The sequence below is a fragment of the Erythrolamprus reginae genome, chromosome 1 (assembly GCF_031021105.1).
Source record: "Erythrolamprus reginae isolate rEryReg1 chromosome 1, rEryReg1.hap1, whole genome shotgun sequence".
NCBI classification, from domain to species: domain Eukaryota; kingdom Metazoa; phylum Chordata; class Lepidosauria; order Squamata; family Dipsadidae; genus Erythrolamprus; species Erythrolamprus reginae.
Genome location: NC_091950.1, coordinates 144,404,573 through 144,543,169, shown reverse-complemented (window position 1 = coordinate 144,543,169; position 138,597 = coordinate 144,404,573). Strand labels below are relative to the sequence as shown.

At 41.1% G+C, this 138,597-nt stretch overlaps 3 protein-coding genes across 6 annotated transcripts; all 3 read right to left on the bottom strand.

Annotated features, from left to right (window-relative positions):
- Window positions 1-23,118: 23,118 nt before the first annotated feature.
- LOC139159243 (lamina-associated polypeptide 2-like) lies at window positions 23,119-27,755 on the bottom strand. Its single transcript, XM_070736590.1, has 2 exons — window positions 23,734-27,755; window positions 23,119-23,641 (listed from the first exon to the last, which is right to left on the bottom strand). The coding sequence occupies exon 1, from the start codon at window positions 27,113-27,115 to the stop codon at window positions 25,442-25,444; it is 1,674 nt and encodes a 557-aa protein (XP_070592691.1). The 5' UTR covers window positions 27,116-27,755; the 3' UTR covers window positions 23,119-23,641; window positions 23,734-25,441.
- A 3,924-nt stretch (window positions 27,756-31,679) lies between these two features.
- On the bottom strand, window positions 31,680-106,250 carry KDM2A (lysine demethylase 2A). Of its 4 annotated transcripts, none has more exons than XM_070727638.1 (22): window positions 106,225-106,250; window positions 105,307-105,334; window positions 102,914-103,018; window positions 75,880-76,018; window positions 71,954-72,032; window positions 64,805-64,851; window positions 64,302-64,480; window positions 60,452-60,558; window positions 59,853-59,946; window positions 58,050-58,203; window positions 55,938-56,053; window positions 53,792-53,918; window positions 53,124-53,521; window positions 43,959-44,042; window positions 43,234-43,500; window positions 42,934-43,065; window positions 42,735-42,824; window positions 38,465-39,174; window positions 36,505-36,668; window positions 35,943-36,101; window positions 35,570-35,785; window positions 31,680-34,158 (listed from the first exon to the last, which is right to left on the bottom strand). In XM_070727638.1, exons 1-22 carry the CDS (start codon window positions 106,233-106,235, stop codon window positions 33,977-33,979), a joined length of 3,588 nt encoding a protein of 1,195 aa, XP_070583739.1. In that variant the 5' UTR covers window positions 106,236-106,250; the 3' UTR covers window positions 31,680-33,976. The 4 variants fall into 4 exon arrangements, with proteins under 4 accessions (XP_070583739.1, XP_070583750.1, XP_070583758.1 ...); XM_070727649.1 differs by having other exon boundaries at window positions 106,171-106,228; XM_070727657.1 differs by lacking the exons at window positions 55,938-56,053; window positions 58,050-58,203; window positions 59,853-59,946; ... (6 more) ...; window positions 105,307-105,334; window positions 106,225-106,250 and adding an exon at window positions 55,596-55,614.
- Window positions 106,251-124,436: 18,186 nt separating this feature from the next.
- LOC139159232 (rho-related GTP-binding protein RhoF-like) lies at window positions 124,437-137,615 on the bottom strand. Its single transcript, XM_070736582.1, has 5 exons — window positions 137,343-137,615; window positions 131,164-131,251; window positions 127,730-127,839; window positions 127,160-127,294; window positions 124,437-125,022 (listed from the first exon to the last, which is right to left on the bottom strand). The coding sequence occupies exons 1-5, from the start codon at window positions 137,487-137,489 to the stop codon at window positions 124,855-124,857; spliced, it is 648 nt and encodes a 215-aa protein (XP_070592683.1). The 5' UTR covers window positions 137,490-137,615; the 3' UTR covers window positions 124,437-124,854.
- Window positions 137,616-138,597: the final 982 nt, after the last annotated feature.

Sequence of the window (138,597 nt, the reverse complement as noted above, 5' to 3'; positions counted from 1 at the left end):
ATTGTTCTGAGTTCGGGTTTTGCCCTGTGTAATGTTTTGCATGTCTATGCGACGTTTCGGTGAAATCACATTCACCATCATCAGGCTGGAGTTCCAATCTTTGTGTTTTTGCAAATGAATATTAGCAACTGACATTTCTTCTTAGCATGTAGTGTGGGGGTGGAGATTTGCTTTGAATGTAGCAAATAGATTGGGTGACTATGCTTCCGTGATCTGATTGGTTGGTGTAATCATGGTTATAGAAGGAATGGCATGAAGATTATGAAGTGTTTTGTTTAAGTCTGATTTCCAAATATAAAATTCTAAAATCATAATAATTAAAGGATTGACATATTGATTATAATGAGGTGTTTATTTTGTTTAAGGCTGGTTTCCAAATCTCTGGCAGGCGCGAGGTATCATCCCTTTTATTTAAACAAAAAGATCTTTTTTCAATTTCAATAGCTTCTAGAGAGATTCTTTTATATAAATTCTCTGTTTTGTGGAGTAATTTAGTTTTTTCAAAGTCAATTTCGTGCCCTGTTTTTTTAATGTGCTGGACAAGGGAGGAGGTCTTCTCCTGTTTCTTGACTGCATTCATATGTTCTGCCATGCGCTGGCTCACTCTTCGGTTAGTTTGTCCAATGTATGTGGCTGCACATGTTTTGCAAGGGATTTCATAGATACCTTGGTATTCTAATTGGATTTTATCTTTGGGGCTCCTTAGGATATTAGATATTTTTTGGTTAGTGCAAAATGAGGTTTTGATGTTATGTTTTTGTAGAATTTTACTAATTTTATCCGTGGTGCCTTTGATGTAAGGAAGGATGGTGGTGCCATTGTCCTGTTCTTGATCTTGTTTTTTGGGGGGTGTCTCTTTATTGATTAGGTTTGTTATTGTTTTCTCTTTGAATCCATTAGAAATTAGTACATCTTTGAGTTTGTTCAATTCAGTTTTTAAGTGCTCATGGTCAGCTAAGCGTTTGGTTCTGGTGATGAGAGTTTTGGCCACTGAGGTGATTTGTGCGGGGTGGTGGTGTGAGTGTGCATTTAGATAACGGTTGGTATGGGTTTTCTTTTGGTAGATAGTATGTCCTAGGCTGCCATTGGGTTTTTTTATAGACCAGTACATCTAGAAAGGGAAGTTGATCATTGATTTCTGTTTCCATAGTAAACTGTATTTTGGGGTGTAGGCTGTTGAGATGAGTGAGGAAATTGTCTAGTTTTTCTTTACCATGTGGCCAAATTACAAAGGTATCATCAACATATCTCAGCCAAAGTTTGGGTTTGTATTTGGCTTGCTCTAAAGCATTATTTTCGAAATATTCCATATAGAGGTTGGCTATGACAGGTGATAGAGGTGATCCCATGGGGGCTCCCTCTATTTGTTTATATCTTTGTTCATTATAGATGAAGTATGTATTGGTCAGGCAGTGGTTGGTAAGGTCTAGGATATATTTGGGGGGTTTGTGTTTGTCTTGGATAGCTGTCAAGGCTTCTGTAATAGGTATTTGTGTGAACAGGGACACGACATCGAAACTTACAAGTAGGTCATCGGGTTGTAGGTTTTGTTTTTTAATTATTTGTATAAAGTGGGATGAATTTTGAACATATGAGGTAATAGTTTCTGTATATGGTTGAAGGTATTTGGCTAAAAATTTGGCAAGGTTTTGTAGAGGGGAGCCTATAGAACTGACTATTGGCCTGAGAGGTATTCCTTCTTTGTGTATTTTTGGAAGGCCATAGAGTTTTGGACATATGGAAGATTTTTCTCTGGGGATGATTTTTTGCTGGATTTCTTCGCTGATGGGAGAGGCCTTGATTTTAGATTTGGTGGTTTTTTCTAGGTAGGTGGTAGGATCTGTGCTTAGGAGTTTGTAGGCTGGGTTTTTTAGTAGATTTGTCATTTTTTCTTTGTATTCTGCTGTGTTCATTACTATAGTGGAGTTTCCTTTATCAGCTGGGAGAATTATTATATCCTGGTTTTTCTTTAGATTGATAAGTGCCTCTCTTTCTTCCTGCTGTATGTTGCTTTTTGGAGGTTTACTAGAGCACAGAATATTAGTGACTTGGAGTCTGATTTTGTTAGCAGTATCTGGGTTGATTTTATGTAAAGTTGTTTCAATTCCACATATGATATTTTCAGTTGGTATTCGTCTTGGAGTTATTGCAAAATTAAATCCTTTTGAAAGAATATTGGTTTCTGTAGTGGTGAGTATCTTGTCTGATATGTTATGTACTGTTTTGGTCATAAGTTGTTGTGGAGGGCTGGGTTTTTGCTGTACCTCTAGTATTTGGAGTTTCTTATTATGTGTGTCTGTTTTGTATTGGGTTTCTGTTTCTGCCCTCCAGATTGATATTTGTTTGAATTTATCCCAGAGTAAAGGGTGTATTTGGTTACTGATTTTAAGGTGAAGAGAGAGTAGACTTTTGTTGATTTCATCAAGTATGAATCTTTTTTTGTGGAGTTCATTTCTGATTAGGGCTAATTCAGTTCTTTTTAGGATCCTCTCTATGGTTGGGGTTTTTGGGTGGAATTTTAGTTGGAAGTATTTGGGAATTATTTTTTTGTCCCTGCAGTTGCGTAGGAATGTGAGATCACATAAGATGGAGGCTTTTCTGACTTCAAGTTTTTCATAGGTCCTAGTCAGTAGGAAAGTGTCCTCCCCGTAGAGGCAAGATATTTGTTTTCGTAAATTTTCACGGGTATATGTATGTAGATTGTTCTGAGTTCGGGTTTTGCCCTGTGTAATGTTTTGCATGTCTATGCGACGTTTCGGTGAAATCACATTCACCATCATCAGGCTGGAGTTCCAATCTTTGTGTTTTTGCAAATGAATATTAGCAACTGACATTTCTTCTTAGCATGTAGTGTGGGGGTGGAGATTTGCTTTGAATGTAGCAAATAGATTGGGTGACTATGCTTCCGTGATCTGATTGGTTGGTGTAATCATGGTTATAGAAGGAATGGCATGAAGATTATGAAGTGTTTTGTTTAAGTCTGATTTCCAAATATAAAATTCTAAAATCATAATAATTAAAGGATTGACATATTGATTATAATGAGGTGTTTATTTTGTTTAAGGCTGGTTTCCAAATCTCTGGCAGGCGCGAGGTATCATCCCTTTTATTTAAACAAAAAGATCTTTTTTCAATTTCAATAGCTTCTAGAGAGATTCTTTTATATAAATTCTCTGTTTTGTGGAGTAATTTAGTTTTTTCAAAGTCAATTTCGTGCCCTGTTTTTTTAATGTGCTGGACAAGGGAGGAGGTCTTCTCCTGTTTCTTGACTGCATTCATATGTTCTGCCATGCGCTGGCTCACTCTTCGGTTAGTTTGTCCAATGTATGTGGCTGCACATGTTTTGCAAGGGATTTCATAGATACCTTGGTATTCTAATTGGATTTTATCTTTGGGGCTCCTTAGGATATTAGATATTTTTTGGTTAGTGCAAAATGAGGTTTTGATGTTATGTTTTTGTAGAATTTTACTAATTTTATCCGTGGTGCCTTTGATGTAAGGAAGGATGGTGGTGCCATTGTCCTGTTCTTGATCTTGTTTTTTGGGGGGTGTCTCTTTATTGATTAGGTTTGTTATTGTTTTCTCTTTGAATCCATTAGAAATTAGTACATCTTTGAGTTTGTTCAATTCAGTTTTTAAGTGCTCATGGTCAGCTAAGCGTTTGGTTCTGGTGATGAGAGTTTTGGCCACTGAGGTGATTTGTGCGGGGTGGTGGTGTGAGTGTGCATTTAGATAACGGTTGGTATGGGTTTTCTTTTGGTAGATAGTATGTCCTAGGCTGCCATTGGGTTTTTTATAGACCAGTACATCTAGAAAGGGAAGTTGATCATTGATTTCTGTTTCCATAGTAAACTGTATTTTGGGGTGTAGGCTGTTGAGATGAGTGAGGAAATTGTCTAGTTTTTCTTTACCATGTGGCCAAATTACAAAGGTATCATCAACATATCTCAGCCAAAGTTTGGGTTTGTATTTGGCTTGCTCTAAAGCATTATTTTCGAAATATTCCATATAGAGGTTGGCTATGACAGGTGATAGAGGTGATCCCATGGGGGCTCCCTCTATTTGTTTATATCTTTGTTCATTATAGATGAAGTATGTATTGGTCAGGCAGTGGTTGGTAAGGTCTAGGATATATTTGGGGGGTTTGTGTTTGTCTTGGATAGCTGTCAAGGCTTCTGTAATAGGTATTTGTGTGAACAGGGACACGACATCGAAACTTACAAGTAGGTCATCGGGTTGTAGGTTTTGTTTTTTAATTATTTGTATAAAGTGGGATGAATTTTGAACATATGAGGTAATAGTTTCTGTATATGGTTGAAGGTATTTGGCTAAAAATTTGGCAAGGTTTTGTAGAGGGGAGCCTATAGAACTGACTATTGGCCTGAGAGGTATTCCTTCTTTGTGTATTTTTGGAAGGCCATAGAGTTTTGGACATATGGAAGATTTTTCTCTGGGGATGATTTTTTGCTGGATTTCTTCGCTGATGGGAGAGGCCTTGATTTTAGATTTGGTGGTTTTTTCTAGGTAGGTGGTAGGATCTGTGCTTAGGAGTTTGTAGGCTGGGTTTTTTAGTAGATTTGTCATTTTTTCTTTGTATTCTGCTGTGTTCATTACTATAGTGGAGTTTCCTTTATCAGCTGGGAGAATTATTATATCCTGGTTTTTCTTTAGATTGATAAGTGCCTCTCTTTCTTCCTGCTGTATGTTGCTTTTTGGAGGTTTACTAGAGCACAGAATATTAGTGACTTGGAGTCTGATTTTGTTAGCAGTATCTGGGTTGATTTTATGTAAAGTTGTTTCAATTCCACATATGATATTTTCAGTTGGTATTCGTCTTGGAGTTATTGCAAAATTAAATCCTTTTGAAAGAATATTGGTTTCTGTAGTGGTGAGTATCTTGTCTGATATGTTATGTACTGTTTTGGTCATAAGTTGTTGTGGAGGGCTGGGTTTTTGTTGTACCTCTAGTATTTGGAGTTTCTTATTATGTGTGTCTGTTTTGTATTGGGTTTCTGTTTCTGCCCTCCAGATTGATATTTGTTTGAATTTATCCCAGAGTAAAGGGTGTATTTGGTTACTGATTTTAAGGTGAAGAGAGAGTAGACTTTTGTTGATTTCATCAAGTATGAATCTTTTTTTGTGGAGTTCATTTCTGATTAGGGCTAATTCAGTTCTTTTTAGGATCCTCTCTATGGTTGGGGTTTTTGGGTGGAATTTTAGTTGGAAGTATTTGGGAATTATTTTTTTGTCCCTGCAGTTGCGTAGGAATGTGAGATCACATAAGATGGAGGCTTTTCTGACTTCAAGTTTTTCATAGGTCCTAGTCAGTAGGAAAGTGTCCTCCCCGTAGAGGCAAGATATTTGTTTTCGTAAATTTTCACGGGTATATGTATGTAGATTGTTCTGAGTTCGGGTTTTGCCCTGTGTAATGTTTTGCATGTCTATGCGACGTTTCGGTGAAATCACATTCACCATCATCAGGCTGGAGTTCCAATCTTTGTGTTTTTGCAAATGAATATTAGCAACTGACATTTCTTCTTAGCATGTAGTGTGGGGGTGGAGATTTGCTTTGAATGTAGCAAATAGATTGGGTGACTATGCTTCCGTGATCTGATTGGTTGGTGTAATCATGGTTATAGAAGGAATGGCATGAAGATTATGAAGTGTTTTGTTTAAGTCTGATTTCCAAATATAAAATTCTAAAATCATAATAATTAAATAATTCCCTTTCTAGATGTACTGGTCTATAAAAAAACCCAATGGCAGCCTAGGACATACTATCTACCAAAAGAAAACCCATACCAACCGTTATCTAAATGCACACTCACACCACCACCCCGCACAAATCACCTCAGTGGCCAAAACTCTCATCACCAGAACCAAACGCTTAGCTGACCATGAGCACTTAAAAACTGAATTGAACAAACTCAAAGATGTACTAATTTCTAATGGATTCAAAGAGAAAACAATAACAAACCTAATCAATAAAGAGACACCCCCCAAAAAACAAGATCAAGAACAGGACAATGGCACCACCATCCTTCCTTACATCAAAGGCACCACGGATAAAATTAGTAAAATTCTACAAAAACATAACATCAAAACCTCATTTTGCACTAACCAAAAAATATCTAATATCCTAAGGAGCCCCAAAGATAAAATCCAATTAGAATACCAAGGTATCTATGAAATCCCTTGCAAAACATGTGCAGCCACATACATTGGACAAACTAACCGAAGAGTGAGCCAGCGCATGGCAGAACATATGAATGCAGTCAAGAAACAGGAGAAGACCTCCTCCCTTGTCCAGCACATTAAAAAAACAGGGCACGAAATTGACTTTGAAAAAACTAAATTACTCCACAAAACAGAGAATTTATATAAAAGAATCTCTCTAGAAGCTATTGAAATTGAAAAAAGATCTTTTTGTTTAAATAAAAGGGATGATACCTCGCGCCTGCCAGAGATTTGGAAACCAGCCTTAAACAAAATAAACACCTCATTATAATCAATATGTCAATCCTTTAATTATTATGATTTTAGAATTTTATATTTGGAAATCAGACTTAAACAAAACACTTCATAATCTTCATGCCATTCCTTCTATAACCATGATTACACCAACCAATCAGATCACGGAAGCATAGTCACCCAATCTATTTGCTACATTCAAAGCAAATCTCCACCCCCACACTACATGCTAAGAAGAAATGTCAGTTGCTAATATTCATTTGCAAAAACACAAAGATTGGAACTCCAGCCTGATGATGGTGAATGTGATTTCACCGAAACGTCGCATAGACATGCAAAACATTACACAGGGCAAAACCCGAACTCAGAACAATCTACATATATATATATATATATATATATATATATATATATATATATATATATATATATATATATATATATGTTTTTCTTATGTCGGATCACCCTGGTATATTTAAGGAACGTCACAGCTCCTTTTTGCCTCTAGGCCCAACCCAGGACCACTACAAGGCAGTTAATATATTTATAGCCGACAACTATATTCTGTATGTGTTAAAATGTTTTCAGCTGGAATTTTAAAATTAAGGGAGACTAGGATGGTCCCATTTCGGCCTTATTAGGCCTCATCAGCTAGCCACACCCCTTATTATCCCAGTAAAAGAAAGGGGTGTGGCTAGCTGATGAGGCCTAATAAGGCCGAAATGGGACCATCCTAGTCTCCCTTAATTTTAAAATTCCAGCTGAAAACATTTTAACATATATATATATATATACACATACACATACATACATACACACACACACACACACACACACTAAAACCCTCATTGTGTATTGGACAAAATAAATAAATAAAAGATGTTCCCGCAAGACTCGAGAAAGAAAGCAGTCGGGAGAAGTGGGGGCTGGCTGATGAATGTGAGAAGGACCGCATCAAAGGCCAAGAAAACACTAAATAAATAATTCCCTCAACACTGTCAGACTTTTTACTAAATCTGCACTTCTATTCTACTAGTTTTTGTCATCATTCCTATCATCCTTTTCCTCCCACTTAGGACTGTATGACTGTAACTTGTTGCTTGTATCCTAAGACTTTTATTTAATATTGATTGTTTCTTCATTGCTTATTTGACCCCTATGGCAATCATTAAGTGTTGTACCTCATGATTCTTGACAAATGTATCTTTTTCTTTTATGTACGCTGAGAGCATATGCACCAAAGACAAATTCCTTGTGTGTCTAATCACACTTGGACAATAAAATTTTATTCTATTCTAAATGGGTCATCAAGCCGGCCCAGAGTTCTTCTTACTTAAGGGATCAGGCTCAAATGGTCCTGCTTTGAATTCATGGTGTGACGAGCCAGCTTTTTTGGAGAAGACTTATTCTGGGAAAGAATTACAAAGAAGATATTAACTTGATAGGAAAGGTGAATGGACTCAGTTACAGTGGTGATGAGTAGAGTAGAGTAGAATAGAATAGAATTATTTATTGTCCAAGTGTAATTGGACACACAAGGAATTTGTCTTGGTGCATATGCTCTTGGTGTACATAAAAAAAGATACATTTGTCAAGAATCATGTGGTACAACACAATGATTGTCACAGGGGTCAAATAAGGAATGAAGAAACAATATTAATAAAAATCTTAGGATACAAGCAACAAGTTACATACAGTCTCAAATGGGAGGAAAAGGGTGAAAGGAATGATGAGAAAAAACTAGTAGAAATAGAAGTGCAGACTTAGTAAAATGATTGACACCAGTACACTGGTGGAACACTCCTCCGCTCACAACAAAATACCTTATTCCACCAATACTGGGATTAGACAATTTACAACTATCTCACCTCTGATCTGATCTAAATGTAGTTCATAAAATCATCTACCAAAATGTCCTTCCTGTTAATGACTAATGTTGAATCGGGGAAGGGTTTCAAAGATAAGCAGAGACATCATAGGAGAGGGGAAAGCCAACTTTATTCCATGAGCGAATGCATCAAAAGTCTCCAAGCAATCCTTCAATACAATCTTCTTCTTCCCAGCCAGCTTTCTTGACTACTTCACCTTCAGCCGCAGCAATACAAGAGCACGTAATAGATTCAAAGTAAATGTAAACCACTCCAAACTCGACTGCAGAAAATACGACTGATCAATGCCTGGAATGCACTACCTGACTGTGGTTTCTTCCCCAAACCCCAAAAACGTTAACCTTAGATTGTCTACAGTTGACTTTTCCCTGTTTCTAAGAGGCCTGTAAGGGGTGTGCATAAGTGCACCATCCCTGTCCTATTGTCCTCTTTTATCGTTACTTTTTACTTATGTTTATACAATCTACTACTATCCTATACATGTTTGACAAATAAATAAAATAAATAAAATAAGATCTGAAGGACCAGGTTAAGGAAAGCAACTTTTTCTTCTTCTTTCAATAAGTAATTGAAAACCCTCATAACTGCTGCTTCAGGAGTTTGATATTGTGTGCTCTCTGAAATTATTGCCAAGAACAATTTATGACATTTATCTGCATACAATTTGGATATTCCTTCGGATCAAAATAGGGAGAATTAGGCTGACTGTAATCAAAGAGGAAATTCTCAGCACATCCTTCTCTGGTTTCAACACATGTTATCATAATGACTTCAAAAGCAGGTATTGACCTTCATGGTTGATAAATCCACAGTAACTGAATTTAAACATGCCTGGGATAAACATATATCCATCATAAGATAAAATACAGAAAATAGTAGAAGGGCAGACTAGATGGATCATGAGGTCTTTTTCTGCCGTCAGTCTTCTATGTTTCTATGTAGAAATGGAGTAGCATCATAGATGTAATGTTACAAACAAGAGTTTTTGTATACAGTGGTACCTCTGTCTAAGAACGCCTCTACTTACAAACTTTTCTAGATAAGAATCGAGTGTTCAAGATTTTTTTTGCCTCTTCTCAAGAACCATTTTTCACTTACAAACACAAGCCTCCGAAACTCTAACCGGAAAAGGCAGGGAGAAGCCTCCGTGGGGCCCTCTAGGAATGTCTTGGGAAGAAACGGGCTTCACCCTACCTGTGGTTTCCCCAATCACACACATTATTTGCTTTTACATTGATTCCTATGGGAAAAATTGCTTCTTCTTGCAAACCTTTCTATTTAAGAACCTGGTCATGGAACAAATTATGTTTTTAAGTAGAGGTACCACTGTATTTCCATTTCCAGAAATTCACCTATTTTTTTCTCAATCCATATAGTAAAGAAGCATCCATCCAGTGTTACAGAATCAGCTGATAAAGACACAAGTCAACTGTACCAATGGTATTTCTTTTTTCTTTTTTGCTTGTGATCATATGGACTATTTGCATCCCTTAAGCTCTATCATTAGTCATGCCAAAAAATTGTTAATCCGGTTTTTCAGTATGAACTGGTCCTTACTATGACTAATATGAAATTCTAACCCGATATTTTTAAGGAGTCTTATCACATGGCTTGTGAAGTAATTTTCTTAAACAATCCTGCCTCTCTACTTTTTATTTGCATTTTGCATACCAGAGGGACCACCATAGATACAGCACATACACAGGCAGCTAAGATGGAATATGTGCCCTTATGAAAACTGGAAAACTGAAAATGCAGCTGATATTTTCTTTTCTCTGAAAAATAAGGTTGTTTTTTTTCTTCTTAAAACAGCTTCCTAGTTAAATATTTAAAAGCTTTTCAGGACTTTGGAAGAACAACCCGATTCTACATGAGCTTCAAATGAATTGATTCTGTATCAGTTGAGTAAATAGTGACGTGGAACAGCTCTAGAATATGAAACAAGATATGTGGAGAATAGCAGTTCACCTTTTCTTTGGACTAAACAACTGATTGCATTTAAGCAACAGGAAAATAAATAATTTGCCTATATGATAGTTTTTATAGTGATCTGCATGAATATTTCCATAGGCATCTGGTTAGCCACAGTGGGAAATATTGCTGTAGTTTAGCTAGGCCCTTTGATCTAACCCAGCAAGACTCTTTGTTTTTGAACATTTCTAAATATAGCTTGTTAGGCACCTGACTATAACTGGCTGTGAAAGTGGGTCAATTTAAGTATTTTTTTTTTTGCATTGTAAATCACATTGGGCTGGATGGCATGTTAAAATTATGTGAACAATATAAAATCTTGCCTGGGCACTACTATAACAATGGACAGAGCAACATGACAAGGAAGTTGCCTGTTTTATAATAATTGTAGCCCAGGTTTGCTTTTACTTCCATTAATGTCAACCAGAGCAATAAAACTATATATAAATAATTCTGCATTTTATAAAGCTTCAGCCAAAATGCTACCAGCATGCAGCCAAAGGATTCTTGGTATCTTTTACTTATAATATACCAATATAGCTTTACATGGCATGAATAATATTTCTAAATAGTTCATAAAACTTTCCTAATCATTTTTTAAACATAAGAAAATGTACAACATACTTATATGAAAATCTATTGTTTGTGGCTTAGATCCACTGAAATAAATGAAACTTAAACTTGTAATAATTATTGCTCAGAGATTGCAATAGATCAGTTCTATGTATGGATGAGTCCAAATCCAATCCAATAGACTTCTCTTCTAGCCAACATGAATGGAAGAAAATAAAAACTTCACTTTTCTTAGAGATTATATGGTAATAAAATGCCATTCTGCTGTGACTGACTGTCCCACTTCACTTTCCCTTTATATTCTTATTTCTTGTAAGAATAAACTTTATAGAAAATTTCAAATTTTTATTTGAATTTCTGCTGTGGGCTGAAAATACAGTGCACTTATAAAGGTCCGGAAATAGGGTTGGAGGTTTTTTTTTTACATTTTGATATTTATCACAATACGTCTTTATTAATTACATTGTTTTTAAATTTTGGAACACTATATATAGTAACAAAAGTTTTCTTTCACTGTGGTTTAATAAGCATGCCTTTGTTTCCAGTGTTCAGTACTCAAGCACAAGAGAGATAATCATTACAATAATCACTTCTTTACAAGCTCTCTTCCCATCAGCGACTGGTTAGGTCTCACAGAGTCGGCGTTCTCCAGGTCCCATCAACTAGATAATGTCGCTTGGCGGGACCAAGGAGAAGAGCCTTCTCTGTGGGGGCTCCGGCCCTCTGGAATCAGCTCCCCCGAAGATTCACACTGCCCCCACCCTCCTCGCCTTTCACAAGAGTCTTAAGACTTACTTATGTCACCAGACGTGGGGTAATTAGATCTTGGCCCCCTGGCCAATAAATGTGATGTATGACTATGATTTGAATTTGTTTGATTGATATTTAATACATCAGGTTTTCAGCTTATGTAGTTTTTTAATTAATTGGATTAGTCTTTGTATATACTGTTTTATATTATATGCTGTGAGCCGCCCTGAGTCTTCGGAGAGGGCCGGCATACAAATCTAATAAATAATAATAATTACCATTTTTGTTCTTATTTGGTTTAATATGCTCAACAGAATATACAACTGCATAATGATATTCAAACATTTAGCTAAAATACATTTCATAGAACAAAGGCAGATAAATGGTGTTACTTCCTTGTAATTAAAAGCAATAAGGATATAGTGAACAATAAGGAAGCTATTTAAACTTTATAGGAAGAGAGAAATATGCGGAGATAATGTCCATAATACTTTGGAAAACTTAAATTGTATATGCAGAGGAAAGTTATACCAGACAAGCTTTTTTAGAAAAAAAAGGGAAGTAAAATACTGTACAGCAAGGGGGGAAATGGCAATAAAACTTTCAGAAAATTGCTGGTTTCCTTAAAAAAAGGTGATGTGTGTAATGTTTTACTTGACAACTCTTCAAGCACTTCAAAGGAAAGAGAATCCTGGGCCATCAGAGTGAATCTCAGTGGGGTTTACTTCAAAGTAATCAAGCAGAGATTCTGCAGATTGTTGGAGCAGCATGAATTCTGGGAAACCAGCACTTAAATATTTCATCAGATACAGTTGGGTTTGCTTGGCTTCCAAAAGCTCCTGCAGCAATAAACTCTCTCCCAAGTTGCTGTGGGATTCTTTGCTGCAACAGCGCAAAAAGATGCTTGCCTTTTTCTTCCTTAATTTCTATCTGCACTAGAACATTTAAAATATAGGAATTAATATTTTAAAACCTCACGATCAGAGCAGCAGCAACCTTCTCTGCAAATACATCCCGGAGAATCCCAGTAAAATCATCCATGTCATCTTTTCCTTGGGAGAATTTTGGGAGGCATCTACATTCCAAGCTTGGAATTATCCACAGCTCTCCTCCTTGCTCCCGCAGTTCTGTTTCTCATCATCTGTCAACATAATATAGTAAGTAGGTGTTACTGCAGCAGGGAAATCTAAAAATAATCTTACGTTTGCAACTAACATGAAATCATTCTATGTGAATGTGAGAAGGTAAATCAATGTTTTAGGGACCCACACTAACCCCATAGTAGGTTCCACATTAAAACAGTTTCCTTTATTCATCTAATGGTTTTCTCCATTGCAAGTGCTCTCGAAACATCCTTGAATTGCCAGAAAACTACCTGTGTGAAATTTGCTGTCTTAGTTCACATTGTAGAAAGAATGCTCCAGATTTTACAATCTAGATCTCAACGCCACATGGAATGAGAAAGAATTAGATACCTGAGATTTCATGGTTCACATCCAGTGGATAATGGGGGGGAAAGTAAGTTTCAGAAAGAAATTTATGTTTCCTTTATGCAAGATACAAAGCTTTTGAGAGAGTAACCATAATAAATCGATCAATATCTCAGGGGTTGCCACAAAGAAGAGGGAGTCAAACTATACTCCAAAGCACCTGAGGGTAGAACAAGAACCAAGGAAACTAAACAAGGAGAGAAGTAACTTAGAACTAAGGAGAAATTTCCTGACAGTCAGAACAGTTAATCAGTGGAACAGCTTGCCTCCCGAAGTTGTGAATGCTCCAACACTGGAAGTTTTTAAGATGTTGGATAACCATTTGTCTGAAGTGGTGTAGGGTTTCCTGCCTAAGCAGGGGGTTGGACTAGAAGACCTCCAAAGTCCCTCCCAACTCTGTTATTATTATTTATTGTTAAATTATGTCCACTAAGTTATGAAAGGTTGGAAGGGACTGAACAATAGCAATTCCTGTGTGCATTATCTCTGTTCCCAGCCAGTGCAAATCCCCCCCCCCAATTCATCCAAGGTGATAATGGACAAAAGGTAGTATTTTTAATTCACTCCCTTGAGTCAGAATGAGAGGAGAATATTAGTACAGTGGTACCTCTACTTAAGAACTTAATTCATTCCACGACCAGGTTCTTAAGTAGAAAGGTTTGTAGGTAGAAGCAATTTTTCCCATAGGAATCAATGTAAAAGCAAATAATGCGTGCAAACCCATTAGGAAAGAAATAAAAGCTTGGAATTTGGGTGGGAGGAGGAGGAGGAAGAAGAGGAGGAGGACAGTCGCTGCCGAAGGAAGAAGGTGAGGTGAGAGGAATCAAAAAAATCCAAAACTTAAGGCTTAAAAAAAGGGGAGGACTCTGAGGTGGCGAGGAGGAGCACACGCCTCCCATATACCCGGCATGAGGCTGCCTCCCATACACTGTGCCAGAGAGAGAAACCCAGGCAGGCGAGAGGAGGAGCGCCACTGAAAAGCTCCCCTGGCAGCTCAGATCAGCCCAACGTGGCCAGGATTAAAGGGGGAATGGTAGGAAACTGGCCTGACCTTCGTGCTGCTCTCAAATTTCCTGGGAAATTTTTCCGGGCTTGGGTTCTTAAGTAGAAAATGGTTCTTAAGTAGAGACAAAAAAATCTTGAACACCCGGTTCTTATCTAGAAAAGTTCTTAAGTAGAGGCGTTCTTAGGTAGAGGTACCACTGTACTGATACAGCCAAGGACAACCTAAGATTGGCTTCCTCGGCCGAAGGCAAGATGAAAGCAACATTATGGGGCAAGGCAGAAATAATTACATTATGGGGCATCCCTTGATTAAGATATGTGTAGAAAGGCCTTCATCCAGAATGCAGTTTGCCCATATTGGAAAGAGGAGCAAGTACTACTGTACTTACAATGGTCAGCCCAAGTCAATGGCGAAGTCAGATTCACTGAACAACTGGGTTACTAACTTATCAGTTGCAGGGATTCATTTAACAACTATCACAAGAAAGTTCGTAAAATGGGGCAAAACTCACTTAACAGATGTCTCACTTAACAACAGAAACTTTGGACTCCATTGTGGTCATAAGTCGAGGATTACCTGTATTTTAAATAACTCTCATGCAACACTCAGTTCCCCTGTGTTAACTACCTTGCTATGATGTGTAATTTCAATGGATGCTTTAATGCAAATATTAATTATGAGGACACAGAATCTATAACCCTGTGAAGTGTTTAACAAGCCACTGGTGCAACCTCAAGTTTAAAGCAAGACTGCCTATGTGATATTGTGCTATTTTTAACATGTATATTTGTATTTAATCTTGCTTTCAGAGACACCCTCTTGACAATTAATTAACTGAGCAACTGTTGAAGCTCTATCCTCTCAGGTTTAGCTGTGACTCTGGAGAAAAAAAAGTGTGCTGTTAATTCAATTAAATTTGATGGAATAGGATAAGCTTGTCTGGGAGATCACAGCTAGAAAGACCTATTTAATTGGCAATAGATACACCCATTGGCGGGACACAGGTTAAGTCCAGAAAACTTATAAAATTAAGAGAACGTTTATAAAGATTAAAACGTACTTAGAGAAAATGTTTTATTTTACTACTGTTATTGTAAATAAGACCAACGGTTTTGATAAGATGGTATTGGGACATAAATAATTCTCAAATGTTTATTATCTTTACAGTGCAACCTGTATATACACCTCCACCTTTGAAATTCTAAGATTTACAGTTTCAATAGATATGGAGAGGATTAAATTCGGAAAGCAACCTACTTTTGGCAAGCCATAACAATCTACTTGAAATGTCTGGTAAATGCTCTAAGGCAGTGATAGCAAACCTTTTTTTCCTTGGGTGCCAAAAGAGCATGTGTGCACACTATCGTGCATGCACAAGTGCCCACACTGCTAATTCAGTGCTCGGGGAGGGCAAAAACAATTTCCCCCGCCTCCCCTGGAGGCCCTCTGGAGGCCAAAAATGGCCTGTTTCCCAACTTTTGGTGGACCCGGTAAGCTCTTGTTTCACCCTTCCCAGGCTCCAAAGGAAGGGTAAAAATGCCCACTCCCATTCCCCAGGAGGCTCTCTGGAAGCCCAAAACACCCTCCCAGAACTCTGTGCGAGCTAAAAACCAGCTGGATGGCACACACATGGACATTGAAGCTGTGCTAGGGCAACAGCTCATGTGCCAGCAGATATGGCTCCATGTGCCACCTGTAGCACCCGTGCCATAGTTTTGCCATCACTGCTCTAAGGCCTGAATAAATGTAATTTTATTTGCTTCTGAAAATAACCTACCCCAAACAGTGTTTCTAATGTAAGTGGCACAACTGGTGCACAGTAGCTGGTGCTTTTCTCATGGATTTGCAGCAGTGTTTCCCAACATTTTCGGATGGCCATTGCTTAGAATTCTGGAAATGGAACTCTATACAGTATATCTATAAACGGCCATGGTTGGGTAACACTGAATTACAAAGTCATTAGGAAGGTGTATTCAGCTGTTACATAATTTTTTTAATTTACTGGTTAACACCATGATGTCAAAAATGAAGTACAAAGTGGGAACATCACCCTAAGTGTTTGTTTTTAGTTATTCTAAAATGATGTTAGAAACTCACGCAGAAAGGTCTATTCAACACCATTCATTATATGTCCTGAAACTCAGCATCTTGATTTTGCGCCAAAACATTTTAGCAACTGGGCAAGTCCACCATAGGTGGTAGTAGGTCCCTGTTTCCCTTTTGCATTTCCAATATAGCAGTGAAACGTCTGGGTACATTTTGTTGAGTCGTGCTGGAGGGAGGTGCCAACGGTAAAACAACTTATATAACCATTCCTTGTATGATGTTGCTAGTGTTAATTTGTAGTTTATGTTCCAAAATTTTCCCCATTCTGCTAAGTTTATGGAGTATCCAAAATTTTGAGACCAAGGTATTATTGTTCCTTTCCCTTCTTCATCAGCCGTATCGTGAGTAGAAAGTTATATATTTTGGAGATTGTTTTTTTGTCGGGGCCTAAAAGAATCTAAAGTAGTGTTATTTCGAAAGCCATAATTACTTTTGTCTTCCTTAAATTTGGATCGGATTTTATTTATTTATTTTTATTTATTTATTTAGTCCAATACATAATACACATTGAAGAGAATAGATATGTAGTAATATAACTAAAGAAACAAATAGAAGAAAAGATATAAAAGTATAGCTGAACAAATTTGAAAGGAAGAAAACATAAATGAGATAAGGAGAGACAATTGGACAGGGGACGGAAGGCACAATGGTGCACTTATGCACGCCCCTTAAGTCCACCAGTCCAGGTTTATTCCTTTTTCCCTAAGGGTTTGTTTAGGTATCAGATCTAATTTGTTCATATATTACTGTTTTTTGGGGGGTCTAGTGCATTAGGGTATATTATTGCTTCTGTTGGCGATAGCCACTTTGGTGTTGAGTGGTAGTGGTATTTTTTTATTTGTAACCAGGTGTTAAGCTGCCTCTGATATAATGCTGCCTAAACTATGTATGTATGAAACTCAGCATCTTATTCAAGGAGATAGTAAATAATTATTGATTGTATGCCCTTTTTCCTACTAAACATATTTTTCTACCTACCGGTAAATTTCCAGCTTCATTCCATCTCCCTCCCCCACCCAAAAAAGTCCACTTGCATGGTTTCACCAATTCCCTTTATGTATGGCAGAAGGCTGATTAATACATTCTGTAATTTTGAGTTTAATCAGATTACATAAAGCTGTAAAATTGTCCATGAGTACTCCTTGACCTATACCCAGTGAAGGGCTACCAAAACTTTTACTACCACACTGTGGGTGTGGCTTATGCCCTGCATTTTCTTTCAACGTCTTTCAGTGCAAATTAGGTGCTTTGGAGTGGAGCTCCATTTTCACTACCCCACTGTGTTCCCCCATGTCCGGGCAGCAGCCCACCCCTGCTTACTACTTACTGTTGCCAAATGAGGCGGTTAAAGTGAGATGTGCTGGATTTTATGTCTGGTCCCCCCCCCCCCATAGTTCAGTAAATCAGTAAATAACAATTTAAATCACGCTGTCAAGTGACTTCGCTTTCCTCCATTGATTTCGGTTGTAAATCGGCAAGTGTGGTTGCAAACGGCAATCACATCGGGGTGGGTTCCTGCCGGTTTGAACTGGCTCGCCCAAACTGGTAGTGACCCGCTGGTGATGTCATGAGGGCGTCACCAATCTAGTTTGGTTGGTGCTTGTCTGCAGGAGCCGCCATCGTTTTTTCAGAATTTTTTTACTCGAGTTTATACTTAACTTTATTCCTTTGCCCGAAGCACAGCTGATCAGTTCCTCAGCTGTGTTTCTGGCTGATTCTAGCTACTGAGTATGCACGAAGGCAGAATTGCATGAGGGGATGCCCTTGTGCGAGTGGATCGAACATGCACACTTGTGAAATGTCATGATGCAAATAGGTAGCAAAGGGAAGGGAAGCCCACCCCTGAATCACATGACCCTGGGATGCTGCAACCATCAGAAATAAATGCCAGTTGCCAGAGAGCCTGAATTTTGAGCATGTGAATTGTGCCAATTCTGTGATGCAATAATAATAATAATAATAATAATAATAATAATAATAATAATCGCAATCCCAGGAGACAGCAGAATTGAGGAGAAGCAGCTGGAGAAATTAGTGAAATACGAAGATCTAAAAATCGAGCTGCAGCGACTCTGTCATAAGCCCGTGAAAGTGGTCCCAGTGGTACTTGGCACGCTGGGTGCAGTGCCAAAGGATCTCAGCGGATATTTGAAAACCATCGGAATTGACAAAATCTCCATCTGTCAATTGCAAAAGGCCGCTTTACTGGGATCGGCAAACATAATTCGCCACTACATCATGCAGTCTTAGGTGCTTGGGAAGCACCCGACTGGTGATGAAATACGAAATCCAGCATAGTGATCTCGTTTGCTGTGTTGTATTGATGTAATAATAATAATAATAATAATAATAATAATAATAATAATAATAATTTATTAGATTTGTATGCCGCCCCTCTCCGGACACTTAAGTATGAAGACTGGTCATAAGTCATTTTTTCTATGCCATTGTAACTATGCATGCTAATGAATGATATAATTAGAGGACTATATGCAGGGTTTTTTTTTGTTTTTTTGCTAGTACAGCCAGTCAGAAATAAGTTCATTTCTGAAGGTAATATCACAATGCAAGTGAATGGTTTGTAACCATGGGAGAGGCTGATGTAAGCCATAATCAGCATGTAATCATGGGTTTGCTAACTTTACTGCAACCTGATTGGCTGTATCCTATATAAGGAGGAACACCCTCGCATGGGTGTGGTTTGTTACAGAGAGTGGTTTGTTAGTGGGTAGTTTGTTATAGAGTGGTTTGTAGTTTAGTGCTTAGTGGTTGCAGTGGTGGATATTATTAGAGTTATATACTAGTATTGTATGATAGTTTATTTGGAGAAGCACTTTGATAAAAGAGAAAGTAAAATATGTTTTTACAAGAAAGCCTGCTGCTATGTTTCATTGAAGACTTCAATTAGGTAGTGGTTAACTGTGGCTCCTGGTGGGTTAATTTCCATGTGCACAAAACTCTCACTCTGCCCAACAGGTTATGGGTCGAGTAGCTCTGCCCAACAATTTAAACTTCCCAGCCTAATATACACCCCTAATAGCAGGGCTGTCAAAACTCCGGCCTGTGGGCCAGATGTGTCACATGCTGGCCATGCTTGGTTTAGCAAAGGTGAAAAAAGTCCTGATATGTCACGTGAAGCTGCTGTGACAATGTGAGTTCGACACCCCTGGCCTAGAGATTTGCCATCCAAATATTAATGAATCGCTTAGGTTCTGAGCAGGTGTGTCATGCAACTGACTTCAAATGATATGGGATGGATGAAACAGGAGAAAGAACTTGAAAATAATCTGTATGCTTTGGGGAATCAGCATTTTTAGAAAATCCAAGCATCCCTGATGGTGATTCACTAACAAAAGAATCACAGGACTGCTGTAGGGAAGTTTATGAATGTGTTGGCTTTGTACTATACTTTGTACTCTCTCTCTGTCTGTCTGTCTGTCTGTCTGTCTATCTATCTATCTATCCTGTTCAAAAAAGTAAAGGGAACACTTAAACAACAGAATATAACTCCAAGTAAATCAAACTTCTGTGAAATCAAACTGTTCACTTAGGAAGCAATACTGAAAATCAATTTCATATAGTGTTGTGCACATTGAACTTTGTATAAAACAAAGTATTCAATGAGAATATTTCATTCATTCAGGTCTAGGATGTGTTATTTGAGTGTCCCCCTTTTATATATATATATGTCACGTTTTAGCTGAATTTGAAAATTAAGGGGGACTAGGATAGATCTATTTCGGCCTTGTTCTTGCCTCATCAGCTAGCCACACCCTCACTGGGATTTGAACTACATATATATAGTTATATATAATATATACTATACTATACTATATTATACTATACTATACTATGCTATGCTATGCTATGCATATGCATATATCTGTTGAAATAATTTCTAACAAAATAAATGTACATTATCATTCCATTTGCTTTTACACAATTCTGGGTAAAACATCCCAAATACTGATCAAAGCTCTGTTTCCCCAAAGGATAAATAAATAAGCACAGTTGTGATTAGTTTGGTGTGGTGGTGAAGGTACTGGGCTTTGAAATCAGGAGACTGTTCTAGTCTCACTTTAGGAATAAAAACTAGCTTGAGCGAATTTGGGCCAGTCACTTTCTCAGCCCAACCCTACGAGGTGGATAGGGTTGATGTGGGGAAAACAAGAGGCAGGTGTATTAGCAGTTTGTCCCCTTGAGTTTAACACTCATTCTTTCTCCCAGGTCCTTGGGAAAGACCGATGGGTTAATAAAAACGCCAGAACTAACATCTTGCTGTGTGAGCATAATAGTATAGTAATAATTAGAAGTATGGGTCATTTTAATGCATCTGAATGATTCAAGATTCAAGCCCAGTATGGATAGCTTTATACTGCAGTAAAATTTGCCATCACAATGTGCTATGCTATCAGCACAGGCTTAAAGAGTGGAATAGATATTACTGGAAGATATAACTATCAATGACTAATAGCTGTAATTATCTATAACCATCAGTATTGGAGGTGGAATGTCACTCAGTACTGGTTGCTAAGAGAGAAAGCTTATTGCCTTCAAGACATGCTTGTGGATTCCCAAGGTACTTACAGCTTTGAGAACAGAATCATTAACTAAATAAGCACTTAGTCAGTGGCTTTTTTTTTATTGACAAGAAGAGCATATACTTAAGCCTGGAAAAACAAAGATTCTGTAAAACTAGCCCCTTTGGATGATAATATGCAGTTAGTTCTAGATGAATTGCATTCCTCTTGAAGGATCAGCAGTTTGTGTGCACATCCTGATTCAGGTAGCAGCAGGAGCCCTAAGCAATATTTACAAGCGCTGGCTTGTAATTATCATTTTGTAGCATTTTAATAACCATTTTAGTTTTAAAGGAGGCATCAGTATGACTTGGAAAAAAAAATCAACCAAGAGTCACAAAATGGCATGGAACAGCAATCACACCCAATTAAAAAGCAAAAAGGACAACCCCTCCTCACCATAATTGATGATGGTGACGGTGATGGTTACTTGGAGTACTTGTACTTGGATGTAGTAACAATTATCCATGCTCTAGATACCTCCAAGCTAGTTCTACTGTAAAATACAAATGAAATGAAATGCAAATACTCAGTGCTGATGGGAGTCAGAAAACTTGAATAAATAAATGAGGTTGACTTAAGTTAAATTTGGAGTAGTAAAATGTAGTCAATTAATAATGTTAGTGCTCTAGCTACCAGTCTATTGTCAAATACCACTTTACAGCCCTAAGTGGTTTTACAGAATCACCATATTGCGCCCCCCCTCCAAACAATTGGCTCCTCATTTTATCCACCTCAGAAGGATAGAAGGCTGAGTCAACCCTGAGCCTGGTAAGATTCCAGCTGCCAAATTGCACTCAGCCGGCAGTCAGCAGAAGTATCCCGCAGTACTGCACTCTAACCACTGTGCTACCTTGGCTCATATTTAGATTTCAATCTATTCGGTTATTTAAACCTACTAGAGAACTTGTTCTCAAATGCATATCCGTAAAATTGGTATGTATCCAATTTCTAATGGTTCAAGTGTTAAATAAGCCGCCCCAGGTTTTCGGAGAGGAGCGGCATATAAATTTAAATAATAATAATAATAATAATAATAATAATAATAATAATAATAATAATAATAATCTGCCAGTTACACGGAAAGGGGGATTTACTGCCATTTTCTAGATCTGCTACCTTTGGCTATCCACCATTCATTTTTCATAATTTCTGAGAAGCTCCAACCAGAGATTCTCATAATGCAGGAAAATCTAAAAATTCTGTTCCGTACAAGGAAGCGTGAGTTTAGGTCAAAGATTTGTGCTTTCAATATCAACCTCTAATCAGGAAATGGACTCCCCGTGGCTCTCTTGCATTAATTTGATGAAGAACACATGTCGGCAGAGAATGCTTCTGCTAGTTTTTTAATTTATAATTAAATTTGTAATTTTTCCCATAATTCATAAAAAAAAGTAATAAATGTGAAATATCACAATACATTTAAAAGAATTGCTTCTCCTTCGAATGTTAAGAGTAGCACTGTACAGATTTTGTATGGTAAATTTGAACTTGAAAAAAATGTTTACTTACAAAAGCTTAACATTTTAAAGCCTTTAGGTTTTTACCAATAACATTGCTATTTAAATATATATATTGGCTATAAGTATAGATTTATTTAGCATGGTTAAGCACGTATAACCAATGAACCAGACTGGATTTCCACACGGCAAGATGAGATACTGGAAAAATCCACCCTGGCTAAAAAGACTATGATAAAAATAGAATCTTCAGCCTGTGAGCTTGAGAAATAAGTTAGGCCTATAATCTCCTAAAGCTGTAATTCTCAGCCTTTCCTATCTTCCCATCATTCATTCTATCAAATAACTTGGGTCCCACTATAAATAAACAGGCCTTTTTCCCAAGAATGGATGAATGAACGAACAAATGAATGTATCTCTAATCTCTCTCTCTCTATATATATATATATATATACCCACATACATACATGTATATATGTACATGGAGAGCGAGAGGCATTCCATGTTACTATCATCTGAGGTAAAATGTAAAGTTGTTCAAATTTAAAGGGCTAATTATCTGTTCCATCTGCATACTGAGGAATATTGTAAACTACAAATAGTATGCTTTTATTCGTTGAGATTAACTTTTTCACAGACACTGGTAATTTCCTAAAAGACCCGTTGTACCTACCTGAACGATCTTCTCGATGCACTGGAAGGAGAGTCCAACATGGGTATTTAACCAATCCTATTGGTAGAGACTGAGTAAAAAATTAGCATAATAATAGGTACCGCCCCCTTGCAGTCCCCCATGAGCTCAGTTTTAAAAACGAAAGGCACTTAAGAGGATAACCAACTTTTATTGAACAATTCAATAACTCATAAACCAACCCAACCTCCGGTGTCCCTGAACTTCTACTACCGGGTGGGTTTGGACTCTCCTTCCAGTGCATCGAGAAGACCGTTCAGGTAGGTACAACGGGTCTTCTCCACTGCATCTGGAAGGAGAGTCCAACATGGGATATACCAAAGATCTTAAAGCCCATGGGAGGGAGAAGGTCTAGCTAGGGACTTAGGAGAAACACAAACTCTTTGAAGAACCCTCCTGCCAAAGGCCGCTTCCGCTGAAGCAAAGGAGTCCAACTTGTAATGTCTAATAAACGTCGTAGGGGCTGCCCAGGTTGCAGCCCTACAAATGTCCTCTATCGAAGCTTGAGTAGACCAAGCCGCCGAGGTCGCCGCACTCCTGGTTGAGTGAGCTGTCAATCCTTCCGGAACTGTGTGTCCTCCAGCCTTGTAGGCCTCCGAAATACAGTCCTTAATCCAACGACTAATGGATTTTGCCGATAGTCCAAGTCCCTTCCTATATTCAGAAAACGAAATAAAAAGAGTTTCAGACTTACGGAACTCCTCCGTCCTTCTAATGTAAATCTTTAGAGCCCTTCGGACATCCACCTTATGCCACAGAAGCTCCGACGGATGACTTCCATGAGTACAGAAATCCGGGAGAATGAGTTCCTGTTTCCTGTGGAACGCCGAGTTCACCTTTGGCACAAAGGTGGGGTCCACCCGAAGGACCACCCTATCCGGGTAGAAGACACAGAGGTCAGGTCTCACAGATAGGGCCGATATCTCTGACACCCTGCGTGCAGATGTAATAGCCACAAGGAAGGCTGTCTTGATGGAAAGCAACCTAATTGGTATAGACCTCAACGGTTCAAAGGGAGGTTTAGTTAAGGCCTTAAGTACCCACGTAAGGTCCCAGGATGGAAATCTCCTGACGGGCGGGGAATGTTTATTTGTGGCTCCCTTAATAAAGTCTCTAATCCAAGCATGTTGAGCCAATGAACGAGACTCTGAGGTCTGAATCATGGTGGCTAGGGCTGCCACCTGTCTTTTTAAGGTATTAGGGGCTAGGCCACGCTCTACCCCTGCTTGTAAAAATTCCAGAACTGTGATTACAGAAGCCTCCCTAGGGTCACGTAAGTCCTTGTTGCAAAAGTTACAAAATGCTGCCCAGGTTGCCTGATAAATCCGTGAAATCGATGGGCGCCTGGCAGCCTGCATGGTATCTATGACCTTCTCTGGTAAGTCCAATTGCTTCAATTTATGCCTTTCAAGTGCCAACCTGTCAAGTGCAGCCATTGGGGATCTGGGTGTTGCAGATTCCCCTGGCTTAGCGAGAGGATCTGATCTGGGATTCTCCACGGAGGTGACACTGAAAGCTCCACCAAGTCCGCGAACCACGGGCGACGTGGCCAGTGCGGTGCTAGCAAGATCACTTCCGCTTCCTCGTGAAGAATCTTCTCCACCACCCTTGGGATGAGATTCACCGGGGGAAAGGCGTAAAGGAGGCCGGGGGGCCAAGGTGACAGTAGAGCGTTGGTCCCTTCTGCCCTTGGATCCGGGAAGCGCGTGAAGAACCGCGGGAGCTGGGTGTTCTGACTGCTGGCAAACAGGTCCACTAGGGGAACCCCGAACCTCTGGGTCAACTGATAAAACAGGTTTGGATCGAGTCGCCACTCTGACGGATCCAGAGTAGTCCTGCTGAGCCAATCCGCTGTGGAATTGCTGATCCCTGCGATATGCTCTGCGGTCAAAGATGCTAGGTGGGTCTCGGCCCAGTTGAAAAGCATCGTAGTTTCCTCCATAAGTCGTTGCGACCTTGTGCCCCCTTGGTGGTTCAGGTGAGCCCTGGTCGCTACATTGTCGGTTAAAATAAGTACGTGTTTGCCCTCCACTATGGGGGCAAAGGCTAATAGGGCTAAAAACACTGCCCTTAGTTCTAAGAAATTTATATTGACCGAAGTTAGTTCTTCCAGCGTCCACTGCCCCTGGGCCATATGTCGACCCAGATGGGCACCCCACCCGTATAAACTGGCGTCTGTGGTAAGGATGAGACGGTCCTGAGTGCGAAAGGGGGAACCTTCCTGAACTGCTTCGGTAAGCCACCACTTCAATGACTCTCTGACTCTCTTGGGTAAGTTGATAGTGACTGACCTTGGCTCTCTGAGCTGGTACAAATCGGCGAGGAGGCTGTCCCATAAATTCCAGCTGGAGTCCTTCCGAAACGGTGGCTAGCACCCACTTGTCCGAGGAAGTGAGTAGCCAGGAGGGGCTGAAGTGTTGCAGCTTCCCCCCTAGTGGTAGAGGCCCGGATGAGTCATTTGGAACGACGGAATCCCCTCTGGTTGCCTCCCCGAAAGGGCCGCCTGGATTGCTGAAAACCTCTTGGCCGATCCTGATAGGATCCGCGATCACTCCTGAACGATTGTTGGGAATATTGGTTCTGGTTAAAGCCTCTCTGCGCCTGCCCCGATCCGGTGGAAGAATCCCAACGTGGGTTCTGACGCCTTGTGTAGGGAGTAAAGCGACGGTCCTGGCGTCTATTAGACTTGAGTAGGACTTTCCTCTTGTCCTTGTCCTCAATGAGGACCTTATCCAGAATGTCTCCAAAGAGCATTGATCCCTGCAGCGGGGCTGATGCTAAGCGCCATTTCGATTTTAAGTCTGCTGGCCAATTCCTTAGCCACAATAGACGGCGTGACGACAGCGTAGTGGCCATGCCTCTACTGGCGAACTTAGCCGCATGTAGGGTAGCGTCAGCGGAAATCTCGACTGCGGCCTGCAACTTGCTTATATCTTGGCGAAGTCTGGCGTCCTCTGGGCCGAGGCGTGACTGTAGTTCCTGGAGCCACATGATAGAGGCCCTGTTGAAAAATGAGGCCGCGGCAGCCGCCCTGAAACCCCAGCCCGCCATCTGCTGGGTCTTGCGCAATAGGGTTTCCGCTTTCCTGTCCTCTGGTTTCAAACTTTCTCCCGTCTCTGACGGCACCAGGGCACTCGAGACCAGCGTGACTACCGGCTGGTCAATGGGGGGAAACTCCAGAAGTTTTTCCACCTCCTCATCGAATGTGTAAAACTTACGTTCCAAATTCGAAGGCCCCTGGGCCGCTGCGGGGTGTTGCCAAGGCTTTTTAACTCCCTCAACAAAAATGTGCGAGGCTGGGATGTGGTCAGACTCGGGTTGGGGTTCCCTTAGCAGGGAAGCTGATGTCTTGCCGGTCTCTGCTTCAGGTGTTTTTGCAGCTCCCTGCAGGTCCATCACCTGCTTTGCTTTGAAAAGTAGGGTCCGAAACAGTGCAGGTTTAAACAGGCCAACCACTGGCTGCTGCTCTGGGATGTTCTCATCCTCTGAGAACTCATACTCCTTGTCACTGTCCTCACCCAAATCTGGATCCTCCGATAGAGACCCCAATCCCGAGGGGGGTGGTACTGGCCAAAGGTTTCTTGCCTGAGTCTGTGGACGGTTCGTGTGCTGACCTGCCACGGCATTCACTCCTTGAGCATAAACATTCGCAAACATCCCCTGCAGATCTGGAGGTATGTGTTGCCATGAACCCGTCTGGGATCTCAGCCCTGCCGCCGTAGGGGTAAACGTAGCTGAAGGTGCCTGGGAACTCCGCCTTGGAGGTCCTGAAGGTTCAGGCCTGGTCCAGGACAAAGCTGGAGATGGGGCCTGTGGCAATGTCATGAATTGCCCCTCTGGAGACCAGTCACCCTCTTGAAGAGGCCCCATGTGTCCAAAGGCTGACTGTGGAGTCATAGGGTCAGGTGTGGCTGCCTGCCTCTGAGCCAATGGTACTGGCAAGGGAGAGGGGTGTAATGCAGCCTCCAATTTCTTTTCCAGCGGCTTTATGCGCTTTTCTGCCTCTTTTAAGGAGGCCACCGAGGCAGGGGACTGGGAGGACTTTGACCTTTCCTTATCCTTCCCCTTAGCCTTCTCCTTGCTCACCACTGGGGAGCTGGATTGTTCGCCACTGGGCTTGTCCTCCATTGTACTCACAGCTCTGGTGATCTAGATGAAAATTGCCCGGAAAACTGCCTCTCACCACGCTTCGTCACTGGCAGTAAAAATGGCTGCTGGTGGCCTTGTCCTTGCGGCTGCGCAGTAGAGCCGAAGCTCAATTCGCGCCTCTCAGCTGCCGGAAGCCCTTCCGTTTGGCGCCTTCGCGCTCCGTGGGGGAATCTCTCCAAGATGGCGCTGCCCAGCGTTTACGCGGGCTTTCCGCGCCCTCCCCACAAGCCTGCCGCTTATCCGGGCTCACCTAGCCCGTCCTCGGTCCTCTGGTCCAAAACGGACCTCTCGCTGGCCAGCCGCGGCGATTGCAGCTCTGGCGGCGGCGATTGCGGCTCTGGCTGTGGCGGCGGCGGCTTTTCCTCTTCGCCGCCGAACAGCTGATTGGGGCTCCGGCGCTGCCTCTGAAGCCCTCCGGGGCATCTGTCTCCTCGAGCCTCCCAGTGGGGGGGGCGGACCCCCCCACCTTCGGCTCGCAGCCCTTGTTTGACCGCTGAGGCCAGGGACTCCGGGCTGAGGTGCTCCTCTTGGGGGCAGTTCCCTCGGGGGGAAGCAGCCCCTAAGGAGATTGTTGGGGGTGTTGTCTGCTGAGGACAGAGACCCCTTCCTCCAACGCTGATCGAATCTGTGAGGAGACAAAAGAAACAAGATTAAACAGGTAAACAACAGTCAAATTCTTTTAAGCAAAACTCAGTAAGTCTCTACTCTGGGACTGAGTTTTTAAAACTGAGCTCATGGGGGACTGCAAGGGGGCGGTACCTATTATTATGCTAATTTTTTACTCAGTCTCTACCAATAGGATTGGTTAAATACCCATGTTGGACTCTCCTTCCAGATGCAGTGGAGAATTAGCACATTCTTTCTTTCTTAGAGCACACCAAAAAGCACATGCATTAAAACCCCATCGTTTTAATGGGGTTTTAATGCATTAGTTCTCCAGGTTACTTCTTGGATGTCATAAACTGCAGTTTCTCATGTTGTTCAGCAAAGGTCTTGTTCTGACTTCCCATGTTTCCCTCTAGATGCAGTTCTCATTTAATTCAGTGGAGCTTACTTACAAGGCATGTGGACATTAGATTTTACACTTAAGTGCCTTCCCGAGTGGTTTTAGTATTGCTATCTTTACTGACCTCAGTTGACCTCAAGGTCCAGGCAAGCTCTGCATTTGGCAGACTAATGGCCAACATGTGGAACCGATGTGGAATAAGCCTTGTTACAAAGCTCTACCGAGCAGTAGTGCTAACACCATTGTATGCCAGTGAGACTTGGGACAGGTACAAAGGAGACATGCTAGGCAATTGAATCACTTCCACATGACCTGCCTCCATAGAATTCTGAGGATCCAGTGACAGGATAAGGTGCCTGACACAGAAGTCCTCTGCAGAGCAGGGCTGCCCTCAATTCCCACCCTGCTGATGAAAGTCCAGAGAAGCTAGGCAAGCCATGTTGCTAGGTTGCCAGACCATCATCACATCCCTAAACAGCTCCTCTAGGATGAGCTGTCTAAAGGAAAGCCATACAAAGGCATGTTGAAAGCTTCCTTCAAGTCCCTCGATATCGGCACCACCTCGTGGGAAACCCTGGCATAAGATCGACCAACATGGAGTATGCTGATCCACCAAGGCTGCCAGACATCTGAGGCCAGAACACCCATAGCAGAAGAGAAGCGCAAAGCCAGAGCTGCAAATGCTGGGATGATGGTGCCCACACGTCTGCCCAACATGTGGCAGAACATTTCGTGCCTATATAGGCCTTACCAGCCACCTGCAGACACATCATGTACAGCCCACAACCCATTAGATGTCAAGGTCCTCTTTGAACATGACGGACGAACATCATTGCCTTTATTGAAGTGAGACCCAAACCCCAAGAGAAGAATTGGCTATAAAACCTGTTGAGATTAGTATGCTAATTTTGATGGCTTGCAAATCATGTAACATGTATAGCTAAAACCAAAGCATAATATGACCTAGTAGTACATTGTACAACATAGGACAGTCATTCAGGCTTGATACTGTAACGTATAAAAATGGCACTGCTCTCAAATATCTTACACCTGAATGAGAATAAAAAATTATGGATTCTGGAGTGATATTTAAGGGATTGCCAGAGATAGGAAATAATTTGTATCTGTTCCTTAGAGAGGAAACTTAAATTATGGCAGAATTAATAAGTTTTTGAAAAGGAGAAAGAAAAGGTGGGAGAGCAATAGAAATATTCATTAGGGTAAAAAGATAGCAGTGGCTTAATCCTAAGAAGACACTGAAAGTGCTTTCACATACAGAAAATAGACCAACAGCTTTTTCAATAATAGAAATGCAGAACTCAATTAGCCAACCACCTATATTACATACAGGAGCAAATGACAGGAATTGAGATAGTGCTTTTAAAGCTGCAAAAGATACAGAGTATGTACATATACGTACATACTGCCTTTGATGGACTAAGGTTACTAGACCCATGTATTCATAGTCCATAACTGATGATTTCCCAGCTGAAGAAAACTTCAGGTTTTACATTAAGAGGCCTCCTCTTATTTCAAAATAAGTTCAAAATTATTTGTGGAAGGCATTACTTTGTTCTCTGTATTGTTCTAAAAACTCATGGGTTCTGAAATTTACTAAATAAAATGCATTTCTGATCTTAAGACTATATCCTATTGTTCTTATTTTTATTTATTTGGTGTCTTTTGAGTCATTGCTGACTCTAGGTAACTGCCTAACCAGTCTGTGCAGTTTTCTTGGCAAAGTATTTCAAAAATAATTTTGCCATTGCCTTCTTGAAAGGGACTGGCCCAAGGTCAGAGATAGCTTCATGTCTAACCTTGGATTAAAGCTCAAGTCCCCTAATTTCTAGCCTGATCCCTTAACCATTGCACCAAACTGGTTCCACTTGCTCTTGGCTTATTTATATGGCATTTCCTGAAACTATTCCCAGGTTTTGTGCCTAATCAGAGCCATCTACAAACATTCCCAAGAATTTTCTGTGCGACTCTTTTCTGACATTTTAATGCCAGAGATCAGTTTATATGTAATGATCAATGAGAGCCATGTCAGATATTTTCAACCATCAGGTTTCATTCCCTTAAGCTGTTAAGGTTTATACTTGCTGGCAGCAACATCCTTCCCCAAATTTTATCAACAGATTTGCTGTTTTTCTTTATTTTTGCTTACTGTGCTGATTGTATTCCCAGGATAGCTTTAAAGTAAATTTAAATACCAAACTATAGTTGTTTTCTTAATCCTGGTTTTGTAGTGGGTTTTGAAGAAAACTAATATGGTATTTTTGTACTAACAGGTTGTAGCTTTTGATGCACAAAAAACCTGAGCATATAGGTTGATAGGAATAAACGCCATGAATTAAAACAAATCAGCATGAATAATCTATGTGTGGACTACATGCAGGTGTTACATCCCACCAGGATACATGTTATTTATAAACTCAATCCCTATTAATTTGCACCTTGTATCTAGAAGACATCAAGTTCCCAATTTTACTTGTACAATATATTAAGTTTACTCTTTTGTATAAAATAAACAGATTGTAATTCATATAGAATCTCAAGAATTCAGAGAGATTAAAAAGCAAGAAGGAAATAAAGGCTCTGAACATTGTTTATAATCTTAAAATGTCATAAGGTATAAAATACGGATATAAATTTTTAGAATATGGCCATATTCCACTGCTTTTATAACATTTCAGAATAAACTCCTCAAACTCATGCAGCATATTTATTCCAAGAAGTGTGCTCCATATACGTATGTTCAACTGCCATCAGTGTACTGGATAAACAAAATCACAGGTATTGGCCTAGAATATTGAGCCTAGTTCTTCATTTTGGTAACTTCAAATATAGTTTAAAGTATCAAAATAGCACTTGCTTCCATTTTGGAAGCTGGATTTGGCCGGACAAAACAAATGATTGAAAAGTTGGTTTCAGTGCTTTGTGTATGTAGTTTACTGCCCCTTTGATAGAACTGATAATTTTGAATGCATTATAAGATTACTAAGATTTGCAAAGTTATGCAGATAGAGCAAATGTCTACAACTGATATATATTAAAATTATTCTGGCTATAGTATTGCTAGCATATATTATTTTAATAGTGCAGAATTCATAAGATAGTAAATGTGGGAAGAGAAAATGCATAGTGGATTAGATAAGTGACTTTTCTCATTCATGCTACTTCAGTGCTGCTCAAATCAAGGGTAATCAATATGCAGACCCCACATGTTTTTTTTCTTGAAATGTTTATTCCAAAATCCACCCCATTGAAACAAAGTCTCCCTTCAGAGGTTGGCATCTTTTCTTCCCCCTTTCACTTGTGCCTCAGATCTGTGGTAAAATGTTTGAGGAAAGATTCTCTAAAACCGTTATTGGCAAATGATTAAAAAATGAAAAATCCCAACTAGCTTCCCTCCCCTTTAACCCCAAATATTCCCCAACCCTAAACATGTCAACTGCCAGAGCGCAAGACTTGGTTTCTTTTATCCTTAATGCTTACATTTAATTTTGAAGCACAACATTGGAGATTGACTCTAAGTTAGCAACAAAAAATATATATTTACAATTTCTTCAAACAAACAAACCAAAGAAAAGAAAAACACAAAATAACAACCAAACCCTTTTAGACAATAGTGACTTTCTTAGGGAGTTTTATTTAGGGAGCATGTTTTGTCTTCTTTTGTTTCTTTTTTAAATCACCAAGTGATTTTATATATAATTTTTCTTTCCTTTGTGTCACCACTTGCCCTCTAAAGTGATGATCAGTTTAGGCAATGAAGTTTCACCTTTAAAGTCTCTTAAGCCACAGTCATTTGAGGGCCATTTCTGAGAAGGCTGTAGAATAAAGCCTAAACTCACAATGCCCTCCCCGATCAGTCTGCTGATGCTTTTTCATCCCTCTTGCCGCAGGACGAGACTCCTCCCAGACTAATGCTCCTGTCATGCCAACTTGCTGCAGTTTAGCACTTCTCAGGCTGACCAATGCACGTGGAGAGTTATGAAGGTGCTCCCACTTTTGAGAAAACGAAAACACAAAATACCCAGAGTGTAGAAAACTCAATGTGGGAGTTATCTGGGCAGATGCACTTGAATCTCCTATTTATGGCTATTCTCACCTTCCTCTTGGAAACAAACAAACAAAAAAGCACAAAAAGATTGGTTCTACATTTTTTTTCCACAGGAGCCAATACAACAAGGCAGAAAGTTTCCACTTCTATGAAATCAGTGGGCATTTTTGCAGAAAAATTCAATTTGCAGCAAAGCTCCTGTATATTGAGGCACTCTGGAACTCATCACACTAGCATTGTCCTCTTGGCAAAGAAGCCTGCTCCTCAAATGGAAGTGAGGGGGGGGAACCCTTGGATTTCAGTAGATCTAAATGTATCTCCCTCACCCCATCCCCAATAGTGCAGGGGAAGACAGTCTTCCCCAAGGCTCAGTTGCCACAGCATTCAATGCAATTAGGCTGGGCGATTTGGAGAGATATGGGTGGATTCCTCCCCCTCCCTTATTGCTTCAGAAGCAGCAGCAAGGGTGCATTGGGTCTTCCTCCAATTCTGCAACCACTCTCCTCCTTTCCCTTGCTGCACAGACACTGGAGAGCTGCTTTTTTTTTGCCATTTGAAGATCAGAGGGGGAGGCAAGGGGGAAGGGCAGTCCAATTTGTGCTATCACTATGGGGAAGAGAGTAGAGTGCAAAGTGTGCATTCAAACCCTGACAAACTCAGATAGCTGGAAGGAGTGTCCAGTCACTCAAGCAGGGGAAAATAAAATAGGGATCCAAAATATTACCTTTCTTTCTAAAGTGCAAAAAGCTCTCTGCTGCCCAAGAGAGAAGTTCTTTGGACCGGCCATTCATTGCAAAGGAAGAGAGGCAGCTAATGGAGCATTAACCCGTCTCCCAGCTCAAGAGCCAACAGCTAGGCAGCCCCCAGGATATAGGCATTTGTTCTAGCCAGCATCTCCAAGGATGCCAATTTCAGTAGACATACGGAATAACAGAGACCATTTCTGCTGGTGTTAGAAATCCCGAAAGATGCCCCTGAAGCCTGCAGCTTTTTCTCTACACAAATGCTGCCATCTTTTCATAGCAGGAAAGGTAGAACATGCTTATCTGACACCCTCTCCCTTTTCTGGGATAATCTGGGATAAGAACACGGCTCCCTTATTCTGAAAGTTCCACCATCCCTCTCACTAGCGATGCCTGCAAGCTGAACCGAGGGCACATGGAAAGACCCTCACCACAAAACAGGCATCACTAACTGCGGACACTGCAGCTCTGAGTAATCGGCACAAAGCAGTAGCTGCCCATTCAGCTGCTGGTGAGTGAAAAAAAGGAAGCTTAGCAGAATGTGGTGGGCAAGAGCAGTTACTCTCAAGTCTTAATAAATCTGAAGACTTAGTAACAAATTGCATACCAAGAGAGTAAAGAAACAGGGAGCAGAAATGCACCTGTTTTATACTATCCAGGTCCCGTTTCCCATAATCTGATGAGGAAGTATAATCTGTTTTCATAGGATTTATGAGAAGGGGAAAAGGTGGAGAGAAAAGGTCATGTTCCCCCTGAAAAAGCGACTACAAAAAGTTAAGAGCATGTAGCTGATGAGCAAGTACCCCTACAAGAGCAATTGTCCATCTCTTCTTGCTGCCACTTACTCAACTGCCTGGTGGGATTTTCTGGTTTACAGAAGTCCCAAGTAGAGGAGGGTCATTACAATCACAATCAGGCTGGCACCTCTCCTGACTGTAGAGATGGGGTAAACTGATGGAGGATCTGCTCTCCAAGAGGGGTTGTCTGGGATCTTTCCTTCTCTTCAGTCTTTCTGTGGCAAATTTCTAGCTGATTTTTTGGATCAGCTTTTCATCTGACAGGCAATAGAGGCTGTTGATTGACAGGTCTGAAATGAAGTGCTCGCAGGCTTTGCGGGTGATTTGTTTACAACCACGCAGATCTATCAGAGTGACATTAGAGATGCGTCGCAGGTACAGCAGGGACTGGTCTGTGAGCTTATTGCAACCTGTGAAAAGTAAGACAATGTGATACACATTAATAGTAATTTCTCTATTAGTTTTTATCCTGCCTTTATTACTTTATAATTAACTTAAGGTACAAACACACATAATACTTCTTTTACACCATCTATTTTTTCCCAGAAGAACCCGGTGAGGTGAGTTAACAGAGTGACTGGCCCATAGTCACCCAGCTGGCTTTCATGCCTATTTTGGGACTAAAATTCACAGTCTCCTGGTTTCTAGGTCAGTACCCTCACCACTACACTAAACTGGCTCTCACACCCACTTCTTCAATGTGTAAAAATATTACAGAGAAGAAGAGATATAAATGCACAAGAATACTGAAGCACACATTTAAAGAATAATTCTCTATTAGCAGTTCTTAATCTTTTATATAATCTGATATCCTGATCAGTTAAGCATGTAACAGAACAGTTCTTCAAGCTGACATAATTAGCAATTAGACAAGCTATTATAGAATAAGACAAGTACTATTGAACTCTTGATCATTTTGTGAAGGATTATTTTCCTTCTGGGGTATATGACAATGTTTATTGAATGTGCAACAATCAATAAAATGCTTGTACTATATATAGCAGTGATGGAGGACCTATGTCATGGGTGCCACAGGCGGCACATGGAGCCATATCTGCTGGCACGCAACCCATTGCCTAGCCTAGCTCAACTCCAAGGTGCAGATGTGTGCTGGCCAGCTGATTTTTGGCTTGCACAGAGGCTCTAGCAGGGTGTTTTTGGCTTCCAAAGAGCCTCTGGGTGGATGGGGGAGGACGTTTTACCCTCTCCTGGCTCCAGGAAAGTCTTTGGAGCCTGGGGAGGGCGAAACATGAGCCCACTTGGCTCACCAGAAGTTGGGAAACAGGCCATTTTCGGCCTCCAGAAGGCCTCCTGGTGATGGGGGAATCTGTTTTTGCCCTCCTCAGGCATTGAATTATGGGTGTGGGCACTCGTGCATGCATGGTAGCACGCACACACATTCTTTCGGCACCCGAGGAAAGAAAGGTTCACCATCACTGATACATAGGATTTAATTTTAACATGCTACTTCAAATGCATTTATTTTAAAATATTTATAATGGAATACTATCCAAGTTCAAGTACATGCAGGGTAATTTTTACCTCTGGTGACTGTTTTGTTCTATCCATATTTACTAAAGACTGGAGGAAAAGCCTATGAAATATGGAAGATAAGCATCTCAAACTTTTATGGGATTTTGGGTTCAGAAAGGTATCATATGTTTGTGGCTTGGGAGAAAAGGTCACTATCTGCTTAAAACTGCCCTTTTTTGCAAACACAGGGCATCAAACCAGAGGTTATGCAGGTCGGTGGTTCTTGCCAGGGTAGAGTGCAGAGATGTATTTCTTTTTTCTTTTTTAAAAAAATGCAAGTGCACATACCTGCCATATTAATTTCAGTGAGTGAGTTTCGTGTGGAAGATCCCACAGCTGTTAACAGGTTGGCTGACTGGTCTGTAAGGTGATTGCAGTGACTAAGATCAAGCCGTGAGAGCGCAGGCATGTGGCGAATGATGAGCCGGAGTGTGGCGTCAGTAATATCCAGCCCGGCCAATCGGAAGTCTATCATGTTACGGAGTTTGCTGCGATTGTCTTGACCTATTGTATGATACACAATAACATTGAAAGGGCACAAAAAACAACGATTGTGTATTTCAGCCCCAAGCTTCCCCTTTTAATTCTCTTGCTCATTATCAACCTGTCTGCCACCCACAAGCTCTGCGTTTGCTTTATGCAAAGGGAAAAACAAACATACTGGGTTTATCTGATGGAGGTGTCAGCAAGTCCCGAATCTGAGGATCCTTGATTCCTACTGCCCACCGAAGATCGAGGGTCCTGAGAAGGGGGCAGGTAGAGGTACTGAGAGCAGATACTGCTGACCAGGAGCAGCCTGCCAAGATGAGGTCTTTGAGGCCTGTTGAACGATAGATAGATGTGAACATCTTTTGAATTATTTTCTGTATACATTTCCAGGGCCCTGGCTACTGGATTTCTATTTTGAACCTTCATTCCGGATTGTAAGTATGAGCCAATAGTTGACGATTGCTGAGGTCCACAGTTTAAGAACAATATCCATATTATAAGAACAATATTTCTTTGATAACTCCTTAACACTTGCCTCATAACTTGTTAAGAGTTAGGCCAATAGTTATCTTTGGGCAAGCAAAGGAATGCCGTATTATGACATTCAGAATCCTAAACTGTATTCACAAACAACCTTAGTGATCAACTATCACCGGAGATTAATCTGTTCAATGGGAAACTTTTAATGGGAGGCTATGACAGAAAGATGCATCCAGCCCGATAAAAGTACATACCTGGTAATCTGTTGATGAGCCAGGTAAGCTGTTTTCTAGAAATATTGGTCCAGCTGAGGTCAAGGCTGACTGGTTGCCTCCTGATTACACCACCAAGAGCCATGGGTGTGATGGACTTATACCTGCTTAAGTCAATCTTTGTCCACAATCTCCTATCACCACACCTATCAAATATATTGATTTAGATCAAGAACATACTTTTCTACATCACTTATATATACTTAAACAGTTGCTGACAACTCTTTCACAGCAATGTTATTATAGTGTAGTGGATCAGTATATACTCTGAAACAAAGTCCAGATATGAAAGATATAGCTTGAGATATCATATCATATGGATATAAGTAGTTTATCTTTTCTGTCTTGGTGATAGTTACCTTCCAATTCTTCACCACATATATATATTTATGCTTTTATTTTTTATATGAAAGTTAACTTTTTCTATTTACAAAGATATGTTTGGACATGGCTTTTTATAGTAGTTAGATCACTGCTGTACAAATAATCTTTCAAACAGTTCATTTGGATCTATGAAGATTTGCAGTGATTAGAACCATTTTTCTGGATAATCATTGACACATTTACTCCCTCCCAATAAGATATAAAAATATCTCATTCAAAGTATGCAGACAGAGAACTAGAAAAAAATCCAAATGATGGTTCATGCTTGCTATTTAACTTCAGCTTAACTATATAAACCAGGCATTTTTTCCACAACAAAGACACTGAAGAAGTAGGTCTAAAACTTATGCAGAGACCAAATACAGTGGTACCTTTACTTAAGAACTTAATTCATTCTGTGACCAGGTTCCTAAGTAGAAATGTTTGTAAGTAGCAATTTTTCCCATAGGAATCAATGTAAAAGCAAATAATGCATGCAAACCCATTAGGAAAGAAATAAAAGCTCGGAATTTGGTTGGTGGAGGAGGAGGAGGAAGAAGAAGGACAGTCCCTTCCCAAAGCGAAGGGGAGAGTTTCTTTTCTCTGGGTGCTGGTAGAGGTTTATTCCCTCTCCCAGCGCCCAGAGAAAGGAAAATGTTTTGTTCGCTCTGGACTGCCAAAGCCTCCTTAAGCGCCATTGAAAGGCTCCTCTGGCAGCCCAGAAAAGCCCAAGATGGCCGGGATTAAAGGGAGAATGGCAGGAAACTGGCCGGGCCTTTGTGCCTCTCTCAAATTTCCTGGGAAATTTTTCCAGGCTTGGGTTCTTAAGTAGAGGCAAACAAATCTTGAATACCCGGTTCTTATCTAGAAAAGTTCTTAAGTAGAGGCGTTTTTAAGTAGAGGTACCACTGTAATTGCATAGTAATACACACAGATTGAATATTTCAGTTGTAGAGATTTGTAATGTGAACTCATACATATTCGCAATGTATATCTACATATTCCAATATTAAGTGCTGTACACTTAAAAGCTCAGTTAGCCTTTTGGAAAGAATCAAAGCAAAGTGTTTTAAATATAATTTACTCATAGAACAGATCTTTACTTTGATATATAAATGTCTGAAGATAAAACTCAAAATGCAGGGAGTTTAAAATGTACCAGATGGCAGCTCTCTTTAGAATATTGTAACATACTTAAGTCATGCCCAGATTATGGCGTGTAAAATATTACACCAGATCAGTCCAGAATATTTGCTTCAAATGAACAAGATTCCATTTTTAGCCATTACTAGCAAAACACTTCCTTATAATCTGTACATTTATTCTTTCCCCCCAACTGTCGCTTGAGCATGGAGCCAATATATACATGCTTGACAAATATTGTGCATGAATGTATTTATTCCTTTTTGTATCCCCATTTCTGCTTATTTATACATCTGTCAGTTGAAGCCCAGCAAATACAACTTGATCTAGGTTTTTGGGATGGTATGTAAGGATTGTGTAAGACACTGTGAAAAATAAAGATGTTAACAGAAATGAGCTGTAAAAACTGCTCTGGCAGTAATTTCTGTACACTTACCATTTGTACCAGGTTTTGCATACACACATACATTCACAAAGCTCCTTGCGAGTAAGGTATCGGAAGACAGACATCCATACTTCCTTTTGCATCCAGATTTCCTCACCATCTGATGCCCTGCCCCCCTGTCCATTTAGCCTGGCTGCCCCATTTTCCTCAGCATTCTCTTCATCATCATCTGCACTTTCATCTTCCTCTTCCTCCTCTGCGAATTCTTCATCTCCACCCCGTTGGGGTGTCCTGGCTGAACTTTGGCGCATGACCACACGGGGGGAGTGTCTCAGATTAGTGGAGGCAGTGATTGCCTGCAACTTGGGTACAATTGAAGTGCCATGCACGTCTTTGGTAGGTCTTTGCAATGTGACTGTGAGATATGAACCATGAAGCTTGGCTTTTTCTACCTCCGAGAGCTCTTTCTTGCCACTAGGGTTGTTTTCCTTTTCCCGCACAACTGTGCGTTCTGTGCCCTGTAGCCGAAGCAGCTGTCGTCTCTTAAAGCGTTCATCCCGACTGGCGCCATGATGGTCACTAGGACCTGCCCCTGGAGAGGATCGTGTCACTATGCTTCGAGGTGACACGGGATCATGAATAAGCTGCAGCATTGGGGTAGGGGAGTGGGGTGGCGTAGTCAGAGGTTCCTCACAGCTACGCAAGGGGCGCAGGACTTTGGCTTGAACTGTGTCATCATCACCATCATCCATTTTCCGTTTCTATAAAGTGAATGATATTAAGTTACCATTTAAATATCAAATGGCAGGAGTTTGGGCCTTGGAATAAATACCATAGATCAGGGATAAATTACAATACTCAAAATCCCTCTCTTTTTCTTTCTATGGATGCCAAGCAGAAACCTACATTTTTTCAACTAGAAAAATAAATGAGAATAGGAAATATACAGTGATTTACTACATTAAAAGGCTAATGGTTGGCGGTCCCAGTGCGACACTTAGTGTACTAACATCTCAGCAGAGATGGAGAATTCCTCTTTGTACTTTGATACTTTAAAAAAGATCAATAATAATAACATAAAATGTGTCTTTTCCCTTAGGAAAAGTACAGGATAGCAGCATCATGTGAGATATCGAGAGCAAAAGGAGAAAAGACAGGCTGTGTCATCAGTCTTCACTTCCTGTGTGGCCCAGAAAGGAAGTAGAGATAAAGTTATGTGGATGGAACACGAAGAAAAGGAAGCACAAAGGAATTAAGGCACACTACAGCACTTGAGAGGCCTATGCTGCCTCAGTGGAAAGAGTTGCCAGTTTCTTAGTAGGAACAGCCTGCTAAGTTACCATACATAATACATACATACCATGCATAACTGTGATAGAATGTTTTGTTGCGAACATTATTTTTATCCCTTTTCCCTTAGCAAACTTGGCCCTTTCTTTCATTTTGTTTCCTTAATTTTTCCCATTGTTTCTCCTTATCTCTACTGCAGTACTTTCTTTTCTACTGCAGTAGATTTTTAATTTCCCTCCTCATCAGTCCCCACACCTTCCTGCCCTTTTTGTCTGGGATTTTTCCTGCCTTCCCTTCCTACTATTCCCAGACAAAAGGTTAAGAGTGCAAAGCACAAAATTGTTTCCTTCCTTTTCCTTTTGTAACTGGTAAATATTCATGAAAGTGATTCAAGTTGCTCTTTCACTTCTTTGACCCCCGACATATAAGTTTAATGCATTATTAAAATTGCTGTTCTTCATAAATTTGCCTTTCTAGCTTATATGATTTTCCTCTGTGAAATAAAATGGAACCAAATTGGACTTCCATCCTGGATTTCCGACCTGGATTAAACATCAGGATCTATGGATGTAATGCAAATTGCTATTTCTATTTCATATTAAATTTTGACATTTAGTTCTATGGTAGAATGACACCTTATTTGGGGAGAAGTTCAGAGACAAACATTGAAATCTATATTACTGCAGTCATCATCATTTATTTAAAACACTTCAAAACTGCCCATCTTTCTGGGTGGCTCCGAATCAAAAATTAAAAGACATATAAAATCATTTTTAAAACTATAAAAAAACCAACCAGTCAATACATAAAACATCACTAGAAAAACCTGGTGCCAATCCCCACTAATGTGCCATTATCTAATCCTCTCTCTATACTTGGGGGAAAAGCCAGGTCTTTAGAGTCTTACAGAAGGCTAAAATGATCAAAGCCTGTCAAACATCAGGGGACAAGATGCCCACAAGGTTAGGGCTGCCAAGGGTAAGACATGCTTTCTAGCTCCTATTAAGTAGGATTCCTGATCTAGCTGACCTGGTCCGACTGGTAAATATCCTTTAGTGATTCCCACAGATAACCTGGCTTCATGCCATATGGGGGTTTAAAGATTATGACCAATACCTTTATTTTCACCTGCAAATGAATTGGAAGTCAGTGCAGTTTGCACAACAGAAGTGTTATGTTGGCAAACCTATGAATCCCCATTACTATCCGCACTGCCGCATTCTGGACCAGTTGAAGCATTGTGATAATCTAGATGGGAAGTGTCCCATGACCCAAGAGTGATTGTAAGCAAAGCCTCCAGGACTAGAAAAGGGTGCAATTGGTTTGATCATGATAAATTCTTCAAGTTTTTAAGGAAAGCATATTCCAGTGTCTGTTTTCTAAATGGAATTCTAACTTCCCCGTTATTAATTTTTGAAGGATTTACTTCAGAGACTGTCTTCCATCTGTCTGTCTGGTTCAATCTGGCAGGATTAATAGACTCCAGAATTGTACCTTTTCTGTAGCAGTAGCAATAGCACTTAGACTTACATACCACTTCATAGTCCTGTTACAGCCCTCTCTGAGCGATTTACAGAGTCAGCATATTGCCCCCAACAATCTGGGTCCTCATTTTACCCACTTCGGAAGGATGGAAGGCCAAGTCAACCTTGAGATTTGAACTGCCGAATTGCAGCTAGCAATCAGCTGAAGTAGCTTGAAATACTGCACCCTAACCACTATGGCACCTCGCTACCTGTCATCTAAGATGTGGTTCCCCCTCTGAAATTCAAACAGTCCTCACTCTACTGATATTACAAAGGGTCCTCAACATATGGCCCATTGCTCAGATCTTTGGAAAGATGGCTGATGTTCCTTTGCTTCCTTTTCTTTGTTCCCATCTAGGTTTTTGCATTTCTGGTTACTTTTTAAATGTTTTTAACAATTCGTTAACCATCCAAAGTTGCTGGAACTTGAGTGTCCTATAAATTTAATTGACTCTAACCAGAATAATCTTTCTCCCACAAATCCTTTAATTCATTTGAATGAAATATATTTTCTTCTTCCAACTGGCCTCAAATTATCTCTACCGATTGCATTTTACCATATTTATGCATTTTACCATATTTAACCAAAGTTTAAAGCAATATATGCTCAAGACTGTCTATGCCATGATCCAAAATGTAACTAGGAACTTTCAATAGCATATTGTATACATGTACCAGAAGAAGCAGATGAGTGGATGTGAAAAGTAAGCCAACTATTCTTCCAGACTGAAATAAAACAATGCTTCTTTGAGTTGCTAATTTATGCAGATTAGGAAGATGCTACATTTTTTGTCAAGATTTAATTCTCCAGCAAATATTCAGGTTATGAGTCAAGACCTTCCCTTGCTGAACAATATTTCATATATAGTACATCATAATCGATGGCTCATACAAGGACTCCTTACTACTATGTTCTGAGTTACTTAGGACTGGAATGAAGAATCAGAGGGCCACCCAGAGGGCAAACATTCTCCTCTTGCAATGCTCAGAAAGGGATTACCACTTTGGATAGTTGCCACTAGAAAGATCTTTGTTGAAGGATTACCACTTTGTGGATAGTTTTCACTAGAAAGATCTTTGTTCAGGCCCAACAGCCCAACTTTGCAGTTTTTGCACTGTCACATATTTTCTATTTAATAGCTGGATGCTGATCTCTCCCTGGCAAAATATCATAACTTACTAGATTCCAGGAAGGTCATAAGATGCAACTGTGAAGCAATCTGCTTATTATAAACAATGCACAGTCTCTCTTGTGCTCATTAATAGATGCAGGTATTTTCTGCAACAATATCCAAAGCTCAGTTGCTAGAACTACTGATGCACTTTCTGCAAATTGTTCTCAATATACATAAATAAATCAAGAAACTTAAGATGGTGCACCAATCTCACCTTCCCAATCAAAAAAGCTACATGAAATATTGAGCCCCTCCACAAACAACAGTTTTCCTTGTTACTCAAGAGCAGCATACTATGCACAACCATTTTTTAAAAAGTCACTTATTTACCTGGCCTTTCTCTGCCTCATCTCCCTTGTAACACTTTGGGCATTCCCAGCAATTTGGCAATTCCTCGTTCAGCAGCCCTTCCCCATCCATCTGCAGAAGAGAGAAAATCAGCAGTAATTTCCAAGGAGACTCATGTTGGTGTTGTTTTTATTGCAAAGTAAATCAAGTTGTTGTGTGTAGGTAATTTAAAGTTCCTCACCTGTAAACAGCCAGGATGAACAATTTCATTGCAGATGCAGCACTCCATTAGTTTCTTGTCAAAATCCTGGGAATCTTCGTTCTTATCTACCTCTCCACAAAGTGCGCATGTGACAGAATGAGGCAGTCTGGGCTACAAAGTTAAAACAAATCATATCAGAAATGTCTATCTGGATTTCAACTATAGCTTTGAGTTTGGATTCAGGGATATTTTCAAAAAGAATCATCCCCTTCATTTATACAAACTGAAGTTTATTTCTTTTGAAAAGGCAACTGGCTTTTCTCCCGTAGCATCACTTACCGCCAAACATTGCCTTAAGACACAAGATTGTTTCATGCGACCAGGCCCTCCAAATTTCTTCATATCTTTGCAGTAGTGACACAGGCCACATTCACCCTGCAGGCAGGCCTTGCATTTACGACATCGCACCCGCCTCCTTCGTGCACCAGATACTATTGGAGAGACTGTGGGTCTCACAGTTGCAGGTCGTGGAGCTGGTTTCATGGTATGGGGCTTGGTGATAGGAATGGCAGGTAATCTTAACTTTGGCCGAGTCTGAAACTTGAGCTGTCAATGGGCGAAAAATGATATTAAATGTAGATTCGTAGAATACCAAAGATTCTTTTTTTTCAAAAGACCACAATGCAATAATAGGCATTCAATCACAGAAAAGCTCTAAGCATAGGAATAGAAAAAAATTATGCATGAAAAGGGAAAGGAGTTAGGAGTTTGCTCCCTAAGATAAGATGTCCAAATAACAGGATTATTTTATCATTAACTAATTCTGAGTTGTGGCAATAATTCCTAGAAATCAGCGCTTTAAAATTACTGCTGTTTACATTATCCTTAATTTTACTTTCTGCAATGCATTTCTACAGTTGTGCATTTGTAGGAATAAAAGCAGTGGCAAAAGACTGTTTCTTGGTTCTTTAATTGAAATAAGAGGCTGGATTTAACACAGTGGATTTGTATATTCAGCACAAATTTTCCAGTTATTAGAACAAACACAGAGAACCATTATTTACCTTATCCCTCTTCGGCCACTGGACAATAGGGATTCCAGTAAGTGCCAGTTTGGGGTCACTGTTAGAATACTCTTCAAGCAATAGCTATAGCAGAACAGAGAAAATAAAAATATACCTTTAAACTATGTAGAAATTTAAAATCATTCAATATACTTTTAATAATAATCTTTACAGTAACTTTCTGTAGAAACAAATAGTCCTATTTATTAAGGAAGATTTTGCATATTGCTACCCATAATCTACTTCAACAATCAAAAGCATATATCTTCAATTAAAAAAAAACCAAAAAATTGTGCAGATATATGGACTTTACAATCCAATATTTATTGTTTCTATACTATTACAATATCCAACTCATACAGAAAGGAATGCATCAGTGCTGAACTATTGTGATTAGACTTATTTTTAACCTGAAAGACAATTTGGTCATAAAATTCAACAGCAGATATTAAGGTTATTCCCCCCCTAATAATGTTGCTTTAATGTTCATCTGTCTTTCCCATATACCGTAGCACTGAATAACCTGAGTCACTAGTCTCTTGCTCAGTATTAGTAGCACGTGGCTAAAATCATAGGTGATTCTGCATCTCTGCCTAAATGTCCCCCGTTTCTGATGCTTCTGCTGTCCACCCCACATCCACCCACTCTTGATTGCCGTTTCAGATGTGCTTTATTTACTTGGGGTTACTATGGTTACATTACTGGCATTGCCTTATGCAGGGAGTGCAGTGTTTCTTGCTGCCAAGATGGAAAGAACACTGCATGGGCTGGGCTTGCTCTTGCTGGCACTTACCAATGCAAGGAATTCATATTCCCATATGAAGCTTCTGCTAGGAAATGTCTATTAATGAGAGACTTAAAAATTGCTAAGAATGAGGGGAAACCAACACTGAGACTCTAAACCAAATGTATATAATCTATCTATCTGATTAATAAGATTGCTCTAAGTAATGAACATATATGCAACAAAAGAAACTGAATTCTCCTATTCCTGAAGCTGTAATCCTGCAGACTTAACACATTTACACAATGAAAAATACAAATCTATTCAAAGATAGAATTTTGTTACCACATTTTATTTACAGATGTAGAAATAAGCAACAATTTAAGTGATGCTTAAATGCAAAGATGGAACTTCCAAAAGCAAAAACTAGAAACCAATCAGACAGAGCTATTTCCCTATGACACAGAAACTGTACATACAGTAGTGTTTTGATTTAGCCCAAAACAGTAATTCTTAAGCAGAACACTTCCCACCAAATAATGTAGAAGACAGGAAAAAGAAATGTTCCTTTTCATCCTTGGCTGAGTAGTCAACAGGAAGAAACCTCAATTTAAAATTAAAATAAAATGGCACTTTAACAACAACACAGAAACAGCAACAAAATCTGAGAACCAGTGAAATAAGCAAGCTGGTGGTTATCTGGTTCAAAGATGTAATAAAAGTATTCTTGCAACCCGCATGGATTAAAATCATACCTGTAGGTCAGAATAAAGTTGGATCACTTACATCGCTATACCGATAACACCATTTTTACTAGTGCCCATCCCAGACAGCAATTAAAGGTCAAGCACCACTACCCACTTCCACATTTACAATTTAAATAACAGAAATGCAGCCTTTTATGACATTTTCACGAGACCTGCCGTTTTTCCTTTGGGTTTATAACAAGGAAGTTTACAGTGAAGTCGACTAGAATGCTTTCTAGAATCCCTTTTAAAAGAGACGGTAAACTTCAATTTAGATCAAGCCTTCCGTTCAAAAAAAAAAAAGTCTGCGTGTTTTAACAAAGCTTAGTTGGGTTTAATTTTTTTAAAAACGGATTTTTAATCCACCCTGCTTTGCAGCTGTTTCCCCACCCTTCAAGAAGGGAGGGAAGAAAAAAAACCCAACCGTGGGTGGAAGGAAGTGACTGTCGCGGCTAGCCCAGCAGAACGTGCAAGTCTCCAAGCCCCGCCCTCTTCCTTACGGCACATATTTAAGAGGAAAGGTCGGCATTTGAGGGCATGAACACACATGCTGCTCGGGGCAAAGGGGGGGAAAAGGCGGGGGGGAAACGAGAGACACGCGAACTCCTTCAGACAGAGGCACTTTAGGGGTAGCCGCAGAGGCGCGGAAACTCTCGAGGACAACACCCAGCTCCTCCGATTCCCACGGACGCTTTAGAAAGAGCCCATTCGGAGGGGCAGGAAGAGAAAAGGGGTAGCAACCCCCCCCCCAAACTACTCGCGGAACTACTCTTGAGAAGATGCTACTTTCCAATAGCCAACAGATCGCAGGCAAAACTTGTTTAAGAAGAGGAGAGGGTCTTACAGCCTTCTAAAATAAAGTAAAAAAGCCAAACTAAGCAGCTTTGCATTTCCCATTCAATCAATCAATTCTGCACTTCCCCCCACCCCAAAATGCAGACAAGCACCGATGAAAGGAAACGCCGCCGCCGGGAAAATCCCCCCCCCCCCGATCCAAGCGCTCTCCGCTCATTCAGCAGAAGTCCACTCCCCGATCGTGAAACCCAGCCCCGCAGTTGCGGATTTGCCTGACCTTGCGCGCTCCGTTCCACCGAAGGCAGCCGAAGAGAGTCCCCCGCGAGGAAGTTTTCCCGCTAGCCTCTTTGTTTTCTCTCCTGCCCGGTTACGGCTTCGCTTTCGATCTTTTCCCTCCCCCGCCCTCCTCCTAAGGCACACAAGTTTCTTCCCATCCAATCAATCCTTCGTCCTCCCACAGGCGAGGATTTCGGCGCAGACGGAGGGGGCCACTTTGGGGTTTTTTTCCTTTTTTTTTTTCAAACAACTCTCGTCCAGCCCGAGCAGCTGCCTCGGCGGAGCATGCTCCTTCCAGAACCCCTTCGGCGGAAGCTTCCTCTCGCCCGCAAACAATGCTGCTGCGTCACCCACATGCAGTTCCCAGCAGTGCTTTGCAACGGAAGATGGCAGGAGAGGGGGGGAAGAAAAAAAGGAGGCCGGGCGAAGCCGAGAACCAGAACGGAAAAGCCGTTCTGCTGCAGAGTCGGGAGGGGAGGGCCAGACTCAGCGCTTGGCTGCGCGCTAATTGGTCGAGAGGGCCGCCGTAGCTGACGCCCTCGCCCCCTCCCCCCACCACTGCAATTGGAGAATCCGCGGCCAGCAGCCCCCAAAGGGCTGAGACTCTGGCAGACTTTGCAGACCAAGAACAGGAAAAGCTCTATGTTAACCCGTTCCTCTGGGGTTGCTGCGGCTACGGGCTCTTTCCCTCTCTCTCCTCCCGCCCCCTCGCCCGCCACAGCCCTTGCCTCACTATTTCGGTCACAAGCGAATTCCTCTTTAATAAGGGGGCCTTTGGACAGGAACAACGCCTAGATTTTACAAGGGTAGGCAAAGCTGGCTCTTCTATGACTTGTGGACTTCAACTCCCAGAATTCCTAGCCTATCATGTTAGCTCAGGAATTCTGGGAGTTGAAGTCCACATGTCATAGAAGAGCCAACTTTGCCTACTATAATGGGGTTTTAATCTACTGTTGACGTTCGACTTCTTTTTTTTATATTATTATTATTATTATTATTATTATTATTATTATTATTATTATTATTATTATTAATTAGATTTGTATGCCACCCCTCTCTGAAGACTCGGAGCGGCTCACAACAGGAATACAAAATACAAATCCAATGATTAAAAAAAAGCAAAACAGTTAAAAGCCTTGATTACAAACACTCATGCAACCCAAACAAACCATACATAAAACGGAGCGGCCAATTCCCCATGCCTGGCAGCAAAGGTGGGTTTTAGGAGTTTGTGAAAGGCAAGGAGGGTGGGGGCAGTCTGATCTACGGGGGGAGAAGTTGATTCCAGAGGGTCGGGGCCACCACAGAGAAGGCTCTTCCCCTGGGTCCCGCCAGACGGCATTGTTTTTTCGATGGGACCCGGAGAAGGCCAATTCTGTGGGACCTAATCGGTCGCTGGGATTTGTGCGGCAGAAGGCGGTCCTGGAGATATTCTGGTCCGATGCCATGAAGGGCTTTATAGGTCATAACCAACACTTTGAATTGTGATCAGAAACTGATTGGCAACCAATGCAGACTGAGGAGTGTTGGTGTAATATGGGCATACTTAGGGAAGCCCATGATTGCTCTCGCAGCTGCATTTTGCACAATCTGAAGTTTCTGAACACTCTTCAAAGGTAGCCCCATGTAGAGAGAGTTACAGTAGTTGAACCTCGAGGTGATGAGAGCATGAGTGACTGTGAGCATTGACTCCCGGTCCAGGTAGGGCTGCAACTGGTGCACCAGGCGAACCTGGGTGAACACCCCCCTCGCCACAGCTGAAAGATGGTGTTCCAATGTTAGCTGTGGATCGAGGAGGACACCCAAGTTGTGGACCTTCTCCGAGGGGGTCAGTGATTCCCCCCCCCCCCAGGGTAATGGACAGACAGATGGAATTGTCCTTAGGAGGCAAAACCCACAGCCACTCTGTCTTATCAGGGTTGAGTTTGAGCCTGTTGACACCCATCTAGACCCTAACAGCCTCCAGGCACCGACACATCACTTGCACCGCTTCACTGAGTGGACATGGGGTGGAGATGTATAACTGGGCATCATCAGCGTACTGATGATACCTCACCCCATGCAATTATTTCTTTATTGTTGTAAGCCGCCCTGAGTCTGACGGGATCAGGTGGCATAGAAGTCGAATAAATTAAATTAAATTACCCCTGGCTTGAAACGGGAAGGGGGGGGGGAAATGTCTTGAGATCTGTGAAACGGCCGAGAGGTACAGCTACAGTGGTACCTTTACTTAAGAACTTAATTCGTTCTGTGACCAGGTTCCTAAGTAGAAATGTTTGTAAGTAGAAGCAATTTTTCCCATAGGAATCAATGGGAAAGCAAATAATGTGTGCAAACCCATTAGGAAAGAAATAAAAGCTCGGAATTTGGGTGGAAGGAAGAGGAAGAAGAAGAGGACAGTCACTGCTAAAGAAAGAAGGTGAGGTGAGGGGGAAAAAAAAGAAGGACTCTGAGGCTGCGAGGAGGAGCATACGCCTCCCTCCGTTCACTGTGGGCTGCCAAAGCCTCCTTAAGCGCCACCGAAAGGCTCCTCTGGCAGCTCAGAAAAGCCTGAGATGACCAAGATTAAAGGGGGAATGGCAGGAAACTGGCCAGGCCTTTGTGCCGCTCTCAAATTTCCTGGGAAATTTTTCCGGGCTCGGGTTCTTAAGTAGAGGCAAAAAAATGTTGAACACCCAGTTCTTATCTAGAAAAGTTTTTAAATAGATGCATTCTTAAGTAGAGGTACCACTGTAATTTCTTATTAACACCGTCAAGCTACCCATCCGCTTTAGTATTTAAAATGTGAGTTGAAAAGACTGTGTGGCAGAAAGCTCGTTGTAAAAGTGAAACTTGTTACCTGTACCTGATGTCCCCCCCCCGTCCCCCCCGGGTTGTATAATCTTGCTTCATGGATCAATGTTTTCAGAATTCAGCACAAACTTGCAATGCGGAATATTAGAGACAAATTGGGTGCTGTGTGTACTAGCCGAACAGGTATTGCTGGATGCTACCTTTGTATTACAGGTTTCCTGAACTAGGCGTTTAAAAGTGTTTGCTGGTATGTTTAGAAGGCTGAAACGGATACAGGTGATTACGCAAACATTAAAGATACAGATTTTTAAAGCTCACAAGCAAGTGATCTTAAAATGCCCATGTCGCAGGGGCTAATGTTCAAAATATGCAACTAGCTATTGTACAACTGATAGTCGCAGTGTATTTTACATGCAAAAATGTTTTAGTTTGCATGTACATGAATTATTAACAGATGGCTGCATTCAAACTTAGTAAAATTTTAAACAGCTTAAGCAGAATTGTGGATATATCACATAATTTGCTGAATACAAGCGAGCAACCCACAGATGCTGTTAAAAAAAACAAAATGCCTACAGACTCTAATACAAATTTTCCTGTTTCAAAGAGTATATTAACATAATTTTTTACAGGTATATTGGAACAAGCCACAGCATTTTAATTAATACGTAAAATAATTAGGGGAATAATGTTTTAACGTTTTCATAGTTTCAATTTTTTTTACTATGAATTGTTTGTGGGTTCCACTAAAAACATTGCCAGGAATTACACAACTAAGCAGTATTTCTAACTGAGTGCTCACTTCTATTTTTATCAGACTACACAATGTAATTGGACACTACCATTTCTATGGAAACTTCTGAATTTGTCACCATTTTTCAGTAGACAGATCAAATGACATGCAGTACCCATAAAACACCAACTGAACAAATGGCAACTGTTATCTCTAGGAGACATAGTGGCTTGTGGCTCTCTATACAAATACATATGCACACTTCTAATAACCCTCCAATAAGGAAACATTTTTCAGTCTTGCCTTTCAAATTGGATGGTGTGGCTTTGCTGATCAACTGGGTTAAATAAATCCTTTCCTTCCTTCAAATAACCACAAGAGAGAAAAAATCCAGAGAGGAGCAACAAAATTACACAAATTAAGTTATTGTGCCTTGATTCATATAATGCACTATGCCATAAAATTATTTGATTGGGTTTGATTTGGACTATCTAAATCCAGATACTGGTTTGTAAATTATGATTTATGGGTTAGCATGTGAGGCAAATCCAGAGAATTCAGCAAACGTTTCATAAGAAAGCAGTCTTAACAGATGGTGAATCCAGTCTTAAGAGGTTATCAGAAATTAATGGGGCAGTGGACACTCTACTTACTATGTTCTGTTTTCTTAAAAACTTAATTGGCTTTCAGGCAAATGACAAAGTACTAATTTGTAGTAATTCTTCTCACAGTTTTATATCCATATGATATTTGTGCTTATGTGGCTGGCTGAAAACATATATTTAATATTATTGAACCTTACAATGGGTACTTTTAGCATAAATAAAAATATTTTTCTACCGAAGATTCTGTTCCAACAAATCCTCCCAGAGATATATTAAACTTATTCAGGGACTCTAAGTGACAAATATATAGAAGATACATAGTTGCCTTATTATAGAAAGTATTTCATACTGATAAAATTCAGGAATTTCCTTGTTTCATTTCTATAAACAACTTTGTAACAGTAAATATCATATATGAAACATGATCAATATATGTTATAAAACAGGGCTATAAAACTGCCGTCATGCGCTGGCAAGACCGATGTTCAGTTTAACTAAGGGGAAAGAAGTCACGATACCTAACCTGATGCTGCTGTGATGTGTGTTTGACATCCCCGTTATAAAATATTACCAAAATGGAACAACTTGGCCCGGCCATCCATATCTCAACACTTGCCTTGTGGTGGCAGCATTAGCAGCCATGGGCAGCAGGAGCAAGGGTGGGCTACTGCCTGGACTGGGGGGGGACGGGACACAGTGGGGAAGCGAAAATGAAGCTCCACCACAGAGCACCCAATTTGCACTGAAAGATGTTGGAAAAAAAATGCATAAGCTATGCCCACAGTGTGGTAGTAAAAAATTTGGTAGCCAACGTGTCCACCAACCCACTTTTGCTTGCTCACAGCTGCAAAGGAGCATGAGGCCAAGCAGTGCGGTAGTGCTGTGGCCGCAAGGTGAGGCAGGTGTCAGGGCATGGATGACCTGGCTGTGGGGGCCCTGAGATAAGGTGGTGAGGGATGTGCAGTAGCTCCACCCACCTCACTGGTGCATTGATTGGCCTCCTGCTCAGTTGTGGCTGTGAGCAAGCAGAAGTGGGCTGGCAGCCATGCAGAGTCCTGCTGGATGGGGTTGTTGGTGCTGTGGCTGCAAGGCTAAGCAGGTGCGCAGGGCGGGTGGGGCAGCTCCATCCCCCCTGCCTCGCCACAGTGGCACTGATGTGCCATGCAGCCTCCTGCCCTGCTTTGAGCAAGCAGAAGTGGGCTTCCCATACATGGATGAAAAATAAGACACCCCGCAAAATAAACCCTAGTGCGTATTTTAAGATTCAAAAGAAAATAAGATTCAGTCTTATTTTCGGGAAAACACAGGTATTATTCTCAGACTGACAAATCTGCATTATTTCTAGTTAGTACTGCAGGGAAGGCAGAAACATTTTCAAAGACAAATTGAATAATGTCAGGAATTTTGATAAGTACAAAATAAAATACTGTATTTTTTGGAGTATAAGACACACTGGAGTATAAGATGCACCTCAGTTTTGGGGGAGGAAAACGTGTATGTGTGTGTGTGAACCTGCCTCTGCCTCCCAGCAAACAGCACAGCTGATTTACACTGTTTGCTGTGTATTTCTGTGCATGTGTACCTGGCCCATAGAAATAGCAAAGAAGAGGAGAAATGTACATTCTGGCAATATATTAATGCCAGAAAGTTTTCTGAAATGTAGTCCACTAATTCCTCCCAATTATTTAAATAGATCTGCTCCAAACATGATTGAGTCAAGGTTGAACTCAGCTGCCTTATTTTAATACTAAAACAGGACATGGTTACATTTCAGACTATACTTATATAGATGCTGTTAAAAGTCATGTGGCTTTCTGGAAATATACATTACTCTCGGCTATTTAAAAGAAGATACAATAGCACTCTTCAGATCAAACATTTATTTTTAAAAGCTCCTTCATTTTCTTAAGTTGTCTAGAACAATAATAATGCAGTCTTTAAAAATTAAGTCTAATAATTTGAACATTCTATAGACATTTATAATTATTGATTTACCTCCTTGCATCTAGTTTCAGCAGTCCGATTAGTACAAAAAAAATAAAAAATCTGCCTCTGCATCTCAGCAATTTGCCTCCTTGCAGCTTTAGTTTCACTTTCACTTTAGCATGAGGCCCATCTGCTTGCAACTTCAATCATGCAGCCTCAATCAGCTGAGGGTCAGGAAGCTGATAATCAGTTGTTTGGCTTAACAGGCTCTGTTCTGTTTGCTACAAGGATATAAATTGCTGGGAGGCAGAGGCCATAGGGTGGGGGTGACTGGGCGTGAAAGATGCGCTCATGTTTTCACCCTCTTTTGGTGGATAAAAAGGTGTGTCTTATACTCCAAAATATATGGTAGCTATTTTGACTCCAGTGTTAAACCAGCTTGCGGTAGTGCAGCACAGTTGGCTGTAATCATCCAGTCCTGAATAAATGTTTCAATTTGATTATTACTGTTCCTTTGCGCCTTAATCTGACTGTACTATAGAAAAAAAAACAGTATTTCCATCTTACCTTGACATCTGCAATAAGAGCATCCTCATCTTCTATGCCTGTAGGTACACACTTCTTGTGTAGAGGCAAAGATTCCAGTTTGTCTACAAGACAACGCAGACCTTCAAGCTCAAACAGTGTTAGGTGCACCTTCTTGTCTTTAAGTGAACAATTGCTGTGAGAATCCCATGCTTGGCCATTTTGGGAACCTCGACTCGATTCAGAATCCATGGAGAGAGTTCTCTTAAGACTTGGCAAACTTCGACACCCTCTACTTATTTCATCATAGTCTAGATTAGCACCATTAGCTACTGGGCTGGTAAGGATTGATCTTCTAGTGACTGGACGATGTGATTCCTTTCCGCTCATAGAATCGTCTTCATCCACATTTCCTGACTCTGAGCCGCACAGTTCCATATCTGCATATAGAGGAAGGAATAATTATTATCAGATTAAATGTTTGATATTTTTTCAACAGTATTGAATAAAGGTGTACACATAGCTAGGTTTAAGTCATACTATAATCTGTTAGATCACTTGATGATTGGATGTGTGACTCTTCTGGTTATGGCACTAACTTCAAGGATTATCAGTTAAAATCAGAAGTGAGTGTAAAATCAGAAGTGTGTGTCTGTGTGTCTGTATAATATAAAAATCAGAAAAATGAAAGCTAAAATAGCAGTTCTTACCCATGTTAAGTGATTCCCTCTGAAAGTCCTTGGTCAAATGGGAATGGTTAGTGATGCAGTAGACATAGCGTTCTAGTACATACCAGCACATTTCATAATAAAAGGGATAACGAAATTTAATTGGGACCTGTAAAGAGGCAAGATACAAGAAAATAGCATTTATTATTGCAATTTTCTTAATAACCCCACCCTTTTCTCACTTAGCCCTATAGGGAAATCAAAATGCCCAGTATGTAGAAAATTGCTGTCTTGTAGTTCTCTCAATATTAATTCATTCATACGTTACAATTCAGTGTGGGGCCAGTGGCATTTTTCCAGACTCTTAATTAAAATATAAACTTATTAAAATTAGCTTTCTTATTGAGGACTTCAAAAGAGCCTATATAATCTTTTTAAAAGATCTAGGTCATCTTAACATCTGTCCCATATAAACTAGAGAACACTATTAAGAATAGCTCAATGTGCATAAAAGTTAAATTTAAAGAGTGATGAAGATTTCTGATCTGAAGAGCAACCAGGGTACCGGGGGGGGGGGACGGGACCCCAGCATGACTTTTATAAAGGAAAGGCCTTGCTTCATTAGCTTTTTAGAATTTATGCAATTGCTCAGTCTTTCTACGTGGAGACACCTTTTCTACAAATATCATTGCTCTTTCATGTTTACAGAAGGCCCTTGATCCAACAGTGTTGGTGATAGAACACTATTCTACTTGTCCTTGTTATAATTTTTGTTTTTGTTACTTGCCCTTGTTATAATTTCACACTCTTCTGAAAGGCTTCTCAAACATCATGAACAAATGAGATGGAAAGGGATTGTAAAACCTGTCCCCCTTTTTGTGTGAAAGAAGATCTAATGGATAAAACTGATCTTGCCAGCATAGTTCCCTCTAAGCTGAGCAATGAGCAATCGCTCACTTAAAAATCATCATCAACTCAGAGTTTTCCAAACCTGCCCAGAAGCCGAGAGGGAAAGAGTGAGAGGGAAGGAGAGAGAGAGGAAGAGAGGAAGAGAGAGAAACAGATAGAAAAAAGAGAGGAAGGAAAAGAGAAAGAAAAAAAATGGGAGTAAGGAAGAGAGAAAGAAAATCAAAATCTAGTTTGAAACTAGCTCAACTATTTAAGTGGCATTTTGATATTGATAGAGTTGCCCTATTATGAGCTCACTGTTATAGACACACAGTACAGTATTTTATTTTGAAATTCTCTGAGGCAAAACAGGGTGGGTTTTTTATTTATTTGTTTGTTTGTTTGTTTGTTTATTTATTTATTATTTCTGTGCCGCCCAGTCCCAAAGGGACTGCCGCTCAGACACTATACTTTTCCACCCGCCCCCCAAAAAATTAGAGGGAACACTGCTTGCCAGTAAAAATTATCTAAGCTTGCTAACTTGGTTCTGTTTAACATAAAAAATTTCTACAGACTTCAGAAATGGTATGCTGCTACCTTATAGACTGGTAACGTATTGAATGGATAACAGAATCAATTAAACTACATAATGAAAAGAAGTAAAAGTAATTTATCTGAAAAGATTTGTCTTGAAGTCAGTGATTATTAGAAATAATTTGGAATCAAAAATAGTCACTGACATAACTAAATTGACGTGAGCCTAGATTACTTAGCACAATAAAGCCTAAAAAGAAACATCAATTTTTCATAATACAGCAGTGAAAAATAAGGGACAGAAAAAAAATCATACGGTGACTATCAGAATTCAGTTAAACATAGACTGAAAGTAATTTCAGCTCTATTTCAGATCAGTACTAGACACTGGATAATAATCAACAAAAGCTGATAATGCTCTCACCTTTTAGGACTAGCTGATATGATAGAAACTGATTTTGGGATTACATGACATCTTGATTTAATCCAGTTAATCATCTGGATCATCTGTGCCCGGCCATTATGGGCATTGTAAATAAAAATTAGAAAAGTATTAAAATATTAGAAAAGAATGTAACTACCTAATGTAGACATCTATACTACTGTTTCTCTGATTAAGTCAGAGTTTGTCCTATCGCTTGAAATTTTAGGGTTTATTGGTTTACCTAGTGCTTTTGTGGTTGGAAAATTGAACTTAACAGGGATAGTAATATTCTATAATGTGTAAGTTATACAATTTTGAAAAATGCTTCTGAAAACCTCTTACCCGTGTACGGTCTTCAATACTATAAATCCGTAGCTGCATAGGGATATTGAAGCTGTGTAGAAAGTTTCCTCCAAAAACTAGGGTATCCATAGGAGTATACACAGCATGGATCCAACCTAAGTACCAAAGCCCATCTTTAGATAATCTGAGTCTCCATAGCTCAAAATCTTGTATTTTTAAAGTTGTAATTTACATATGTTTACACTTCCAAGAGTTATATTTACTGAACCAAATCTTCTCAGAGAAAAATATATTCTTAATTCCTGGATTATAGAAAGGTACAAAATCCAACCTATTTTAAGCAGCGTATGTCATGCAGTTTATAAAGATGCAATGACATTTTTCACCTGAAATTGAAGGAAGGGGAAGTTGGCTATTTTCTAGTTTCTTAGAATAACTGCCCATTGTCCTTTCCTTACCATTTTCTACAAGATTTGGCAACAACGCTGATTGCCCTGTTGATCTAAATGGGTAAATACTGTTTAGGTCAGAATCATTTTTAGCCCTCTTAAACAAAGGGGATAAAGGGCTTACATTACCAGAGAGATATCACCAGAGACTTATAAGGCTATTTTAAACTTAATTTTATTTCCAACCTGTCAGAAAATCCAGAAAGATAAATGTCAAACATTATGCTGCCAAAAAATGGAGATTCACTGAATTTTAGCAAAGTGAACCTGGAGACTGCTAAATCAAAGTAGATGGGTTGTAGTTAATCCAAGAATTGTTTGTTCAAGTTTAAGCATATTCCAGTCTTAATGAAACCGTAAGAAGTACTGTATTATTCTAATATTTCAACAGACATATATATATGTAGATTGTTCTGAGTTCGGGTTTTGCCCCGTGTAATATTTTGAGTGTCTATGCGACATTTCGGTGAAATCACATTCACCATCATCAGGCTGAAGTTTTAAGCTTCGTGCTGTTGTAAATATGGAATGTTTGCAACTGCCATTTCTTCCTTATATATAGTGTTAGGGGTGGAGATTTGGTTTGAATGTAGCAAATAGATTGGGTGACTATGTTTTAGTGATTTGATTGGTTGGTGGAATCACAATTACTTGAAGGATTGACATGGTGATTATTATGAAATGTTTTTTTGTTTAAGGCTGGTTTCCAAATCTCTGGTAGGCGGGACGTATCATCTCTTTTGTTTTTGCAGAGGGGGTGTTTCTCAATCTCTATTGCTTCCATAGTAATTCTTCTATATAAATTTTCTGTTTTGGAAAGTAATTTAGTTTTTTCAAAGTCAATTTCGTGCCCTGTTTTTTTAATGTGCTGGACAAGGGAGGAAGTCTTTTCTTCTTTTTTAACTGCATTCTTATGTTCTGCAATGCGTGCACTCACTCTTCGATTGGTTTGTCCAATGTATGTGGCTGCACATGTTTTGCAAGGGATTTCATAGATTCCTTGGTATTCTAGTCGGATTTTATCTTTTGGGTTCCTTAGGATGTTTGCTATTTTTTGGTTAGTGACAAATGAAGTTTTGATCTTATGTTTGTGCAGAATTTTACTAATTTTGTCTGTGGTGCCCTTGATGTAAGGGAGGAGGGTGGTACCATTATCCTGTTCTTGATCTTGATTTTTTGGGGGTGTCTCTTTTTTGATTAGGTTTGTGATTGTTTTCCTTTCGAATCCATTAGAAATTAATACATCTTTGAGTTTGTTCAATTCAGTTTTTAAGTGCTCATGGTCAGCTAGGCGTTTGGTTCTGGTGATGAGAGTTTCCATATTTACAACAGCACGAAGCTTAAAACTTCAGCCTGATGATGGTGAATGTGATTTCACCGAAACGTTGCATAGATTAAAATTAAGGGAGACTAGGATGGTCCCATTTCGGCCTTGTTCTGGCCTCATCAGCTAGCCACACCCTTTCCTTACTGGGATTCGATCTGGTGAACTCTGCCTTGTAAAGCAGAGAACTAGCAGTTTGAGCTATCAGATCAGGTCCCTTCCAGCTCTGTATAAAATATATAAATAAATAAATATATATATATATATATAATAAATAAATATATATAAATATATGTAATTTTAAAGAAGATACTGAGAATCTGCTGTTTACAACTGTTTCTTAGTGGCTGTGTTTTATACAAGCAACACTATATATACCTGAGGGAATGACAAAGGTATAGCCTTGCTTTAGTTCAATACGCTGACAATCTGCTACCCTGTCACCAAGGAAGATATCTCCTTGTTTCCCTGATAGTAGCCAGTTTTCATATAATTCTAAATTCTGTGGAGTGGGTGGTATTAGCCAGAAGATCTGCAAATTAAAAAAAAAAGAAAGTTAAAGAAAATGTCCCTCAGAAAAATCAACTATTAAATCCAGATTAGTATTCTAAATTATGCAACACCTTGCTGAAAACTGGTGACCTACATATTCCACCTATCAGCTTCCCAGCTAAAAATTATTTCACGCTGAATGTATCACTTCTGATAATATTCATACACGCAAACAGTAAATGGATCAAGTATGTAGAAGAAGATATATAAGACTCTACTATATTTTGGAGAGCTTGTTAATTTGTGCTAATTGTGGATGTTTAGTTGGATATTCAACTTTTAGGAGAGATCACCCATCTAAATTACAATAATGCTTAAGAATTAGATATACAATTTTTTTTTTAAAAAGGTAACTGAAACCACCTAGTATTTGTTCCAGTGTGTGAACTCTCTTACATGTTGCTTACTACATTCAAATAATCTGTCCATCTCTTTTCAAGCACCCCCACATACTGGAGCTTTTCTTTCCAGATAATTATTCTGAAATAATATCAGCATTTCATCTGCAGCCTGGTCCTGCCCTACTTACCCAGGGTGGTACAGAAATCTTTGTTTATGACCTTCTCTTTCACAACATGTTACTAGATACTAATAATCATTGCCAGCAGTTTGAATTATATGGAGATTACAATTTGTATGACTGTTATATTACAAATAGTCCTCAACTTATGATCATAATTTGTACTACAATTTCCATTGCTGAGTAAGGTAGTTGTTATGTGAGTTGAATGAGTTGCGCCTGTTTTTACAACCTTTTGTTATCATGGTTGTTAATTGAATCATTGCAGTTGTTAAATGACTCACAGTTTTTAAATCAATATGACTTCCTCCACTGACTTTGTCAGAAATAAAGGCTGTAAATGGTGATCACATGACTCTGTGATGCTGCTACTATTGTAAATACATGCCAGTTATGTCATGTGACTCTGGGAATTCTGCAACAGACCGGTTAAAAATTCTAGTACCATCTCTATCCCAAATGGGTAATAAAATAATGCTGCAATTAAATAGCATAAGTAGATGTGTAAAGTGTTATATTTTTCTGATCTTGAACATTTACACCTGAAAGCAAATTCTTCGAAAAAAATGATAATTATTTTAAAAGAATTAAGTAGATTCACTGATTTTGTAGATCAGGGGTGGCAAGCTCATGGCCCGTGGACTGGAAGGGGGAAAAAGTGGCAATGTGTCCCATGGCAATGCCATGATGATATGAGTTTGACACCCCTGTTATAGATTGATATTTTCAATCTACTTAATTTTTTTTACTGCATATATCATATTTTTCAATGTAAGCTATTACAATTAGCTGGCTTAAGCATATCATTAATAAAATAGTTATTTCATCAACAATTCATTGATAACATTAGCTCTCATGTGCTGTTACGTACTATGTTATCTAAAATATAAATAATAGTTACATAGTGTAAGTAACTTATGACACTAAGGAATCTTGTTAAAACAACCCAATAAGTGAGGTGTCCAAATGAGTTGCAAGTGACTCAAGTGAAATGAATATCTGCAAGTAGCCCCCATTTAGCAACTGCTGTGCACAGTGACCATTTGCAGTTATAATCTCTTTACTCAAAACTTCTCCCAAAAAGTATGTTGCTGGAAATGGCACAGTACCTTTCCCCCTCTGTGGATGTGATACCATACTGATGTGCCACCAAAATCTACATGGAAATCTGTGTAGCATCCTTTAACACTCATCAGGCAATATCTGAAATAAAACCAGAAATTATGAAAACATAAACTTCATTGAATTAAGTTGCAACACTATAGATGGAATGCATGTTTATTGTTAGTATTTAGTATGCGACTGACACATTGAATGAAAGTATTAATTACCAGAATATATGTATTAAGTATACTCTCTACTGTTGAAAGAAAAGGGAACAATTAGATTAGTACCTGATTGTTTGGTTTTTATTGTATCAGAAAGCCAGTAATAGGAATCTATATCCCTAAGCAGGAAGTTCTTCCTGCTATAATTCTTGATGTTTAAAACAAATCTATTTTGCCATTCAACAATACAATGTCAATAGATATTATTCATCCAATTAGCATTGTTAGAGGACTTAGGTAGGATTTATGTCAGCCTGTCTGTCCCAGACTGCTGACCTTTAGCAATCAATTCAAACATAGGAGAGGTAGCAGTATAGAAACATCTTCCTTAAAACTCACATCAATGAAAAAAAGAGATCTATATACAATTTTTTACTTACTTTTGCACTTTTGGATACTGCATATCCAAAATAGCATTTGTTGATTCTGTCTGGCTTTCCTTTAGATGCCTTGGCCACATATTGTCAACCCAATCAATTAAATCCACCTGGAAATATGTATTAAATCAAGATTTAATGTTTGTCACAAACAAATGTTCAATATCCTGTCAAATAGTCCAATTCCAAAACATTATATATCAAAGATTATATGTTGAGGTTCAAGTTACAGGATATTTCACAGGCTCTACTCACTTTTTCAACTAACAATCTAGTGTTATTACACTGATATACAGTATTTTGTATTCATGAAGAAAATAAGATATACAATAATATCATAGAAATTAAACACTCAAATGACAGAATCACAATGAATCTCACAAAACAGAATTGATTACGGTAATCGGGAATAATTATTTCCCACCTATACAAAAAAAAAAGATACCGTATATACTCGAATATAAGTTGAGATTTTCCGCCCCAAAAATGGGCTGCAAAAACAGGCCTCGACTTATACTTGAGTCACTGACGGCGCTCTGGCGCTGCGATGGCCCGAGCGCCGTCAGGAACTCCAGTTTAGAGCAGAGGGCGGCCGCGGGAGACTGGAAAGAATTGGCAGCTCGGACGAGCGAGCTGTGTAGGGGCCGGGCCGTTACAGCTCCCGAAAGGCAGGTGCTCTTGAAGCGCTCTTGGGGAAGCGGCCACGGGAGGCACGGGCAGATGCCGCCTCTCCCCGCTGAAGGAAAGGCAGGCGTCTGAAAGAAAGGCAGGAGTTGAAGTCCATAAGTCTTAAAACTGTCATGTTTAAAGAGCCCTGGTTTAGGGTTAGAAGTGCAAGGGTCTTCAAACCTGGCAAGATTAAGGCTTGTGGACTTCAACTCCCACTCCTGAGGTAGCAGGGGTGGTGCAGGAATTCTGGGAGTTGTACTCCACAAGTCTTAAAAGTTGCCAGCCTTGGGGATCCCTGCTCTAGAAATACTCCTTTTAAGGAATATTTCAGGTTTATCATCATCACCATATATTTCCATGTACTTCAATTGTAAAAATTGGAGTGGTCAAAAGAGGGGTCTTTGAAAACCTCATGGTATAGTATTATGGTATAGTATAGTATAAAAATAGGGTACAATAAGGCAACCTCAGAAGGGAACTGTAATTGTAAATGATTCTATCACTAGCCATTTCTGTGACTAAAGGAACAACTAACAAAATGAATTGTCCTTGTTTGTTTGTTTGTTTGAGTTAGGGGTTAGGAGTGCAAGGGTCTTCAAACCTGGCAAGTTTAAGGCTTGTGGCCTTCACTCCCATTTCTGAGCTAGTATGACTGGAGGAGGAATTCTGGGAGTTGAATTCCACAAGTCTTGAAGCTGTTGTAAAAAGTGTACATGGTTTTAAAAAGTATACATGGTTGTAAAAAGTATTCTGCTACACTGGTATTTTATTAAACAATATAATACTACACCAATTGGTTCAGAATACTTTTCCCCTTGTTTTCCTCCTCTAAAATCTAGGTGCTTCTTATATACCGGTGTGTTTTATACACCAAAAAATAGGGTACATGGAATTAAATAGTATATTTTGGATGTTCAGTAATAGCAAATAGATAGGGAAATTGTATCTCTTTGAGACAAGGAGAGGCCAGGCACCCTAATCCTAACCAAAACTAGTGGGAGCAGCAGGGGATTGAGGTAAGTACTTGCATTTTTTTTTGCCTAGACCTGTCTTGGGAGACATATAACTGTTTACCCTCTTTTAAACTTACAGAGGTAGTTTACTGGTTTTCTTTGAAATAAATATTCTAAAACATGTAATCTGCTGATGCCTCAATTGATGTAATTTTATTGATTTCCATTTTTATAAGTTACCAGTAACCACTGCATTTTCCACCCTCGACTGGAGTCAATAAATTTTCCCAGTTTTTGTGGCAAAAGTAGGTGCCTTGACTTATAATCGGAGCGACTTATAGTTGAGTATATACGGTAATCACTTTACAAGTAGTCCTCACATAAAGACTAACTGGAATTGGAATTTCTGTTGCTAAGTGATGCAGTCATTATGGGAGACATCACATGACTGAACTGCTTGGTGTTGGCAGGTTCAGTAGTCTCATTGCAGTCCTTAGTCCAGAACTATACTGTCATTAGAATATTTCACACTTTTCCTTCTTTGTAGCACTCAGCTCTGCTTTCCTCCTTCCACGATTGTATGGATAGAAGGCATGGAAGGACAGTAGTTGATCTTGATGTGGGGCATTCCAATGGGGATGACTATGGCACAGGGTATTGTTTATTGTTTTCTGTTTATGATTATTTACTGGATTTATGGTTGCTGTAAGTCACAGAGTTGCTTAAGATAGATGGCCATATAAATTTTTTAAATAAATAACAAATCTATTGTATATATCCCTAGCATCGATGATGTCACCTAGTCAAATAATAAAACATTTGCAAGTAAACAACCAAACTCTGCAAGCAAGATTCCATATATCATACTATCACTTACTCTATAAAATCAACAAATGTTAAGACATAAAACCTCTGCCCAGTAAATGTATTGAATGTGACAGTATGGATGTGATTGTTCGTTTTATTTTGACTACTGTTTCCCCCCCTCAAAACTTAACTAACAGAAAGGAGAAGGTCATGCTAACCTCAGGGAAAAAGAGAAGCTGGTAGGATCATGCAACCATGTAAAAGGCTCCTCTTCACGCTCTCAATCCCCAAACTCAAGCTTAAATTGAGACTGTACCCAAAGCAGAGGCAGCCAGGCAGAAATACTTCCCATTCCACTTCCATTGTGCATTTATTCACTCAAAACTTTACTCACAAGCATCTATGCCAGTGTATTCCAGCTGCCTGTAATAACTGAGCCACACCCTGTTGTTTTCAAGGATGTCCTAACATCAAGAGGTAGCCACCCAGGCTCTTGGCTTACAAAAGAAAATGCTACAACAAAGGGAAGTGATCTGCATAGCGGTTAATAGCAACAAGCCGACAGGAAAGCTAAAGCAGACAGGGAAGCTGGAGATGGGCAGCTCTTCCAGGCAGTCAAGAGGACTACCAGTCAATTGCCAAGAAAAAAAGCTAAGGTTAGCCATGTATCCTAGCAGGATTCCTGCCTGGATCCTGGAGCTTTCCTGGGGGCCTGATAGCAACCAGAAAAGCAGCAACCACACCAAGGCAGCATTTATCCCAATTAACATTAGAATTTTTGGAAGAAGGCAAAGGTTGTATGGTACTTTCAAGACTTTGGGACTTTTATTAAATATTAAATATGAGAGGACTGAGTAATAAATACATGCTTACACGGGAATATGTTACCGGTACATGGAAACATCAGCGTGTAAAATATTTAAGGGTGGGAAGCAAGTACTTATTGTTGGGAGACATATGTGCTGCAATAAAGCACTGTACACAGATCTGCTCTGTAGTGTGTCCAGACCTTAGAAAGCAAAGAACCCTCACCGAGGGGCAACCCTCCATTCTTGAGTCCAAGATTTCCAGCAATCTGGAAATTCAGATCATAGGTAGGACACTATGATCACAAATAAGAGAAAAGCATGTTATCCTCCCCCCTTCCCTTACAATGACAACCTTGATAGTTCCCATCAGCATTTCTCTCTCTTTATTGCTATTGTATTTAAGTACAAAATTAAAAAGGCGTCTATGTTGGATGATGAAGCTTCAGCAATAATAATATCCGTTAATATTATTGCTTTTGGCAGCTCAGTATAAGTTATTCAGACTTAAACCATGACCCAAGTTAATACTATGGACTCCTTAATTTGTTTAAATGACCTTAAAAAAAAAATTAAAAAATGATAACTGTCAATGGAAAGAAGAAACACCAAACTAACCGTATTTGGCCTTTGCACCAGGTTCTCAAGCCGAGTATGGCTGAATTCTAAGCTGATAACATTGTATAGCTTCTCTCGGTCTTCCTCCGGTGTTTCATAGTAGCGTGCCCACTGAGCCATGGTCATCTCAATATCCCTTTGTGTGTTTACATCCATGACATCCACCATCCTACGACTCCCTACCAGTTGATAAGATAAATAGATTAATTTCCGGTAATAACATCTAGCCAAAGAGAGGCAGGATAGCACATAAAACATGGTTTTAAAACAGAGATGGGGGGAGATTAAGGGCATATGAAGGACAAGATATAGAATAATTATCTAAGGCCTTCTGATTTAGGGGTGTTTAATCTTTAAAAGAAACATTTCTCATTTTCCCCCTTCAAGACCAAGGACTACTTTACAATTTAAAAGTTCTGCTAAAATTTAATTCTACATGTAAATTACATACCAGCTTTTATCTTGACATGCCTGTTTAATTCAGAAGAAAAATGCATAATTACCTACATAGAGTCGTACATCACCCACACTAAAGTCTGGCTCTGGCATCCTGAAACAGAAAAAAATGTGTAGCAGTCACACTGTCAGTATTCCCTATGCACAGTTGAATGTTTTAAGTCTTTTATCTATCTCTCTTACAAGTCTGCTTCAAAACTATCCATCATGTAAACCTCGAGATATAACCAAATCCAATTTCTTACTTTTCTTAAAAGCCTCCAATACAACTTACTATTTTATTTCTCTGAACAAACTATTTGAATAAAGATGCACTTGAACTGTGGATAAGTGGTTCCATACTTCACTGCAGCAGCTCTTGCTGAATTTTGAACAATTCTGTAATATTTATACTACAAAGCCCTGTAAAATTCCACATTATTTTATTTATTGATTGAGCACCGACACTGACAACACAAAGTTCTGCTTTATGTCACTTAGGAAGGTGAATTGAGATGCTCTTCATATCAAGCACTGAAATTTTTTGAACGTTCAGACAAGATTCATAGATGGTTCTTTTGGCCAGGAAGTGGAATTCAACTATTCAGGACCTGAATGTACACCCTGTTAAAACGCATATGCAATTTTTACCCAATATACACCTCATAGACCGATTCCTCCTGAATTTAATCTACCTGTTTCCACTGAATTTTACCTCTACTTCTTAGCTTTGCTCTTTTAACTATATTATAAGAAAGTGAAGCCTTTTTTCCCTTGTCTATTAGGGAAGAAAATCTTATTGCAGGGCAAGTGCATGAATATGGAAAGTTTTTTTGAGTATTTATCTGAGTAACTGAAAGGAAAAAAAATGGATTGAGGAAGCATTTGAGAATATATTGCTATTTCCTAAAGAGGAACAAAAAATATAACCTTTGGATGATGATGGATGAAGCAGAGAGAAGGATTTCCTAATCATTTTTTATTTTGATCTTGTACAGTTTTGGATTTACTCAAACTGTGCCCACTGTCTACTTTCCAATAATTTTACTCTGGTGGACTGTATGAAACGTCCGTTCTTCACTTAGAAAATCACTTTGGCTCCTAAAAATCAGATTTCTTCTTTGATATTGTTACTCAACAGATAAACTAAAGCAGGGATCACCAACCTTCTGGACCTCAGGGACCACTACATTCATAATTTTAAATCCCATGGGCTAGTAATATGATTTTGTTTTAAAAGATAAATAGTATTTAGTGCAATATTAAAAAAAATGCAAATATTTTTCTGCAGACCACCAAAATTTTCTCACAGATCACCAGTGGACCACTGGTTGGTGACCACTGAACTAGAGTATATCTTGTTGCTTTTACCTGTTTAGACGTAGGCAGTATGACTTCAGTTTCCATTTATAGCTATCCTCCAAATTAGCTTACTGGAATCCATTGAATGTGGCAGCCTCTGATAACTGTCTGCCCACTTCATTTAGTTCAAAACATAGTTAATTGGCTTTTTGGTATAAACTAATCAGAGAATGTACCCTTCACAAGTATGACAATATAACTCATTATCAGTCCATTTGTAATAGATATAGCTGTATGTATAATCTTTTACAAGATGGTAATGCAGTGATTAGAATGCAGTATCGCACTAATTCTGCCAACTGCTTGCAGTTCGATTATTACCTGCTCAAGGTTAACTCAGCCTTCCATCCTTCCAAGGTGGGTCCAAGGACCCAGATTGTTGGTGGCAATATGCTGACTCTGTAAATTGCTTAGAGGGCACTGTAAAGCACTGTGAAGTGGTATATAAGTCTAAGTGCTATTGCTATTTTATAGTCCAATGCGTCTGAAGCTTCACTACCCAAAGGAGATATTGCTTTCACACTAGCACCATGCTGTAAAATCATTATATGTTACTTTCTGGATACTTTTACAAGCAAAATGGATAGTGTCTGGAAAGAGGAATTCTCATGTATGGAATTCTAACTGTAGAATTCTCTTCTCAGGGAGGCTGGCATGATGCTACTCTCTGTTCTTTAAATACTAGGTGTGTATTTAAAAACATCCAGGCTTTTAATTTGCGATACAGTCATTGCTGCAGCTCTCCTTGCTTAGTTTTTACTTTCTTCAGTAGAGCATTATTTAACTCTTTGCAGTTATCCAGCTTCAGAATGTTAGATTGAAGAGTGTTATTTTAAAGTAATACAGTGTACTTTAGGATAGGCTGCTGTCTGGCCTTCCTTTTTTTGAGATTGTAGTCTGATTAAGGCAGACAAGTTGACAGGAGTCTTCTAACCTGAAGATACTAGTCTTCAATGCCAGATCATTTACTGGTAAACTATGTTATCCAGGATTTAATTATAGATGAATGTACTGGTCAGGGGCATATGAATAACTACGGGTGGAGAGCTCCATCTTCAAGGGCTGTTCAATAATATACTAGGCTAGGATTAGACATGGATGGTTGCGATTTATAGGCATTCTTTCTAATTATCTAGATATTCCCTTTGTCAGCCAATTTTGACTGTATATTGATGGGTAAGACAGTATAGAGATGCTAACGGTATACTTAACGTCGCACTCTTACTAAGGTAGTCAAAATGAATGAGCTTTCATTTCATTTCTTAAAATTCTTGTTCTGAAAATTTCAATGAATTATTGAGGCAGTCATGTTATAAATTGCTCACAGTTGTGTGTCTTCCAGGATAATAATAATAACAACAACAACAACAATCATCATCATCATCTTTCCAAACTGATATTTGGCCCCATGTTGAATACTATATGCTGGATTTCATATTCTGCTTGGGTGGAGCTAATGATCTGAAAGTGAGCAAAGTCTACGTATCTTGGTTGCCAGGGACCTCTTTCTCTAGCCAGTTTTACATCAGTGACCTGAATAAAACCTTAGCAGGGTGAACAACTGGATAAAATGGCCCAACTCTGCCATCTGCTGGTTCCTAATAGTTTTTTGTAGCAAGATCCAGTTAATGCCTAGTGTAATTTACTTTACAATGGTCCCTCGATCATCGCGAGGGTTCCGTTCCAGGACCCCAAGCGATGATCGATTTTTCGCGAAGTAGCGGTGCGGAAGTAAAAACACCATCTGCGCGTGCGCAGATGGTGTTTTTACTTCCACTGCCGCCCGCCCTTCGCCCGCCCACCCCGTTGCTCGCGCCTGGGGTGCGCGCACGCTTGGGGACACCCTAGCTCCGCTTCCCAGCTGGGAAGCGGAGCTAGGGTGTCCCCAAGCGCGCGCGCTTTCCCCAGAAACGCGCGCGCGCGTGGGGACACCCTAGCTCTGCTTCCCAGCTGGGAAGCGGAGTTGTGGTGTCCCCAAGCTCGCGCGTGCCGCCCGCCCGCCCACGCTGTTGCCGGCTCCGCTTCCCAGCTGGGAAGCGGAGCTGGGGTTTCCGCGTGCGTGCCGCCCGCCAGCCCACGCCGTTGCTCGCGCCGCCGCTGGGGTCTTACCGGGGCAAGAGGGGGAAGACCCAGGGAAGCCTCTGCCCGGCGGGGAAACTCCACCATCTACGCATGCGTGGAAGGGCACGCATGCGCAGATGGTGGAGTTTACTTCCGGGTTGAAAACTAGCGATATAGCCCTTTCGCGATGCTCGAGGACGCGAAACTCGAGGGTTCACTGTATTTCTATCCTGTCTTTATTATTTATATGAAGATGCTCGGAACAATTGCTTCTAATAATCCAATTTCATGAAAGTAATATATATTTTCAACCATTATCTAAGTTGAATGGGCTGAATAAAGGAGAAAGTTGAAATTCATCCCAGGCAAAATGGGAGTCCTGTTGACAGATACAAAACTGCACTTGGGGAACTGAAGTTCGGTTGTACTTTGGAAGAACTGCACTCACTTTTAAATCAGATCCCTAATCTGCTCTTTGATTCTCAATGATAATGGAAGCCAATTACCGCCATTTGGATAATGACAGTGCATTAGCAAAAACTCTTCTTAGCCACAATCAGATATGGTAATAGTTATTCATGCTTTGTTGACATTATCTTGTAACTATTGCAATGCATTCAATGGAAAAATTATTCTTGAAAAATGTCTAGAAAAAGCAACAGATACACAGTGCAGCACTAAATTAACAAATACCAAATAGAGGGTTCTACTTGAACCAACTCAACTGGACCAACAGCACGGATTTTCAATCATGTCAGCCCAATTAAGAAAGGAAAAAATAACTGCCTCAGTGGTTAACAAAATGGGTTTTGATGGGGTAAAAACAATGAATTATTATTGAAAGTACATGCTTCTATGGGAGGATTGTTTACTTTAGCAAGAAAAATAGTCTATTTTTTAAAAATGAAATCATATGACCATGAGGGCGAACGTGTGGCACGTGGAGCCATATCTGTGGTCATGTGAGCTGTTGGAGCTCAGCTCCAGCATGTGCCGGCCAGCTGATTGGCCCTGCCAATGCCACCACTCTCCTTTCAGGAGTCTCAGTGTGACACATTTTGGATTCCAGGTAAGTACAGGGCTTGCGCGGAGGCGCAGGAAAGGCGTTTTCGGTCTCCAGAGGACCTCTGGGGCTGGGGGTGTGCGGGAGGCCATTTTCATCTTTCCCAGGCTCCAAGAAAGCCTCTGGAGCCTGGGGAGGGCAAAAAATGGGCCTACTGGGTCCACCAGAAGTTGGGAAATGGGCAGTTTCCGCCCTCTGGGGGGCGGCAGAGGAGAAACCCTTTGGAGCTTGGGGAAGGCGAAAAACAGGCCTACTGGAAGTCTGAAAAGTGGCTGTTTCTGGCCCACAGAGGCTTCAGGGAGATCTGCTAGACTCAAAATGGGGCGCGGTGGGGGGTTGTCATGCACACATGTGTGGGTAGGTTGTGCATACATGTGTGGGGGCATGAAGAGTTATGTGTCCCTGTGCAGGCATTGAGTTTTGGGTGTGGGCATACACGCACAATAGCACCTGAGGAAAAAAAGGTTTACCATCACTGCCATAGAACATAAAACCTGGAAGGGTCCTTGTCAATCTAGTTCAAGCCCTATTCTCGAATCAACTTTTTTATTGGCTTTCTTCACTATTGGAATAATTCTTATCATTCGGATTTCCTATCCTCCTGACCAATCCTGTTGTCACAACTCTTTAGATATTTGAAGACAACAATTGTGTCTTCTTACTGCCTAGTCTTTTTTACACAAAGTTCTCTCTGTTCCTGGTAAGTTTTTCTTGCAAATCTATGTATATAAAAGCCAAATATCACTCACTCATCACAAAATCTCCAGAACTGTAAAGCCTACAAACTTGAAAATTGGCCCATATATTTCTTTTGGCTTCTAGGTGCTCCCTAAGAAAGGATTTTTCAAAATGACTATCAGATCATTAGTATTTCTTATACAGTATTATATTAACACGCTCTGATGCTAAGGAGTTAGATGTTCTACTCCCTCTCCCCACCTGAAAAGAACTTTGTACCAACTGCCAGTTGCCTTGTATTAACACACTCTGATGCTGCCCCTTTGCTAAATCGGGTATAGGCATGGCCAACGTCTGACTCATCCAGCCTGCAGGCTGGGAGTTTAGACATTCTACTCTCCCTCTCCAGCTGAAAAGAACTCTGTTCCAACTGCCAGTTGCTTTATATTAACATGCTCTGATACTAAGGAGTTACACATTCTACATAAATTTTCAAGCTTTAAGTGCCAATATATCAAGTCCAATAGTAACTACTCATTAATTTTCCAGCTTTAATTATCAATTTATCAAGCCTGATTATAGTTTGTCATGAAGCATGGGTATTCAGCTACAAGTCTCTTATAGATATGCCAAAGTTTAAAAAAAATTAGGCTATTTGTTTACAATTTCTTTATCATCATCTGACTGAAAGCAAATACAGTTAAAAAAGCAACAAGGCTTTAAGATTATCAACCTAAGAATCCAGTGCTGAGATCCACTGCTGAGTCCATAGGACAGTGTAGAGATAATTGACTTCTTCCAAGTTAAGACAGATAATATTATAGTATTACCTGTGTTATTTATCACATTGTTCCAAAATTCATGATAGGATTACAGTGATCCCCCGCTCGTTGCGAGGGTTCCGTTCCAGGACCCCCCGCAACGAGCGGGTTTTCGCGAAGTAGCGCTGTGGAAGTAAAAACACCATCTGCGCATGTGCAGATGGTGTTTTTAACTTCCGCAGCGCTAGCGAGGAGCCGAAGATTGGGGGCGGGGCGGCTGTTTTAAAACGTCACCGCCGACATGGGGGGCTCGCTAGCACCCCCCCGAACCCCCAACCTGGGCTTGGGGGGGGGTGCTAGCAAGCCCCCCATGTCGGCGACGACGTTTTAAAACACCCGCACGGCTTTCCAATGAGTCCCGAAGACAAACGTCAAACTTCCGCGTTTGTCTTCGGGACTCATTGGAAAGCTCCGATCGTTTTAAAACAGGCGCGCCGTTCTCCGCTGACTCCTGGCGAACTTCCCCGCTTTAGGAGTCAGCGGAGAACGGCGCGCCTGTTTTAAAACGATCGGGGACCGGCTGGCTCCGATCGGTTTAAAACAGGCACGCCGTTCTGCGCTGACTCCTGGCGAACTTCCCCGCTTTAGGAGTCAGCAGAGAACGGCGCGCCTGTTTTAAAACGATCGGAGCCGGCCGGCTCCGATCGTTTTAAAACAGGCGCGCCGTTCTCCGCTGACTCCTGGCGAACTTCCCGGGTGAAGGGCGAAGGGCGGGCGAGCGGATGCTGGGGGGGCTTCGCCCTCCCGCCAGCAAGAGTGGGAAGACCCAGGGAAGCTGCCCAGCAGCTGATCTGCCCGGCGCCATCTACGCATGCGTGCCCATAGAAAAAAGGGCACGCATGCGCAGATGGTGTTTTGACTTCCGTGTTCAAAAATCGCAAATTACCCTGTTCGCAATGGTCGGGGACACAATAACCGGGGGATCACTGTACATTTGTCCAACATTTTCAGACCTAGGGAAGGCATTTTAAGGACCAGATTGTACCCTTATTTCTATAGTAACTAAAAGTGAACTCACAATTTATGATCAGTAACCTTCTCAATAGTTCTTATACTAAATGCCGCATCTAATTTGAATACATGCAATTATCTTCAACTTCACCAGTCCCATTGCCAGCCACTGTCAGAAACTTGGGAAGCACTAACAAAGCATTCTGGCTCAGTAAAACATTATCTCATAGGGGAAATAGTGACCTGGTCTAATATCAAATTATTATTTTTCCACCACTCACTTTATTCCAAGACCATCGCAATTCTTGAAGACCAAAGGATCACGTAAACCACCACGTTGAATGTACTCCACATTGAAATCTGTTCAAGGAAAAAAAAAGGTTTGTTACAGAAAACTAGCTATCAAGTGAGAATCCTAAAAGATAGCTGGAATGAAAAGATAAAAATGAAAAATAAAATGATTCTTCCTACTTAATTACTTCCCTATTTTGGGGTTCAACTGATTTAGCAGAATGGACTTGCTGCATACCCCATCAGTCAAAGAATGCCAAGTAGCAGGGATCAGAAGATGAACTTTTTCCACAGTGGCTCCTGCTCTATGCAACATCATCCCTTCAGAGATTTGAATGACTCCAACCCTACTAGGCTTTCCTAAGGCCCTACAAATGTATGTTATCATGCTTTGGGTGCTGTTAACTGGTCAACTATCTTGGTCCTATGCATACTTAATATGGATGCTTTTATTGTTTTAAAATGTTTAAAATGTTTGAAATTGTAAGCTACCAAGAATCATTGATTTAGATGGGTTGCAATAGAAATTGGATGAATGAATGAATGAATGAATGAATGAATGAATGAAGAGGAGATTCAAAGAGTAAAACAAAACTCCCATGTTTAACTTATCTTATTTCCTATTTCTTCAACATTATCCATTAAAAAGAATCCTTATTCAATGTAAAATGTAAAATCAAAACAAAAACAGCCTAAACAAAAACTGTTTCTTATAAAATGCCTCTTTCCATGTCCACCCAGTAATTGCACATATTTGGTGAAAGTTGTGAAAAGATATGCTAAAGACTTCATATAAAGAGAAAAGAAGATGTATGTCCATATAAATTGAGTAAAATCAATATAAATCAATCAATCTGGAAATCTTAATTCAAATAAGATTTAAAAAGGTATATTATTAGTTTATAAAAATATCAGAAATTATATAAAAAAATTATATCAGAAATGGGGGTTGCAATTGCTACAAAAATTTTATAATTTCAAAGAATCATTTTCACTTCTAAATATTTAGTTTAACCACTAATCATTTTCTACTGGCTCAAATAGCATTCTACATATCACATATTGACATTACTAGTATCAAGCTAACACATGAAATACCATTAGTATTCCAATCTCTTCTACTTAATTATGTCCTAATAACTTTTGCCGTAGAATTGCTAAAACTATTTCGTCTGTCACAAAGGCTGCTGTAGTTACTTATGCCATGTTTGCACAGATGAAGCTATTATAAAACAATTGCTGCCAATCTGCCTTCCATTGAGGACCTGTATACTGCACGAGTCAAAAAGAGGGCGGGTAAAATATTTACTGACCCCTCACATCCTGGACACAAATTGTTTCAACTCCTACCCTCAAAACGTCGCTACAGAGCACTGCACACCAAGACAACTAGACACAAGAACAGTTTTTTCCCGAACGCCATCACTGTACTAAACAAATAATTCCCTCAACACTGTCAGACTTTCTACTAAATCTGCACTTCTATTCTACTAGTTTTTCTCATCATTCCTATCATCCTTTTCCTCCCATGTTGACTGTATGACTGTAACTTGTTGCGTATATCCTAAGATTTTTATTAATATTGCTTCTTCATTGCTTATTTGACCCCTACGACAATCATTAAGTGTTGTACCACATGATTCTTGACAAATGTATATTTTATTTTATGTACGTTGAGAGCATATGCACCAAGACAAATTCCTTGTGTGTCCAATCACACTTGGCCAATAAAAATTCTATTCTATTCTATTCTATTCTATTCTATTCTATTCTATAAAGAGAACAGGAATGTTTGAATACGGATCATAAAATGCATCACCATAAGGAGTATATACCACCATTGCCTTATTAGGAAGCCCCTTACAATATATTCTTCTGATATCTATACCACCCATTGTTTTAAAAAATAAATGGTTACACAAGCTAAAAATACCAGTGCCATGCATACTTCAAGAATTATTCAGAAGTGCTCTGGAATTCATGCATGCATTGTACCTCCTGGCTATCCATTAAATCAGTTCTTTTTTTGATTCCTGTGCTTCTGAATAATTTTGAAGGCATGCAAAACCTTACAAAATAAATGGAACAACAACAACAAAAACACTAAAATTGTCAAATAAGGTACAAGTAGAGGACCAAGGAAAAGTCAGTCAGGGAGTTTAACCATTACTACCATAATTACTATATGGCTGTCAAAATCTGGACTCCGCATGTTAGAAACACTAATACAACTACCTCATTTGTCAGTAAGTGATGCATTATTTACTTATTTAAACCATTTACCATATTTTTTGAAGTATAAAAAGCGCCTCCCACTCCTTAAAAGTGGGTGAAAATTTAGGTGCTTCTTATAGCCTGAATATGGGTGGTTTTGGCTTCCTGAGCTTTCTTCCTGTCATATTTTTGCCCTCCACAGCCCTCAGAAGCATTCTGCAGTGCTCCGCACATCGTTTTCGCAAAAAAGGCCCCATTTTGGGGCTCTCAAGCTTTCCGCATACTGCATTTTTGCCCTCCCAGGCCCCAAGAAGCACACAGCAGGCTATAAACAGGCCCATTTTTTTTTTTTTTTTTGCCAAAAAACAGGTCATGCAGAGCACTGCAGAGTGCTTCTGGGGGCCAAAAAGGGCAAAAACTCGATGCATGGAAGCCCAGAACTATTTTTTTCTTGTTTTCCACCTGTAAATTTAGGTGTGTCTTATAGTCCAAAAAATATGGTAGATCGCTGCTCAAGTTATCCAACATTACTCTGGGCAATGCGTAAAATTAACCAAAACCTAACAAAAGGAATTCAAACTAGTAGTAGTATTTAAGACATATATACCATCCCATAGTGCTTTAAAAGCACTCTTTGAGTGGTTTATAAAGTCAGCATACTGTATCCAGCAATTTGGGTCCTTGTTTTATCAATCTCGGAAGGGTGGAGGCCTAAGTCAACTTTGAACCAGTCAAAGAAGAGTTAGCTTGCAATATTGTATTCTAACCACTATGCTACCATTGCAAAGTATAATTAAACAATAAAACGGCAATCATAGTCCAAAATACCAAAAGCCAAAGATCATCTCTTGATAGCCTTTTTCAAAGTTCAGCATTTATTGGCTAGTTTATAAACATGAGATTACCATCCAATTTTAGTCCCTGAAAGAGTGACATAGATTGATGATGCCCAAAGGAACTAGTACAACCTGACATATAGTTTGTCAGCATAAATTTCCCAATTTCAGTGATGGATACAGTATATACTAAGAAAGTACTAATTTTTCCTTATTATATTCTAATTTAATAGATTTATTAAAGGAGATTTCAAAACTACTTGCAATCTATATGGAAATAAATACATTGAAAGAAACTTACTTTTTTCAGAATATACTTGTCAACATTTATTCATTTATACTTTGATTTCTGGATTTGCATGGGTTATATATCAACATTTTTGTGCATTTTTTTGGGGGGGGGGAGGTTGCAAGGTTTTTGGCACTGCAGAGGTGCCACCATCTTATTTTCAGCTTTTTTTTTTTTGGCTATTTTTTGCTTCTGCACAGAAGTTGAGTTTTTGGTGCTGCGCATGCACGTGCAGTCACATGGTACAGGAGGAAGCAAACTGGCAGCAAGGTAAGTTAGAACCCACCCCAGATAGATAGATAGATAGACAGATAGATGGATAGGTAGATAGACAGACTGACTCTCTCTCTCTCTTATTGATGAAAATCTGTGCTTCTTTAAATTATTTGTGATTTTGTACCATTTTTGCTATAATTTTCATTTATATTTTGAAATGCTCTATTATTATAAGTACCACCAACTGAATTTCTAAGAAAGGGGCTGAATAATTTTAAAATTTTAATATAATAAAAATTTGTCACAGCAGTTAGGTGAAATAATCACCTTGGAAAGCCAGCATGGTAGAAAGTACACTCACCTTTGCCTTCCATGAACACTACAAAGTTGGCATTATATTTGTTGGTAGTAAGTTTTTCTTCAAGATCAAAAGTTCGCTTGCCTTCAATTTCATCATCTGAGATGCCATCATCCTCATAGCGTCGTCTCATAGCACCACGCTGTAGAAGCAATGGCAAAATATAAGTGTAGGATAAACCACAGGGAAGAATCTAGTAGCCAAGTAGCTCCCAAAATAAGCTATACACATTTGAATCATTTGTTTTAAAAGGGACAAAGATAAAACAAGATAGAAAACAAATAAAATAACCAATGTCAAATAAATTACCGGATACTTATGTAGTTGCAGTACACAAAATAAAATAAATATTTGAACAGAAAATTCCCTAAAATTAATAAGCTAAATGTATATAAATTAACTAAATATAGCATATATACATCAATTTACCAAGTTAAGCATTAAAATAAGTATTTTCTTGTAAAATATATGAAATATAGGTCAAACATATTATGTCAATTCATGATTACTAAAAACCTCCAGTCATATCAAAAAAGTTCATAATAATTTTTAATATTTAGGTAATACTTTCCCAATATTACAGTACAAGTACAATGGTACCTCAAGATACGAACCCCTCATCTTACGAATAACCCGACATACGAACCCGGGGTTCTTAAAATTTTTGCCTCTTCTTACGAACGTTTTTCATGTTACGAACACCAAATCCGAACTTCCGGGTTCGGCATTCGGGAGGCTGCTGGGAAGCCCCGCCGCCCGGCTGTCACCTTTTAAAACAGCCGGGGGGCTTCCCAGCAGCCTCCCGAAGCCGAACCTGGATGTTCGGGTTTGGCGTTTGGCTTCGGGAGGCTGCTGGGAAGCCCCCCGGCTGTTTTAAAAGGTGACAGCCGGGCAGCGGGGCTTCTCAGCGGCAGTGGCAGGTTGGTAAGACGGAAAACGTTCGGGTTCGGGAGGCCACTTTGGGTTTTTGTCTGGGAGGGAGGGCAGGAGGTCCGGCGCTGGGGGAGGGAGTCAGGAAGGTCCTCCTGCTCCCCCCCCCAGCGAAAAACACAAAGACGGTCTGCCGCCGCATGACAGGCAGGGCGGAGCAGACTGGAGCAAAGGGAGTCTGAAACCGCCGGCGGCTTCAGCTTCCCATTGCTCCGCGGGCGGCGGCAGACCGCCTTTGTATTTTTGGCTGGGGGGGGAAAGCAGGAGGCGCAGGATCGGGCCGGCGGTGGGCATGAGGTGAGGCAGCAGGTCTGCATCCTGGGCGGGCGGCGGGCGAGGAGGCGCGGCCGAACGAGACGGGGTGGGCAGCGAGACGGGGCGGCGGCAGTGAGGCTGTGCCCGAATCGGGGCTCGTGGCGCTCGACGCAGCGGGCAACATTGTCGGCTGCTCCGGGCCGCTCCCGGAAGCGGCCATGGGAGGGCAAGCTGCCTCAGGGAGGAGGAGGATCGGGCGGGACCAGGTGGGGGCCGGAATTTCTCCGCTGGGAAGAAGCGGCGATGGATCCTCCATCTACCTCTGTCGGCTGCTCCGGAACACGGGGGCGAGGATGAAAGGGCGGAAGGCGTGCTCGGCTCTGCCGCTCCAGCCCCTTTCGATCGGCGCGGGAGGCAGGAGAGGCGCGGCCGAGCGAGACGGGGCGGGCAGCGAGACGGGGCGGGCAGCGACTGGGGGGGGGCGGCGGTGGCGGCGAGGCTGTGCCCGACTCGTGGCTTGTGGCACCCGACGCAGCGGGCAACATTGTCGGCTGCTCCGGGCCGCTCCCGGAAGTGGCCATGGGAGGGCGAGCTGCCTCAGGGAGGAGGAGGATCGGGCGGGACCAGGTGGGGGCTGGAATTTCTCCACTTGGAAGAAGCGGCGATGGATCATCCTTCTACCTCTGTCGGCTGCTCCGGGCCACAGGGGCGAGGGGCGTTGCTTCTCCGGTCGGCCCAGAGCAGCCGACAGAGGTAGATGGAGGATCCATCGCCGCTTCTTCCCAGCGGAGAAATTCCAGCCCCCACACATTTGCCAATCCTTTCATATCCTAACTGAACATCTTGGGGAACAATCAGTTCTTCTGGGCTTTTCAGAGGGCTTAAAGGGTAGGATCCTTCCAGAATTCTGAGGAGGCTATTCCAAAAGGCAGGGCAGCTATGGAAAAGGTGATATACAGTGATCCCCCGGTTATTGCGTCCCCGACCATTGCGAACAGGGTAATTCGCGATTTTTCAACCCGGAAGTCAAAATACCATCTACGCATGCGTGCCGGGCACGCATGCGTAGATGGCAACCGGGAGATCAGCTGCTGGGCAGCTTCCCTGGGTCTTCCCCCTCTTGCTGGCGTCAGCGAGGAGTTTCCCCACCGCCCACGCAAACTCCTCGCTGCCGCTCGCCCGCCCTTCGCCTGCCCACGCCGTTCGCTCCCCCCTCTTGCTGGCGGGAGGGCGAGAAGCCCTCCCCAGCACCCGCTCGCCCGCCCTTCGCCGCTCGCCCGCCCTTCGCCCTGAGCCGCTTCTTCCCAGCGGAGAAATTCCAGCCCCCACCTGGTCCCGCCCGATCCTCCCCCCTGAGGCAGCTCGCCCTCCCATGGCCGCTTCCTCCACCCTCCATTGCAAGCCCTCGCCACCGCAGCCAACGCGCGCTGCGATCTTCAAGCCCGGCTCCTTTCGGCCCAGCATCCCGGGCCAAGCAGCTGCCTTCCGTGACTGAGCCTGGCTCACCCGGAAGATCGTAGCGGCGTTGGCTGCAGCGGCGAGCGAAGCCAAGCCGGCAGCAATGTCACCGCCGGTGCAGCCAACGCGCGCTACGATCTTCCGGGCGAGCCAGGCTCAGTGACGGAAGGCAGCCGCTTGGGCCGAGAGGAGCCGGCCGTGATCCGCTGAGCCTGGCTGGCCTGGAAGATCGTAGCGCGCGTTGGTTGCACCGGCGGCGACATTGCTGCCGGCTTGGCTTCGCTCGCCGCTGCAGCCAACGCGCGCTACGATCTTCCGGGCCAGCCAGGCTCAGTGACGGAAGGCAGCCGCTTGGGCCGAGAGGAGCCGGCCTTGATCCGCTGAGCCTTCACATTCCTCCAAGTCATTTCGCCGCTCATGTCCTGGCTAAACCGGGCAGCAGGAGACAGGCTTTGAGTTTTGGCTGCGGGGCGAGGGAGTTAGGAAAGTCCTACTTCTCCCCCCGCAGCCAAAACTCAAAGCCTGTCTCCTGCTGCCCGGTTTAGCCAGGACACGAGCGGCGAAATGACTTGGAGGAATGTGAAGCTGAAACCGGCCGGTTTCAGCTTCACATTCCTCCAAGTCATTTCGCCGCTCGTGTCCTGGCTAAACCGGGCAGCAGGAGACAGGCGGTGGGCTGGGAGCCGCAGGCGAAAGGAGCTCGGGCATTGTTCTCCGGACCCCGCCCGCAGCCTGGAGAGGGAAAGGGCCGCCGCGGGGCTGAGCGGGCGGGGTCCGGAGAACAATGCCTGGCGCCGCGCTCCGATGCCCGAGCTCCTTTCGCCTGCGGCTCCCAGCAGCACTTTGAATCCAGCAGCTTCTGCTGGATACGGGCGGTGGGTGGGACGAGCGGCGCGGAAGCCAGGGGCTGTGGCAGCTCGCCCCCCCATCGCCCGTATCCAGCAGAAGCGGCGGGATTCAAAGGGATTCAAGGCTAACTTCTGCGCTTGGCTTGAGGACTCAGCTCGGAAGCTGCACGGGTGTTTTAAAAGGTCTCCGCCGGCATGGGGGGCTTCCTACCACCTCCCGAACCCCCAACTCGGGTTTGGGGGGGTGCTAAGAAGCCCCCCATGCCGTCGGAGACCTTTTAAAACACCTGTGCAGCTTCCGAGCTGAGTCCTCAATCTTCGGCTCCTCGCTAGCGCTGCGGAAGTAAAAACACCATCTGCACATGCGCAGATGGTGTTTGTACTTCCGCAGCGCTACTTCGCGAAAACCCGCTCGTTGCGGGGGTTCCTGGAACGGAACCCTCGCAACGAGCGGGGGATCACTGTATTAACATCCTGCCAGACAGCAACATAGAGTGGTACCTCGTGATACGAACCCCTCGTGATACAAACCCGGGGTTCGGAAATTTTTTGCCTCTTCTTACAAATTTTTTTCGGCTTACGAACCCACTGCAGATTGCAAAATTGCACTCCGCTGGGCGCTGCTGCCCGGCTGTCACCTTTTAAAACAGCCGGGGGGCTTCTCAGCGTTCTCCCGAACCCGAACCTTTCGGGTTTGGGAGGCCGCCGAGAAGCGTCGCTGCCCGGCTGTCACCTTCTGAAACAGCTGGGGGGCTTCTTGGCGTTCTCCTGGACGCCGAACCCGGAAGTTCGGGTTCGGGAGGCCGCCGAGAAGCGCCCGGCTGTTTCAGAAGGTGACAGCCAGGCGCCGCCGCTCGGTGGAGCGCCGTTTTTGCGATCGGCGGCAGTGTTTTCGGCCGATCTGGAGGCTGGAAAGGAGGTGGGGAATCCCAATAGGGAATTCCATGGGCGGAGCTTTGATGTCACGAAGACGCCCAACCGGTTAAGTTCGTAAGACGAGGTATTACTGTATTTCTAAAAATGCAAATTAGAAACTCTTTATGGATTATCTTCTTTTATATGGATTATACCACATTCAGAGTTTGCGTTTCTTTCAACATGAAGCTTTAATTCATTAGTTTCTGCTTGAATTATTTTTCTCTTCTATTGTAATGTTATAAATCTTATTATACTGTATTATTTCAATGAAGATTTCAATGTAGTAGTATGTATGTAATATGATTACAAATTATAAACATTCTATTACTCAGAAAACTTAACATACTGAAAATAAGCATAGGTAAAAATTCTATCATCATTATCCTGTTTTCCCCAAAATAAGACATCCCTGGATAATAAGCCCAATCGAGCTTTTGAATGGATGGCAATAAGGCCAAGCGCTTATTTCAGGGTTCAAAAAAGTATAAGACAGGGTCTTATTTTCGTGGAAACAGTATTACTTAGTGCATGCATGTGTATTGACACATACATAGATACATGAAACAAATTAAACAAAGAGTAAAATATCTGAGATAAAGAGACGAATAATAATAACAATAACAACATCAATATACCAAAGAGCAGTCAAAGTCTGTGGAATGTTGCAAGCACTTTAGGGAGCTGAAGAAGAAAAAAAGAGCATTGGAAGAATATCGTAAGGATACTGAAGAAGATGCACTGAAACTAATACACCAGGAAGGCTTATTAAGTACTGGAGACCAAACTATAAGAATGACCAAACAAAATGTACCACCATTAATCAACTGCAAAAGCAACAGGTTTACTTCGAACAGCCTATAACATGTATCTTTATTTTTAAATAGCATTTGCCTATCCCAGGTCTTTGGGAAGGACTTGATAGGTGAACAAAAATGCCAAATCTAATCTAAACGTCTGGCTGATTGATTGTGTGTCCAACCATAATACTGAATTAGATGACAACATTAAAGGGGAAAACCTAGAGCAGTGATGGTGAAACCTTTTTGGTTTGTGTGCCAAAAGGGTACGTTTGGGCATGCTAGCTGACCTTGACTCCAATTGGAGTGCAGAGTTGACTGACAACGAGTCAGTCGAGGTGACAGGGGCCCGTCTTAGTCCATCTGTTTGGAGCGAGTTTGACCTGGTGACACCTGATGAAGTGGACAAGGCCATTGGAACTGTGAGTTCGCCAATTGTTTGTTGGACCTGTGTCCCTCCTGGCTGGTCTCGGCCAGCAGGGAGGTAACATGGAGCTGGGTCCAGGAGATTACCAACACTTCTCTGAGGGAGGGGTCCTTGTGCGCCCCCTCCTCAAGAAGCCTTCCCTGGACCCAGCCATATTTAATAACTATTATCCTGTCTCCAACCTTCCCTTTATGGGGAAGGTAGTTGAGAAGGTGGTGTTGCTCCAGCTCCAACGGTCCTTGGAAGAAGCCGATTATCTAGGCCCTCGGCAGTCAGCACGGAAACTGTTCAGAGCAATGAGAAAAGATTGCTTAAATTCTTCCCAGATAACCAAACTAGTATGTGCCTCAGTCAGTTCCATAGGATCTGCCTAGCTGGAGTCCAACTCTGCTTAAATAGACTTCACAGCAATTCTACAAGCCCCTCCTTATCCAAGAGTGATCTGATAACCCAAAATAAGGTCCACTGGGTAGCTATCTGCAGATACAATGACAACAGCAGAAAAGAAGGACTGGGGTGACATAGCAATGTTCCAATATTTGAGGGGCTTCCACAAAGAAGAGGAGGTCAACCTATCTTCCAAAGCATCTGAAGTCAGGACAAGAAACAATGGAAAGAAACTAATCAAGGAGAGAAACAACCTAGAATTAAGGAGAAATTTCCTACCGTGTTTCCCTGAAAATAAGCCCTCCGCCCAAAATAAACCCTCCCCTGAAAATAAGCCCTCCCAAAAATATTTAACCACATGTGCAGCCTGTCCCTGCCATTTCCTCTGGTTAGGGAGAAAGAGCTGGAAATCAGATAAGACAGCAAGATGAGTCCTGTCTTGCTCCACGTAGCCCAAAATAATAAGACCTCCACAAAAATAACGCCAAGCGCTTATTTCAGGGTTCAAAAACATGGTAACAGTAAGAACAATGAACCAGTGGAATGGCATGCCTACAGAAGTCGTGGGTATTCTATTACTGGAGGTTTTTAAGAAGAGATTGAAAAACCAATTGTCTGAAACAACATAGGGTTTCCTGCCTGAGCAGTGGGTTGGACTAGAAGACCTCCAAGGTCCCTTCCAATTTTGTTATTAATTAACTTTGCTGCTTTTTTTATCACATGTTAAGTCCTAATGGGCTCTTACCTATATCTGGCTGGCCTCACCTTTCATCTTTCTTTAGTGGGCTGCAAGTGTCTCTTTTCACCCCTATGTAGACCAGGGTACTGTGCAGGATACATGATTGCAAAGTCCATAGAGGCAGGATTATTTGAATATGTTCATTCTAAGTTGTGATTAAAGCCTTGGTTGAACCATGAAGTAGAACTTGGGGGAAAACTCCAGGTTTTGTCTGAAACTTTATTATCATCAGTAACCTGGGATAGACCAATAAAGAACTCTAGGTGTTCTAGAGTTCCAGAATCAGAAAGGCATAAGCTGTCTATGGCATTGGATTGATGCTACCATTCTTGAACCTTAGATCATGCTACTGTGGTTTAGCTTAAGCAGTAAGAGAAGCAGTTTGATACATACCCAAAGATTAATCTACAATCATTCCGTACATTCTAATTCTGCTTTTAAATATGAATAAAGCAAATAACACAGAACATTCAGAACACAGCTGAAGAGATTTCCAATTTTGCAGTGAACATTTTTAAGCCTTAAAGTTTTGGATTTTTTTTATTCACCTCACCTCACCTTCTTCCTTTGGCAGCGACTGTCCTCCTCCTCTTCTTCCTCCTTGTCCTCCTCCCACCCAAATTCTAAGCTTTTATTTCTTTCCTAATTGGTTTGCACGCATTACTTGCTTTTACATTGATTCCTATGGGAAAAAATGCTTTTACTTTACAAACTTTTCTACTTAAGAACCTGGTCACGGAACGAATTAAATTCTTAAGTAGAGGTACCACTGTATTGGGTTTCTCAGATTTTGTATTGTACTGATTTTATTATGTAAGTCAGTCTAAAAATCCAAACAAACAAACAATTTTTTTTATATTAAATGTAATATATTTTAATAATTTTATTTATAAAAATTAAACTGTGTTAATTAGTTAAGATGATTTATTTCCTATAGGCATATTTGCCTATATGACAATGCTAAAATATGTTCATTCTACCCACTAATGACCCAGTTCTTCTGCAAAATATATTGTGGACACTAAGCTGTATATAAAAATAAATAACAAAAGCAGTGCAGCAATAAAATATATGATATTGTATATACCTGACCATGTACATTTTATGCATTATTAAGGTGTAAGAGGACATGTTATAGTCCTCTTTCCAAACCTCAACACTTGGATGCACACAAGATTTTATTGAAACCAACAGACTTGGCAATACTATAGGCAGAACTGGTGTCCCCTTGTTCCATCACTTTCAACTTGAGAACGCACAGCCTGAATATCTGCAGAGAACTACAATGAGTCATGTATCCTTTAATGCAAAGAACACATTATTAGTCTACAGAAATAGGATCCTAAGTCATTTATTTCATAATTTTGAGGTTGTCTTGTTGGTTGGGATCTTCCAGATTCCTTGGAGATTTAGATCATCCCTAGATAGATTGTTTTATTTGCATTATGTTGCTGTAGAAACATAAGTGGATGTAAACAAGATACATTATCTCTAACTAAGCTCTGCTTTCAAAATCACATCTGAAAAAGCCTCAGCATCCAGCTCAAAAGACAGAAGAGCATTTGGCTTTGCTCAGCTTATGCTTAGACTGTTCCCTAAGTCAAAAATCTCTGGACTCCACATATAGTCCAAGATGGTGCTAATATATAATTTAGTCTATGTTTGAATCTGTTTTATGCCCTTGAGTTGAGGAAATCAACAAATATTTTTGATCTTAAATATTTTGTTAGCAGTAGTATGTTTTATTTTCTCTACCATTACCAAGCTTTGTAAAATAAATGCATCTATTCAATCAATATTTAATCTCAGATTACAGTTTGCCCACTGATAAAGGGGAGTAAGCATAAACAAGAGCTGGAATTGGGAACTCTCAAAAGACCCAGTTCTATTGGACATGCAGGGAGTATAAATGTCTGGGGGGAGATGAAACAAGTATTTCTGACCAAGTTTACAATGCTACCGAGTTTTCGGAGAGGGGTGGCATACAAATCTAATAAATTAAATAATAATAATAATAATAATAATAATAATAATTATTATTATTATTTATTTATTTATTTGGAAACAATGGCTGTTCTGCACTTACTTTAAATATCTCAGCCACTATCAGTTATTATAAAAAAGAAGATATTAAGGGGATCCCCTTTTTATTTTTATGGAGAAAATAAAGTTTTACTCATTCTTTCTGTTGCTCCCCATGCAACCTTTTACCCTCTTTATCTCTCTCCTCTGTCTCTCTCTCTCAGATTTGGTTATGGAATTGAAAATGTCCTTGAGGTTACTGAACTAAAGTTTCATATGGGACACAACAGAGTTGGTCTTCTCCGGGTCCCGTCGACTAAACAATGTCGTCTGGCGGGACTCAGGGGAATAGCCTTCTCTGTGGTGGCTCCGACCTTCTGGAATCAGCTCCCTCCAGAGATTAGAACTGCCCCCACCCTCCTTGCCTTTCGTAAACTCCTTAAAACCCACCTCTGTCATCAAGCGTGAGGGAATTGAGACATCTCCCCCTGCCTATGTAGTTTTTGTGCATGATATGACTGTATGTATGCTTTTTGTATTGGGGTTCCTTGCTTTTTAGACTTTTTAAATGTACTATTGTTATTTTAGATTTTAATTATTAGATTTGTCATTATGTATTGATTTTATCACTGTTGTGAGCCGCCCCGAGTCTATGGTGAAGGGCGGCATACAAATCTAATAAATAATAATAATAATAATAATAATAATAATAATAATAATAATAACAACAAGACTAAGAGTGATTGGTGAAAAGCCAGTGTATTTCTAGTGCAGCTGTTGAGTGCAAATGAAAAGAAATGGAACTGGTCTATCCAAGTACCAGAATGGACCAATAAACAGCACCATAATCCCTGCCTTTTGGAATACCCACCTCCCAGAAATTGGATTGGCCTGGCACCTGCTGGCCTTTCCCAAGGTCTTAAAAGACATAGTTTTGTCACTGGGTGTTGCCATCTTGTTGTGTGGCACAGCCTATGCAATGGTTATGTAACTTATGTTTATTTACTGCTGTTGATTCTATAGATCTTTTTTTACTCCAGCTGCTAATCATATGTGTTGTTTTTAGTGTTATGTGATTTATGATGTTTTTAAAGGTTATTAGCCACCCAGTCATGAATTTGAAAGGCAGCCATATAAATTGAAATGAGAAATAAAAATAATTAATTAAAAAAGGATATCTAGCTAACTGATTGATCACATGGAGGGGAAGAACTTGAGGAAAAGCCAGATAGAGTTTCAAACAACAAAAGGGGGAAGAATTCTTCTTAGTAATGATGCTCAACACAATGAGGCTTGACACAAATTTTTAACCCTGCTGTTCTGTTCGGGTCGTATGTGACCCGAAACCAAGTTTGAGTCCCTGTAAAACATTTTCCCTGCATATCTGAAACTTGAAATTCCATGAGTTTTCATCATTTCAGGGGTTCTCTCTATGATAATTTTTTTTTGGGGGGGTGGGGGGTTTCTTTCTTGCTGAAAAAAAACCCCTCCCTAATGTTATGTTCCCGGGTCTATTTGACCCGGACTGCAAATTGATCATTTTAGGTACTTATATTTGGTCTTTTTGAAAGCTTTTTTCACCTGGAAACAGGTTTGAACATTTCTGCACACAATGATATGAAAATTGAAATGAAAAAAGTAAATCTTATTGGTTTATTTTGTGGATATAATGCATGCCCCCCCCGTTTTTGTGAATTTTTTTCAATTTTTCCAGTTCAATTTTTCCAGTTCAATTTTCATATCATTATGTTCAGAAATGTTCAAGCTACCAATCCCATACCAACTTTAGTAAAATAGAATGGATTTTGCTAGCAAAACTATCCATAAAGTGAAGACTATTTCAAAAAAACGGAGGGGCATGCATTTCATCAACAAAATAAACCAATATGCATCAATTTTTCCAGTTCAATTTTCATATCATTATGTTCAGAAATGTTCAAGCTACCAATCCCACACCAACTTTAATAAAATAGAATGGATTTTGCAAGCAAAACTATCCATAAATTGAAAAAATTCACAAAAACGGGGGGGGGGGGGGCATGCAATATATCCGCAAAATAAACCAATAAGATTTACTTTTTTCATTTCAATTTTCATATCATTGTGTGCAGAAATGTTCAGACTACTTTCCAAGTGAAAAAAGTTTTCAAATTGACCAAACATAAGCACTTCAAATGAAGAGTTTTTGGTCCGGGTCGTATGTGACTCGAACATAACATTAGGAAGTTTTTCGAACAGAACAGCAGAGTTAAAAAGAAGCATTAAGTAGTCTACAGTTCCTGAAGAAAAAAGGAAGTTCAGGAATGCAGGATGGTTAAAAGGTGTCTGGTTATTGATACAGATGGTAATTACAGATAAATTGGAAAGATAACATTTCAGAAAGAAAATGAGCTGTTTTTTCAAACAAATCTGACCAAAGCAAGGTTAGGCTAAGTCTTAATGGCAGTTGAAATAAGAAGACAGCACTCCATTAGTCCTCACCATCACACTGAAGGTAGAGTTGAAAAGTAGTTTTCCAAGCATTATGAAGTTACAAAACTGTCAAGTTCAGGCTGTAATAGAAGGGAAGGAAGGCTTACAGTAATTCATTTTGTGCCCCCCTCAGTCAAAAAGCCAATTATAAATCTTATGTGGGATTAGTCTGTGCTAATTTCTCCAGGCTTCAGGCATACTATGTAAGATGCATAGAGTGAGAAATATCATAAATTTATTACTCCCATATTTGTCCAAAAAAGAAGTGAGATTCTAGTGCTTAAAAACTGTTGCTGCTGCAGCTTCTTTGGCAGCTGATCCTGAGCTGAGGGCAGGAGTGGCAGGCTGGGACATATTCTCACCCATCTGCTCTGATTAATCAATTACCAGTAAGTGCCTACTCCACCTCAACTGCCACCTATTTCTGATATTGTATCTCTTGATTCTGATACTCGAGCAGGATATTAGCAACTTGATCCATTGTCAGCCAATCTACCAAAGGATCACACAATAGTCTAGGACAGTGATGAACCTATGGCACAGGTGCCACACATGGCACATGCAGCCATATCTGCTGGCACACAGGCCATTGCCCTAGCTCGGCTCCAATGTACAAGTACATGCCGGTCAGTTGGTTTCCAGCTCAGAGGCTATGGGGGGCGTTTTCAACTTACACAGGGCCTCGGGGGGGGGGGCATGGGAGAGGGCATTTTTGCCCTCTCCAGGCTCCAGGGAAGCCTCTAGAGCCTGGGGAGGGTGAAAAATGAGCCTACCAGGCCCACCAGAAGTTGGAAATGGGCCATTTCTTGCCTCCAGAGGGACTCCAGGTGGAGGGGAAGGCCATTTTCACCCTCCCCAGGCACTGAATTATGGGTGTGGGCACTTGCGCACGCACTTTTGGCACCCATGGGAAAAAAGGTTTGCCATCACAGGTCTAGGAAGTCTGAAGTCATTTTTTTTCTTTCTTGAATTGGGTACCATGGGCTGCCTCGCTCAGGCCAATAAGACAAATATTTTCTTAAGGAACTTGGTGCTCTTATGAGAAATCAAAAGTGTCATATTCATAGATAAAATACTTTTTATACAAAATATAATATTTCTTACAATGAATAATCAATCTTATGTACAATAAAGATCAACCTGTATAGGCTAGAATATGTATACAGTGGTCCCCCGATTATCGTGAGGGTTCCGTTCCAGGACCCCTCGCGATGATCGGTTTTTCGCGAAGTAGCGGTGCGGAAGTAAAAACACCATCTGCGCATGCACAGATGGTGTTTTTACTTCCGCCGCAGCAGCGAGGAGCCGAAGATTGGGGTTTCCCCGCCGCCCACGCAAACTCCTCGCTGCTGCCGCGCCCGCCGCTTGTCCGCCCGCCGCTTGTCCGCCACCTGCCTGCCCGCGCGCCCGCCCTTCGCCCGCCCACGCCGTTCGCTCGTGCCGCTTCCCAGCTGAGTCCTGAAGCGAACTTCCGCGTTTGGCTTCAGGACTCAGCTGGGAAGCGGCGCTGGGGTTTCCCCGCCGCCCACGCAAACTCCTCGCTGATGCCCGCCGCTCGCCCTCCTGCCAGCAAGAGGGGGAAGACCCAGGGAAGCCACCCAGCAGCTGATCTGCCCGGCGCCATCTACGCATGCGTGGCCATAGAAAAAAAGGGCGCGCATGCGCAGATGGTGTTTTTACTTCCGGGTTGAAAAATCGCGATATAGCCTTTCGCAATGATCGGGATCGCGAAACTCGGGGGATCACTGTATATGCATGGTCAAAGATTAAATCTTGAATTTCTTTCTCTCACTCTTAATAAGGGTTATTGTTGTTGTTGTTATTGGATTACCTGCTGCCACTTCTTATGCTACTTTACAAATTACAGTTGTCCCAGAGTTTTGATTTTGTCTCTTTCTTTCCAGCCCTTGCAACTCATAACTTCAATTTCCATCCTACCATTAAATATGTGATTGGCTAATAAAAATTTCTGAAAACAATTTAACTAGAAATTGAATAGCTCTCTTTTTGCCCTCTGTACAAATAGTCCTCGACTTACAACAGTTTGTTAAAATGACCATTCAAAGTTACAGCAGCGCTGTAAAAAACCTATGACTTATGACCAATTTTTCACATTTAAGACCGTTGTAGCACCGCTATGGTCATGTGATTTATATTTCGATGCTTGACAACTGACTCACATGTATAATAGTTGCAGTGTTCCAGAGTCATATGATCCCCTTTTGTGACCTTCTGACAAGCAAAGGCAATGGGGAATTCAGATTCACATAACAACCTTATTACTAATTTAACAACTGCAATAATTAGCTTAACAAATATGGCAGGAAAAGTAGTAAAATGGGGCAAAACTCATTTCTCACTTAACAACATACATTCTTGGGCTCAATTGTGGTCGTAAATTGAGGACCACCTGTAGTTAAAAACAGGTTTTTGTTTGTGCAGTAGAGAAAACACTACTAGCGAGTTAACAATCTCTGAAATATTCTAAGATAGAAGGATCCTACCGTCTTTCCCCGAAAGTAAGACAGTGTCTTACTTTCTTTTTATCCCCAAAAGCCCCACTATGTCTTACTTTCGGGGTATGTCTTATATTGGAAAAAAATTGTCGAGCACAACGGGGGCGGGGTGGGGCCGGCTCCGCTCCGGCTGGCGGCGGAAGAAGCCAGGCCCGGGCGCTTGACTCCCACGGCGCTCGCTGACCCAAGGCTTCGAGTCCTCGCCGGGCCGAATCAAGAGCACACCGGGGGCGGGGTGGGGTGGGAAAAAGGAGGGCGGTCGGGGAGGCAAAGAGGGGGGAAAGGGTGACGGTCCCTTTAAAGGGCTTTACCTGTCGCCGGCCTTGACCCGGTTGCGTAGGTGACCCGGACGTGGAAGTGGGAGGGGAGGACGTGACCCGGAGGCGCATGGTGCGAGGGTCAATATGCCGCTACCCGTTCAAGTCTTCAATTTGCAGGTATCGAGGAAGTTTCGAGGGGGTCGCTTGGGGGGGGGGCGGGGGAGGTCTGGCCGCGGGGCGTGTCTCGAGGCATAATTCAGGCGGTGGCGGGAAGGAGGCTTCAGCGGCGGCGGTGACGGCTGCCGAACGGCTCCTCCGGTGGGGTCAGCAGCCCATGTGTTGTTTTCGGAGGCTTCCCCCCTCCCGGCTGCCTCCTTGAGGAGGGGCGCGCGGGAGGCAGGGGCGGCCTCGAGTGGAGGCAGAACCGTTGCCCCAAGGCCGAGGGGTTGGTCGCGGACGCCAGAGGGAGAGGCCCCGCCGCCTAATGCACTCGGCTCTGCTGCTCCCGCCCAACCCGGTCCGCTTCCCTCCTCGCTGTCTCTTTGCTTTCTGTGTAGACGCGGTAACAGTGACCTTCTCGGGGGCTGCTGGCCAGCCGAAGGGTTGGTCCGTAGTTTCTCACTCTACGTACGGGCTGAGAACGCTTAAATAGACATTTATAAGGCTAAAAGAGGAATGGGACAAGACGGCGCACAGCTAGATGAGAGGGAGGCGGCAATACCCCCGTGTTTCCCCGAAAGTAAGACATATGTCTTACTTTCGGGGTACGGCTTATATCAGCCTACCCCCCGAAACCCCCCAATACGTCTTACAATCGGGGGTGTCTTACTATTGGGGAATATTTAAATATTTAACTGACTCCAATGAATCTGAAATAAATATTCCTCTCTTTTACAGAAACAAACAATATTTGTTTCATCAACCTTTTAAAATAGTGATTTCCTGTTTTAAGATACAGTATAAGTTTTCAACCTCTGGCGCCCAATAGATACATTTGGAAACTTGACAACACGTGAAAAAGATATCAGATTTCTAAATGATAGCTGTATATGAAAATTTCATAAAGTGCTGTAATTTTTAATACACATATTTTTCCAATGATTTTTCCTGCTAGCAGAACGTGGCTTCAAAAAAGACACATATCATATGAATACAAATTAAAACTTAAAATACCCTATTCTAATTTCATTATGCCCTAAAATATTCATAGATACAGCCATTTTCAACAATTTTTAAAACTGAAAATTCAAAGGCAGAGAAAAATTTGAATTACAGTGATCCCCCGGTTATTGCGTCCCCGACCATTGCGAATGGGCTACATCGCGATTTTTCAACCCGGAAGTAAAAACACCATCTGCGCATGTGCGCCCTTTTTTCCTATGGCCACACATGCGTAGATGGTGTTCCCCGCCGGGCAGATCAGCTGCTGGGCGGCTTCTCTGGGTCTTTCCCCTCTTGCTGGCGGGAGGGCGAGAAGCCCCCCCCCAGCACCCGCTCGCCCTCCGTTCGCCCGCCCTTCGCCCGGCCACCCGCCATTTGCTCGCTGCTCGCCCGGCCACCCGGGTTCGTTTGGCTTCGGGACTCAGTTGGGAAGCGGCACGGGTGTTTTAAAAGGTCTCCGCCGGCATGGGGGGCTTCTTAGCACCCCCCAAACCCGGGTTGGGGGTTCGGGGGGGGTAGGAAGCCCCCCATGCCGGCGGAGACCTTTTAAAACACCCGTGCCGCTTCCCAGCTGAGTCCTCAAGCCAAGCGCAGAAGTTAGCCTTGAATCCCTTTGAATCCCGCCGCTTCTGCGGGATACGGGCGATGGGCGGGGCGAGCTGCCACAGCCCCTGGCTTCCGCGCCGCTCGTCCCACCCACCGCCCGTATCCAGCAGAAGCTGCTGGATTCAAAGTGCTGGGGTGGGGGGCTGTCGGGACAAGCCGCGCACAAAGGCCGAGGCGAGGCTGAGCAGGAGGAGAAGCCAACCAGCGAGGCGGTGGGCTGGGAGCCGCAGGTGAAAGGAGCTCGGGCATCGGAGCGCGGCGCCAGGCATTGTTCTCCGGACCCCGCCCGCAGCCTGGAGAGGGAAAGGGCCGCCGCGGGCGGGGTCCGGAGAACAATGTCCGAGCTCCTTTCGCCTGCGGCTCCCAGCCCACCGCCTGTCTCCTGCTGCCCGGTTTAGCCAGGACACGAGCGGCGAAATGACTTGGAGGAATGTGAAGCTGAAACCGGCCGGGACACCCCCCACCCCCCACATTCCTCCAAGTCATTTCGCCTGCTGCCCGGTTTAGCCAGGACACGAGCGGCGAAATGACTTGGAGGAATGTGAAGCTGAAACCGGCCGGGACACCCCCCACCCCCCACATTCCTCCAAGTCATTTCGCCTGCTGCCCGGTTTAGCCAGGACACGAGCGGCGAAATGACTTGGAGGAATGTGAAGCCGGTTTCAGCTTCACATTCCTCCAAGTCATTTCGCCGCTCGTGTCCTGGCTAAACCGGGCAGCAGGAGACAGGCGGTGGGCTGGGAGCCGCAGGCGAAAGGAGCTCGGACATTGTTCTCCGGACCCCGCCCGCTCAGCCCCGCGGCGGCCCTTTCCCTCTCCAGGCTGTGGGCGGGGTCCGGAGAACAATGCCTGGCGCCGCGCTCCGATGCCCGAGCTCCTTTCACCTGCGGCTCCCAGCCCACCGCCTCGCTGGGACTCAGCTCGAAAGCGGCGACAGCCAGCGCGGAGAAGCCGTTCGCCGGCGCTGGCTGTCGGCGCTTTGGGGCTGAGTCCCGAAGCGAATTCGCTCCGGGACTCAGCTCGAAAGCGGTGACAGCCAGCGCGGAGAAGCCGTTCGCCGGCGCTGGCTGTCGGCGCTTTGGGGCTGAGTCCCGGAGCGAATTCGCTCCGGGACTCAGCTCGAAAGCGGCGACAGCCAGCGCGGAGAAGCCGTTCGCCGGCGCTGGCTGTCGGCGCTTTGGGGCTGAGTCCCGGAGCGAATTCGCTCCGGGACTCAGCTCGAAAGCGCCGACAGCCAGCGCGGCTGTTTTAAAATGTCGCCGCCGGCATGGGGGGCTTGCCAGCACCCCCCGGACCCCCAACCCGGGTTTGGGGGGCTGCTAGGAAGCCCCCCATGCCGGCGGCGACATTTTAAAACAGCCCCGCCGCCCCCAATCTTCGGCTCCTCGCTAGCGCTGCGGGAGTAAAAACACCATCTGCACATGCGCAGAGGGTGTTTTTACTTCCGCAGCGCTACTTCGCGAAAACCCGCTCGTTGCGGGGGGTCCTGGAACGGACCCCTCGCAACGAGCGGGGGATCACTGTATATAGACCTCTGATACCTTAGAGATTTCTGTCAGTCAGAGAAAACTGTCTAAGAAAACCTTAAATACAGTAAAACAGACCTTAAAACAGGCAAAAGTTGGACTTGACTTGTATTGTGTTATTTTGAGGGGACAGCACATTTATACTGTTATACAAGCTGTATACTCACTACTTTACATTGTAGACAAGTGCCACTTCTTCAGTGTTGTCACATGAAAAAATATACTTAAATATTTACAAAATGTGAGGAGGTGTATCCCCTTCGAGTCTGCGGAGATGGGCGGCATATAAATCCAATAAATCTAATCTAATCTAATCTACTGACATACAGAATATATACTGCATCTACCTGACTTTTCCACTAAACCCTCTAACATGCACCAAAATAAAGTACAATGTCTGATTTTTGACTTTCTGCAAGACAAATACATGGTTATTTTTAATACTGAAAGGAGTTTACATTCAAAATAGCAACAACAATGAAAAATTAAAATAATAAGATATCTAACATGTTTCAGTGAATAATTATTTGGGGATACTAGAATATTATTTTCCTTGTATTGCACGTTGAGAGACCACACTATCAAGCTATTATGAAACAACCAGACTAACAGATCATAGTAGCCTACATTGACATTTTCAAAGTAGAACAATTCAGGTCACTCAGTAATAATACTTAAAAAATATCAAGAACACCAATAAGTGAATAAAAAACAAAATTAGGTTGCCCTTAGGTGTATTTAAACCAATAAAAGCAGTTGCGGAAGAGGTATGCATTTTTCCTATGCAATTACCTATGAGCTAAGTTAAAAACATGCTGAATTAATATTCATAACAAATAATTTTTTTTGAATTACATGTATGGTAAGTAAGTGCATTAGATGTATAAACAATTTTCAATGTAGCTGTCAAGAAAATACAAAGGAATAAATTCCATCTGTTTTTTCGATTCTACACAAAAGCCTACTACTTTTAATTTGATACTTATCATGCTTTATTGGAAACTGAATCTTAAATCCATATTTGCACAAAACTGGAGCTTAACTGTTAATGTTCACAAAACACATTTACTGGGGATACTAGTTTCCAAATATGTGGACTCTCAGAGACTGAATAGTTGACCCTTAGTCTCCCTCTTAATGAGCCCAAATAATTGAAAGGCAGCATCCATCCATCCATTGTATGAATGAATGCATGCAAGCGTCCAATCATCCCTCCATCTGGGCAACAAGATTTTCACAAAAGAGAATGTCCTGTTTTATACACTGGGTTGAAAAACCTGCTAACTCAAAATGATATATTTATTGTGGTATGTTGTGAATCTATCCATTCTGATCCTTAAACTATGATTTGTGGGAAAATTAAAGTTAAACATGAGGAAATGGAAACAAAATTTTGATTACATTATAGAATTTGAAATCTGGCAACAAGCATGGGAGAGAAACTTAAAAATGACTTTAGCCACATCTTACAAAGAGAATTGGTTCAAAATGTATTATAGATAGCACATAACACCTGTACAATTAGCTAGAATCGACAAAAAATGCCTATCAAAATGTTGGAAATGTAAAAGCGAAATTGGCTCTTATTATCATCTGTGGTGGAAGTGTGACAAAGTAAATGTTTCTGGAATACAATTACAAATTGGTTGGAAGAAAATTTAGGAGTTAAAATAGAAAAAAATCCAGAAAGCTTTTTGCTAGGAATATTCCAGCAAAAATTAGAAAAACAGCACATATATTTGATTATCCACATAACTACTGCGGCCAGGTTAATTTATGCCCAATATTGGAAGAATGAAGAAATTCCCCAAGAGGAAGAGATCAGAGAAAAAGTCATACTCTGTGCAGAAATGGATAAATTAACTTTAGAAATCAAAAATAAGGAAGAATCAGATTTTTATAAATGTTGGGAGAGGTTCTATTTGTGGCTAGAGAAAAAAGGAAAAAACCGTGGTTAGAATAAGATCAGAAAAACATTTATTTGACAAAACATTGCCTGGTATTAGAATCTATTGTTAATATTAAGATATAGAATGCTTTGTATAATTTAAGATGTGTATTCTTTTTCAAAACTGGCGTATGCAAATAATTTAATAGAGCTATAATCATAGTTCCCTCTAAGCTAAGCAGTGAGCAATCGCTCACTTAAAAATCATCATCAACTGAGAGTTTTCCAAACCTGCCCAGAAGCCGAGAGGGAAAGAGTGAGAGGGAAGGAGAGAGAGAGGAAGAGAGAGAAACAGATAGAAAAAAGAGAGGAAGGAAAAGAGAAAGAAAAAGAATGGGAGTAAGGAAGAGAGAAAGAAAATCAAAATCTAGTTTGAAACTAGCTCAACTATTTAAGTGGCATTTTGATATTGATAGAGTTGCCCTATTATGAGCTCACTGTTATAGACACACAGTACAGTATTTTATTTTGAAATTCTCTGAGGCAAAACAGGGTGGGTTTTTTATTTGTTTGTTTGTTTATTTATTTATTATTTCTGTGCCACCCAGTCCCGAAGGGACTGCCGCTCAGACACTATAGTTCCCCCCCCCCCAAAAAAAAATTAGAGGGAACACTGGCTATAATAGAATGTTATCATAGTTGGAACCGTTTTTTCTATAGGATATGCTGCAAACATGTCCAAACACTATTTGTTTTTTCTTTGTTCTATGGTTTTTTGTTTTTTTAAATGTAATTGTATTGATTTATGTATTGTATATATATATATGTATATAAATAAAATTTTCTAATTAAAAAACAACAACTATGATTTGTGGTTATGTTGCACAAACTCAAAGTCAATATAGTTTTTCAATTCATTGTTAACTATAGCATTATTATTTTTTGCTTTATAGTTGCTGTTGTGAGATGGATAGAAATATACACAGATTTTTTAAAAAAAATCCTGTAATCCCTTTTATCATGGTGGAGTTATGGCAATTGAATGGAGCCGAGTCTTTACTGGCCTGGTGCCCTTCCTTATGTCTACACGGAATTCACAGCAGATAGATTCTCTTTGCACTATGACAGAGAAACATCTGTCGGACTGCCTAGGACTGAACTCTCAACCTTTAAGTAGGAGGCAAGCACCTTCACCTCTAGGCTACTGAGCTGCTCTAGCCATATACGCTGATTAGTTATCCAAATGACAAGTTTAGCAAAGATTTAGCAAAAAACTTACCCCCCACTCCCCCATTCCTCCTCAAAATCCCAACTAAACTGGCCTGGTTTAAAGTTAAGTACTGTACTTCTTTTCCTTTTTTTCAGATGAAGCATATGAAAACATATTTTTACACAAATAAGAGACAACTGTTTTCTATTGAAAACTTCTTATAATCTAGCTACTCAAAACTTTTTTTTAAAAAAAATAAATTTTGCCTTTAAAAAAGATTTATTCCACCACTGTTTTTGGAAACTTGTGTATTTTTGTTAAATCAACAAAATATGTTGTCTTTCAGACAGTATTCTCTAAAATTTTGTAGTGATTCCAATGAGTGAGCGGCATGAGGCCTGTAGGCTTCATAAATTGATAACCATTCTTCAATCCCCCATTGCACCATCAAAGTTCAACAATGTGCTTTTTCAATTTTCTTTTTTCTTTTAAAACATGCACATAAAAAAAGTTTTTAAAAAAGTTTTAAAAAAAGTCTTAACAAATGAATATAGCACTCAAATGCCCCCTCCCTCAGGAAAAGGGAGAGGGGCGGCATACAAATCTAAATAATAAATAAATAAAATAAATAAATAAATAAAACAGATCAAATATTTTCAGCTGTGACACAATTATCAATTTCTTCCTCCAGGAGACCATAATTCAAAAAGAGACATAATGCAGTCTTTTTGTTTCCAATATTGTTCCCTCCAATGATAAAGGATTATTCAATAAAATTACTAAAAACAAGTCTTCCCTGCCCATAAAAAGGTTTGCATGTTTCCGATCTGTCTATAATTGTCAATAAATGAAGTTTTTGGAATACAGCTCTCATTATTTGCAGTCACTATGACATACCGGTAAGTTGTATTCTAATACAACTGAGGAGTACTATGCTGTAAAAATCAGCTCTAGCAAATAGCCAAAAAATTAATGTCAAATTCATAATAGGTTACAGTTTCTGTGAGTGAATACAGTTGAGAGAAATCATGCCATGTGAATTATACAAGTGTTTCAAACATTAGAGCTCCTTTAAATATGTACGATCTCTTCCTCTTCATGCTCTTTATATTGCATTTACTATTTAAATAATGGTTGCATTCACATAATAAACTAATCTATAATTTGTTTATATGTTTGCTGAATAAGCAATAAGCCAGAAACTTATTGGTTGGTTATTAACTATTAAGCCCTATATGGCTCAGGGACAGGCTATTTATGGGACCACCTCTTGCTGCATACTTCCCTGAGACCAATAAGAGCTCACAGAGTTGGCCTCCTCCGGGTCCCGTCGACTAAGCAATGCAGGTTGGCGGACCACGGAGGAGGGTCTTCTCTGTGGCTGCCCTGGCTCTTTGGAACCAGCTTCCACCCAATGTCCATACCGCCCTCATCCTGCTGGCCTCTCATAAAGCCACGAAGACCTGGCTGTGTCAGCAGGCCTGGGGCCCATAAATTTTACATCCTAGATGGCCAATTTTATGAATGGTGTGCATGTGTATGACTGTAACTGTCTTTTATTCCTTATGGGGTTTTTCATTTGATAACGTTTTAGTTTTAGAAATGTTCGACTTCTTTTATCTTTTGTATCTATTTTATTGTATTTTTATCATTGCTGTAAGCCGCCCTGAGTCCTTCGGGATTATGCGGCATAGAAGTCGAAATAAACAAACAAACTACGGTAACTAACTAACTTACTTTATGGCTTAGAGCAGTTTGTAGCCATTCACAATTATGTGTTTGGAGTGGAAGTGTGCAGGTAAGAAATAATTATATTGTACTATATTAACATAGAAACATAGAAGTCTGACGGCAGAAAAAGACCTCCTGGTCCATCTAGTCTGCCCTTATACTATTTTCTAGTATATACAATTAAAAATGAGTATGTTCATTTGCAGTAGTAAAATATATATATGCATAATTAAACCTTAATTTTACAAAATTTCATTTAGTAGAAATCAGATGTGACAGATAATTTGATTTCACTCGTTCCAACAATTCCAGTTTGAAATGGCTCTATTTTAGATACACACATACGTACCCATATTTTTCTGAATATACGAAACAATTCCCCCCCTCCCCAAAGGTTGGAAATGGTGCGTCTTATACACTGAATGCAGACATTTTTAACTTCCTAATGCCCTACCTACATGAAAACAGGTACGCAAAGGGTTTGGAAGATATGCAGAGGCTAGGGGAGGGCACAAATGCCATTTTTTGTGAAAAAATTGTGGGTTGGGGGAAGGCTTGAGTGCAGAGGGTTTGGAAGGTCTGCAGAGTGCTCTTTGGGGCTGGGGGGAGGGCAAACACTTTCTCCCCTTATTTAGCTCTTTGAAATCTTGGTGTGTCTTACATATCAGTGGGTCTTGTAGTTGGAAAAATATGGTATATACGTATGTACATACGTACATACATACATACAATTTGTTGAATTGCTTGCCTTGCGGCTAGGTATTTTCTATAAGGTTCTCCCCATACCAGTCCACTACTATATTAGATATTACATATGCAGTAATATCTTATTTTGTTTTAAAGTTAATACTAATAATGCAATGAAATTCATGTTTAAACAGACAAAATAGATAAACTATAGCAAATTGTACAGCAAACCAATCATTATGAAGAGTTTTCTGTAATTAGCTTCTGTACCAATGGTCCACATTTATCCTTTTCAATCAAGAACTCTGTCTGCAGAAATTTATTGTTCTCAACTCTTCTTTCACATAAAATAAAATCTGCTCCCTAAACTCATTCCATACAATATACATACCCCTCCTATCTTAAACTTACTTCCTCCAAACTTTTGAAACCTAATGAATTTTAAATTAAGGTTGGGCACCAACAGTTTTGTTGTTCCCATTAGATATAGGCAACTTAATATAATAACAGAGTTGGAAGAATTCTAGTACAAATCTCTGCTCAATACCATTTCAGACAAATAGTTGCTCAATCTCTTCTTAGAATCTTTCAGTGATGGAGCACTCATTACTTCTGATGGCATGGTATGTTACTGCCTTAAGCTATCTATGAAAATAATAATAATACCGGCGGGATAAGAAATCTAAAACAAAATGTATGTCATAAGGCCCCAGGTAGAACAAGTTTATCAACAGAAGGAAAAGCTGCCAAAGATGGAATTGAGGCTTTATCCTAAGCTCTGCCAGACTTCTTGTGACAAAGAAAAGAAGAACGAAGGTTTTACTATTCCTTCTCCAATATTCCTCTCGAACTACAAACATCTAGAGGAGAATTACGGTAGTAACACTAACTACAGGGCTATGCAAGGGAATTGGGAAGGGCAAACAAAGTTGGACAATCTCCAAGAACAGACCTTGCTCTTTTGCTGTCCTCACATGGGGATATCTAAGTTATCCTAATGTTTCTGCGATATGGTCTCCGGGACATAGAACTGGAGCCAAAGAGTGCTTTTTAACTATTTTTGGAATTCTAGTTCTTTATACTTCAGTAGTAACTGATACTGCTTCCTCAAACAACAAATTATTTTCAATAGCAAATATTCTTTCTTCCCCTTTATATTTTTTTCTTCATTGCTTCATGAGGATGAATTCTGACAGCATATAATAGAATGTATGAAGTTTAATAAAATAATTATAATATAAACAATTGTCCTTTGGTGGGAATAGAATAGTTATTATTATAAAATTCACACAGAACTGGAGGGCTAAATTTCTATCTCTCGGTGCTTCAATAGTCCAAATGTATTTTATTATTATTTAATACTCCAGATGTATTTAATATTCCACTATGTATAAATGATGTAACATATAATCAAGGTACGCAGGCAGTGATATTTCAAAGTCTTTAGTAGATCCTTTAAATGCCAGTCCAAAAATTGTAGAACCGTTTTTAAAGATGACATGGAAATTATGAAAAATGTGAATTCTAATTATGTTTAAGTTTAAATCAAGCATTCAATTCAAATTAATTGCTGATAGATAGCTCCCAGCACACCAAAGTCCAAAGGCTCTCTTTAGAGATATATTTGTTTTCAGCTCAGCCTACTCATTGTAATAATTATTGTGTGAACCAGTCCAGTGTTATTAAAAACAATTCTAAAAATCTTAATTTGTATCTCCTTCCACGCAATGAACTTATTTATTTATTGTATTTATATGCCGCTCATTCCAAAGCGGACTCAGAGTGGTTAACAAGTGGGATAAATACAATAGTATTAAAATACAATCAAAATTGCATAATAAAATCAATAATATAATAACAATAAAATAAAAACTTTAAAAGAACCATACACACACAGCAAACAATATAATTCCAGGCCTGCTGGAAAAGCCAGGTTTAATACATGTGCATATATTAAAATTAGTGAGAAAACTTGTAGTAAAATGTTATTAGAAAATACAATCGCGCCATAGTGCTGTTTTAAACATTAATCTCCTATCTTTAATACCTATAAGAAAAGTCAGGCTTCCTACTAATTTAAAATGTGATGATTCTGACAATTAATAGCAGCCAAGCAGGGCCAGCATACTTAACTCAACACAAACTGATCCACATTTTTGGGAAGATAATAGCAATTATTCATTGGTCAGTATGTAAGTTATTCAAAATTACTTGCATGTAACAAAATGGTATTTTTCTGAAAATTTGGAAACTTTCAACTTAACTTTTAAGTACATATACATACTTTGTTGAAAGCTTAAGTTGAACACATATCTTAAAATATGAACTCCAACTTTGCTTTAAGATTATTTGGTTATAACTGCAAATAACTATGCAGTGACAAATGCAGATAATAAAAATGGAAGAATAGTTAGACTCTCCCTTCACAACAGACTGCAGTGCCATTTACTCGGGGTGCTGTTATCACGTTTCTCTTACCAGGCAAAGGATTGCTCTAAATAATCTGTAGGGAACCTTATGGCTTATAGTCTACAGTTCTGTACACGACCACTCTAAAATAAATTATTCATTAGTAAACTTTACAGCCCTTATGGATAGGTCTGGACTTCTATTCTTCTGCAAAGCAGTGAATAAACCTCAGGGAGTCATAATAAAGATTCAAGAAAAGGCATACAAAGGTTGCCTCAAAAAGAGAGGCATAATTACAACGAAGTGCATACTATTTTCTGATAAATAATTCCCATTACGTTCACTTTACTGATTAGCCTGTTATCTGAAAATATAACCATATTCAGTTCGGAGTATATAAGTGCATACTTTCACTTTCCTCCTAAAATATCACAAACTTTATAGGACAAGCAATAATCACAGTTCCATATGGTATTTCATTTGTTTCCTGAACTTATACTCTTGATGTTATGCAAATTCTTTTATTAAGGTATTAACCAGCACTCTAATCCCAAAAACTCAGATGAATTAACAACTAATTCCTCTTAATTAATGCTTTATTAGAGTGAAGATTATTCTATCCCTTTGTAACTCTAGCACTCACAGCCTTTCTGCTTTTAGAGGATGTAAACTGCACCTGAACTTTGATTAATCTCCAATGAAAAAACATTTCACAGATACTGGAGTATCTACCAAACATGTTTTGGGGGGGTGTCTATAAAAGTATAATAATAATGTCTTTTGAATTACTATAAAAAGTAGAATGCAGAGGAAATGTGCATGATTTTTAGAATTTATATCAGGGGTCCCCAAGCTTGGCAACTTTAAGAATTGTGGACTTCAACTCCCAGAATTCTCCAGCCAGCTATGAATTCTGGGAGTTGAAGTCCAGAAATCTTAAAATTGCCAAGTTTGAAGAACTCTTGTTTAAATCACCACATTACATTATTTCTAGAAGATAAGGGAGCCAACATATTTAAGTACAGCATGCTCTCTGTAGCACATTTCACTCAAGAAAATAAAATGCTGCATATCGAATCAGCTGAAAGGTTTCAGTTTCAAAAGCATAGTAGTCTAGTACAGCTGGATAGTGTTGAAATAAAAAGTGAAGAGTGGGGACACAGTTACAGCACCTTCGGGCAGCTCCTTAAATCAATTGTGTCTTTCTTTAGGACTATAAAGACAACACAATTACTTAAAGAAATTACCATGAACTGTTATGTGAACACGATACATCCTTCAAATCATCTTTTCTCTTTTTCATTCCAGATCACTGCACACTGTAAGTATAGCATCAAGACTCATCAGATGGAGTCAAATCATTCTGAATACAAGCAGGATCAACTTCTAAGGAAGGCCTTTTGACTTCTCAGTCTAAAATACTGAGCTTTCCTGGTAGGTTCTCTGTTAAGTATGAACCAACATAACCATGCTTAATTTCAAGATGTTAACATTCCTTTTATTACAACTTTTTCAAAGTTCTGAAGAGTGTAAAAGGGTATTTTATATTGAGAAAAGTAAGCAACATGCATTGCTATATTTTTATTTTTTTCCTCACATTCTACCAAATGCTGTGACATAACCTTTCCCAGTATTCTTCAAAAGGTATACCTAAACCATTTATTTTGGTAAGTAGAGTGCAGGTTATGTTAAAGTGATCTGACTAATCTCTAGCAATTATAATGCCCCCACATTTGAAAATGTATTGAACATCACAGTATATATGAAAGATATAAAGAGTGCACACTAACCAGTCGTTTGCTATAACGGATCCGTTCTTCTTCAGGCTCCATCTCAGACTCTTCTGATGAGAGTGAGAAGGATATATCAGAACTACTATCTTCTTCCTCTTCCTCCTTGAGATAAGAAAAAGGAAACATTGTATCAGAGATTCCCATTCAATACTTTCCTTAGGCCTTCCAAAACACATCATACCTTCAGATATTTTGAATTTTAGTTTCCTCCTCCCATATTGATTGGAAAATATTTTAGTAGATTTCATTCGGACAACTACAGTGTTTACAATCTAAGTTTGATCTGGCAGTTGCATAAGAGAAACATATTAATGCATTTATTAAATTTATAAGGCCATGCAAGTCTATCATGATTCTGGATGGCATAAAACATTAAAATGATATAAACAATAAAGAACAGTGCTGTCTGGACATGCCAACGAAACATATCAATCTATCATACAGATCCACCACCTATCATAGTCTAATGCCTGAGAGAATAGCCATGTTTAAACCACATGGGATCTCTGGGAATCTGATGACATATACATTTAATAAATAACATTTTTTTTAAAGGTAGGATAAGGGCCATATGAATGCATACAATAGGTGCTGTGGCAGAGAAGGCCTCCTTTCCATCAGGTGACACTGAACAATGGGAACTCAGAACATGTCAACTATGTGCACTTGTACAAGAGGGACAGAAATTGCTGAAGAAAGATGGTTCTTAGATTACAAATTCTATACCATGAAGACTTTATAAGTGCCATCAACACTTTGAGTTGTATCCAGAAACTTACTGAAAACTTATGAAACAGACATTTCATTCTGCCTGTGCTACTGCATTCTAAATCAGCTGCTTCTGAGAGGTCTTCCATAACTTGCCCAGTGCTAAAGTACAGATGTATGTTGATTTGTGGCATGGAATAAGTAATTTTTAAATGGGTTGAAAAACCAATTTAAGAAAAAATACACCCATTTAATTAAAAATATTTTCATTTATTTATAGAAAGCATTTCAAAATACTAATACTATGATGATAAAGATAGTTTTTATAATTATTAAGACATCTGTAAAACAATTCCAATTTGACTTATAATGCATTGTAATTATTTAATACTAGGAGAGTAACTTTGTTCAGCTTGAGGAATATTTAGTAAAGGAATTTCTAATATTATATCAACTATCCTCAAACTGTGAGTCAAGATCACCAAAAGAATCACAAGCAATCACAAGGTGTCTTGGTCTTTAAAAAACTTCATCAGGCTTGCTCAGGCAAAGGAGAACAGTGTAAAAACTTGTTCTGGGCTTTGCTCCTAATTTTCTCTATACAAGTTCACAGTGGGAAGCAACAAAGTATAAGAACCCCTACAATAATGGATTAAAGCAATGAGTAAAAGTGATATGCAGTATTTGTTTCATGCCCAACCCTAACATCACTATAATTATTTTTACCCATGAGGACAAATTTGCATAATATTCTGATGGGGGTTGCTACCATGGAAAGCTTGTGATCCATTGACTTACACTGTACTATAAACCGAAAGTGAGCTGCCTGTTGCCCTTCTACTCTTTAAAGCACAACTGAGGTGAGGAATCTTAGGAGTTATATTTCGGACAGCCACATGTTATCTAACCATGATTTAAATGCATATTGATGTAATATATTTAGAAGTTAGTTACAGCCATAACAACAAGAGCAGCAGCAAAATTCTTTTTAATACTTTAGGATATATCACACTAGTCACAATTTACAATTTCAACAATTATATGTGTTGGCAATTTGATGTTTCTTTACAGCACTATTGTGAAGCATATGTACCATAATCATAATTTTGCTGCATAATTATAAAAGGACTCCTGTAATTAAAAGTTTATACAGCAGAATAAATCTGATATTACAACTGTTGAACGCTAAAAGCCTATATAAAAATAAGAACATATATGCCACAAAACTGATGAATGAAGAGAGGATCCATTATAAGTAACACAGGAATCCATCTTTGGAAACTCTATAATAGGAACTTATATAAAAATTGCTTATAAATAAAAATACATGTTAAAACAAACTGCCTAACTTGTTTTAGTCACAGTTTGAAAACTAACAAGAGTTAAATTCTGCCTTGGTGATTTGAAGTATAAATAGCAAGGAATTGGGTGGAGTAAGGGAAATTCAGAGATGTCTACTTGCTCCCAACACCAATCTCACTTGTTGTCCCAAGATCCCAGAGCCAATAAAATATTTCAGAATAATACTGGTAAAAGGAGTCAGAAATTAGGGTAGAACAATTATCTGGATTTTAAGCATATTACATATTTTCACTGACAAAATGTAGAGAAGGAGCAGGGGAAGTATTAAATATAGCATTATTTACAAAACGACAGAATATAAAACCAAAGTTAGATCTTACCAGGTCTCTGATTTTCCTCTGCCCCTTTCTAGGGCACGAAAAAGAAAAGAAAACCACAATAAATTCCCGATCGTCTTCAAAAGCTGGAGATCTTTCGTATCCAGAAAGGGCAGGAAGCCTTCACACAAAGAGTTAACCAACTTCCTTCTGGGGAGTGAGGATTGCCGGGGTGGGGGGGTGGGGGTGTACTGGAGGGCATATACTATACGCCGACTTCTCTCCACAAAGCTCGGCTCGGAGGGGGGAGGGTGTCCTGAGAAACTGTAACCTCTCTTCACCTTCGCTCCCAAAACGATCAACTCTGAGGCAGTAACTCGAGGCAGGGAAGGGGGGGGGGGGGCACACGAAACTCCCACAAAGTCCCTGGTGCGACATTAAACTCTCTCCTAGGTCCGACTGATCAGAAGATAAATAAGCTTTCCCTTATCGATCTGGCCCCACTCAAATCCCTGGAAATCCCCCATTCAAGACCAGTCTCGCCCACACGCACCTTCAGCCTTCCCAGTCTCTCAACTTGCCTCTGGAGCTTCTGCCCATCCCTCCGATTCTCACCTCAGTAGCCTTGGCTCATTTCAAATGCCTCCAAGCGAGCTTAACCCGCCCCCCCCCCCGGTTATTCTCGGCCCCATCTTGGGCTTTTCAGGGTGGCCCCCCGAACTCGCACCCAAGCCTCAAGCCTTGTCGCTTCCACTTCCATCACCCCCCCCCTTCCCCGGGATACAGCCACAGTCTTCCGCTACGAAGGACCACTAGGCACCCTCGCGTGGGTTCTCTGGGCCTGGTAGCGCTCCATCAGTCAATCCCTCAACCCCGCCGTCATTCGCCCTCCTTCCCTTCCCGCCGCCCCCAGATTCTTCTCCTCACATAGAAGCAGCCGCCGCCATTTTGAACCCGTCAGACTCTCACATACACACATACTCGGTCGCCATACTGCGCCTGCGCGGCATATCCTTCCCTCTCTGACCCCTCCCAACAAGCAAGGCCTCTCCGTGCGCACGCGCGCTTTTCTCCACCTGGAGTTGAACCCTTTTATAACTGCGCACGCGTAGAAGCGGAATCTACTTTGGCCTAGACTTGACCAGTGGAAACGCATGCGTAGTATTTCTTTATTTATTTATCTATCTATCTTTCTACTTTATCTATCTCCCTTCTTCGCTCTCTTCTCGCGTCCCCTGATTTGGCCGGAGATTTACGTAAAAATTGGGGGCTTTCTGTTGCGCCACCTAGCGGGAATAGTACGAATATTCCGAGGCATGCGCAATGATCGTCTCCTGGCTTCACGGAGGGAAAAAGAGCTCTGAGGCGAACGTTCGATATGGTGTTTATTCTGGATAAGAGTTATTGATCTTCCTGGAACTGATCCGGAATAGGGAAATTAAGGATTCTGTTTTACATGTTATGCCCGTAGGCTAATTCTCGCGCGCTTTATGTTAATCAGAAGCTTTATCTGACGCAGTTACCAAGTGAAGAAGGATGAGGGGCATTAAAACTCATTAGTAGGCCTGCTTAGAAAAAAGTGTGCCTATCAAGATTATCCTATTAAGAACAGCCCTTCGTGTTTCTCCCCAGCTTTACGGAAGAGACGAGGGGGATGGCGGGGCAGCCGCTCTCGGCAACTTTTGCTTTTCTTTCAGTAACTGACGGAGAACTGACTATACCGCGTCGTTTTAAGTTCTAGGAGATAATTTGAAAATTGCTACTAAATAAAGAAAAAAAATACGTTCTGGCTGGTTTTTATTCGCTATCCATTATCTTGCCCGACAATCCAGAACTGTGACAGAAAATCGGGCACAGACGGTTTTCTGTCACAATTCTGGATCGTAACGAGAAGACCTTTGGTTTGGAGTCGGCTTTCAGAAAGTGATACAAAGAGGCAGAAAAAAGCCTCACATTTCAAAATCTCTATAAAGCGTTTTAAGGAGGGTGGAGGGGATATATAGACTGACACCAATTTAACAAGCTAATTAGATTTTGCCGATAGCTGTTATTTATTTATTATTTATTTAGATTTGTATGCCGCCCCTCTCCGCAGACTCGGTTATTGCATAAGAGTCAGCCAATGTTTCTTAAGTTTCACAAAAGTGAGCTATTATCCTAATATTTTTTGAGGCAAGAGTTGAGAAAAGTCTTCCTGAGGAATATTTCAGTGGTAGATAGTCCACTACTTACCACACAATTGTGTCCAAATTTTCTGCTGCTAAGCAAAACAGTTAAGTGAGTTTTGCCCTATTTTCTACCTTTCTTGCCATAGTGAATCACTGCAGTTATGAGGTTAGTAACACAGTTGTGAAGTTAGTAACACAGTCAATCTTTTGACTTTGCTTGTCAGAAGGTGATCACATGACCCTAGACACTGCAACTCATAAATAAATTCTAATTGGCAAATATCTGAATTTTGTTCACATGCCCCGGAAAATGCTGCAACAGGGACCATTATAAGTTGACGCTATAAGCCTCTTACAAAGAAAACCTATATAAAATGTTTTATCGTTAGCACTTCGCCCCGGCCAGACTTGCCAAAATTCAGACTCAACATGTTGGAAGTGCAAAATAGCTCGTGGTACATATTATCATCTATGGTAGGTATGCCCAGTGGCAAGAAAATTTTGGAACATGATTAGGAATTGAATAAAGGAAATGATAGAATACAAAATAGAATTAAATCCAGAAACATATCTATTAGGGATTGTAAGAGGGCAACGCACAAAAGCATTATACAGTGTTCCCTCGATTTTCGCGGGGGATGCGTTCCGAGACTGCCCTCGAAAGTTGAATTTCCGTGAAGTAGAGATGCGAAAGTAAATATACTATTTTTGGCTATGAACAGTATCACAAGCCTTTCCTTAACACTTTAAACCCCTGAATTGCAATTTCCCATTCCCTTAGCAACCATTTAGGTTATTACTCACCATGTTTATTTATTAAAGTTTATTTTAAAAAATATTTATTAAAGGCAGATGAAAGTTTGGCGATGACCTATGACGTCATTGGGTGAAAAAAACCGTGGAATAGGGAAAAAACCCGCGAAGTATTTTTTAATATTTTTGAAAAACTCTGGTATAGACTTCGCAAAGACCGAACCCGCGAAAATCGAGGGAACACTGTACATCTTATTATACATATATTAACAGCCACTAGACTAGCCTTCACACAGACATGGAAGGACGAAAATTCCCCCGATAGAGAACATGGTGATAAAAAAAATGTTGGATTGTGAAAAAATGAGTTGACTTACCTTAGAACTACAGAACTGTCAGAAATAATTCTTTACTATGTGGGAAAAATTCTATATTTGGCATGAAAAATAAATAGATAAATAAAAAGAAGTTAAGAGTAACTGTAAATATTAACACTAAAGGAAACTATTATTGTGATAGATTAATAATGTGATAGAGGCAGGGATGGGCTTTTGCCTGGATGGAGGGGAACACAGTGGGGTAGCGAAAATGGAGCTCCACCCCAGAGCACCCAATTTGCACTGAAAGATGTTGAAAGAAAATGCAGGGCGACCTGCATAAGCTAGGCCCACAGTGTGGTAGTAAAAAATTTGGTAGCCCTTCACTGGATAGAGGGACATACAGTGGTCCCTCGACTTTCACGGGTTCAACTTTTGCGGAAAGCCTATACCACAGGTTTTCAAAAAATAAATAAATAAAATAAAAAATTTGAAAACCTGTGGTTTTTTTTAATTTTTAAAATGTATTTAAAGAAGCCGTCTTTATATAAAAGCTCCACTTCTGCCTCAGCCTCCCGATCCTTCCCCTTTAATTCTCGGAGCGTTGGTACGCTCCACTTGAAGAGCTTTACTGCCACCCGCTGCTGCCAATTTTGCTGCTGCCGATTTCACCACCGCAGGGCCCCTCAGCTGTTTGGTGGCCCATGTGTCTTCTGTTGGCTGTGGCAGTGGCAGGAGGTGCAATCTGGACAGCGGCGGCCAAGGCTTAGCCTCCTCGCCAGACCTGTCTTCTTTCAGTGCCAGCGCCGCATGGGGAGAAGGCCTTCGGTGGCCATGGGTGAGCCTCTGGATCCAGAGGCACAAGACAGCCTGATGGATGGGCAGCAAAAGGGGCCGGTGGTCTGGGCTGGTCAGCGTCCTGACGGGCAAGCTGGAGGGATATCCTGGGAGCTGCTCCTCCACTTTCGGGATGCCACTGCCAATTTTGCTGCTGCCGATTTCGCCGCCGCTGGGCCTCTCAGCTGTTTGGCGACCCACGTGTCAGCCGCTGCTGCCCAGATTGAGCCTCCTGCTGCCGCCGCGACCGACAGAAAACACGTGGGCCGCCAGACAGCTGAGAGGCCCAGTGGTGGCAAGATCTGTGGTGACAGCAACAGCAGTAGCATGTATGTGCAGGCTGCCGAGCAACTGAGATGCCTCCACTCCAGCCTCTGCCACCACCACCTGTGCCCTAGAGCGTAGCAAAGCCCCCAGATTGCCACCCCATTGCCCCAGCGGGTTCTGGGGTTAAGTAAAACCAGGAATGGAGGAGGGAGGGGGAGGAAGAAAGGAAGCATCTCTACTTCGCGGAAATTCGACTTTCGTGGGCGGTCTCGGAACGCATCCCCCGCGAAAATCAAGGGAACACTATATATGCATAGAAATTTTTATATACTACAGAAATGCAAAATGTATACATTTTATATGTTTTTTATTGTCTTTTTTGTTCCTGTATTATTTTTTAAAATTCAATAAAACCTATTTAAAAAAAGAAAAGAAAAACAATCATTCACTTTTTTCAGAGCTGTTGTAACATCGAATGGTCATTAAACAAATGTTTATAAGTTGAGGACTATTTGACAAGGCTCATTTCAAAAAGTTTTTTTAAAAAATACTCTCCAAATTTGAAATGAGATATTAATAGAGAGTGGTAGTAAAAGCAAAGATTGCTTACCTGTTCTTTTATGAGCAGACTAATTGTATGTTTCTCCAATCAGAAATATTTTTCAACTAGCTGATATCCATGCTTTGCTACAAAACTATGTGATGGGGCTTGATAAATTGACATGTAAAGACTTAAAGTCCTCGGAGAGGGGCGGCATACAGATCCAATAAATAAATAAATAATAATTAATGAGTAGTTAAAAAAAGAGACTTATTTCATTAGAGATGGTAAGCTAAGCTTATATTACAGTTGAAGACCTTATTTGCATAGCATAGACTAGTGATGGTGAATCTTTTTGTTTCACATGCCAAAAATGGAGGTGAGGGTGGGTCGCACCATGTGTGCCCACACTCAAAATTCCATGCGCCGCCCCCGCTCCTGGCAAACAATGGCACACTTGTTTTTCACTCTCCCCAGGCTTCAGAGCCTTTCTAGGAGCCTGGGGAGAGTGAAAACAGCCTTCCCCATCCCCCTGGAGGCCAGAAATGGCCCGTTTCAAGTTGGGAGTTCAGATGCCCATGTATATGGCTCTGCGTGCCACTTGTGGCCTGTGTGCCATATGTTCACCATTATGGGCACAGACTTTCAATTTGCTGTTTGATTTGAGTATATTGCGTCTATTACATTAACAAATTTTGTTCCAAATCTCATTTTATTTAATTGCATTTTGATAAATGTCCAATCTACATTGTCAAAAGCTTTTTTTGCATCTAGGAACATTAATGACATCTGTCTTTCTGGGTGTTGTTCGTAAAATTCTAAAGTATTAATAATCGTTCTTAAATTATTTTTTATTTGTCTGCCTGGTAAAAAACTATTTTTATCTTCATATATCATATCATCCAAAATCTCTAAGTCTTGATGCATAAATAGAGGTAAAAAATTTATAGTCCACATTTAATAAAGATACAGTATAGGTCTATAATTTTGTTCCAGGCTCTGAAGCGGTGCAAAGCTATCCCCACTTCCTATGCAGCTGGGTGGCTCTTTGGGGAAGGCAGCCGCAGGAGGAGGAGGAGGAAGAGGAGGAGAAGCCGCAGCTGTCACTGCCGCTGTGGCCACCCTTTCCTTTTGAGCCGTGCCGGGCTCCGAAGCGGCGCAAAGCTATCCCTGCCTTCTGTGCAGCTGGGAGGCTCTTTGGGGAAGGCAGGCACAGGAGGTGGAGGAGGAAGAGGAGAAGAAGCTGCAGCAGCCCCCGCTGCTGTGGCCCCCCTTTTCTTTGGAGCAGTGCTGGGCTCCGAAGCAGCGCAAAGCTATTCCCGCCTCCTCTGCGGATGGGGGGCTCCTTGGAGAAGGCAGCCACAGGAAGAGGAGGAGGAGAAAGCCAGAGAGAGAGAGGCGGATAGGGCATGCGAGCATGCGGGGGCAGCTGCAGGAGGAGGAGGAGGAAGAGGAGAAGAAGCTGCAGTTGTCACCGCCACTGCGGCCACCCTTTCCTTTGGAGCCGCGCTGGGCTCCAAAGCAGCGCAAAGCTCTCCCCGCCTCCTCTGCGGCCGGAAGGCTCCTTGGGGAAGGCGGCTGCAGGAGGAGGAGGAGGAGAAGGCCAGAGACAGGGATGGATAGAGCGGGCGAGCGTGCAGTGGGCAGCGGCGTGAGGCCAGGGGCGCGAGGGGGCTAGAGGCAGGTGAGGGGGACTCCAGCACCCGAACATGGTCGTCCTCCCCTCGGAGCCTCCCAGCCGCAGAGGAGGCGGGGAGAGCTTTGTGGCGCTTCGGAGCCCGGCGCAGCTCCGAAGGAAACGGTGGCCGCAGCAGCTTCTCCTCTGAGCAGGCAGTGGCTCCTAAGCCGGCTCCATGTTCAGGTGCGGCTCTACTCCCCCACGGAATCCCGGCAGGGGAGGCAATCAAATGGGAAACCCCAGCTCTGACAGTCACAAGGCAGGGAAATCCCTGTGGCAGTCAGAGAGCGCACACGCAGTAAGAGAGCGGGCTCGGGTTCATAAGACGGAAATGGTTCTTAAGATGAGGCAAACAAATCGTAAACCCCGGGTTTGTATCACAAAAAGTTCGTGTGATGAGGCGTTCGTAAGATGAGGTATCACTGTATTTATCTCCCTAAGTCTAGAGATCTCTGACTAAAATTATAGACAACCAACCTGGGCTACCATTTTTCCAAAATTTGATTATGTGTCATCAAGTGATTGCTGACTCTTAATGACTATACACTGTAGATAAATTTTCAAGATGATTTGACCTTAACCTAATGCTTCAGCAATTCCATGGTGCAATAATTACTACTGTAAGCACCACCTTGATGCCAGAGAATGCATAATGTGGTTGCGATGCTGCGATTTTGCTGAGTCTCCCTTCGCTGGGATCCCCACCTCTGGACTTCCGTTGCCAGTGAAGCGCCCGTTCTCCAATGCACTTGCAAGGAGAGTCCAGGATGGGTTATTCTCAGCCTGATTGGCTGGGACTGAGTTTAATTTCAATATTTAAATATTAGTCAGGCACCGCCCCCTTAGCCCTCCAGTCTAAAAAAACTCAGTCGCAGTAATGGGACTTTGAGTTTGATGCTCCTGTTAAACTTGGTTTAATAGGGTAAATTTCTGGTTTTAATAAATGTTATATGTAATTATTTAATAGGTTATAATGCTTTTCTTCTTGTTCTTTTCTTTCAGGCACCAAGGGGCGGCTTCATGTTGGCAGCGTGGGTTAATTCCCTCAGTGGGCTTAACCCCCTATGCTGCAGCTCCTCTCCTGACTGGTCCTCAAGCCTGGAGGCTCGTTGAGGGACCTGAGAGGAGTGCCCGGGTTGCCTGCCTCCGCGGTAGCGCCCGGTGGAAAGGCGGTCGGACTGACGCCATGGGGCCTGCTCCCCATGACGGATATGCCGCTAGAAGATTGAAGAAGCCTTGCGCCCCAAAGGAGCCCCCCCCCCCGCGTGGCGCGACTGTAAACGGCTAGTCGGAGGAGTTCCTCAAACCTGTCTCACCAACACCGAGCGTCGCCATCTTGGGGGGGGGCATAAAGGCGGGAACGGACGGAAGAGTTCCCGCCTGATTAAAACGGCCTTTTTCTCTCCCGTCGAGACCGCTGTGGCGGTCGGCATGGCGATGACGGGCCAACTCTCCTGCAGCAGGCAAGGGCGGAGGAGGAGTCCCCGCCCGTCTCCTGCTTGCTTCTTTGCGCCCGGCCGTTCTTCCTATTAGGGCCGAGGCGGCTGTCAAACAGGCTTGAGGGTTGCCATGGCAACGTCTGGGTACAATGCCTTGTAGCCAATAAGAGAGCCGCAGAGGCCGGGCCAGGCCGGTAATGAGCTCTCCCTCAGACTCTTTCCTGCCCTGGTGATACGCAGCCGCAGTAGAGTCTCAGTAATCCATCTGTACTTCGTCATTGCTTCAAGTACAACGATAGGAATTTCTTGCTCGCTTTTCGGACATTCTTTCTGCCTGACCGTGAGTTTATCTCAAAGTACAGTTATGGCTGAAACACCAGTCCACGCAGGGGAGGAGGCCACCACCATTGCTAGGCCCAGTACCCCTAAGGAAAAAAGCCAAAAGGCTAAATCCTCTCAGGGCACCTCTCTCAGGGAGGCAGAAAAACGGATAAGGGCCCTGGAAAGGCAGTTGGAGGCCACACAAAAGCAAACCTCTCTGCCTGATAAAGGATTTGGCCCCACACCCCCGCCAGCCTTCCCCGTGATTCCAACAGGGGTAGCAGGCTCGGCTTCGGAACGGGACTGGTCCCCTGAGAGGCCTGTACTGCCTACTCCCACAGAGGGATTTCCTTGGGGAAGACAAGCGGCCATGTGGTCTGGCAACCTGGGACCTCAGTCTTACATCCCTTCTCAGCATGCCCCAGCGCAGTCCTCCACATTTACACCGACGGCTGCGGGGCTGCGCAATGCCCAGGACTCCTGGCAGAGCATGCCACAGGCTCTGCAACATTTGATCACGAATGTGTTTTCCCAAGGCGTTGAGACCGGGGCACTTCAACAGCAGGCTGTGGTGGGTCATCCCCCACCAAGATCCAGAGACCCCTGGACTGCTACAGCCTCACATTCCATGACTGGGTCTATGGAAGAGGAGGACTCTGTTCGGGGTGACTACAGTGATCGAGAGGATGACCTGCCTGGGGATGAACACCCTCCAGAACAACCTGCCTTCACAGGTCTCTTTAAGTCAGGGGTCCCCAAACTTTTTACACAGGGGGCCAGTTCACTGTCCCTCGGGCTGTTGGAGGGCCGGACTATAAAAAAACCCCTATGAACAAATCCCTATGCACACTGCACATACCTTATCTTAAAGTAAAAAACAAAATGGGGTATTTAGAGGGGGGAAGAAGTCTGAAATTCATATATGTTTATGTTTTTAATTTTCTTTTGTTAACATCTGATTGGCTATACAACATTTTCTTGGCTTATAGAAAAATGTATAAAGAAAGAAGAAAGCACTTTGGCATAATGGTTATTAAGTTAGAAAAATAATTGGTGTTGTAGTTTTTGAAGGAACATTAAGGAGGGAATTTAATTTAAAAAATGAATGTAACTGAATGACAAAATTAGAAAAAAAACTTTTGCAACTTTTTTGATGATTGATATTAGTTACTAACAAAATACTGCATTTATTCATGGAAAATTAGATGGTACACTGTATTGTTTGAATGTATGTTAAGAGAAAAATAAAAAAATTACCCCCCCAAAACAGTCTTTCCTTCCTCTGTCCCTCCATTTCTCCTTCCTTCCTTCTTTCCCTCCTTCATTCCTCTCCACTTCTCTTTCCCTCCCTCTCTTTCCCTTTTCTTTTTTTCTTGCTCTCTTTTCCCTGTGTTCCCGTCAATCACCGGCGGGCCAGATAAATGGCCTCAGCGGGCCGCATGCGGCCCATGGGCCATAGTTTAGGGACCGCTGCTTTAAGTCATCACTGTTTAGGGTCTTACTCAATAAGGCCAAACTCACTATTGAGCAGGCAGGAGAGGGCGGCCAGCCGGATGCCTCCAATTCGTCCCAACCTAAGGCGGGCCTTTTCGTACTGCCGAAGCAAGAGACAGTGGACATCCCCTCCTCCCATCTGTTCTTGGAGACTGTCCAGAGGCCCTGGGAAAATCCGGCAGCTGCACAGGGCCCATCCAACCTGGACCGAAAATTATACACCTTTGACCAGCAAATGGAGGACCTGTTAACGTTCCCAGTAGTGGACAAACCGGTCACCAGCCTAGTTTCCAATGCCCTGGTCCCCTCTGAGTCTCAGGAGGGTCTCAGAGCTGAGGACAAGAGGGCCAAAAATATCGTGCGCAAGACCCACCAGATGGCGGCCTGGGCCATTCGGGCCTCATCTGCGGCCTCGTTTTTTAGCAGGGCAACTCTCCTTTGGATTAAGGAGCTCCAATCAAGGGTGGATCCTGAAGACGGACGCCTTCGGCAGGATTTGAATAAAATCCTAGCAGCCACCGAATTCTCGGCAGATGCGACGGTTAATGCGTCCAAGTTCGCGGCCAGGGCCATGGCTTTGTCGGTGTCCTCTCGCCGGCTCATATGGCTCGCAGCTGGCAGGCGGACGTCAAGTCCAAATGGAGCTTGGCCTCAGCACCGTTTAAGGCTGGCAAACTATTTGGGGAAGTCCTCGACGACGTATTGGTCGAGGATAAGGACAAAAAGAAAGTCATGCCAAGGTCCAAAAAGCCGGAAAGACGATTCACCCCCTACCAAAGGCGCCAGCCCTTTCGCTCAGAGCCCTCCTCGAGCACCGCCCAGGCATTGAGGCCTTACTTCCAGGGCTCCTTCAACCAAGGGTCTTTTCGATCGGATAGGTCAGCTACTCAAGACCGCGGCAAGTCCTATCAGGGACGCAGACCCTTCAGAGGAGCTGAGAGGGGATTTAGGAAAAACAAATGACTCCTTCATCTCTGTTCCATTGGGGGGCAGGCTCACCCACTTCGCGGAACAATGGGCCGTGTTATCTTCAGACGCTTGGGCGGCAGCTACTGTGGCCGAAGGTCTGAGGATAGAGTTTCTTCACCTCCCCCCTCAGCGATTTGTCACATGTCAGGTCCCCTTGGATGCTCAAAAGAGGAACCTCCTTTACCAAGAGGTCTCTCATCTCCTGGAGATAGGGGCCATAGAAGAGGTTCCCCTGGAAGAACGGGGCAAGGGGTTTTATTCCCTAGTTTTCCTTGTCCCCAAAACTTCCGGAGGGGTCAGACTAATTCTGAACCTGCGTCAATTGAACATCTAAGTGAAGTACAGACGTTTCAAGATGCACTCACTGAGAACCATCCTCGCCTCTATCAGGCACAAGGACTTCTTAACGTCAATCGACCTCAAAGAGGCTTACTTACACGTCCCCATCTTTCCACCGCACAGGCGGTTTCTCCGGTTCTGTCTAGGTGGAACCCACTTTCAATACAGGTCAATGCCTTTTGGGCTTTCGTCCGCTCCAAGAACTTTTATGAAGCTCTTAGACGTTCTCACATCTTCTCTGAGGCAGCAGTCGGTACGCCTAATGGCGTACCTAGATGACATTATTATACTAGCAAAGACAAGGGACCAGGCGTATCGGGATCTACACTTGACCATCAGCACTCTCGAACGCCATGGCTTCACAGTGAACTGGGACAAGAGCCACTTGACGCCCACGACGAGGCTGGCTCACTTGGGGACCACCATCGATACCGCCCTGGGTATGGTGTTCCTCTCCCCAGAGAGGCGGTCCTCCATCAGGAGGCTCGTAAGAGATCTGGACGGTCAGAGGTTCCCAAGACTCTCTTTCCTGTCAAAGGTCTTGGGGACCCTGGTATCCTGTATAGACGTCATCCCGTGGGCCAGGCATCACTTGAGACCGTTGCAGTGGTTCCTGCTGCCTTTCCAAAGGACATAGTCAAGCCACCTACACCGGAGGATTTTGCTCCCGAGGGGTGTCCGCAGTTCTCTTCGCTGGTGGACTTCTCCGGCATTGGACAAGGGCTCCTCCTATCTGCCAAAACACCATCTCACGCTGACGACAGATGCCAGTTTGTCAGGATGGGGGGCCCACCTTGCCTCCCAGTTGGCCCAGGGCTTGTGGGACCATCGGGACTTACAGGAGTTCAACATCAACTTCCTGGAGTTGAAGGCGGTCTCGTTGGCCCTCCGGAGTTTCGCCCCCTGGGTTCGAGGGCGTCACATCCTGGTCCTCACGGACAATGTGTCTACCCGGGCCCATATCAACAGGCAGGGCGGAACACGATCTCGTCGCCTAATGAAGGAGTCAGAGTCCCTGTTACGGTGGGCAGAGGCCAATTTAGCCTCTATTTCAGCGGAACATATCTCGGGGGTGGACAATGTATACGCGGACTGGCTGAGTCGGGAGACTCTGGATCCCGGGGAGTGGCGCCTGGACCCCACGATCTTCCAGGAGCTGGTCGGGAGGTTCGGAGTGCCCATATTGGACCTGTTTGCGACAGTCCACAACACCCAGCTTCCTCGTTTCTTCTCCCGCTTTCCCTCCCCCGGAGCGGAGGGAGTGAACGCATTACACCAACAGTGGCCGTCGGGCCTACTTTATGCCTTTCCGCCGATCCCACTGATACCGAAGGTGATCCACAAACTACTGGAAGAACGGGCAGAGGTTCTCCTGCTAGCTCCCTATTGGCCGAGGCGCATCTGGTTTGCCGATCTGGTGGACCTATCAATTTCGGCCTACTGGAGAATTCCGGACCATCGAATACTCCTCACGCAGGGGGCAATGAGTCATCCGGAGCCTCATTGGTGGCAACTGACCGTCTGGCACTTGAGCGGGAACATCTGAAGAGACAGCTCGTGCCAGACGCGGTCATAGACACTATGCAGGCTGCCTGCAGACCGTCTACAAGGCAGATCTACCAAGCGACTTGGGCGGCGTTCTCCGATTTCTGCAAGCAGAGGCAGGTGGACCCGCAGAGAGCCTCTCCTTTGATGGTGCTCTCTTTCTTGCAAGCAGACATGGACAGGGGTCTCGCCCCAAATACTCTTCGACGCCATGTCGCTGCCTTGTCAACGGTCCTCGTCAGAGACCACTGTCGGCCCCTCTCCAGGCACCCGTGGATCAGAGATTTTCTGCGAGGAGCGACCAACTTGAAGCCCTCTGCGGTTCATAGATTTCCTTCCTGGGACTTATCCTTTGGTTCTTCATGCCTTGACAGGTCCGCCTTTTGAACCTTTAAGACTCATCTCCCTGAGGTTCCTATCCATTAAAACTGCCTTCCTGGTGGCTATTACATCCGCCAGGAGAGTCTCAGAAATCTCAGCGTTGTCCATACGGCAGGACCTTTGCCAATTTTATCCGGACAGGGTTGTGCTGAGATTGGACCCGGCTTTTATTCCAAAGGTGAACACCGCCTTTCATAGGTCACAGGACATTGTGGTGCCGGACTTCTGCACCCACGGCAGCCACCCGTCTGAACTGAGGTGGCACAAATTGGACATTAGACGTGCTTTAAAAATTTATATACGTCGGACTCAGGGGTTCCGGTCTTCCGAAGGTCTCTTTGTCTCTTTCTCCACTAGAACGATGGGGAAGAAAGTGTCGCCTCCTACAATCAGCCGTTGGTTGAGGGATTGTATTTCCGAGGCTTACACCGCTAAGAACACTGCAGTTCCACAAGGGATAACAGCTCACTCTACCCGGAGTGCGGCCACGTCATCGGCCTGGAGGACTCAGGCCTCACTCGAGGACATTTGTTGAGCAGCCACGTGGGCAGCTCCGTCCACCTTTATAAGACATTACAAGATTGATTCGTTTGCTTCCTCGGAAGCAGCTTTTGGAAGGAGGGTCTTGCAAGGGGTGTGCTCATTTTCAGCGCCCCTGGTCCAACCTTCTCCCTCCCTCTGATTATAACTTGGGTATATCCCATCCTGGACTCTCCTTGCAAGTGCATTGGAGAAGGACCGTTGAACTTACCTGAACGGTCTTCTCGATGCACTGCAAGGAGAGTCCAGACCCGCCCGGTTCTTTTGGGACCAGGGTCACAGTTTCGTTGTTGTTCTCGTTGGAACTTGGGAGTTGTTCCTGGTTTAATAAATCATTGTTTTTTGCATTACTGCTCCTTCGTACTTATTAGACTGGAGGGCTAAGGGGGCGGTGCCTGACTAATATTTAAATATTTAAATTAAACTCAGTCCCAGCCAATCAGGCTGAGAATAACCCATCCTGGACTCTCCTTGCAGTGCATCGAGAAGACCGTTCAGGTAAGTTCAACGGTCCTTTTTGTGATGCTGGGATTCCACTGCAGCATTGCAAAAATGCGGAAGTCCGGAGGTGGGGTTTCCCATGGAGGGGAGCCTCAGGAGAATCCCACCAGCATGAAAACAGGCGCTTCGGCTGGCAAAAGGGGTGAGTTTTGGGCTTGCACGCATTAATCGCTTTTCCATTGATTCCTATGGGAAACATTGTTTCACCTTACGAACTTTTCACCTTACAAACCTCGTCCTAGAACCAATTAATTTCTTAAGACAAGGTATCACTGTATTTCTTTCTGGTATATTCAACAACTGAGTCAGCCCAGTTTCAGCCTTGGGTTTTCAGTTTCAACTTAGAATAGACACAAGTAATATGAAGAAAGGCATCAGGTTAGAAGAACAGAATAATCATATTCATTTTTATTATTTTTTTCCCTCTGATCTCAATTTGTAATAACTAGTGCTTGAAGAAGAATATTGTGAAGGTAATACACATTGCATTTTCAGTTTTTAGAGGATAAAAAAAATAGAAATTTAAAGCACTTTCTGACTTCGAAGATTTCCCTTTTTATCCTATGAGTCAGGACTGCCTGTGAATATTTGGGCATTTGCTCAATATTGGAAACAGGAAGGAATACCAACAGACAGAATTATTATTAAAAAAATATTTGAATGTGCAGAATTGGATAAAATGACTCTGGAGCTAAATGATAAGGAAGACTCGAATTACTATGCTGTGTGGAGTATAGTTTACGATTGGTTAGTAAAGAGAAAAGAAAAGGAAGCTATAAAAAGGAAATGTAAATATGTTAAATAGGTATAGAACCATAGGGTTAGGAAAGCAAAAGATATTATTATAAGCAATTAGGAAGATATAAATATGTTATTGTGAGAGTTAACAGTATAATAGTTGAAAAGACATGTTATGCATAAAACTAAATGTGAACTGTTGTTATCAAGCACCCTAGGATATTTAAAAGAAAAAAAAGGATGAGCTGTCAAGAGAGATAGCAGGGGGGAGGGTTTAGTTTGTGTGTTTTTATTTTTTTCCTTCTTTTTCTCTTTTTTGTGTAGGTTTGTTTTTATTTTTATTTTTTGTCTTTTTGTCTTTTTCTGTATGTTCTTTGAATTTAGACATATTGAGTATTGTAATGTTACCAAGTTATGGATTATGTAACGTCTTTTTAAATGTATATAAATTTAATAAAAACTATTTTTTTTAAAAGAAAATTTGGGCATTTACTTGGATACACTAAACAGCAAATCCCTTTCCCCAAGTCCTCCTATGATGCCTCATCATGGTGGAGGATAGGATAGGGATGATGTTTTTAGGAGGGATGAGCGAAGAATGCCAGGAGTATATGCCACATTGTTCCAGCAGGGCCATTCAAAATGTAAAAGTCCATCTGCCCAGCTCAAGCAACTAGGCTTTAGTGATATCAGAAGATGCTCAAAGTGGGTGATGCCTTTAATGGCAATGGCAAAGGCATCATTTCATATTGCATGGGAGAATGTAATAGTAAACCACACCCTTTTCAAATAATTTTGGTCTGTCTGGAACATTTGCTCTGAGGGGTATGCGCCAGGTCCCATCAATGAAAGGATGTCATTGTGTAGGATTGAGGAAGCATCCGTTCTGTATTGCTACACCTGACTTCTGGAACAGTAGTCCCCCAGAGATACTGTACACGTAGTGTCCACTCTCCTGGGATCCCAGAAGGCGATGGAGATCTACCTTTGTTCCAAGACCTAGTATTAAGGTATTTATGGTCCCAGTCATGTTTTATTGTTATGGTTGTTTTTAGTCTAGACTACCACGTTGTTTATATTTTTAATTGTTTTAATTATATACCTGGATGATGTAAGCCACCCAGAGCCTATTGAACAGTCATCATAAATGTAAATAATAAGCTGAAGAAACAATGGACCACCTAGTTAGCTGCTGCAAGCAAATTGCAAAGGCTGATTATAAACAATGGCTTCACAAAGTACTGTAGTAACAGCACATTGGAATACCTGCAAGAAATAGTGTTTCCATGCAAACAGAAAGTGTTGGTACCATAAAATAGAAAAAGTAATAGAAAATGAAAACGCTAACATGCTCTGGAACTTTAAGATTTGCACAATTTATTGGAAGAAAAACATGTGTAAGTCCTGAGAAAGTTTAGGGGGAAAGATAGGAAACACATTATTTTGGAAATAGGGTTTCTTGGCTGGAATCCTTAACACTATCTAATTATTGTTGTTGTTTCACATGTTTTATGATACACTGTGTTGGAAAAATGAAACTTTACCATTCATCCAAAGCTCAGAATGATCCCTCCACTGTGTCAGTTTTTCTCCCAGCAATGAAATATTTGTTAAGCAAAGTTCTGATGATGGGATTCCATCTTTCTCTGAATTTTTTCTATTTCCCCACAACACATCAATTTTCCTCTTCAATAACTGAATAGACAGAAATTACAGATTTTGGCATTCTTAGTGCTGGGTGGTAGTGGCCATGGTGCTGAAAAATACAATTTGGGTTTTAGTTCTGCATAAAAAATAAATCTCGACATGTGGTGAGGAGTTGTGACATTGTCCTATGGCAGTCTTCCCTAATCTAATGGCCTATAGATTTATATCATATCATATCGTTATGTTATGTTATGTTACGTTACGTTGTATTATATTTCTATGCTGCCCAACTCTGTAGGGACTTAGGGCAGCTCACGACAAAAACGAACATGAATCAGTATAAAAACATTTCAATTTAAAATAATTGGAGCCATCCATATATTAATGGGTTGATCTTGCAAGTCATCCCCCCAAAGTCAATGGCCCCACACCTGTCAGAAAAGCCAGGTCTTTATGGCTCTCTGGAAGGCCAATAAGGTGAGGGTTGTTCAGAGCTCAGGAGGTAGCTGATTCCAGAGAGTTGGGGCAACCACAGAGAAGGCTCTCCCTCATGGACCCACCAGCCGACACTGTTTATCTGAGGGGCCACAAAGAAAACCAACCCTGTGGGATCTTACCAATTGCTGGGAGGTATGTGATAGATAAATTGAATTATATATGCAATACAATACTCCCTTTCTCTTTGTTAATACCTGTTTGTGAATAAATAACATATTTAGATGTCATTTATATAACTGACTTTCTCTGAGAGTTTATTGTATATTAAAGACTAATTCAAAATTAATTAATTTGAAAATGCTGGACAAAGGTGCAGCTAGATCATTTTAAAGGATGGGTTTCAAGGCTTTTTTTAAAAAAATGTTTCATCATCTTTTAAAAAAATAAGCAGCATATTTAAAAGTCACACGAATAAAGCAGGCTTCTAACATGATGTACTGTATACCTAGTTGCCCCAGGATAAGGTGTGCAGCTGGGATGGAAAAGTACTCAACTTGAAGAACCACGTTTGCAGGCTGGGTGGATCCTTCCTTCTGGCTTTGTTCCAAGATTATCAGATATAGTCCGTGGTTGCATTTGCTGTTTTTTTCCTTAGAAAAAGCAAATCTACTTCCCATCATATCTTCTTTAGTCATAGGTAAATTTAACTAAACAACAACAACTCCCTTTTTTTTACAACCCCCTAATCCCTTAATTTGGGGTACAGTCAGTGATGGGCTCTTAAGGGTACGGTCAGGTACGCAGAACTGGTAGAAAATGTTTGGTCAGGTACGCAGAACTGGTAGAAAAAAATTGAATTTTTTTTCTTTTTTTCCCTTCTGGGCTCTGGGTATGTTTTTCCTATTGCAATAAATGAGGTTGAATGTGTATAAATTTAGAAGAACTATGTGTGCGCGTGTGTGTATATACATACACATACAGTTTATATAGTAGATAATGTATATTTTTGTGTGGCTATGTGTAATATGTATGTACACATATGACATATATACACAGAATTAAATACTATATTTTAGATATTCAGTAATAGTAAATAGATAGGGAAATTGTATCTTTTTGAGGTGAGAAGATGCCAGGCACCCTAAGCCTAACACAAACCCTTGACGTGCGTGACATCAGGTTGACCACCTTTGAGCCAGTCACATGATCTTTAAGCTCCCATGGTCACATGATAACCAAGCCACTCCCACCTGGTCACATGGCCGGCAAGCCATACCCACAAAATAAACTACACCCATAGTATGGTAGTAAAATTTTTTGCAGCTCTTCTCTGGGTAGAGTCTGGACAACTGGATGGAGCTGAGCTGGCCAGCTGCCCTTCCTGGCACCACATGGAGTTCACAGCATATATTTTTTCTTTGTGCCCTAGGAGAGAATCATCTGTGGGAGGTGAGCGTTTTTCCACTACACTACAATGCCACTCTAACAACAACAACAATACAACAAACAGCATTTTGAGCAGCCATCCAATTTACAAAAGTGGGTAAAATTACCTATTTTTAATCTAGCAAATTGATTCATCTGTAAAAGAGATATGAGCCATCATACATACACCATTTAATGGCCAAATAAGATTAATAAGCCAGTCTGTGTTGAAAATGTTGTGAATAGAGGAAAGAATCCCTGCTGGAGTTGGGCAGCATATAAATATCACAAAATAAATAAATAAATATGAAATCATAATTGTATATATTGCATAGGATGATCAATATATATCTCTTCTGTAAATGCCATTAGAACATGTTAACTATATCTATTCAATATGTGGAAATGAAGATCCAATATAAATGCCTCCAACATAATTTCTAGCTGCAGGATAATACAACTAGAGATAATACAGCTTTGTTCTTTACTCTGATAGATTCCTTTAAGAGTTTCTTCTAACTTTTCTATTCAGAGTAGATGGTTTTGGAATTTTTCCTTTGTGTGCTATTCAAGGAAACATTGGAATAATGGTAATGATGCTTTTAGGAGCCACCCTAAACATTGGAACAAAATAATATTTCAGACATTATGTCAGAACTACTTTGAGCAATTCATATCTATTATTTCAGCTTCTTAGGAAACATTTTTTGATTAAGCATAATGTGGACAACCAGTAACAACAGCATATAAGACATTATAAGCAAACAACTTGAACATATCTAATACTGAAAAAAATATTTATTTTCTGAAACTAACTATAGTCAATTGCCAGCTATTGACTATACTGTTTTTCCAGTCTTAGTTAGCAAAATAACAGAGTATTATTGAGCTCTGGTATGTAGCAATAAGCATTGTCAGTATTGCATTGAGTAGGCCTACTGTAATCAGTATTTGAATATATGACGAGTTTTCTACATGATCATTGACAGTATTCCATTTTGATTTAAATATCAGAATGATCTTCTGGTCGTCTTTACTCTCGAAGGAGAACTGCTGTGCAGCTGCTGAACCTGTTGAACCACTAAATCCAGGAAGCTTGATATTCTATGCATTCTTCTTCTATCTATTTGCATATTGGTCCATCTCAGTTCGGGAAGTTTCCCCAATGTCTTTATTATTCATTTATTTGTTTTGCACAACTTATTCTAAGAGATTTCGTCTCGCTGGGTAGATAGGAACTTTTGCCAATTTTCTGGAGTCACGTAAAGGATGTTTAGGTAAGGAGACAGGTCCTTTTGAGTCTTTGCTTCTGATGTTCTTTCTTCATCCGACTCAAAGCCGCTCTTGAAGCCTCTGTGAATATGTCAGTAATATTTTCATGATAGAGGGCTGAACACTCAAAATATGCAACTGCCCGGAGATTCCGAGCCAAGGCCTCTCCCTACAACAAAAAGAAGATGAGGAGGTCAGTTGGGGGGGGGGGGGGAAACAACATTGACATATCTGTTGAGAGAGTTTCTGCGCATGTGGAAGGTAACCCACCAAGTAGCCACAGTTAACCACTAAACCTAATTAAAGTCTTCAATGAAAACCACTACATCAGGCTTTCTTGTAAAAATATATTTTACTTTCTTCTTATCAAACTGCTTCTCTAAATAAACTATCACTTTTGACATTTAACCACTACAATAAACTATCCACAATACTATTATATAACTCTTATTACATCCACCAGTGCAACCACTAACTACAAACCACTCAGCACAAACCACTCTATAACAAACCACTCAGTACAAACCACACCCATGCAAGGGTGTTACTCCTTATATAGGTTACAGCCAATCAGGTTGCAGCACAGTAAGCAAACCCGTGATTACATACTGATTATGGCTTACATCAGCCTTTCCCATGGTTACAAACCATTTACTTGCACTGTAATATTACCTCCAGAAATAAACTTATCTCTGAAAATATTTTCTTAAAATTAGGGCAGGATAGACATTTGTGGCCTTCTAGGCCTTGGATTGCAACTCTATCATCTTGTACCAGTGGCCATTCTGTTCACAGGTAATGAGAGATGGAATTTAACAACTGTTAATGTCTGGAACTCACTATCTGACTCTATAGTTTCATCTCCTAACTCCCAAAACTTTACCCTTAGACCAGCAGCCCCCAAACTATGGCCCGCGGGCCACATGCGGCCTGCTGAGGCCATTTATCTGGCCCATGGGTCTTTTCCAAGGCCGCACTGCAAAAGCAGTGAGAACGTCTCCCTCAATCTCATCTCACCTGAGGTAAAGTAAGGCTTGCTGAAAGCCGAGCTGGGCACAACACACACATACACGCACACACCCACCTCCTCCTCCTCTTTGACTTGCTAGCTCCCGTTTTCTGAATGGGGATTGAATGGGAGTCCGGGGTCGGAGGGTGGAGGCTTGTCGGGCGAGTCCTCCATGGGGAGAGAAGAGGGAGGGTGAAAGAGGGAAAAGAGAGAGAGAGAAGTGGAGAGAAAGAAAGAAAAGGGAAAGAGAATGGAAAAAGATCGAGGGAAAGAGAAGTGGAGAGGAAGGAAGGAGAGAGGGAAGGAAGGGGGAGAAAGAGAGGAAGAGAGAAAGGGAGGGAGGGAGGAAGAGAGAGAGAAAGAAAGAGAAAGAGACAGAGAGAGAGAGAGAGACAGAAAGAAAGCAAGAGAGAAAGAGAGAGAGAGAGAAAGAAAGCAAGAGAGAGAGAGAGACAAAGAAATAAGGTATGTGCAGTGTGCATAGGAGTCTGTTCATAGTTTTTTATAGTCCGGCCCTCCAACAGTCCGAGGGACAGTGAACTGGCCCCCTGTGTAAAAAGTTTGGGGACCTCTGCCTTAGACTGTCCACTGTTGACCTCACCCAATTCCTAAGAGGTCAGTAGGGGACATGCACAAGTGCACCAGCGTGCCTACCGTCTCTCTCCTAATGTCTCCCTCTCATTAGTACCCATATCATGTATATAAACCATGTTTCTACCAATACATACTTGAAAATAAAATATAAACAAACAAACTGCTGCTTGTTCCTGATTTAAGGAATGGGTAGAACCAGTAAAGGGCAACATACTTATAATACTGAGCACAGATGGCATTTCAAGGTGAGGATGAAATGGTAACAATTTGTCTATGTAATTTCCAGCTATCAAGCCCAACTTGATGGGATTTGGCTGAATATTAGAAATGGGAAGTGCTTTAGATTTGGTTCCAAAAATGTGCTTCAAAGGCAAAGCACACAGGGCCATAAATCTACAATTCTTTGAAGTAGATGCGTTGTTTCCGGGGATCACATGGCAGCTGTATATAGCATACATGTGGTCAAGGGAAAAGAAGCAGCAGCCCTAAGGAGTTGTAGACATGTTCTTTTGTACTTTCATACATTCCAAAGCATACGTTCTTTATTATTTCTGAAGTATGGTTCAGCCCTTCTATTAACACCTTTTGTTACCTTTGATGAGACTGAATGCATTATGTTTTTTGGAGGTAAAACTTGTGGTTGGATAGCGCAGCATGATAACACACACACACAAAGAGAACAGTGGGTGTCTGATTGTACTACCTTCTGGTATGTGATGGGTTCCAGTTGGTTTTGATGTAACTTCCTTAGTAGAACTTTGTCCTTCCTTAGATCAGTTTTGCAACCAACAAGCAAAATTGGAATCCCTTTACAGAAATGGTTTGCTTCAGGATACCACTAAAATGACAGAGATGGGGTTAAAAAACCATCAAAGGTGGACAGTTTTCAGGTATATAGAATCTGCTTTATTATTATTTTTTTAAACTACATCTCTGAAAACTAGTAAAAAGCCTTCTATAAAAGATGGATATAGGATTACTCAAGGGATTTGTTTTCATCAATAGTCTTTCAGTGGGGACATACAGCTGTGGGAGCTGGACACAGAGAAAGAACAAGAGGAAGAAAACAGACATTTTCAGATTCTGGATTTGGAGATGGTTGCCAAGAGTACCATGGATTGCAAGAACAACCAGTCTGAATTCTGGAACAAATAAAGCTGGCCTGTTCCAGCATTCAGCAAACAAAGACAATACTGTACTTTAGGCATGTGAGAAAACCAGAGGTTTTTCATTGAGCTCATACATTATATTGAGGTGCTGTTGGTCTTGTTACCTTTGTGAGGATGTTGTTGAAGCTGATGGGATTGGTGACATCATAGCATATGATAACTGCATGGGCCCCATTATAAGAGAGAGGGCGGAGTCTGTCATAATCTTCCTGTCCTGTATGAAATAATGTAACATATATTTGCATTGACCAATATACATAAGCATCATTTACAATATACGCACAAGGACTTCTTCACAGTCTCTTAATACATTACACTTCCCATAAAAGCAACTAATAGCTTACTTGCTTGCTTGCTTGCTTGCTTGCTTTATTTATTTATTTATTTATTTTTATTTATTTGTTTATATTTATTTATTTATTTATATTTATTTATTTGTTTATATTTATTATTATTTATTATTTATTATTTATTATTTATTATTTATTATTTATTATTTATTATTTATTATTTATTATTTATTATTTATTATTTATTATTTATTATTTATTATTTATTATTTATTATTTATTATTTATTATTTATTATTTATTATTTATTATTTATTATTTATTATTTATTATTTATTATTTATTATTTATTATTTTATTTATTTATTTAAACTTAATTTAATTTATTTAATCAAATCAATTTATTGGATTTATATGCCGCCCCTCTCCAAAGACTCGGAGACATATCAAAAGACAATGTACAATATAAATATCTAAAATCTAATTAATTTAACTAATTACTTAAAAAACCCTAATAACATTTAAAAATTACTCGTGCACATTCGTACCTACAAATATTTATTTATTTATTTATTTATTTATTTATTTATTTATTTATTTATTTATTTATTTATTTATTTATTTGATTTATATGCCACCCCTCTCCAAGGATTCAGGGCATCTCACAACATATTAAAACAATATACAGTATGTATATCTAAAAATCCAATTAATACAGTGTTCCCTCAACTTTCGTGGGGGATGCGTTCCGAGACCACCCGCGAAAGTCGAATTTCCGCGAAGTAGAGATGCGGAAGTAAATACACTATTTTTGGCTATGGACAGTATCACAAGCCTTCCCGTAACACTTTAAACCCCTAAATTACAATTTCCCATTCCCTTAGCAACCATTTAGATTATTACTCACCATGTTTATTTATTAAAGTTTATTTTAAAAAATATTTATTAAAGGCGGACGAAAGTTTGGTGATGACATATGATGTCATCGGCCGGGAAAAACCGTGGTATAGGGGAAAAAACAGCGAAGTATTTTTTTAATTAATATTTTTGAAAAAAACGTGGTATAGACTTTTCGCGAAGTTTGAACCCACGAAAATCGAGGGAACACTGTATAGCCTCAAATTAATGTCTTTAAAAACCCCTAATAACATTTAAGATTACTCATTCCTTTTCGCATAGCAAAACATACCTACATTCATCGGCCAGGGGGCTAGGGTCTAATGGCCCCAACCCTGGCGGCATAGATGAGTCTTCAGACTCCTATGGAAGGCAAGGAGGGTGGGGACAGTACGAATCTCTGGGGGGAGCTGATTCCAGAGGGCTGGGCCCCCCACAGAGAAGGCTCTTCCCCTCGGTCCTGCCAAATGACATTGTCTAGTTGACGGGACCTGGAGAAGGCCGACTCTGTGGGACCTAACCGGTCGCTGGCACTCTTGCGGAAAAAGGGACTCATACAGCAGAATTTATATATAAGGTGGTCTATCTCTGTTCTGTATATCTCCTAAGTAATTTAAAATATATGAAAGCCAAGCTGGATGACTTTGGCCAGTCACCTTCCCTCAGCCTAACCCACCTCACAAGGTTGTCACTGTGGTGGCAACATGAGGAGGAAGGAGTATTAAGGTACCTTGGCCACCTTTCGTTATTTATAACAATAATAAAGGCAGAGTAAAAAAATAATAAATTTAATAATACAATCTAATGTGCCGATCAGTTTCCGGTCACAATTCAAAGTGTTGGTTATGACCTATAAAGCCCTTCATGGCACCGGACCAGATTATCTCAGGGACCGCCTTCTGCTGCACGAATCCCAGTGACCAGTTAGGTCCCACAGAGTTGGCCTTCTCTGTGTCCCGTCAACTAAACAATGTCGTTTGGCGGGGCCCAGGGGAAGAGCCTTCTCTGTGGCGACCTCGGCCCTCTGGAACCAACTCCCCCCGGAGATTAGAATTGTTCCCACCCTCCTCGCCTTTCATAAGCTCCTTAAAACCCACCTCTGCCGTCAGGCATGGGGGAACTGAGATATTCCCTTCCCCCTAGGCAATAAATAAATAAATAAATAAATAAACGAACGAACGAACGAACGAACAAACAAACAAACAAACAAACAAACAAACAAACAAACAAACAAATAAATAAACAAACTGTCTTCTCGGTCCATTCAATGGAGTTTGTTTCTGGTTAAATTTGTAAAAGATTGTGATTTTATATACTGGATCCTAGTGTAATTTCCAGGGACCTGTAAAGAACATCTATACTAATTCTTAGCGTTCCCAATGTGCTTCATTTGTGCACAGGAGAATTGGGGGAAAAAGAGAGGAAACAATCAGGAGATGAACTGGAATCCTGTTATCTTCAAATCATTATAGCCAGATGACCATATGGACATATGCTTGAGTTGACTGCTAGAAGAAAACCCTAGGTGACTGTTTACCTTTACCAAGCCTTTACTGGATTTCTGTTTTAGAAATTCAAACCTGGCAGAAAAGCCGCTCTTTCTCTTATTTCTTCTCCTCTAATCTAGGAGAAACACAACTGCAACTGTTGACATATACTGTGCAGTCCTTTATTGTCTCTGCAACATAATCTCCAGGATTTGAGGTGTGGAAATGGTAGATATTTTTTTCCAGAGATGAAAGAAACACTGTCCTTTCAGCCCTGTCGGAAGTATTTCTTTCATCTCTAGAAAATAGCATTCGGTATCTTTGGACTGATATTCTAGGGAGATTCCAAGGTTCTAGAAATGGCTACTTTGAACTCTTGAGATTCTCTGTAAGGGAGGTTTTGACATTTGCTCCTTCTCCACCGTTGTTCATTTTTATACGTTTTAATGAAAGGAAGCATTGAAAGGGGATTTTTGTTACAGGAGAAATACAGCTTTGGCAGTGAGAACTCAATACTGTCAATAGACAGGGCAGCAGGAAAAACGGGGGCAACCAAAGCTGTATCATGTATAATAGCAATAGCACCCTTCATGGCATCGGGCCAGAATATCTCCGAGACCACCTTCTGCCGCACGAATCCCAGCGACTGGTTAGGTCCCACAGAGTTGGCCTTCTCCAGGTCTCGTCAACTAAACAATGTCATCTGGCGGGACCCAGGGGAAGAGCCTTCTCTGTGGCAGCCCCAACCCTCTGGAATGCTGGCTGGGGAATTCTGGGAATTGAAGTCCAGATATCTTCCACTTACCAAGGTTGGGAACACACTGGTCTAGGGAGCAATGCTGCCGGTTTTGACCTAAGCCTTACCTGCTGTGTCCCAAAGACTGATATGGACTTGCTTGTCACTGATGCGAAAGGGAGCAAAGTATTTCTCAAAAACTGTTGGGACATAAACCTAGAAAAAGATGATGAAGAAAGTTACATTTTTGCTTAACTGAACTTCTCTTGAAGGATTGGTTCAGTGATGGGCTACCAAAATTTTTACTACCACACTGTGGGCGTGGCTTATGCATTTTGTTTCAACATCTTTCAGTGCAAATTGGTTGCTCTGGGGTGGAGCTCCAAATTTTGCTACCGGAACTGCGTTCCTGACCATTCCCGTAGGAGCCCATCACTGGATTAGTTGATCTGATAGCATCCCTGCGGAGCTTTTTCTTCCATAGCATCTATTTCCTTTCAGATTATTTGTTTAAGAATAGGTAGGCCTGCTTTTCCAAACACAGTTAGAAACATAGAAACATAGAAGACTGATGGCAGAAAAAGACCTCCTGGTCCATCTAGTCTGCCCTTATACTATTTCCTGTATTTTATCTTACAATTGATATATGTTTATCCCAGGCATGTTTAAATTCAGTTACTGTGGATTTACCAACCATGTCTGCTGGAAGTTTGTTCCAAGGATCTACTACTCTTTCAGTAAAATAATATTTTGTCATGTTACTTTTGATCTTTCCCCCAACTAACCACAGATTGTGTCCCCTTGTTCTTGTCTTCACTTTCCTATTAAAAACACTTCCCTCCTGAATCTTATTTAACCCTTTAACATATTTTAATATTTCAGTCATGTCCTCCCTTTTCCTTCTGTCCTCCAGGCTATACAGATTGAGTTCATTAAGTCTTTCCTGATACGTTTTATGCTTAAGACCTTCCACCATTCTTGTAGCCCGTCTTTGGACCCGTTCAATTTTGTCAAAATCTTTTTGTAGGTGAGGTCTCCAGAACTGAACACAGTATTTCAAATGTGGTCTCACCAGCGCTCTATATAAGGGGATCACAATCTCCCTCTTCTTGCTTGTTATACCTCTAGCTATGCAGCCAAGCATCCTACTTGCTTTCCCTACCGCCTGACTGCACTGTTCACCCATTTTGAGACTGTCAGAAATCACTACCCCTTTATTGTCCTTTATTGTCAGAGTACAGCCTGTGTACAATGAGATTGGCTGAGCCTCCCTTCGTGCAGCCCCCACAACCCAATACAACTCTCAGTGAAAGACACAAAATCACTGACCCAGTGAATCCTACTAACAAACACACAATCCTGCTGCTCCGTGTGAGCTTATTGCACATTGTACTGCCCTGCAAGTCAATTGTATTATATTGTTATAAAGTTCCATTCAGACGTCTGACAACCCCTGGATAAAAAAAATGAATCTTTTCCTACAAAGCCTTCAAAACGTTTTGGAGAATGATATTTAACCTCTCTCTCTCTCTCTCAAAAAAAATAAATAAATTTGGCATTAATTAACAGCATCAGAAAACCAATCCCCCAAACAGCTAACAAATACACAACACATCTACTGAAACAATATGTTGGCTAATTAAAACAGCCAGTAGCCAACACCAACAGATCAATTAAAAAGCTCCATTGGAGTGTGATGAGAAAATTAGCATTAGAACGTCTGGAGAAATCAAAGTGTATTTTCTATATTTTTAAAAAAATGCAATAAATACACAGCAAGGAAATTTGAGTACAGGCAACAATGAAAAGGCCCATTCTCAGTTGGCCCAACCTGATTAATATCTCACTCTGGGAGGGTGCCTTCAGGATCACCTCTAAGTGGTCCATATCCCAATTATTTTCTCAGCCACGGTTTTCCTGCCACTAGAAAAGCTCAACCCTTGAGGGAGAAAGCATGTTATACACTTCTGCTGAATTAATACGGAAAATCTGGAGCTACTCTTCATCTGACTCGAGGTTACATTTGGTAACGCGAAATCTTTAGAGAGAGAGATATACAGTATATAGGCAGATATTTCCAGATATTCTTTCATTTCACAAAGCTATAGGGAAGTCATTCCTTCGCTTTTCCTTATATTCTATCTCTGCCACCTTCCACCCATACTTATTTTTGCAATAAAAATGATTCAGTCATCAATGCAACTCATAGATAAAAGTAACCAAGATTGATTTACATACAGATGCTGATTTGTGGAGTCCTTGATGCTCTCTGAACTTGATCGTTTGTTTACAGATGTTTCATTACCGAACAAGATAACATCATCAATACAGCGATGAGATCTCTGCAAACAAACCACCAAGCTCAGTATGTACCAAGGACTTCACAATTCCACCCTGACCTACATATATTCTCCCCTGTTGGAAACCTAATTTGGGTGGTGGTGGTTATTTTTAAACCAATAATTTTCAAGGGAGATTCTAGTATGAAACTTTCACCTACCACCTCTGTAATAAATTATTCCCTTGATGCATGCTATAGGATGTTTTGATAGTTTATAATTTGTAAAAATTATATTTCTATTAGCTAATTGAATGATAATGTACATATATTTACAATTTATAGTTTGCAAAAACTATTACTAAGAGCTAATTGAATGATAATGAACATATATTAATGCCAAGGATATTGAATTCAGTTCTGTGGGTCAAATCTGACTTCCAAGTTATTCCACTTTGCTGGCAGGTTCTGAAATAAGGCACTGTACCCTCCCTCCCCACCAATGAGTGCATCACTCCCCCTAGAGGAGACCTTCACCATAATAAAAAAGGACCAATTAGAGAACATCCACAGAATCACCAATAACATGTTTAAAGGAATCCAGTTTACTGGAGAAGAAGAAAACAACAACTTGGCCCTTCCTGGACATCCTGATCAGCAGAGACCGCAATAGCAAACTGTAAATGCAAATCTACAGAAAAACCACCCATACTAATCAGGTGCTCCACTACGGAAGAAGCAACCTAACCTTCCACAAGAGAAGCTCGTAAGGACTTTATTTAGACAAGACCAAACACACTGCAGCAACTTGCTGGAACAGCAGAAAAAGGAAATAGAGCAGCTATGCAAAATATTACAAAAAATGGATATCCACACAATTTTATCAAAAAGTCCCTGACCACCAGTGAAGTGTCAGGAATTAAAAATCCTGAGATAATATCTTAATGCAGAAGGTGGGCCTCTGTTGAGAATGCTGAGTAATTCTGAGGCAGTTGAGAGTGCAGCAACCTAGTAATTATGTAAATAGTATTTAACTATGCAAGAGCTCTCTGTTCTCTGTTTGCTGTTAGCAGTGCTCTGTTGCTGCTCTGTATGAAGTGTGCTCTGAAGCTGCTGTATTGCTGTATTGATCTGTTGGTTCCTGTGAGTTATTGTAACTGAGATAGTTGTAGTGAGATACTAGTGTGATGTATGTATAGTATAGATAGTATACAGAAGTAGTGTAAGTAAGAAGTAAATATATTTTTCCAAGACTATCTACTGCTGCTGTGTTTCATTGAAGACTTCAGTTCCATATCTACTGGTCTGTGGCTGACTGGTTGGGTTGGTTAGCTGGTTGGGCTGGTTTGCTGCTTGGGCTGGCTAGTTTCTGCAAATGCAGCTCTGATATGAAGGGCTGCTCATCTTTGGCACCATCCATGCACCTTACAAAGCTGTCACGTGTGCGTTTGGCAGGTGTGTGTGCACCTGACGGTGTGATATTTGGCTTCTGCACATGCGCAGCAAGTGAAATCTTGTGCAAGCGAGATTTTGGCAATTTTCACTGACATTTGTGCTTGCATGCATATGTAGAAGTAAAAAAATTGGCAAAAAATTGGCAAAAATCTCCAAAATCTCACTGGCATGAACGTTCTCACACAAGATTTTGATTGCTGTGCATGCACAGATGCCAAATCTTCTATGGGAGGATGCGTGTGCAAGTCGGTGAAGCGCAGCTGCGTGTGCTTCCCGGAATTTCCTACCAGGACTGTGCACCGGACTGCGTAACCAGCAGCCCGTTACTGCTGACCACTCAACCCAACACAGCGCAACCAATTCAAAACCTAAAAAGAATTACACTGCCATATATCAAGAAGATTTCTAGACTGAAAGAGGTCAATTTATTTCTGAGTACAATCTACATTTATCTGGAGCTACCCAAAGGCAAAAAATATTGGAAAAAAAATTCAAAGATGGATAGGAAAAAAAACCATAGAACCAAAAGTAGATCTAAAACTGCTTCTGTTAGGAATTATAAAAGGGAAAATAAATAAAAACAATCAATGCCCATATTATATAAAACAACTGCAGCTAGAATTAGTTATGCTCAACATTGAAAAGCAGAAACAGCCCCTTTGACCTCAATGGTAATCACAAAGTTATTAGAATGCATGGAGATGAACACATATCTGGAAACAGAGGAAACAGAATTTTACAAAATGTGGAACAAATAGTAAAATTGGCTGGAAGATAAAAGTAACCCCAAATAGTCAGTTACATATATCGCAAATAAGGTAATAGGTAGATAGATTTAGACAAGATGTTAGCTATTAAGAAAGTTGTAATAAGTTGGATTTAGGAAATATATGATTATACACAAGTTAATGAATAAGTGTTATAAAGAAACTAAAGATACATCAATATGACATGCTGTTAAATGAATATCCTATTGTTTATTTTTTGTTATGTAATGTATAGTATGTCATGTGGTGTTTTTTTCTGACTGTTTGATTTGTATATATGTATATTTGTATTTAAATGTTGTTTAAAAAAGTGTTCAATAAAAATTATTATTTTTTAATTTTAAAAAATGAATATCTCAGAAACCACCAATGGACTACTATAACCATAGTGGATCAGCATAGCACACAAGCCATCAAAACATCCTAAGCTGCCCCAAAAAACCAACAACCCCAAAAGAAAAAAACAGGAGACATCTAAAACATACAATGTAAAAGACTGCAACAACCACTATGTAGGACAAACAGGCAGAATGACTGGCAGAATGCATCCATGAGCACCAACAGAAGACATGATACAAATTCTTTAATTTCACAACATATAGACAGCTTTAACCATTGTTTCAATTGAGAAAATATGACCCTCCCAGACCAAGCCAAGTCCAAAAACCCAGCCATCAGTAGATACATAGACATTAACAATATCTAGGCTATACAAAAGAGACCATCACCTAGCTTAAAAAGGAACAAAAAGACTCAAGCGCCTTTCCACCAGCAATCAGCACCAAGATCAGCATAGATTAATTCCAAAGTTAACATCAATGCTAAATGATTACCATTTTCTCATTACATACACATGCAGTGTATAGACGTCAATGAGCCTAATGAAATAGACTTTACTCCATAAAACTTTATATTGTAACAAATGAACTAACGTTAACATGTCACAAGATTCTTATTTCTTTGATGTAAACAATGCAAAATCTAATTTTAAATACACTGCTCAAAAAAGTAAAGGGAACACTCAAACAACACAATATAACTCCAAGTAAATCAAACTTTTATGAAATCAAACTGTCCACTCAGGAAGCAACACTGATTGACAATCATTTCCACATGCTATTGTGCACATTCAACTCTGTACAGAACAAAGTATTCAATGAGAATATTTCATTCATTCAGGTCTAGGATGTGTTCTTTGAGTGTTCCCTTTATTTTTTGAGCAGCATATTACAGGTTAATCTATTTGCCCAAAGGTTCTAAGTCCATTCTTAAATAAAATAAGGGCAATTGGATTGAATTTCTTTCTCTTTTCTTTCTACAATAACTAAATCTGTTTGTCAAAAAAAAATTATTTCAGGATGTTTTCAGTCAAATATTATTTATTTATTTATTTATTTGTTTTGTCCAATACACAATATTTCATGTCTTATCCAAATCTTGTCCTGCTGTACTTAGGACATCACTGTCAATTAGATAAATACTGTAGTTAAGTACAGTGAATTTAGTAGTGCTACTAAGACACTTGGTTAGTCTATATCTACAGAAAAACTCCAGAAAGATTTGCTACCACAGTGCTTCAGTTATTATTCCATGACAAAAGAAAAAGAAAGTTTCTAGTATACCTGCTATGAGAATTTGAAACAAGGGTAAATTTCAAATGTAAGAAAAATAGCAGCAGAGGATTGATAGGATCTATTCTATAGAGACTATATTTGAATAGTTTGTCTTGAGTAGGAAAGATCTTGACAAAAGGAAAGATCTGGCAGTAGGAAGTGTGAGATTGATATTATAGTTGAAAGAAACTTACCTCAGGGAATTCTCCTTTTGCAAAAACCATGAGCATGGATGTCTTCCCACAACCACCATCTCCTATTACCACCAGCTTGATCTCAGTGATTCCCCTGGTCTCTTGTTTGCACTCTGACTGCCCTGGAACCTCTTGACTTCTTTGCATGTCGACCAATTCTCAGGACACTACAACAAGGTCTCTTTGAATGATCTAAGAAAACGAGCCATGAAAATGCCTTTTCTTTCTGAGTAGTTTTTCACTCTCACATTTGTGCTTATCTCCTGTCCTTCTATAGCTGAAAATCAAAGCCTTCAGCATTGCAACTATGGGTCATAGAGGCCTTAAGATTAGGTGTGGTTGGAATGTGCAAAGAGTGGCTGACACAAGGAAGAAAAAGCAAATAGGAAGGCTGTTACAGGATCAACCACCCATTGTGTGACAAAGCGTGGAGAACAGAGGATAAAAGTATGCTGTAAGAACTCATAATGCTGCCTTGAATTTTCCCCGCATTTTAAGTTATTTTAAAGTGTTAAAAAAAGTCATTCAAATGCAAATAAGATATACATGCTAACATGTGAATCCAAATCACATGTGCACAGCTATACGGTGTCTTGGGAGATACATGTAATTTATTAAATAGTACTTTCCATCTGTAATTCTTTACACCATAAGGCCCAGGAGGGAAGTGTTTTTGATAGGAAAGTGAACACAAGAACAAGGGGACACAATCTGAAGTTAGTTGGGGGAAAGATCAAAAGCAACACGAGAAAATATTATTTTACTGAAAGAGTAGTAGATCCTTGGAACAAACTTCCAGCAGACGTGGTAGATAAATCCACAGTAACTGAATTTAAACATGCCTGGGATAAACATATATCCATCCTAAGATAGAATACAGAAAATAGTATAAGGGCAGACTAGATGGATCTTTTTCTGCCGTCAGACTTCTATGTTTCTATGTTTCTATAAGAAGCATTTCTAATTTACGTATGGATCAACATATTTGTGATTACCCATAAGCGCCACCACAATACGCAGTGGAATAAGAAATGAAACATGGATAAGAAACATTCAGTGTATGTACAAAGACCTCATTGAAGTGGGAGTGGCATTGAAAAGAGGCCCTAAAGGGAAACGGTGCATGTGCAAAATATTATATAGTATTTAGAGATTTGTGCATGTGCATGTGCATGATATTAATCCTATGTCCAAATTTACGTTTGCTTGTAGTTCTTCAATCTTTTGATCCAAAATTTATTTTTTGAGAAGAACT

What these genes read in the sequence shown, in the direction of transcription:
- LOC139159243 (XM_070736590.1), bottom strand. Translation starts at nt 27,115, where the DNA reads ATGGAGGACAAGCCCAGTGGCGAACAATCCAGCTCCCCAGTGGTGAGC.
- KDM2A (XM_070727649.1), bottom strand. Translation starts at nt 106,190, where the DNA reads ATGGCGGCGGCTGCTTCTAT. An exon ending in AGTGGCCGAAGAGGGATAAG is followed by an intron (nt 43,501 to 43,958) that starts GTAAATAATGGT and finishes GCCCATTGACAG; the next exon opens with CTCAAGTTTCAGACTCGGCC. An exon ending in TTCATCCTGGCTGTTTACAG is followed by an intron (nt 42,825 to 42,933) that starts GTGAGGAACTTT and finishes TCTCTTCTGCAG; the next exon opens with ATGGATGGGGAAGGGCTGCT.
- LOC139159232 (XM_070736582.1), bottom strand. Translation starts at nt 137,489, where the DNA reads ATGCAAAGAAGTCAAGAGGTTCCAGGGCAGTCAGAGTGCAAACAAGAG. An exon ending in TCAACAACATCCTCACAAAG is followed by an intron (nt 127,295 to 127,729) that starts GTAACAAGACCA and finishes CTGTCATTTTAG; the next exon opens with TGGTATCCTGAAGCAAACCA. An exon ending in AACCCATCACATACCAGAAG is followed by an intron (nt 125,023 to 127,159) that starts GTAGTACAATCA and finishes TTTTTGTTGTAG; the next exon opens with GGAGAGGCCTTGGCTCGGAA.